General features: G+C 48.5%; 4 protein-coding genes and 1 long non-coding RNA gene across 10 annotated transcripts; 3 read left to right on the forward strand and 2 right to left on the reverse strand.

Moving 5' to 3' along the window:
* The first annotated feature begins 2,476 nt into the window (after positions 1-2,476).
* PLEKHG4 (pleckstrin homology and RhoGEF domain containing G4) lies at positions 2,477-68,848 on the forward strand. 6 transcript variants are annotated; one of them, XM_066637225.1, is made up of 24 exons: positions 2,477-2,547; positions 20,142-20,339; positions 25,688-27,755; positions 33,348-33,563; positions 35,332-35,455; positions 37,637-37,730; positions 39,149-39,235; positions 41,938-42,054; positions 42,994-43,092; positions 44,224-44,334; positions 44,693-44,841; positions 50,164-50,302; positions 51,447-51,569; positions 53,012-53,206; positions 60,738-61,639; positions 62,778-63,027; positions 63,440-63,529; positions 64,098-64,322; positions 64,715-64,885; positions 65,165-65,342; positions 65,840-65,956; positions 66,047-66,292; positions 67,532-67,722; positions 68,598-68,848. In XM_066637225.1, exons 1-24 carry the CDS (start codon positions 2,545-2,547, stop codon positions 68,655-68,657), a joined length of 6,153 nt encoding a protein of 2,050 aa, XP_066493322.1. In that variant the 5' UTR covers positions 2,477-2,544; the 3' UTR covers positions 68,658-68,848. The 6 variants fall into 6 exon arrangements, with proteins under 6 accessions (XP_066493322.1, XP_066493323.1, XP_066493321.1 ...); XM_066637226.1 differs by having other exon boundaries at positions 67,526-67,722; positions 68,529-68,847; XM_066637224.1 differs by having other exon boundaries at positions 67,526-67,722; positions 68,598-68,847.
* A 2,971-nt stretch (positions 68,849-71,819) lies between these two features.
* On the reverse strand, positions 71,820-95,722 carry KCTD19 (potassium channel tetramerization domain containing 19). The gene is made up of 17 exons (XM_066637920.1): positions 95,692-95,722; positions 92,628-92,767; positions 92,236-92,538; positions 91,184-91,334; positions 90,468-90,659; positions 87,426-87,559; positions 85,723-85,913; positions 82,239-82,399; positions 81,418-81,521; positions 80,134-80,276; positions 78,929-79,012; positions 77,760-77,850; positions 76,103-76,739; positions 74,939-75,121; positions 73,337-73,491; positions 72,693-72,794; positions 71,820-71,933 (listed from the first exon to the last, which is right to left on the reverse strand). The coding sequence occupies exons 1-17, from the start codon at positions 95,720-95,722 to the stop codon at positions 71,820-71,822; spliced, it is 2,916 nt and encodes a 971-aa protein (XP_066494017.1).
* A 5,365-nt stretch (positions 95,723-101,087) lies between these two features.
* Positions 101,088-104,321, forward strand: LOC136659971 (uncharacterized). The gene is made up of 4 exons (XR_010794882.1): positions 101,088-101,156; positions 101,651-101,796; positions 102,747-102,798; positions 104,236-104,321. It is a non-coding gene; the product is annotated as an uncharacterized lncRNA (long non-coding RNA).
* Positions 104,322-105,361: 1,040 nt separating this feature from the next.
* Positions 105,362-111,181, forward strand: LRRC36 (leucine rich repeat containing 36). The gene is made up of 6 exons (XM_066637921.1): positions 105,362-105,576; positions 107,081-107,240; positions 107,662-107,822; positions 109,613-109,715; positions 110,369-110,483; positions 110,986-111,181. Exons 1-6 carry the CDS (start codon positions 105,571-105,573, stop codon positions 111,179-111,181), a joined length of 741 nt encoding a protein of 246 aa, XP_066494018.1. The 5' UTR covers positions 105,362-105,570.
* Positions 111,182-112,929: 1,748 nt separating this feature from the next.
* LOC136660165 (C-signal-like) lies at positions 112,930-120,991 on the reverse strand. Its single transcript, XM_066637238.1, has 6 exons — positions 120,685-120,991; positions 118,456-118,507; positions 116,639-116,826; positions 115,211-115,372; positions 114,417-114,527; positions 112,930-113,145 (listed from the first exon to the last, which is right to left on the reverse strand). Exons 1-6 carry the CDS (start codon positions 120,829-120,831, stop codon positions 113,032-113,034), a joined length of 774 nt encoding a protein of 257 aa, XP_066493335.1. The 5' UTR covers positions 120,832-120,991; the 3' UTR covers positions 112,930-113,031.
* Positions 120,992-141,208: the final 20,217 nt, after the last annotated feature.

A 141,208-nucleotide genomic window follows, 5' to 3' on the forward strand; every position in this document is an offset into this window, starting at 1 on the left:
CAGGTCCTCTCGTGGATTGAGAACTGGTTGGAGGCCAGGAAGCAGAGAGTGGGTGTCAATGGGCAATTTTCACAATGGAGAGAGGTGAAAAGCGGTGTGCCCCAAGGATCTGTCCTGGGACCGGTGCTTTTCAACCTCTTCATAAATGACCTGGAGACAGGGTCAAAGTTTGGTGTCGTCTGCAAACTTAGCCACTTCACTGCTCAACCCTGTCTCCATCTATCTGACTTAACTCCTATCTGACTTAACTCCTCAGTCAGAAGGGGCCGTTCAGGCAGCGGTATCTGCCAGAGGTCTTCTGCCGTGAAAACAGATGCAAAGAACTCATTTAATTTCTCTGCCATCTCTAAGTCTCCTTTTATCTCCCCTTTCCCTCCCTCACCATCCAGAGGGCCAACCGCTTCTCTGGTGGGTTTCCTGCTTCTAACATATTTGAAGAAGCTTTTATTATTCCCCTTAATGTTGCTGGCCATGCGTTCCTCATAGTCTCGCTTGGCCTCCCGTATCACCTTCTTACATTTCTTTTGCCACAGTTTATGTTCCTTTTTATTCTCCTCATTAGGGCAAGACTTCCATTTACGGAAGGAAGCTTCCTTGCCCTTCACAGCCTCTCTAACTTGGCTGGTTAGCCATGCGGGCACTCTCCTGGATTTAGTGGAACCCTTCTTTCTTTGCGGTATACACCTCTGCTGGGCCTCTATTACTGTTGTTTTAAGCAGTCTCCATGCACTCTGGAGAGATTGGACTCTTTTTACCCTCCCTTTCAACCTCCTTCTAACCAGCCTCCTCATTTGGGGGAAGTCTGCCCATTGGAAGTCAAGGGTTTTTGTTAGAGATTTGCCTGGTATTCTTCCCCCAACATGCATGTCAAAACGGATCGCAGCATGATCACTGTTCCCCAATGGCTCAGTAACGTTTACATCTCTAACCAGGTCCTGCATACCGCACAATATTAAATCCAGAGTCACCTGTCCTCTGGTGGGCTCCGTGACTAGCTGCTCTAAGCCACAGTCATTTAGCACGTCAAGAAATCCGGTTTCCTTATCGTGACCAGAACACAAATTGACCCAGTCAATATGAGGATAATTGAAGTCCTCCATGATTACAACCCTGTCCCTCCTTGTCACCTCCCTGATCTGTTTCCTCATTTCAAGGTCCCCATCCGATTTCTGGTCTGGAGGACGATAGCACGCCCCCAGTATTACATCGCTGCACAAGCCTGGTAATTTAACCCACAGAGATTCTACTGTGGAGTCGGACCCACCTTCAATCTCTACTTTGCTGGATTCTATCCCTTCCTTAACATAAACGGCCACCCCACCTCCAACACGCCCCTGCCTGTCCCTCCTGTAGAGTTTATAGCCCGGGATTGCGGTATCCCACTGATTCTCCACATTCCACCAGGTTTCCTATGCCCACTATGTCAATGTTTTCCCTTGTCACCAGACATTCCAGTTCTCCCACCTTTGCTAGACTTCGGGCATTCGCATAAAAGCATTTGTACACGGAATGCCCTAGGATGGGCTGCTTATTCGCTCCTTTGTCCCCGCATCCTCTCATTGTGCCAAACCCTCTATCACATCCCATCACACTACCTTTTGCCAATTTCTTCTCTTACCCTGCCTTTGTCTTGTTGTTCTCTAACCTCCCCATCCTCATCCCATAGGGTTGAGGAGTCCCGAACCGGATGCCCCTCGGCTCCTGTCGGCCTTCCCCCAGGGTTCAGTTTAAAAGCTGCTCTGCCACCTTTTTAATGTTATGCGCCAGCAGTCTGGTTCCATTCTGGTTCAAGTGGAGCCCGTCCCTCTTGTACAGGCCCCGCTTGTCCCAAAACGTTCCCCAGTGCCTAACGAATCTAAACCCCTCCTCCCTACACCACCATCTCATCCACGCATTGAGACCCCTGATCTCCGCCTGCCTAGCTGGCCCTGCGCGTGGAACAGGTAGCACTTCAGAGAATGCTACCTTTGAGGTCCTGGCTTTCAGTTTCCTGCCTAAAAGCCTAAATTTGGCCTCAGAGCCCAATCCTTTGCCTGTTTACTCAGAAGTAAATCCCATTACAGACAATGGCGCTTACTCTCAGGTAACTGTGGATAAAATTGCAGGCAATAGCAATTTCCATTATAGTCAATGGAGCTTACTCCCAGGAAAGTGTGGACAGGATTGCAGCCTAAGAGCCCAATCCTATGCCCGTCTACTCAGTAGCAAGTTCCATTATAGTCAATGGAGCTTACTCCCAGGTAAGTGTGGACAGGATTGCAGCCTTCTCCGTCTCAGTGGAGCTTCTGCTCCCACTCTGGGCTTTGGCGCTCTGGGGGGGGGGGGGCCGCCGGGTGTCGGGTGTCAGCGCAGCCCGCGAGGACCCCCGGCGGGAGGGGGCAAGAGCAGCAGCAGCAGATCTCGGGTTACATCGGCTGGCCGGCTCTGCGACGGCGGCGGGGCGGGGCAGGCTCGCCCGGCAGCCGGAGCCGCAGATGGAGGGCGTCTCTGGAGACCCACCGCCCTGCTGCTGAGCGGGCAGGCGGCAGCGGGGCAGCTGCGACCATGGTGAGTAAGTGAGTGAGTGGCTGCGGGTCGGGGGCGCCACCAGCCGCGGGGAGCGCGCTTCGCACTCGCGCTCTGCTGCCTCGGAGGTGCGCAGTGCCTCTGAGGATGTGCAGAGCGCCCCAGAACGCTTGGCGCCTTTGCAGGCCGGGCACTCCCCAGCCAGCCACCTCTGGCTCTCAGAGCCTCGGGACCCCCGGCTTTCGTGGAAGGAAGGCAGCAAGCCCACCTGCTGCGGAGCAGGCTCCAGCCTGGCTGGCTTTTCCTCGGGGCTACTCCGCAGGTGCCTGCCTAGTCCCGGATCCACGGCCGCAAAGGGCTTGTTCTGGGAGCCAGCCCTACATTTCCTCATCTTTATGCTGTCCTTCCTCCAAGCGGCTCAGGGTGGTGTCCATGGTTCCTTCCCTCCTTTTGTCATCACAACAACCCTGTGAGGTAGGCAAGACTGAGAGTGTGCGTGCGTGTGTGTTTGTGACTGGCCCAAAGTCACCCAGGAAACTTTGTGACTGAGTAGGGATTTGAACCTGGAACTTCCTAGTCAAAGTCCAACTCCTGAATCACTATGCCATCAGGGCAGTTTTTTTTTTTTGAGGGGGGGGGAGGGAGAAGCTACATGGAGGGAAGATGTGTTGCAGCCTCATGAAGTGGAGGCTCCTCCAAGTCTCTTGGGACTTTCCTGCGAGGGCAGTGATTTGCACACAGCATTGGGGGGGGGGGCAGATCTACCTCTGAAGTTCTCCTTCGCCAGCCCCATTGAGATGACTAGCTCTCCCAGTAGGTTTGCATGGGAGAAGTTCCCATGCACCATGTTCATTTGTGGGAAGGGGAAAGTTTCTTCTCCCCACACTCTATGGCATCCCTGAGCCGGGTCTGAGAGCAGCAGCTGGACCCAGGAGGGCCCAACCCTGCACCACCCACTCGCTGGCCCAGTGTGAAGGAGAGCAGAGCCTTCACTTGTCCAGAGAGGTCTGGGGGGATGGCAGAAACCCCACTTTGACAGTGGGATCTTCCTGCACTTTTGTGGTAGTTGCTGTTACCTCAGGGCACAATCCTGCCCAAAATTTCAGTATGATAGGGGTGGTGGTGCAGGGTGTCAGGTGCCCCAGTTAATTTCTTGCTGTTGGATCTGGATGGCACAAGTCAGATCTTCCACATGATGCAGATTATGACATGCAGGGGGGCTTGTTGCACTAGAGCTTCGGCTGAGCCTGTGCAACAAATGGCAGCAGGTTCAGGGCTGCCAAAAGCGAAGGAAGCACCTCTTTCCCCCAGTGCAGACTTCCCTGCTGGAACTGTCTGCCATAAGATGTAGAGCCAGCCCGACTTTCAAGCCAAGAAGCCAACCAGCTGTTTAAAAGTTTGAGGCAGGCACTTCCTTGAGGAGAGTGGCAGTGCCTGGGACCAGAACCTTTTCCGTGGGGCTGCCCTTGAAGGCTCACGGCAGAGAGTTTGGTATGCAGCTGCCAGCGGGGACGGGTTGCTGGGAATACATCCTGCTTAGTGAGGAAACAGCTGTCCTGGCTCCCTGTCCATGTCTGAACAGGGTTCAGACTGCTGACCTGGAAAGGCCTGTGCAGCTCTGGACTGAATGGGTGCCCTGCTGCTCTCCCCCACTGCCTTTTGAAGACAGGGCAGGTGGCAGTTGGAGTGAGAAGGACCTTTTTGGCTGTGGCACCCTCGCTACCCCCCCCCCCAGCTTCCTTGGCACTGGTCTTGTTGTTACTTAGACACTGGGTGAAGGAGGTCCTTGTGTCCTCCCAAGCCCCTTGAGGAGGAAGGACTTTTAGCATGGTTTGAAACTGCTGTTTGTGCCTGTCATTTTCATGATTGGTTCTGTTTTTATGGTTCTATCTGCTACTTTGCAGATTTTTAAAAAATGGCCTTGAAATATCTGAGGGACAGAAAACAGACTGGTTGTTGGCCATGTTGGTCATGACACCCCACATCCGGAGCCCCAGGATTCTTCTGAGCTTCTCTCATAGCCTGGGATGTTCCTTTCCCTCCATCTTCCAGTGCTCAGCTCTTCCACCACTCTCTTTCCTGCCACCTTTGGGAATCTTTTCTAGGAACTCCCAGCCCTTCAGAGTCTCTCCTCTAGGTGGGACACTTGTGTCCCAATCTGAACAGGTTCTTGATATGCATGCATTTCAAACAATGCTTTTTATAATGAAGAATAAGCAGCTTGCAACTCAAACCCGGTGCCATGTGCTGCAAGGCAGTTTGATGTTTCTTCTTCTCTGCCATCTGCTTAGGCTTCTAAAAACCATAGCACGGAATTTTCATGATTCAACTCAAAACGTTTTGCAGGACCTGCTTCTACTGCTGAATAATCCTAAGATTTCTTTGTGCTGGTGATCCAGAGAGAAGGATTTGCATGGATGTCACTGGCATGTAAAACCCATACATAGCCAGGGCTGCTGAAGTTATGGTTTCCAGAGTTCTGGGAGGAGACACTCCAGCCCCGCACTGACCCTACTTCACTGTTGCCTGCTCAGGTTACTTCTTTTTTCTCACATGATCTTGGGAGGTGATTCAGGGTCCAATCCAATCCAACTTTCCAGCCCCGGTGCAGCCCATAGGCATGGGGACAAATGTTCCCTTTTCTTGTGGAGGCCTCCATAACTACCCTTCCACCACATGATGCAGCACAAATCCCATTGGTGTGGCTACACCAGGGCTGAAAAGTTGGATAGGGTTTGGCCCTCGCACAACCACACATTTTGGTCCACCAGATGGTGAGCACTTGCCATTTTCATAATGGGCAGTTCTTAACAGTTAATTCACACTGGAGTGTAAAGTCACTGGCCAGCATAACTCCTGCTGTGGCACGGGCTGGGTAGCAGCTTTTTCTAGGGGGGAGCTCTAGTCTGCCCCTGTTTCAACCTGACCTCAGGAACTACTTGATGCTCTCCAGCTTCTCTGTCCCTTGAGTGCAGCATGATCTTTGCCTGCCCCGCACCTCTTGCACAAATGCAAAAGTGCAGGTGCAGGTGCAGGCAAAGACCATGGCCATGAGCCAAAGAGCTCTCTGCCTGCTTGTTCTGCGTTTCTCCAGGCTCAGACCTGGACTGAGCCCTCACCCCCAGCTGGGTCTTGGTGCTGAGCAATCCTGCTGCAAGGCACAAGCCTGCCAGAGGACAAGCTGAGGTCACCGTGGCACTTGTGCGAGAGGCAGCTGGCCCCTCCGCCTGTGCAACCAGGACATGTGCTCGCTGGAGAATGCGTTTGCAGAGCCTCCTGCTGCTGGCTGAGCACAGGCAGGGCTGCTCCGGCGTGGGTAGCGGCGGACATGCTTGGATGCTGCTTTGTTCCCCCTTCCACCCGAGGGTGGCCTTTTGAGAGCTCAGGCGTGTGTGAGAAAATGGAGCCCTTTAACCGCAGGCCCAGCATATGAACTGGAGGCGAAAGCACAATGTCTTAGTTATCTTGCTGTCTGGGAACTCTTGGCTTTTGAACATAGGGAAAAGGGAACTGCAAGGGGGCCCCTCAGTTGCCCACGCACTTCGCTTGTTCTCCGTCCTTCCCTATGAACAGACATTTGCACCTGCAAACCCCTCCTCTTCTGTCACCCGCTGACCTCAAGTCTCTTACCGTGCCAGGGACATCCTATGGACATGCTCCCAAGTGAAACTCTGCCCTGCTGGCTGGCTGGCTGGCTGGCTGACTTCCTCCTGTGAACTGACCTGTAACTGGACAAACAGAAACACAGCTGAGGTTTTCTGGTGTAGAGATAAGTAAAGAATTAAGCTGCACCCACCACTTTTTGGGTCTTGTGTTGCTGATGAACAGGAGCTCCATTGAGGCAGACATGTGGAAGCTGCACCTTTCCCCACCAGTGCATCTCGAGACTGGGAAGAGCTATGCTTGCTCTGTTTCTGCCTTCCAAGCAACTGCTGAAGGCGAAGTACCCCTGGGGGAAAAAAGTGCTCACCCAGGGGGCAGTGGGGTCCAGCAGGAAAGGGTCAACAGACACCTGTCTTAGACTCCCCTTCTTTTTTTGCTGTTGAACAGAGTTAAATGTGGGAGTCTTAAATTGGGAATGGATGCAACCAAGGCTTTTGGGGAGGCAACCTGATGTGAGGGAGCAAGGCTGGGCTGGGCTGGAGATGCAGTTCTTTGGAGTGTCCAGGCAAAACCCAAGGCTGCACTCAAAGGTGAGCTGGAGTTGAGATTTTACTCAACGCCTTCTCCCCTCTGGCAAACAATGGATTAGGGGACCTCCTTCCTGACTGCATTATTCTCCTTCTGTGGCTGTGCCTTGTTGGGGATGAGGGAGAATCACAAAGCAGCCATAAGCAGGGACCTCCTGGCTTTGCTGTAGAGCCAAGACTGGGAGAGGAATCCTGGCAATGCACAGCAAATGATACCAGCGAGCCAAGGAGGCTCCTGGAGGTGGGTATTTTCCTGCATGAGTTGGTGCCACATGGGGCTTGCCCAAGGTGGCACGGGGGGGCAGGTTTGATTGAGTTTTGCTCTGCACTGCCTGCTTCTATCCCCTCATCTTTTGCTCCACTTAAAATAGGGGCCAGGATTTGGATCTGAGATTGACATCAATCTGATTTGTAGATCTTCCTCAGTAGTGTCAGATAGGAGCAGTGATTGGCACTTTGCCCGTGATAGCAATGCTGGGCACTAGAGGGCACTCTTCTGATTTGCCTCAATGTTGATTTTAATTGCTTGTGGTCTCCTTGCTGGGATATTCTGCTTGTCTGAGTGCAGGCCTGGTTGCAGGACTTTGTGAAACCCCAAACTTGGCTGGGGAGAGTGGAGGGGAGGCTGGCTGGGGAGAGTGGAGGGGTTCATGGACTTGAGAGTCCAAAGTCCTCCCGTGCACACTCTTCCTTTGCATGGGGCCAGCCTCAGAGTTGACCAGGCACAACAGGACACAGGAGCATAGCCCATCCCCTTTGTCCTGAAGTTAGGGACGTTTTGTTGGTGCAGAGCCCCTGCTGTGCATGCAGAAGCTTCCCTGGCGTCAGTAGCGGCAGCAGCATCCAGGTCTGTCTGGGAAAGACCTGAAATCCTAGTGGTCTGCTGCCTGCGGATCCACAGAATGGCTCGGGATAAGAAAACAAGTCTTTTCCCTTGCCTTCAGGTGTGCCCCAATAATAAGTGCTCCATATTTTACAGGCTGGAGTAACTGTAACTGGGGGAATGGAGACTGGAGTAGGAGGACTTGCTTAGGACCACCCAGTAAGACCACAGCTGAGTCCTGGATCAGCCCTGGATTCCTGGACCTGCCTTGTGTCACATGGCCTTTCCTCTCCTGTACCACCCTCCACCCTCCTCTCCTGCTCGCCATATGGTGTGCTTGGTGTCCCCACACTTTGCCATGTGTTCAGGAAGGATGTGGATGTCAGGCCTAGGGTTGTGGATGTTTAAGCCGTGGCCTCCTCATCTTCCAGAGCACAGGGTAGGTCTCCAGTTTGCGTACAAGCAGCCCACCTTACAGTGGCTGTTTTGGGATTAAATGTCTGCTCAAGAAACAGTTGCCTTTCTGCTGAATCGTGAGCTAACCCGCAGGATTCAGGAGAAGCTGTCAGGGTGAGTGAAAGCTGCATTTGGGCGCATAGGTACTTGTAGAGTGTCATGTTGAATGGGCATCCTGGCAGGTGGAAAAAAGGAGCTGGACTGTCCCAAGAACTTAGTATTGACCCTTGCTTGCAGCTGATCACTATACCAGATTCCTGAAAGTCTATGTGCTGAACTGTCAAGCCACTCAAGGCTCAGAGTTTGCCCAGCAAGCAGACACTGCCTTAGTCTCAGGAGGAGTGTGATGTATCTGCAACGCAAGTCTGCAGTTTAAGGTCACTGGTAGAAATCCATCCTGATGCTCTCTGGAAAGAGACAACAATGCAACTGTAGCCATGAAGGGAACCAGATGATGCATGAGAAAGGAAATGAATAATTGAGGCCAGATCCTGCTTGCCTGCTGGAACCTTTGGTATTCCTTCCCAGGCAGTAGGAGGCAATGACCAGACCAGCATCCAGAATGATGGGGTGATTGCCTGGTGCCCAGAGGGGAGGGGAAAGAAGGATACTTTTCTGCAGGCCTCACAACAGGGAGTGAAGATGCATTTTCAACATTGATGCTTCTGACCGGCACAGAGAGGAAAGCAGAACATCACCTTGGGAATGGAAGCAGGACAGAAGTAGTACTACATGGAGAGCTTGGAATGCTCCAGGGGATGTGTGAACTGCCCCTTTGTGGGCATTATGGCACGAATGAGTTTGCAGGACCAGGTCCATAGGTGAGTTCTGATAGGAGGAGGTCTGGTCCAGGACTGGCAGCAAATCCAGTGGAACTAGGAGAGAGTTTGCAGGCTGAAGGCAGAGCCCTGGCAATGTAGTCAAGCCAGAGCAGGGGAGCCCTTCATAGGGCAGGTTGGTTTTTTGCTTGGGTACAATGGGCTTTATCTGGCTTAGAGCCCTGGGAGGGGGAGAGAAGAGCTTGCTCTTGATGCACTCGTCTTCTTGTAAATTCAGCCCTTGATAGGTACAGGCAGGGCAGAGGTGAGGGACTGACTGAAGATTGCCACCTTTTTCTGGGCCTGCTCCTATACCTGTGGTGTTCCTGACAAGAAAAAGTCTCACCTACCAAATGCATGAGTGTGAAATTGCAGCTAAAGGCACAGGAGCAAGGGCCAGAAAAAGGTGGCAACCTTTGCCCTTGCAAGGTATATTCACAATCTTTAATTACAACAGGTAATAAATGTATTACAATTTATATAGTAACAACTAATGAGTACATTCCACACTTGTCCCCTTACAAAGTTCATGGGAATGTAAGTCGGGTTTAAGTTGTTGTTCTTGGACCAGTAGATCTTGGAGAGGCCCTGCTCTGATATTGCTCTTCTGCACACGCCGCAGGAGTCCAGGACCTTTAAGGAAGGAGCCTATGCTCCTGTTCCTCCTTCAGTTAGCATCCCTCAGTAAGAAATGAAGGCATCAAAATACTTTTGGGGTTTCTGCAATGGTGGGTGTCAACATGGAGATGAGGCCTGGACTGTGACTTGCTCCTGGCAGGATACAGCTGCTGCAGCTTCCACCCTTGGTGGCACTTCTAGGTGACAGGGTGGAAAGCCCCCCCCCCCAGCTGACCTGTAAGAGCCACAGCCAGACAGTGCAGGCAATACTGAGCTAGATGGACCCATCACAGTCTGACTCAGCCCTCAATTCCTGTGCAACCAGCTGCCCTCTTTTGAGCCAAAACTGGAACTGGTGATTAAGGGCCAATTGAGAAATGGTACAGGAAGCAAGTAATTAGTGAAGGAGCATGCAGGGAGGGGCAGTAGCCTTCAAAAGCCTCCGAAGCACTTTGTTAGGCTGGTGCATTACAAGAGGAAAGGAAAAAAAAATCCCAATCTGGTTGGAAGAGACTACAGGCCACACAGACAGTGCTGCAATGGCCATGATGTTGCCTCAGTTCTCTTGGAACATGAGCCACTGAAGGATATCTGTGGACCTGCAGACCTTCTACTCCTTGTAAAAGGACATGCAGACCTACTACTACTTGTAAGAGGACCTGAAGACCTTCTGCTACTGCAGAAGTAACCCTGAATAGCATTTTCTGAACTCAATACAGAGAGAGCAGCTGCAGCATCTCCACCCTTGTTTCAGTGCTTGGCGATGATCCAGAGATCAGGAAAGCCACCTGGTAACCTTACAGAGCAATGCTGGAGCCTGTCAGACTGCAGAGCTCAAGGTGGTAGCCAAACAGAGCTCAAGGTGCTAGCTTGGACTTAAAACAACCCAGACCTTTTCCCATGTCAGCAGTGGGACAGGACTGCATGTGTCTGCAGGGGCAACATCATAGGGGAATGCTTGTTGGCAGTGCACTGATTCATTGCAAGGAATTCAACTTCTTGGAAGCTGTATGGCCATGCTGCAAGGCCAGCCCTCTCTTCATCCAGTGTGCTTTTGGCACCATGTTCACGTCACCCGGTGCTGAAGATCAGCATGTCACCCCCATGCAGCGGGCATGGCAACACCCTGGCATTCCAGTTGTAGCTCTCTGACAAGAGGCATATGTGGAAGGCGCGGACTGACTGTAATGCTCTGAATAGCCGCGCCCCAAAAAGAAGGGCACGCAGGGACGGGCTCATTGCAGCCTGGGCTGCTGCCTCCTTCCTGCCAGGGGGCTCCCTCCATGACATCAAGGGAGGGGGGAGGAGGAGGAAGGCTGTGCCCCCCGCCTGCCTTGGCCCCCGCTGGGAAAAGAATAGGACTGGGCTCTGACAGCCCCATCCTGTGCATGCCTACTCAGGAGTCAGTCCCATTATGGTCCATAGGGCTTGCTCCCAGGTCAGCGTGGATAGGATTGCAGCCTTAGAACAGAATCCTGTGCATTGGCACCTTAGCTGAGTTTACAGGAGCTTGTGCAAAAACTGGAAAGGTACAGCTGAGGCAGGCTTTTTGTGGTCATGTGGCAAAGGCACTTCAGCAGGAGGGCCAAGATGTATCCAGCAATGGGGGGGGGGGGAAAGAGAGAACATGTTGGCAGAGGGGCTTTGGAACTGATAAAAGAAGGGGGTGCCAGTGAAGAGGAGGTTGTATTGTGCCAAAAAGAGTCCATTGACCCACGGTGCTGATCTTAGCAATTTAGGAAGGCCTCTAATTGGATTTTAATTTGGTATTTTATATGCAGTGCATTTTGGCAATAGCGTGGATTACAAATTAAGGTGAATGAGAGAGCAGCCTGGGGGAGAGGGAGGAATCAAATGATCCTTTGCATGCCTGGGCAACTGCGGAGAGAGCTGTCATCTGACAGGAACTCAGAGAGACAGGAGAAATGGGGCAGTGGGCAGGAAGGGGGAGAGGAGAAGCAGGGTGGTCACCATTCCCTTCTGAGGCAAGAGCAGGAGCGGATGTTGCAGAGGCAGCTGGAGGTCCTTGCCAGAGGCTTTGTGTCACCCAATGTAGGGTTTGGGTCACCCGGTGTAAGAGCTCATTGTGTCACCCCCATGATGGATCTCCTGTACCAGACCATACAGAATAAATTGCAATATCATACACCCACCCAAAATGATGTGGCATCACATGGGTTGATGTAACCCAAATTAAATTAAATTTATTTATTTATTTATTTTCATATATAACAGTACAGGTTACCAACAAATCATTAACCAGCAAAGAAACCAGTGGCCAACCTGATGACACACAACTGAATAAGAGTTCTAGTATTACATAATTCTGTTACATGGAAATGACAGTTGACCCATACTAACACCTGATTGGTCTCTGCTGTGTCATAATAACACCTCATTGGCTCTTGGAACAATCAGTCTCAACTGGTCAGTTTTAAGTTAAAAGCGTCCACTTTTTGTTACATAAGGCAGTTGTTTTCCTTTTCTGGTTATTTGGCCGTAACTTTTGATAGAATGCAGATATTTCAACACAGTTTGTTTCATTGTGTTCTGCATTAAATTACCCATCAAATGATGTATAATATGATGGTATTCGATAAAATCGAGATTTTCATGATTTTGGTCAAGAGGGTGTCGCACACATCCTGTGTTGCGTTATGCGGTCTGCACCTCCCATGCCCTCTAGCGATGCCATTGATCCTTGCTAGGTCTGAGACTGTTTATCTGGGCAGGGCCCTGTTGATTCCTTGTTTGTAGGACCATCTGTGCAAATACTTTTCACCTTACAGAGTGAAGTTGTCTCCATGCAAGCTGATGGCTGATGTGCCAGGCCCATAAATAGATCAAGGACAAAAGTGTCTGTGGAGATGTTCTTCTTTGTGGCTTGGGCTCCAAACCACTCACATTTTGGCTCTAGGCCCTGTGTGCACAAAGGCGTCTTTCACAAATCATGCGTCAGCTCTCCTCCCATCCTTGGGCGGCATGGAAATACCGGAGCACGTGAGGCTGCAACTGTTTGAATAGGCTTTGTGTAGCTGTTGCGGGGGGGGGGGGAGGCTTCTGTGTGGACTAGGAGGTGTCCTATACAGGGAGTCACCTTCTGTTGGGCACTTGAACCTGGCAGGGCCTTCCCTGTCTGGCGGCAGCTCTCCTGGGTCTTTCCTGGCTCTACTGCCTGAGATCCTTTCTGCCTGGAAACGCACCAGCCTGGCAGGTGCTTTCCCAAGCTTCAGCAATGAGGTCCAGTGGAACAGTTTTGAGATGTCTGCATCTGTTAGCCTTCTGGAGTTTTCAGTGTCAATTTGGGACAAGGTTCTTACAGATGTGGAACACTCTGAGGCGCTGAGCAAAGGTCATGCTTAGTAGTATGAGACATTTCCCCTTCTCACTGTGTCATCAGCTTCCTTTCCAGAGGAATTTGGCCACCGTGCATGGGTGTGTTGCACAATTTGCAAGGTGTCTCCCAGGGCCCCCTGCAAACAGGGCTCTGAGGTCAGATGTGTCCAGAAGCCTAGGATTTCTGAGGCAGAGCCCTGTAATCTCATAGGGTGGGTCCTGATGATGTTGCCAGATTATCAACCCTTGAGAAAGTGGAGAAAATAATCTGGTATGAGGGTGGGAGCAGGCAGTGCCCTGTGGGAAAAGGGTTGGCCCCAAAATGACTTGAAATTAAGATTTGCTCCCTGCCCTGCCTGAGTGAAAAGGAAAAGAAAAGGCAATTTGGGGGAGAGCTCACTTCCTGGCAGCCTCTTCAGGTAGGACAGAGGAAAAGGCCTGCCTGAAGCTCTGGAGAGCTGCTGCTGCCAGTCAGTGCAGACAAGACTGAGCCAGGTGACAAAGGTGTGATTCAGTACAAAGGCAGTTTCCTATGATCCTACCCATACACCTTTGAGAAGGTGTATGCTCGCAGCAGCCACAGCCCTTTAGCTACCTAGCTGTCTTGCGCCCTCGCCTCTCCAATGCAGAGACATAAAGTGCAGAACAGGGGTGGGTGGACACAGAACTAGAGCAGGATGCAGTTGGTTCAGGGGCGGGCCGCAGGGTGGTGAGGTTAGGCAAGTGGAGCTGGGACACCGATGCATCTGAGAAGCACACTCTGGCCATGGGGCATTTCTTAGTGAACTGGGTGCTGGGTCACCTGTCTCACCTGTCTGAGTCACCCTGCCAAATCTGAAAAAAGCCCTGCAGGTGAGCTTTTGTGAAGCTCTCTCTGCTGGCAGGAGAACACACACTTGAAGGGATACAACCTCTTTGGCCCACTTCAGGCATGTCAATGATGCATTATTTTTCCTCCCAGTAGCATAACAGGGGGTTTTCCTTTTGCCTGAAGCTGGCTGTTGGTGAAAGGATGTTGGAAGACAGAGCATTGCATTGTGCTCTGTGTGTTGGCGACAGTAACACCCCCACTGGAGAGAGACCAGCCCCTTTCCTGGTTTCACTGACTGGAGGGACTGCAAAACCTCTGGCATTTTAACCAGAACTAATTTAACCATCACTCTCACATCAAGTCTGTTCATGCTGGATCAAAAAGGGTAGCTGTTGGCTATGGGTTAAGGCTTGGGCTACAAGGAATGAGCCTTGAATTCTTTGAGGAGTTCTGTATAACCAGCAACTGGGCATAAATTTGTGTGAACACAATGGGGTGGCTCCAGACCAGCCAACTTCCTGGTTAGAAGCTGCGTTAGAGCTTACAGCTGCATTGCTCTTACTTCGGTGCTGGAAAGTTGGTTAGGATTGTGCCCTGAGTGGCACAGGATATGGTGTATGCTTGGATGCTTGGATGATGGTGCAACAACAGCTGTGCCAGTGCAGTGACAATCCCGCACAACCACTGCCAGCGGGAACCTCCATATAGAGTGGGAACAAGGGAGAGTCAACATATGCTACATTCTAAACCCGTCAGACAATGGACGCGTTCCCAACATCTGCAAAATGCCATGCCTGGTGCTCTCTTGGTGCCTCACTGGTCATGGATGTCATATACTTCGTCACACTCCCAGGGTTTTGGGGTGCTCAGTGTTGTTGGTTCTGAACCCTAGAGCCCTCAAAGATCCCTGTTTGGTAGTACTGCCACCAACCTGTAAGAGCCAGTGTCTCAGTCCAGGGATACTGAGACCCTCTAGGCTTAACTATATCCCTTGTAGGCACTGAGCACTTTCTTTACTTAAAGTCGCAGTCCTCAAGTTACTAGTCCTCAATGAGGATTTGGTAGCTTTCTGAACGGCTAGGCAGGATTCTGAACCTTTGTCTCCAACAGACAATGAACCAACATGGTAAAAGGATTTTTACTTTATTAAGTACACAGGGTTACAAAAAGTTACAAAAGGCAGCAAATGCTAGAGGCATAAAAACTTCTAGGAAACATATCAGCATAAAACAATAAAGCTAACTGGCTATCTCTATTATTTCCTAACTCTCACCTGGGTCAGCTTCTTTTGTAAATCCTCAGCCCCAGTTACCTATGGGCCACATGGTGCTGGCGGGGCAGGATGTGCACCCACCACCTTTTCCACCAAGAGACAAAGACCAAAGACCCTGTCCTATGGCAGTGGGGCTGGATGCTTGCCCTCTCAGCTCTTCCCCCCCCCCCTGGAGATCTACAGCTGCATTCCATCCTTGATGGGCGTCTTTCTGGCTGCCTAGGTACTACATTATCACCTTCCATTGAGTTGTAAATTCCTAGCAGCTAGGACTGCAAGCCCCTTGCAAGCCCCTTCTGTGTTACTGGGTTACTTTGGTTCAGGCTTTGCAATGCTACTAGGCCTGAACTGCACATGTTCATGACAATGGACAACAAGAGCCTGGCTGGCTGGGCTTCCACCTGTGACCGTGCACACATGTTGACAGCCATGTTGGGAACACTACATGGCCCAAGGGAGGAAGTGACAGTTAAACGGTCAACTGCCCTCCAAGGTCAGTTGGTCAGGTCCTCCAACTGCAGGCAAGGTCTCTCCCAGCCACGGGTCCTTCTCCCTGGGAGGTGCAGGTGGATGGGGGCCTGCCTTGACCTATGGAGGGAGAGGCCCTGCCCAGTGTGGCCTGTCTCTCTGAGGGGCCTGTGAAGGCCAAAGTGAAGCCACAGTATGGAAGCTAAGTGGGCCCCCTCCCTCCCATCCCCTATGATTTCCCACACCCTCCTAAGTTCACCCAGTAGTGCTTATCACTTCACTGCTCTGAGCCCTGTTTGGTCACAGTGCAACAAGGCCCCCTCCCCAGCCGCTTAGGCAGCATGTACATCCCCTTTGCCCTAGTATCTGGCAGAAGGTGGGGTTTCCTTCAGGTTGTGGGCCCAGCAGCAGCTTAATTTGAAAACTTTCAAATGTGTGCATTAAAAGTGGGTTAGGCTCTCTAGGCACACCCCTTTGGCTGGCAAAGTGCCTGCCTCCTTGCATCTCGAAAGGGTGGCTTTGCTAGTTGTGGAAAGAAGCCAGCCAATAGCCTTTGAGAGCAATGGCTGAGAATTGCACAGATTTGTGGTACTAAATGTTTTGGCAGACGGCAGGGAAATGCACATTGATGAAGTGAGGGTTTCCGGCAGCTTTAAGCGCTGGGCTTCGTGGCTGTGGCTTGTAGGCCGCTCTCCCTTTCTGCCTCCTTGCCGACAGCTTCCCTCACAGAATGCAGTATGCGTTGACCCAATTTCATTTGACAAATGCTATAGGATTTGTGAGGAGTCCTTTGTGGTGAATTTGTCATGAGGACCGCCTTGCACAATTGTAAACTGCAATTCGTAGCTTTTCAGCACATTACCTGTAGAAGGTGAATTGGTAGGTGACCAGATACAATGGAGGACAGAGTGCCTCTACCTTTAACCATTGTTTAGAAGAGGGAATTTGGGCAGGTGGACCTCAACAGGGAAGGGTTTTAGAAGCTGTACCTGCCCAAATTCCCTCTTCTATGCAACCGTTAAAGGTAGAGGTACTCTGTCCTTCATTGTATCTGATCACCCTGTGAGTTGGCCATTTAGGTGTGCCTGTTTCATTTACAAAAATTTAGGTGTGTCTGTTTCATGTGCCTGTTTCAAAAATTTGACAGTCTCTTGGATATTTTTGTATCATGTAATATTTTGTTTCTCTTAGTCCTGTTGTGTGTCAAGGGCCCTTTTCACTTATATACTTAAAAAATATTTTGGCTGCTTCTCCCTAAAACATGATATGTTTATATGACACAAGAACCAGGGTCTTCCTTGTGGTGAAATGTTAAAGATGTTAGTGGGGTGACATCTGCTGTTTGCTCTGCCCCTCAATCCATTTTTGGCACTAAGGAAACCCAAATTCTTTGCCAAAACACCCACAACTCAACAACCAAAGTCCCCAATATACATTTACAATACCTGCAAATTTGGCACCACTCTTTCTGCAAATGGTGCATATTTTGCATTCATTTTTCTGCTGATTAGTTCGGGGAGCCTCTTGCTGGCCTTGCAGGCAAAATAGAAATATATTATGCAAATGATTTTAGTTAATGCATCTCCATGATGATATAATCACTACAGGTTTTACACACGAAATGCAATACATTATCTGGCATGGTATGTTCAGTGTGCAGATTATCAGGGCAACATTCTGCAAGCTGGTCAATGTATGCTATCCTGAGGGTGTTATCCAAAAAACACTGAGCCATACCACTGCGGTCCTCTTGGTGCATATTTAAATGAAATCAGCCCTGGATTCCAGGTCTGTGTTGTGCTCATATGTTTGGAGTGTCCCAAGTTTTGTGATTGGACTAGATCGGCCTTTGACCTGATCCAGTGGGGTTCTTCTTATATTGGGCCACTCTGCATGAAATGGCTAAAAGATCTGCTTTACAGCCCAATCCTATCCACACTTTCCTAGGAGTTAGCCCCATTGACTCTAATGGGACTTACTTCTGAGTAGATATGTATAGGATTGGGCTCTTAGTAAGTAATCGTGCTATGTGGAGCATTTGCTGACTTTCTGCTCTGCCTGACAAGGACTTCCATGCAAAAAAGCTGCATTTTCTTTTGCTAAAGAACATTGCCCCTGCACAATATATCACCTCATCATCTGTGTACCTCTATATTTTTGGGACAGGCAAGGCAAGGGCAATTCCAGGTCAGAGTCACAGGAACACCCAGCTGGCTTGAGGTTTGAGGATTGAGCTGTAGCAGCAGTTCTGTCCTTTTGTAAGGGTGGGTCATAGTCAGCTAGGGAGCATAAAGTTAGCAGATGCTTTCCTCCCACCCCAAGCCATTTTGCTTCAGTTCTGGCAGAGATTCATGCTCTGTGGTTTGGCCCCACTTGGTCCAGAACCTCTTCCGAAGGGCTAGTTCCCGCAATTCTTTCCAAGGCAGAAATTCTGCATGTGGTGACCTCATGGTCTCCTTTTCTGATGGGGAAGCTTTGCCTGGAGTAGCCCCTGAGTGAAAATCACCCTGTTAAAGGAGACAGTAGATGGGAAGGCTTTCTCTGATGTGGGAACTGTGGAGTTTTGATGAGATGTCTTATCATCTTAGAAGTAAATGTGTGAGTTTAAACCTCGAGGAAGCCACACTCTGTGCCTGAAATGCATTCTGCAGAGTGGGAGGTTCAATTGGAGATGAGAAGTTAATTGATGCCAGGCATCTGCATTTCGGAAGGGTACAGAACTGCTGATGCTGCAGGATAGTTGCTCCCGCTCTCCCCCTTATAAGCGTGGTGCCACTATAGAGGAAGCTAGTGAGAAAGGGGGAGTACATCTGGAAATAGTTCCTGGCTACTTCTGGGGAGCCCCTGTTGTGGCTTCTGCCACAGCCTGTTCCCAGGCACTAGAAGGGCTTCGCTCCAGTATGGCAGCAATTGATGTGGGCATCTCCTGGCACTGGTACTTTCTTTCTAACCCCTTGGCTTTGCTCGCTCCATTTCTGAGCACATGTGGAGGTTGTGCCTCAGGCTTGCATTGGCCATGAGCATTCCCATATTCAACATCTGCATCCAAATTTGGGTTCCCAATTGTTTTACTAAATTCAAGAAACATATTTTGCCCTTTGTAGCCATTGCATTCTGCACTGCTCAGGCGTGTAGTGGAGGGGGAGAAACGGGGGGGACGGGAGACAGAGTTCTGGGACTTCTCCTTGAGCAGGAGTGTTTAGGTGCTGCCTTTTGAATTTTTTTGAAAAGAACCTTAACAGAAAAAAATGCATCAGGCTCAGCAAGAAGCAAACTGAGAAATTTGCCTAGGGGCATATGGTATCTAGGCTAATCTTTCCCAAGGGATGCCTGAGAGACAATATGTAGTTCATGTTATATTAAGGTTACAATTCTATGTAAATTTACATGGGTGTAAGTCCTGCTGAGCATGGCTGGATTTACTTTAGAAGCTAGCACTTGAATATGCTTTATATTTATCAAAATAATTTTTTAAATCCCATTTTTCTAGTGTTATACATTTTTGTTAGAACTCTTGGAAACCACTCTAAGAGTTTGGAATGACCTGAGCTAGCTATTTAAATGAAGTACAATAAATGTTAAAGTAAGAATGAGAGGCAAGAGAAGAAAATACAAAGGAAAAAGTGAAAAACTTGATTTGTTATTGTTGTATAGTTTTCACAAGGTGTGATTATGGGGGTGTATGTGTCATGACAAGTTCTTGTACTTCAAAATGTATCATTACCCCCCCTTGACTCTTTGCATTTTCTTGGCCTCCCCCGCTTTCTTTCTCTGTTCTTTAAAATGTGTCATCCTAATTTTTGTCTAGATTTGGGGTTAATGAAAATCATACTGTTGAAAGAAGCCACATAAATTATATTTGAAAAGTATTAGTGTTTGTTGATTGTCCTTAATCTCGTATGTGCATTTATCTACACTCGCTTCATCTGTATAATGTTTTGAATGAAGAATTTGTGTTTTCCTGGAGGGGTGGAGGAGCGTTCGCCCTCAGCAAGGACAGAGGCCTTTTGGCTCTGTCACAAAGTGAGCTGGATCAGTTGCTGTGGGCAGCAAAATCCAATGGCAGGTTTAGGGGTGCAAGAGGCTGTTTGCAAGAGGCTGGGGCAAACCACAGGGCTGGCTGTTCCTGCTTCTGAGCCCCCCAAAGGCAGTGGAGCTGGCTACTGATGGGAGCAGCAAAATGAATGAGATTGATGAAGTGCTGTGAAAATGCAAAAGGCCGGTGGAAAGGCCCCGTCTGTTCTTAGCCTGAAAATTGAAACACCAGATCTATCTTGTGATGCTTGTATGACTTGAACCTCCCGCCCCCCCCCCCAACCGCAAGGTGCTTCCAAGCCCTCCCAACTTGGAGGATCCATTTCTAGCTTAAGTAACTGAAACAGCCCTCCTCTCTTTCAGCCATCTGTTTTCCTGGTCCCCTGGTCCAGAGGAGGATTCCGATTGTTGGAATCAAAGGCAAAGTGCACTTTGTGAGTGTGGAGCACTAGGAGGCTGGCTGGGAGTTCTACAAGCCTATCCAGTATTCTCTCTCTCTCTTTCACACTCTCTCTCTCTCTCTCTCACACACACACACACACATTTATGTGCTATAATAATAATAGTTTAAGAACAGCCCCGCCCTGCTCAGTCAAGGGAAGGATTTTGCAGCGTAAGCTGTCTGCCGCCACTCTGTCGGGACTAGGTGAGCGCTTTGCCGCACAGTGCAAGAGCTGGGCCTGGGAGGTGGTGATGCTTCAAGACTGCCAAGGAATTACCAAGGATGCAGCTGGTCCCTTTCTCCACCTGATAGCATCACGACTCCCATTTCCACCCATTGCTGAGCCTCTTTGTGTTCTCTTGTCAGGATTCCCAGTCTCTGGACGGCTGCATCCAGAGCACACTCTCAGTGCTCTACCCTCCTTTTGAGATCACAGCTGCCACAGTCTTGTGCCAGGTCTTTGATGTGGTGGAGAAGACGTACCGCGGGGACGGCCTGCGCTACCTCATTGACTTCCTCATTCCAGCCAAGCGCGTCTTGCAGTGCGTTCAGCAGGATGCCTGTGTGAGTATCTTGCTTCATCTGCTTGGTTCAGAAGTTTTGGCTGGTCTTTGCCGGCTGGGGCTGAGCACCTCTGATGCTTGTGCCACTGCCCCTGATCGGCTAGGGATGAGGGCAGATGCTGCCAGGAATCCTTGAGCAGTAGCAGACCTGTTGGGAGAAAGCCATCAGGGTACACTACCATCACCTTCCCCATGCAATGAGGTTTGTTCCAGGTACCTCTCTCCCTCCTTCAAGGAGCAGCGAATGGAAATGGCATGTTTCAGATCTCCAAATGTCCTGAGTTAAGCATTTATCATATGGCACAACTGCATAACTACCCTTTTAAACGCCTTCTTGCAGTCTTTTCTTTAGACCAAAGGAGATAAGTTTTGGAGACCAGTGCAGTTGCTTGGGGGTCATCTAGTCTTCTCTCACCCCCATCCCATGCTATGCCGATGCCTCCTCTTGAGGGCCTGGCCTGAGCATTAGCACCTGAGCACCAAAATGTGCATTCCATAAATCACATGTACTCTGCAGATGCCTATCTGTGCAAGAACAAGAAGGGTGGGGTGTCTTCTTGAAGGTACTGCGCTCCCTTGAACAGGTTTGTCTGAATTCTACAGCTCCTAGCCTCCAGGCCCTCCTTCTTGGCAGGCAGCAGGTTGTCAGATTTCTGTTGCTGGCTCTGGAAACGCTCTTGATGAAACTGCTAGTTGACAAGTCTGCTCAGAAACTTTGCCAGGTCTCCCCTTTGATTGTGGCTGCAGTGTTTGCAGAGCTCAGTGGCTGCTAAGGAGGTGTCTGGTAGCAACTGAAATTCTGAGACCTTCCTGCCGGTGACTCTCCATCTCGACTCCAGTGGCCTGTGTGCAAACTTTGTACTGTAGTATCAGAACTTGCTCAAGTCTTTGGTGCCTTGGGATGGGGATGAAAATTTGCTCCTGCTCCCCTTGCCGCCCCTTATTGCTAGCCATGTCGTGCAGCTCCTGCTCACCTCAGCAGGATTTGTATAAAAACGTGAGTGGGTTTTGCTCCATTGGTCAGATTGGTCTGTTTCCTGCATTGTGTCCTTCGTGGCAATTGACACTCACTGCCTGGAGATGCTACTTAAGCTTGACCCCGTGGTAGGGCCTCCTCCTCTATGTGGGACTTAAGCTCTTTTTGTTGTTCTGATTGCTGCAAAGTGAAGCATCCTTCCCAGGCAGTCAGTGGGGCTTCCTCAAGTGTACATCCAGAGGGCCTGGCAGAATGTTTCCAAACCTGGGAAAGGACAGGATCTCTGCTCATCAACCCCGGGGTACCTGGGCATGTAAGGCTGTTTCCTTCGAAAGGGAGAGGAAGCAGCCCAAAGGGGGCTTTGCTACAGGCAGCTCTCGCAACTTTGGGATCTAGGAAGGAGCTGGGTCTTGATGCTTCAGACCTCACCCTGACCAGCCTGCTCCTGCTCCTGGCCAGCTTCTTCTTTTCTGTACATTTTCTCCATGCCACATGCATTAGGCTGCTTCTGTCCAATATCCAGATATCATGTCTGGCTGTGGAGCCTCTCCTCTCTTCTCCAGTTGCTGCTGAGACTTCTTCCCCAGGACCTCCATCTTTCCTTTTCTCAATGCAGCAGCAGAGCCATGTGCAAGTGGATCCCTCTCCTTGGAGGTTCCCTCCAAAGTGCTTCATTAAACAACTAGTGACATATTTATTTTATAGATTACATTTGGGGGCTGGGGTCCCTGAAACATATCTTCAAAGTGCATCTTCTTCAACTTCTCTTTTCCACTGCCTTTCATGTGATATGGGCACTGTAATTTCAATATGTTTTCCATGTGTGGACTGAAGGACCTGTGCCTTCCTGCCCTCACTCTGATAGAACCATCCTGAAGCCAAATGAGAGAAAGGGCAGGAGCAGGAAGCAGCAGCAGCAGGTGACTCTGCTCTGCATTGAGAAAGAAGCAAACAAAAAAACTGTTGTTTACTGCACAGCTTCATTTGTACATCCCTGTAAATCAAACCGGAAATCCTGCACTTTCCGTGTTTGAAGAAACTGTGCCAGTAGGCAGATGACCCACTTTCCACTTGCTTTTAGCAGACAGAAAGCCAGACAGATCAGCATGGTTTGCATCTGTGGCAGGCTAGAGGGAGATGGCAGGAGCAGCAGACGTGGAGTGAGGGCCACCCTGAATCCCCCATCCTCTTGCCTTCACAATCTACTGCTGATGCATCCTGCATCACCACGCCTAAGTTCCTCTCCTCCTTTCCTCCTCTGGGGGGAAAAGAAGGATGGGGGCTGTGCATTGGGCTGTGCTTGGCCAAGGTGGGCAGACCAAGTACCATCATGGACCAGCCAGGACTTGCCTTTGCCAACTGAACAAAGAGACACCTTTAAAGTGGTGCTTGTTTTATGTTTAGCAGGTGGAGAGCAACTATCCCTCTTCACCATCAGTGGCTATTTGCTGATGCAGTGGTTCTCACACATTTAGCACCAGGACCCACTTTTTAGAATGAAACAGGACCCACTGGAAGTGATGTCATTACTGGAAGTGACATCATCAAGCAGGAACATTTTAATAATCCTAGGCTGCAATCCTATCCACACTTACCCAGAAGTCCCACTGACTATCGTTGTTAAAATTGTATAAAGAGTAGCCTGTTCAAAGTACATATCTGTAACATTTCCCCAAATGCAGTCACATACCATGGTTGCATCAAGTCTAACATATTAAAAATAAAATATTGAAATGAATGGGGACCCACCTGAAATTGGCTTGTGACCCACCTAGTGGGTCCCAACCCACAGTTTGAGAAACACTGTGCTGATGTCTTAGATTGCCAGTTCCTGTGGGACAGGAAGTGATTTTATTTCTCCTTTTTAACAACTTTGCCAACAGTTTTAGGTGAAAAGTGGTACAGTCTATAGATGCCATAGATTCCTGAGAGTCATAATGATGATTGCACCACTCCTCAAGAACAGGAAAGGGAGGGGGGCACAGGGTTTGCTGCTTTGTCCCTGCACAGCTAAGGTGCACCATAGCAGCTGTGATGGTTAAACAACTCCCAGCCTCGCAACCTTGGAGCTGGGGAGGGGTGGGTATTGCCACGTGCTGGGACCCCTTGCTAGGCCCAAACATTGAGGGTAAGGGTCCACGTTTAGGGGTTTGGAGATTGAAAGAGGCCTTGCCCAACCTGAAGCTCCTTTAGCAGTGTAAATACAGCAGCTACATTGTGGATCCAGCTGGAGGTGATCCACGGGTACTTTTTTCCCTGTCTCTGTGTACTTTCTATCCCGGTCTGGTGAGAGAGTTGCTAGAGCCAGTCAGAAGCCGCAGAAGGAGAGGGAAGCTGCTGGCCCAGCAGGCGTTCTCTAGAGGAGAGTGAAGGTGCTTGCACAGTAGTTACAATGGAGCTTGTAGCTGGAGGGGGCAAAGAGAGGTTTGTGCTTCCCTGGGCCTTGTGCTCTATGTAGAACTACCAGTCCCAAAGTTCCTTGTGCATAGGAAGGAGGGAGGGACACCTAGTGGGAAGGACGGAGCACCACAATAATCAGGGACTGATCATAGGGATAGTGGTGCTGGTAGCTTTTGGAGGCCCAAAATATGTGTGAGTAAATGTACTGAACCATGCACACATAAGGCCATGTCTGGTGGTTACGACTACAAACCAGTATGTGAACTTGCAAGACTAATTGACTTTGGGGCAATGACTTTGCAACGAAAAGGACAGAAAAATAAAACTGGAAAGTGAGTTGATCTCTTTTAAAAATGTCTGCAGCTGCTTTGGCCCATTAGAGTAAAACAAAATCAAAAACACTATAATATGAGGTAATAATATGTGAACGCGATAATGTCTTTGTTAGGATTTGCCAAAAGGGTACAAAACAGTCAGCAAGCTTGTAGGACTCTTTTCCACTTGTGTGAATGCAGCATAGCAAAAGGCGGCATGATGGAAAAGCTTCACTGTGGGCCATGGTGCAATTTCAGAAATGCAGAAAATGTAATTTCAAATATAGAATAGAAGTGTTTCTTTCATGGCTTCTGAGATTGTATGTATAGAATGACATGTGTGGGAGAGAGCTAGTATTACAAGTTTGTGCTGGAGCGCCCCCCCCTCCCCAAACAAATGATGCTCAGGCCCTGGTCCTGCCCACATTGTCCAGGAGCTCTTAAGCAGGGGGAGAGACTGGGCTTGTTCATCATCCTTACCAGAGGATAGCTGTCCACTTGCCCTAGTAAGGATGAAGTAACTCAGCTTTGTTGATCATGGTCAGCACTTGGAAACAAACTGGCGGCCGCTGATGATTCTGAGACCTGCAGAATATAAGTAGCCAACTGTCTAGCCATTATATTCTGTACTGCTGAAACATCCTGAATAGTCTCCCTTGGCAGCCCCCTGTGTTGCAGCAGTCTAATCTGGATGGTAACTTCCGACGACTGAGGCTGGCCTTATTGGAGGAAATTAAAAGTAGTTTCCTCTTGGGGGGGGGAAGCAGAGTAGCTTAAGCAGCAGACCCCCCCTTTTGGGTTCACCCCAGGGAACCTCCCTCACCCAGCTGACTGCTATTCAATAAAAAGACAAAGAGGCAATGGCTTGTTAAAGTTGCAAAAAAGAAGTTATTTACTTACAGTTCCATTGAATGCATATTTACAGCATCTGTTTAGGATCAGAGGTTCAGCTATTACTTAGAGATAGCAAGGCCCTGGAGCTGCCTCGCCCTGCATGCCATGTGCTCAAGATGGCCTGGGCATCATAGCCCTGGTGTGCACCATCTTAACAGGTCGGTGGTCAAAGAGGAAGTGCTCAGAGGAGAAGGGAAGGATAAAGGGTTTGGGCCACACCCCACAAGGATCACAGAGAGAACAGGTAGAAAGGTCAGATTCACTGGGCCATAGCTTGACCCCTTCTGGACAGCATCCTGCCCCCTCTAGACAGCAGACAGAGTTGCACCAACTCCAACAGGCCTGACGTGTATATTCTTATGGGAGTGAACTTAACAGAGACTTTGCAGGAACTCCTTGGGCAAAGACTTTGCAGTGTCTGTAATCATAGGCCCAGCAAAGGCAGTAAATGGTATTCATCATAACTGTAATCATCTAACAGCTTAGGAGTTCCTGCTCCAGTGCCCCCCTGTCCTGCAGGTGTGGCCAGACCACTCCTTCTTACCAGAGGCTCACCTGTGCTTACCTGCTGGGGCTTTTCTTAGGGCTTAATAAAGTAATTAAGCCATTGTCAATGTGAGAAGCTTGGCCCCAAGTCACATGTGCTATTGCTAAGACTCTAATTGCAGCAGCATTACCTTCCCATTTTATTTTTGTCAGTTGCATGGTGTTTTGTTTTGAGAATCTGCTTGCAGCCAGTTCACCTGGATTTTCCTTTCTCTTAAGGTTCAGTACTACGGTTTGCTGTTCCGGCACGAGGGCTGGCCCCTCTGCATCCATGAGAAGATTGTAGTCCAGCTGGCCTCCCTCGACTGGCAGATCCTGAGGCCAGGAGACTTTTACCTGCAGGTGGTCCCTTACTTGAAAAAGTCCCCACGTATTATAGTGAAATGTTTGGCCAAGGACAAACACAACGTTGAGGAGCTGGTAGTCCCCGAAGTCTCCTATACCTCTATCTTCACTGCAGGATGGCTGAAGGACATCAATGGAGAGCGAATGGGAGCTGCACTGGAAAACTGCCTGTTGGCAACAGACAATAAAATATTTCGGGTGCCCTGGGAAGAAATAGTCAATCCAGAATTTATTGATAAGCCTCAAAGATCAGAAAGCTACATAAGTTCTGAAAAGCCTTCTGGCTTCTCAGAGGTGCAGCCCCCAAGTGGCTCTTCTGAGGTGGGACCCCAGGCTTTTCATGGGCCAGAGGTAGTTGGATACAACTTGCTCAGGGACAAAATGACAGACCAGCCTGCAATGGCAGGGGATGGCAGCACTGAATGTGTGAGCCCTGTATTTGGTGAGGACTTTAGAAGCAACCCAGAAGGAGAATATGTGGAGCTCACAGGTGTTTCCTTTTCTCGGTTTGGGTCCCAGAGGGACTCCTTGACCCAGTCGATAGCCTTCAGTTATTGCACTAATCCCAGGATGAAAGCAAAGCAGAGGATTGTGGCCAGTCCGGAGAGCGGCACTTGCCTGAAGAGTGGTGTCTGTTTAGCACTTTCATCAGTGCCGCACAAGCAGCTGGACACAGCAAGGACGTCTGATGTGCAGGTGGCTTGTGTTGGGAGTTGTTTGGAGAATGGTGATGCAATGGGAAGTGACAAGTTTTTCCAGAAAAATTTAGTGGGACCAGAGCAGAATCACACCTCCGTGTTTCCCGCTGTGGCCTCTGAAGGCTCAAGCACGGGGGAGGGTTCCCCTGAGGAGCTACAGGCACACTTGGAGCATGAGTTGGACTGGAGGTATGCTATGTGCAGTTACAGTGATGGAGAGGAAGCTGAACGTAAGCTTCCCACAACAGCAGCAGCTGAGGGGAACAGCTCAGAGGCTGCAAATGGCAGTGGGAGCTCTGAGTGCTGCTCAGATGTACCTGGCACAGAGGCCGCATGGGGAGGCGGCAGCAACCCCCAGAGAGACCAGGAGGGAAGTGATAGTGCTGAGAAAGGCATGCATTCTGGGTCTTCCGTGACACCTTTGCGTGATTGTTGCAGCTTTGAGGAAGTCAATGGCAGCTCCAGGCCAAGCCTTCAGGAAGATGCCTTTTCCCTGCCCACAACACACCTGTTACCACCAGAGCCCTCTTCTGATGTGAGAGTGGCACACAGTCATCCTCCTCAGGAACTAGCAGATGGGGTCGCCAGTCATTGCTCTGGGAGGCTGGTGAAGTGCCATCTTTCAACTGACCAGAAGGAGAAGGTGAGCAGTGGATTACTGGGGCTGGGCAATGGAGAGACAAACCTCCAAGAGGATTTCTCTGGAGATCAGAAGCAGAACAGCCGTGGAAACCTCTTGCCCCTCCACAGACAGACAGAGGGAGACCTACTCCAGGAGGACAGTTCGCTTTGCCATTCTGGGGCAATGGACCACTGTCCCACAGCAAAGCAGGAGAGCAAGAGCAGCACCAGCAGTCCTCTAGTGGAGACTGGCATGCGGGCAGAGGTTAACTCTGACCAGTTTAACATGGAAGGGGCTGTAGTCGATGGTGTGGACCAGCCATGCCCACCAAGTGAACCAAAGTCTTTGCCATTGGAAACCTCCATGGAGGCTGACTGTTTGACAGGGCAAAGAGAAACAAGTGACCAAAACACTCCAGCAAAACTAGAACCAGATGTGTGGACCCCCCTGGAAGCTGGCTGCAAGTCTGGCCCCTGCAAAACTCCAGCCCAGCAGCAACACAGTGAGCCCGAGGAGGAAGGGGAGGATACAACACCCCCACCCTCAGCACCCCTCACCTCCAGGGTCGTCCAAGACGATGTGAATGGGTGTCAAGCAAGTTCCGAGGCATCCTTCATCAGAGGTAGGTAGGACTTTTTATGGTACTCCTTGTGATTCGTTTTGACAGAGTGGCTTCTGCGCAAGTGTTGTTGAAGCAGAAGAGGCACAGTGGTGTGACTCGGCCTTCTGTGTCTCTGCTGGTTCGCTGTACTGGGATGGGAGTTGCAAGCAGGGACTGCATTTTGCATCCTGAGTGCCTGAACTCACATGGATACCTGTAAACTGGTAAAAGAGCAGGACCTGTGACTAATTCAGCTTTCAGTCACTTGTCTCTAGCCCTTAGGTTTGGAAGTGTGGAGCTATCCTACAGAGATTCAAAACCTGTAAGAGGCTGGGGACAGCTTAGTGACTGGACTGGCTTACTGCTCTGCACACGACTCAGTCCTCATTGCCTCCCAGCTGTGTGCTGTTCCTCAATCCCTGTTCCGGCCTTTCGTCCCTGCCAGTGTCTACAAGTAGCCTGCTGGGAATTCACGCTCACCTTCTAGCCACAGGCAGGATCCTGCTTGTGCTTGTGTCTTTCCACACTATATGGCTGCTTGCTCCTCTCCCAGTCTTTTGTTCAAACGTGTCCTTTCTACACAGAAGGGAAGAGCTGGACGAAATGGAAGCATCAAATGGCAAGCCTCCCCTGATTTTGTCTGCCCGTTTTCACACACAGTTGCTTTTGTGATAGTAATATGAGTGGTGTGTGCTCCAGATTGCATGTAGGTTACTTTTCACATCACCTTTCAGTCACCTTCTTGTAGAGGGTGACAATCAGTGGATTTTTTGTTAACATTTTCAGTGCATATCTTGGGAGTGAATGGGAGATTCTGAGCTGCATTCATGACTGTGAATATGGATTCAGGGTGCAGTAGGCCAGAATGTAAAGCTCTAGACAGACCAAGAGATGGGGGGATGGGTCACAATGCCCCAGGGCTTCAGTGGTGTGGAAAATGTGGAAGCTGCCTCCTATCAAGTTGGAAGGGGATTTTAAAAAAAGCCTTGGACATGTGACTTGACTTGTTTGTGCGAATTGTCTGGGCTGAGGGCTCTGCACTGACATCTCCTTGGAACAACATGGGTAGAATGGGGGCAAAATCCTGCCTCTGACCCTGCTTCTAGCTACTGCTGTCTCAGGATACCAGGGAGGGATCCATCACCAGCTCTCCCTCTGCGCCTCCATCCCAGCGCCCTGAGAGCTGCCTTCACTCAGCCAGTCAAGCAATTAACATGCTGGGAGGTGAGGAAGGTGAGCAGACATGCCCCTCTTTGCTTGTCTTGGTTCGTTCTGCTACCAGGGCAGTAAAGTGCTGGTGGGTGTGATCAGCTGGAGCCTGAAGGAATGCAGCAGGCAGGACTTGGCAGGACTGAAGCCTCCCTGCCCAAACCGGGAGTTCTTCCTTTGAGCCTGTGATTTCATCAGATTCATTCCCTGCGCTTTCAGGGCTTTTTCTGTCATCATTAAGGATCTGTTTTGTTTTTTTAAAGTGGAGACACCCAGGATGCTGGCTTATCCACCAGCTGCAAGATTTTGTACTGATGTGACAATCCTTGGGACTTGCAGATTTCAGGCCAACAGTCCCTTGGGGCAGCCACCTTTCTAGGGCTGCCAGCAAAGCAACAGGAGACTAAAAGTTTGCACCCCAAAATTCCTCACAGCTGTGTTGATGAGGCTTGGGTGAGGCGCAACTCTTACGAAGCACTGCTTCTTGGGGCAGCAGCATCTTGGGGCAGCCGTGCTCGCACACTGGTCCATGTCAAGCTGTCCTATCCCGATAATCATTCATGTATTGGGGCCGAGGTAAAATGCCTTCATTTGTACAACAAAGCAAAGTCGTACATTTTATTGAGTTGCATCATTTATTCTGGGCACAGAATTTGAATTTCTGGTTGCAGGGTTTTGATCTTTGTGTGTTGTGCAGATCACCAGTGTCCACTGTGAAACACCATGGAATATATACAGCACATATGATGTATATTTTGCAATTATGCTTGGCATGTGATGAGTGCAGCTTTCACGCTACAACTGGAATTGTGGAATGTTGTAATGTGTACCATTTGTCAGCAATCATGGAACATTTTGGTTATTATGTGAGGCAGTTTTCGATTCACAGAAGACAATCTGAGGGTTGATAAGGAAGAAGTCAGTTGTGCAATTGTTCCTAAGTCCCCTTGAATCATGGTAGCTGGATAAGGGTGCAGTGGAGGACCCTTGATGACCCTTGATGACAGCAGAGCCTATTCAGCCAATCCTTGGTCCCCTTTGTTTAAGAGGACACCCACTCCTTGGGCATGGAGGTTTCACGGGATGGGCAGCTCTTGGGTTCAGTTGTTTTGGATGTAAGCAAAGCCAGGTCTGCTGCAGATCTAGCCCTGTTTGCAGTCACATGGGCAGGCGGATGCTGTTCCAGTTAGGTAACTCCCAATAAACAAATCCCACAGCTAGGAGGAATCAGCCGGGAGCAGGAGGAATCCGATACAGTGTTATTGGCTCCAGCATGTCGTACCAGGCAGAGAAACAGAGCCGTTGGCACTCGTTGAGCACACAAGAGGGGCCACGTGAGCAATTTTTGCATGCTCCAGCAGCAGGTGTGCAAGAAAGCTTTCCTTAGCTGGAGCTGAGTCAAGGGATCTGCCTGCCTGCCTTCCTCCCCACACGGTTGTTACTTAATGCAGAGTTTCAGTGTGGTCCCTAGTACAGCAGATTCAGCTGCCTCCCTGAAGCAACAGCCAGCCTCTGAAAACTTTAGAGCAGTGGTACGTGTACCCCCAGGGGTATTTGCCAGGATCTGTAGGAGTACTCAACAGGGTCTGTATTAGAATGCCTTGCGGGGCTGTCAAGGCAGGAAGGAAGGCAGTGAGCTGTCTGCAAAAGCCCCACCGACTTCTAGTTTTTGGTCATCAATTTGTACATTATCAGGTATGGATCAATAGCTGAAAACAAAAAAAAAACAAAAAAAAGTGGAAACATAATGTGGAAAGTGATCAGTCACCAAGAATTTCTCAGGTCACGTCTAACACTTTGGTGCAAAACAGTGAAAAGGCACAGTCTTCTGTTCTTCAAAGAAGTAAAAAGAGAAGATATTGCGAAGGCTACATAAAGTTTGGGTTTTTATATATATAGGAGATTAGGGCTGTCCTAAACCCCATTGTGTAGTGTGTGGGGTGGCATGATACCTTCTTTACTCTTGTGGCATTTGCAAACAAAACTTGCTGGCTATACAAACAAGGATGTGGAGCTGGTGGAGAGGCTTTCTCTCCTTATGCTTTCACAAAAAATAAATGCCAAAGTAAGCTGGATGCAGTTCCGGATTTAAGACTGGAACTTACATTGGTTGAACCTGATTTCAAAAAAACCATGTGCCTCAAAACAAGCTTAAGGATCACACTGAACATTTGTTGCGTATGAAATATTTGTTGTTTGTTTTACAAAAATTATTCCATTGCTTTTTAATTCCATTATTGGGCCATTTATTAACAGCTGCAACATATAAATTTGAAATAACTATATATAGCAACTATATTAATTGCAAGCATTTTGCTAATATGAGGGGTACAGTGTATGGAAATGGGCTGCAAGTGGAAGGGGTTGGGAACTGCTGCTTTAAAGAAGGGCCTTGGCTAAGCTTAACAGCTGACTTTTCACATATGCTGCCCTAGCAGAATCTGCTGATGTGGGCACATTCTAACAGGACTTTCCCAACTTTCCAGCACTGATGCAGCCATGCCAGTGGGGAACACACTGTATCCTGAGGTGGGGGGGGGGCAATCACAGAGGCCCCCTCAAGGTAAGGGAATATTTGTTCCCTTACCTCAGGGCTGTATCCCAACTGCATCAGTGTTGAAAAGTTGGACAGGATTGGGTCCTTCCTCTCTGAAACAAGCACTCTTGCAATGAACTCTTACATTAGCACAGGTGGACTTTTGGAGAGGGAAAGGACATTCTGTCCTCTTGGTGTCACCCCATTCTAGCAGAGTACAGGATGGCACATTGCAGGTACTTTTTGCCAGCCATGGTGCCAGGCTCTGGGGACTCTTGTCTCTGCGTGTATGTAGTTAGGCAGGGATCTCTGTGTCAGCTGGATCACTTCAGTTGGCCTGTCCAGTCTAGGTTTTGAAAGTTTGCTCCCTGCAAGTCTGTCCTTGCGTCTGGTCCTGACGTGCACAAGTTGTGATGGACATGTTTGTCTGAGATCTCACTAGCATCAGAAGATCCCCCCAAATTTTATCCATTGAGGGCTGTTCCAGTTGGCCTACTGATTTTTCTCATGAAGACTGCTTCATCACTGATTATCACTTCATCATTCCCTTTCCTTCATCACTGATATGGGCCTGGCAATGGGAGACTAGCAAGAGGTGGGAAGCCTAATGGCTATTGGATGTTTGATGTTCCTGAAGCCCTCCCCCTCTGCCCTTCTTCTCTAGAAGTAGGGAGGCTGTGCATTTCTTCCCTTGCAGCATTGATTGACAGCGGGGGGGGGGCTCTGGGGCTTCCCTCTGAATCTCCTCCTCTGACTTTTAAAACTCTTGATGAGTAGTAGAGGTATGAGGTTAAATAAAAGAATTAATTTAATGATGTCTCAAATGTTTTCTAATTTGATTTTTTTAATAGAATGCAGTGGTAGTATTTATATCCTAAAAAAACACAAACCAGTTTGATCTTGTTTTCCTTTGAACTAACCATTTTGAATAAACCACAGCTTCCAGAATGTGGTTATAACAGGAACAAGTGAAAGTTTTTAGTGTCCTCCCCTTGCAGACACAGGAGATAGAGAGTGTTGGCAGGGCTGTGTGAGCTCCCAAGGCACCCTGTGCTTTTCCTGAGAACCTAAACGTAAACCAAAGAGTTAATGATAATCTGAACCCAGGTGTTGAATCACAGCTAGTTTTCTGTTGAAAGAACAGAACTGTTCATGGGAAATGTGGGCATCCATGTTGTTTAGTGTCCTTATGTGGGTACAGGTATAGTTTTCATGTACTCCCCTGGGTAGAATAAGGGTTCTGTTTAGTTGTAAAGCAATGCACTCATGTTTTATTAATGTACTCATTCAGAGACACATTTGTTTAGAAACAGCTGGAATTCAAATGGAGAGCTTGATTTAAAGCGCTGACATAAGCATGCACTTTCTCTGGGTGATTTAGGTCCCAATCCTATGCTGCCAATCTGGCCTGTGGTACAGCGGCACCAAAATGGCTGCTGCTGTATACTATGGGGCAGGAGAACCAACTCAAGGTCTCCTTGGGGTAAGGGAACATTGATTCCCTTACCCTGTGCAGTGCCTCCGCAGAGCCTATCGCAGGTGCAGATTTGAGTAGCCTGTGTTGGGCTTTCAGGCATGGGAAGGGGGGATAGGATCTGACGGCAGCCTCTGCCACTGTCCCCACCCCCCTCCTAGACCTGAACTGCCCCACAGGTCTCCCTCCCTTCCCCAATGCCCCCTGTCCTGAGCATACTGCCTGGCCATCCCTTGCCTGCCCTCTTTTGCCTTCCATTTACCCCAGGCATCCCTGAAGAGAGTGCCTAGAAACTGAACTAACCAACTAACGTCTAGTCTCTGAATGGAATTGGGCACAATGACCACATGGTGCACAGTGGTGTGAATGCTTATGTGCATTTTTCCTTTTGCAGGAACCTCGTTAAAATGGACAGAAGATGTCAACAGAGGAGTTAGCAAAGTTGCCCTGGAGTTGGCTGATCAGGGCTGCTCCTGGAAAGAAGGCTCAGGATTAGCTGCGCACCTGGAACTGCCCTCTTTCCCATTAGGTGGAAGTCTGCAAACAGCCCCCGTAACAATGAAGGATGTGGACGTGGAAGTGCTGAAGAGTGGAGTTGCCTGCCTGCCAGGTCAGAACTGTCCTCTGTCAAGGTGCATTCTGGCTGCTGTGGCTGTTTGCCAGTGGGCTGAAATTCTGGGCCCTTTGGGAATATAGCAGCAAGTAGGGGTCTGCGTGCGGGCGTGCACTTGTGTGTGAAGGTTTAAATGTGTTTTGAAGCTGGTCAGAATGTTAGAGTGGAGCAGAACAGATATGAAATACATAAGAATGGAAGTGCAGGAGGAGGATCTGGATGTCTGAAGATGGGGATGCCTGTAGGGGAAAGGGCCTTGTGGAGAGGAGCAAGGGTTTGCACAGGAGCTTCACACACAGACTGCCACAAGTTCTGCTCCAAGTGTCTCAGGCGGCCAGGCCCACATTGGTAGTCTTTGGGCTGCAGGACCTCTTGACACCCAGTGTTAAACGAGGCAGTGAGTAGCTAGAGCAGCGATTTTCAATTTTTTTCATCTCATGGCACACTGACAGGGCATTAAAATGGTCAAGGCACACCATGAGGTTTTTGACAATTGACAAGGCGCACCATGCTGTCAGTGGGGGGCTCACATCCCCCATTGGCCCTACTAATAAATGACCTTCCCCCAAATTCTGGTGGCACACCTCTGGACCATTCACGGCACACTAGTGTGCCATGGCACAGTGGTTGAAAATGGCTGAGCTAGAGCCTTGAGGTCACTGGCAGGTTTAGCTGCGTGAGACTGTGGTTTGGATCAGGTTCGCATAGGAAGCCTCCAGACTTGTGAAATGTGCAGAGCCGGTCAGGGGATGTGGCATTCAGAAGGAGGCTCCTGTTCTGGATCAGGGCTGGTCTTGGCAGGAGGGTCTAAAGCAGAGATTTCCGACCTTTTTCATCTCATAGCACACTGACAAGGTACTAAAAATGTCAGGGTACACCATCAGTTTTTTGACAATTGACAAGTCGCACCATGTTGCTGGCAGGGGGCTCACATCCCCTAATGGCCTTAATAATCAATGACCTTCCCCAAACTCCCAAGGAATAGTTAAAAATCATTGATCTAAAGCAGGGGTGTCCAAAGTTTTTGGCAGGAGGGCCACATCATCTCTTTGACACTGTGTCGGGGGCCAGGGAAAAAAAGAATGAATTTACATTTAAAATCTGAATAAATTTACATAAGTTTACATAAATAAATATATTAAAGATGAACTTATATGAATGCATGATGGTCTTGCAATAGCTCAAGGCCTATAAAGGCCTTACACAAAGCAAGGCCAGCCTTTCCTTTGCTTCTGCTACTGCATCACAGACGTGAAACAGCAAGCAGTGGAGGGAGCCCTCATCCCACAGCTTACGCAAGAGGTCAAACAGTCACCCTTACGCTGAGAGCAGTTGTGTCAGGCCAGTGTGGGCTCCAGCAAGTCTCTGGAGGGCCAGAGGCTCATTGGAGACTGGGGTGTCCCTGAGGGCCGCATTGAGAGACCTCGAGGGCCGCATGTGGCCCCAGGGCCGGGGTTTGGGCACCCCTGATCTAAAGCAAGGCCAGGCATCAACGGGTGGGCTTCTGAAAGGGGTGCTGAGTGGCAGCTCCATGTTTCTGCCTGAAGGTAGGAAATGGGACTGTGGGTCTGCCTGGCTTGCTTTTGCCTCCATGGACTGGCAGCAGCTCTCTAGGTGCTGTGGGGTGTTTCCCAGGTGGGACCTTCTGTGTGCAAAGCAGGTGCTCTTTCACTGAACTGCAGCCGTCCCTGGCCAAGCCCCAAGGGTGGCATTTGTGTAAGGAAGCTTGTTTGTTCTGCCACTTAGCCAAATGTTTATTTTTCAGGCACTAGAGACAAAAGTGGACGTGCCGTGATCATCATCACAATGAGGAACATGATTTGGCTCCACCCACAGTGCAGTGCCAACGAGCTGCTGCGCCTCCTCCTCTACTTGCGCAGCATTCTCAGGTTTGTGGGACTGCTGGGAGGAGCATGAGCAGGACCAAAATTAGCTCAGCAGTTCAGCTTCAACAGACTTCCAATGTCTCTCATCAAGAGGGAGCACGTGGCGCCTACTTCATGTCCTTTCTGTGTACTACTCTCTGAGGAAGGTTTGCAAAAGTTCGCAGGCCAGTTGCTCTCAGTGAAGATTTGGTAGATTTAAGCTGAGCTTGCCTGGCTCTCCCTCCTCCTCCTCCTCCTCTCCTTCAGATATGGCCAGAAAGGGGCTCTGTGCAAGACTGGCACCAGAAAGGTTAAGGTTAAGGCTGTGCTCTGGATAGGAAAGCCTGGGGCAAGCAGCAGCAGCAGCCTCCTTCTGCCCATGGCTGGGGAGACTGAGCCAGAAGAGAAAAAGATGTGGCAGGGGGCATCAGAGGGTCCTCGTGTTGTGTGCATGAGGCAGCACCTTCTCATCCCCACGCAAACATTGAAAGGAAATTAGTGACAAAAATGGAGGCAGTTGAAGGATTGCAGCACAAGGCCATATGAGGGCTTGTGGCCCACGTGGGAGGACTTTCCAGGTGTTACAGATGTGTGTTTGCAGGTCCCTTTTTCAGCAGGATACGAAGGAAGGCCAATAAGCCGCTGGGAGGGTGTGTGCCTACCTAAGGGCTCCAGAATGGGCATGCTGACAGGGCCAAGGAGGGTGGTGTGTCTTGGACTGAGCCATTTCCTTGTGTTTCTGGCCATGAGTTGATGAACCATAATAGAGGTTGGCCTCAAGGGAGGGGCTGGTGTGTTTGCTGCAGGTGTATGCTATCACATGCCACGCATCGCAGAGCTGTCCTCTCTCCTTGCCTCACCCCAGGCTCCATGTTTGTCCTTAGTGCATGGAATTTGGCTGCCAGGGGAGCGGTCCAGGAAGCCAACCAATCTGGCTGACCCCCACTCATCTGCCCCTGCACTGGCTCCAGCGGCAGAGTTCTTAGCTGTGGAAACACCTTTCTATTAAGGAAGACAAAAATGGGAAGGAAAATGGGCAAAAGTGAGATAGGCGAAAACAGGCCCTTGAAATCGGAAACTGGCAAGATTCAGAACAGAAATTCATGTCCTAGGAGTAGAGGCAAATGAGAATAATAAAACCTAGGGCCACTTCCCAGACATCAGCCCTGCCTGGAGCGCACTTACTGCCTTCCAGCTCCTTTGGTTGCCATTGGTCCAGGCGGGGTGTGCCCAATGTGAGATAATTGAACTCTATGCTTGCTGGAGCTGGACACATGCTGCTGGTCCCAGCTAGGCAACTCTTTTTATGTGATTGGGGAGTCAGTTGTCTCCAAAGGTGAGAAACAGGGACAGCCCCTTGAACCCTCCCTTGGCTGGGGGGGATGGATCAGGGGGATGGATTTGACTCATAGACAGGTATGAGCAAAGCCAGAGAGGGCTGCCTGGTGCAGTGGCGGTCCTGGCCACTGTGCCACCCTGGGGTGAGCCTGGAAGTGCCACCCCACTTTCTAAGGGCCTGAAAACATCACTTCTGGTTTTCTCCCACTGGAAGTGACGTTTTAAGGACCTTAGAAGGCCTTCTGAGAGTCGAGGAGCTATGTGGGGTCTCTCCAGCCCTCAGAACATCTCCACAGGTGGAGGTAGTGGGTGTTGGCACCCTTAGGGCAGCAAGATTGGGGGGAAGGTGCCTCCAGCTGTGCTACCCAGGAGCACTTGCACCCACTGACCCCCTCCAGGCACACCGCTGACCTGTTGTTCACCCGTCAGACTGACCTCACCATGTTGGGGTCAGACAATCTTAGATGCATGCCCTATATGCACCACGGTTCAGGCTTTCTGGTGGACGTGCAGTTTGCTGGGGGCCAAATGGAAATGTTACCCAGGTGGATTCATCCAAGTCAGTACCATGTTAAGGAAGTATGCTATTGGGTCAAAAGGGCACAATTGCCACCACCTGTCAGAGGGGCAGGTGCTTATTAGTACCAGGTTCCTCTTGTCACCTTTGAATGCAGGAAAAGAGAAGGAAGAAGGGGAGCCACTGGCGGTCAGGTCTGGTGTGGATGTGACAGGGAAGATCAGGAAAAGAAACTGCAGAGAGAAGAGCAACTGTATGGGCTCAGAAAATACAAGTAGTAGGCTGATAAGCTCTGGAAAAGCTTGGATAGGGATTCAGGGATGATGTCGTGATTTGCTTTTGACTTCCAGACCCGAGTGCCAGACTTTGGGCTTAACTATTCTGATAGATGCCCGGCGATGCTCTCCCGTCCCAGCTCTCTTTAAAGCCTTGACCATCATGCAGGTGAGGCCTTTGCTGCTGGCTCTGCTGTGCTCTTCCTTCCTGCCCCCTCTCCATATGGCTCTATTCAGGTGACCAGGGCAACCTTGGACAAAGCTGAAGCCAGCACTCCAAGAGCCATGTCGTTCCCTCTGAGCCTTCCTGGCCAGCCTGCGAAGGCTCTGCTTCTCTCAGTTGTTCTCCCCTTTCTCTGTCCTTTGCTGTGGCTTCCAGTATTCCAGTCCTGGCCAATTCCTTGTAGGATTTATCAGTCCATCGACAGAAACAAATGCAGAAAGGCAGGGGAACAAACAATGAGTCAGAAGCAATAGGGGGTGGTGGGAGGATCTCAGGAGAAAGATCACAGGTGTTGGGAACCCTGGCCAGGCATTCCAGTGGTTCCAACTGTACCACATGGAAGACACAGGAACTGGTTTTATTTCTAAGCCACTGGACAGCCACTTTCAGATCAGCACCATGTGATACACAACCCAATCCTATGCTTTCCCCCACAGTCTGCACCGCATACTATGGTGGGGTGGGGGATCAGGATGCTTGGGAGAGGTAGGAGAAAATATTTTCCCTACCTGTTCGTAAGTCCTTCAACTGCCAGTGGGTCTCCTTGGACCTGCGCCAGCTCTTCAGCTGGAACAAATCCAAGGAGGCAAAGGGGTATGTCAGCTGGCTCTAGAAGGGACAGCATCTGGTGAAAGTTGCTTGCACTGAGTGTCACCCCCTCCCACCTCTGACACATCCCCGGTCCTCCCCTGATCCTCCCTGATCCACCCACCCACCCCCACCTCATTCCTTCCACCCCGCCTACTTACCAGTGTTAGCACAGTTCCTACTAGCTGCCTCCGCTCGTGGGGTCCTCCCTGCCATCAGTGACAGCAGTGCAGAATCACACAACTCTGCACTTCCAGAACTTCATTTATAACACCATAAAGTTTGTTCTGCTGCTAGATTGCTCATTCTGGGGGTGTTCACACCAGACAGGTTTGGCCTGTAAATGTAGTAATACAATTGTATTCTACATTTCCTGTCCTGAATTGTATCTCTGATATGGGGAACTGAGTGAACCATAAAATGAAGCATGGCTTGCTTTCATGAGCCACCTGAACAATAATTATTATAATTTATAACACAACATTTACTGGCTTTAATCTTATTTTGCTGCCTTGGCTTTTTTTCCTGGGAGGTTCAGCTTTGCAACAGTGCTGAGCTTTCTCAGTTAGGTTCCTTGGTGGGAAAGCCTTAGCTGCTAAGTCATGTTAGCAGCTATCTGACTTTGCGAGTCCCTTTTAAAGAAAAAAAGTGCTGGCTTGTGGACAAAATGGTAGATAGGAGATAGAGAGGAAATATTTTTGTACAAAGGCAACAGCAAGACTTTTGACTGAAACCAAAGCCAAGAGGGACTCTAGAATCTGCTCTTCACGTTGCAGAATACTGTTCCTCACTGCATCCATGGAGCTCTGCTGCTTGTGGAGAAAGACGCCAGCTTCCGGGTAGAGAAACCAACTGCTGTGCAGGTATGGGAGGTATTCTTTGGTTATTCAGGCTTCTTTGCCTCATGGTGAAATTTGATTTCTAGCACAGAATTTGGCTGAGGAGAGAATATCAGAGCCCAATCCTGAGTTCGGCCTGAGTCACAAACATGCCCTAAGGCACTTTGCGGGCCCTGGCGCCAGTGCTCTGCTAGCGCTAGCGCAGCCCTGGCTGGTGCTGGGCTAGCACCAGGCGAGCACCGGAGCTCTGCCGCTCAACGGACCGCTGAGCAGTGAAGAGGTAGGTGGGGGTGTGGGGGGAAGTGGGGAGGAGGTTTTGGGGGAGAGGGAGGGTGGGAGGAGGCATCCTGGGGGGAAGGAGCAGGGTGGGAGGGAGACAGGGCGCTCCACCGGATCCAGAGCCTCCATGTTGGGCTCACCACCGAACATGGAAGCTCTTGATTCTACACTGACCTTCGGGTCAGCGTAAAATCAAGTAGCCCCATTGTGGGGCTGCTTGCTTTACCCAGGGGAAGGAGATGAAAGTCCCCTTCTCCCAAGGAGCCACTGGCGGCTTCCTGGAGTGTGTTGGATGCGGTGGCAGCCATTGTCAACACTGTTGCAGCCTTGCTTGCCAGGCGGCTCAGGATTTGGCTGCCCGCTCTTATTTTCTTTTGCTTGATTTCCTGAGCCAATTGCAGGGAGGGATACCTTGGGAAAACCTGTTGGACAAACTTGCTTGTGTCATTGATGGGATGGAACTCCTGTGGCCAGCATGGATGGCTGTCTGCAGTTCCTCCATGGCTGCTGCTCACATTCCTTTCCCTTCTCTCCCCCATCTTGGAAAATGCCAGCTATGCGGTTCCATAGGGAGAGAGCCAACTGAACAGTATTTTGCAGGATCAGACGCACACTCATCATAGTTCTGGCTTGTATAAGTTATTTCGGATGCAGATTTTGAATTGATCACAAATCACAAAGCAGACATGTGCCCATTGACTTTCCAGGATCTTGTTCTAGTTTTTTTTTAGGATGGCTGTTGGACTTTATTGTGCATGATGTATAGAAATTGAGTATATGAGTACTTCTTTACCATCAGACCCTCCCTTGCCCTCTTCCCTTCTTGGATGAAGCCTGTTGGGAGTCTCTGTTTTGTTAGCACTCAGACTGGAGTTTGTCAGCCCAGTGCTCTTCAAAGTGTGTCAGGGCACTGGACCTCTTCATTTGGGCTGTAGGCTAGCCAGTCATGATGCCCTACTTGGCAAATGCACAGATGCTATTTGTCCTGTGGAGCTCGGGGGAGGCGGAAGGGAGGTGGCATCTGAACTGTCTTATGGGAAGGGGCAGCTGATACCTACACCCAAGCAATCCATGGGGAAAATCCATGAAGGTGACAAGCAGAAAGCATTGTCATGCCAATAAGCCATTGGAAAAGAAAACAGTAATTAAAGAGGGAAGGGCTGACCAGACAAGAAAGGCAAGGACTTGTTATCAAAGCAATTGTCTGTTGTCAGACAAAGAAAGTGGACCAATTAAAAGAGAATTTTGGAGGAAGCAGAGCAGGAATTATCAGCAGGAGAAATAAAAGGGAAATCTGAGCTGGAGGAGATGAAGGAAGTTTGACAAGTACAAGGGGGAATTGAATCTCCAAGGGCATTGCTGTCCATTCCCCAGGCATTTCTAACTCAGGATGGGGATGGTAAGAATGGGTGCCCCCTGTCCTGCACTGCACTGCTCTGGTGACTGTTCTGTAGTTCCTGTTGCGAGGAGTGTGCTGATTTACCTTTGCCTTGGCATGTTTTATAGGTCCATGTGCTGGCAGTTTTCAGAAAAAACAGGGCTGCTCCTAAACTAAGTTCTTAAGTTGCACCCTTCCAACTTAGTTGTGGTGAAAGAAGGGCCATCACAGGAAGTGCAGGTGGAGGACAAAACAGGCACAGTACCGAGCAGTTAGCATCCAGCAGCCCTCCCGTCCCTTCTTTTCACTTTGCCTCCTTGCTCCTTTCTTGCACAGAGGCACTCTTCCCCTTCCTGTGCCACAAGTTCTCTCCCACTTTTGCTCCACAAACTAGATTGGGTGTGAGTTGGTTTGTCACTGCCTCCAGGTGGTGTTGCAGGTGGGCTTTGTCGCACACTGGTGTCTCTCAGAACTAGGAGCGTAATCCAGGACACCCATGACAGGCTTGGCTCAGAGGCCCTGGAAGTGGAAGGCAATGGTGTAAATGTTCTGTGTGGGTGTGTACCAGTTTTGTAACTGAGCCCAAGCCTTGCCTGCAGAAGATGCCAAGCGCAAGTCTCATAACATCCTTGTTTCTCTGTTGACTTAACTCCTTAGTCCTTGTTCCCAAAGAAACTCAGCTGATCTCTAAGTGCATTAGCTAACATTCATCCCTTATTATCTTGGCCTTTATCTTCTCTGACCCTCCACTGTTGTTTCTTGCTCTTTTGAAATGGAGACTGTATGTCCTTTGGGGCAAGAACCCTTCTTTTGTGTAGCAGAAAGATCTCTTTAGGAAATTCTGTGGGGGAGCTGGAATCAATGGGCTCTTTGCCTGACATAAGTATCCTTGTCAGAGCCTCCTGTTTGTATTTTGGGAAAAATAAAACTCAGGAAAGCTTGCATGGGATGGAGTTTGAGTGACTGCTGCCCTCATCCATCATATGAAAAGGGTGGTAGAGGAAAATAGGCATTTTTCACCTCCTCCCACTAGAAGGAACTGATGGAGTCTTCCTCTCCTTCTCTTCAGTGTGAGCTCCTCACCTCCATGAAGTCCCTCCACAAGCACATTGAGAGCTCCCAGCTGCCCCTAGAATTGGATGGAGCCCTTCCATATTGCCACCAGGACTGGCTGCGCTTCCGCATGGTGAGTAAAACACATAGCTGAGAAAGTCTTCTTGGAGAGTCTGAACTTCCACCCCAACATCCCCATTTGCTGTGTCCAGGGAGCCCAAACTCAGTGTCTGGGATGGTTGGCTCAAGCTAGGAGCAGAGGCAGCTCATCCATTAGGCAAGGGGATGTGACAGGTTGCTGCAGGCGGAGGGGAAGTGAGGAGGCAGCAGACTGGAGGTGCCCTTCAACTCTCAGTCTGCTGCCACCACTGCCTCCCTCCCTCCTGCCTGATCCGCATTCTGCCCATTAAAAACAAGCAGATCACCTGCCTCTTTATCTTGCTCCTGGTGTGTTTTCTTCAATGGTGGAAATGCAGAACTTGCAGTTTGATTTACTGGAACAAAGGAGCTCCTTCATTTACACAGCTCCCTTTAAATCAAACCAGAAGTCCCTCACTTGTGCCACTGAAGAAACTGAATGTGGAGCATGGTAAGTGACTGCCTTTTTTCTTTCCTTCTATAACTGTGTAGCAGTGTTAGACCTGAGATGGCATTGGGTTACACTGCCACTGCTAGGAGAAACATAGGTACATTTTTAAGGTGTTGGAACTTCAGTTGATTTTCAGCGTTTGAAAGCAGGATCTAGGTTTTATCCCTTGAAAGCTGTAGCCACTAGGAAAGGAGCCTTGGATGAGCACTTGTTTTGGGTGGAAAGGAGAACAGAGACATTCAGTGGGAGGGGCTAATGGGAAGAGTCTGAAGTCTATGCTGGGAGATGCTCCAGCTCTCTGCAGCTCCACTCTGAGCACACATTTTCATGTGCTTGGTCTCAGTCAGCCTAGACAGAATGGCCTTCTGGGATCTCTCACTCCCTACCCTCCTAACCAGGAAAGAGCTGTTTGGTTTGGGAGCCCCAAGCAAGGTGGAGGATAGACAGTCAGGCAAACTTGTCCTTTTGTGCTAACCTTTGCAGCGTCTGGAGCACTTGCTGCTGGGATGTTGGGGTGCAGGTGCTTTCCTCAAGGGGGCCATTCAGGCCGTGGAGTCCAGCGGGTGGCCACAGAAGGCAGAGGTGAGTCTTCCACCCTTAAACTGTACAGCATTCTCTCCATGCTGCAAAGCATCTCCTGTACTTTTTTGTGGTCTCTGTTCAGTCACACGAAGTGAAGTTCTGCACATGTGCAGAGCCAGCCTGGGAAGCATGCAGGGCTTTCTTGAGCGTCCTCCCCTGTGATTGACTGGGGAGCCCCTGCACAGTCATGTGCCTCAAGCATGGGAAGAACACCCAGTCCTCCTGTTTCTTTTTGCTGAAGCAGCATGGGGAACACTTCCCTGTGTCCTTTCATCCCACAGACAAAAAAACCCCACAGACTTTCATCTTAGTTTTCACCTTTATTGTATATATTGTGAGTTTTACAAAAAAATATTTTTTTTTAAATTTATTGTAGGTTAGTTAATTAAACCTTATTGTATGATGAGCTGATCTCTGTTCAATACTGTGTCACTGCTGTGAGCATGACACTTGCCCTCCACTGATGGGCTTGACACTTGTCTTCTCCGTTTGGGAGTAAGTCACATTGTGAACACCTACATACTCTATAATGTTCTCCAAGCAGATGAATGAGAACAAGGACCTCTAGTTCATGGTTTGGGAAAAAGCCCTCACACCCGAAGTAGCTATTTCAGTGCCTCTGGCAAACTGTCTTCTCCTCCACCACCTCCAGTGGCTTCTTCAAAGCAAATAGGTCAGGTGGCACTTAATATCTGCAGAGACCTGGGGAATGAGGCGATGCCCACAATGCCATTAGCACCACTCTGGGTGGCCACACTGGGTGGCCAGCTAAAAGGAAGACCAAATGTCAATCAGGAAGCAGGACAGCCTTGTTGGGCCCTGACATTGCCACGTTCTACTTGGTAGCACAGGCATTAGCACCAAGGAGGGCGTTAAGCTTGGTGACAACACATGTTGATGTTCAGGTAATTGATCATTCCATCATCAGTGATAGCCATTGATCATCATTGATCAGGCCCTGCTCCCAGCCAAAACAAGTTCCAAAGGCACCATTAATTGACTCTTTCCTGATGTCAGACATTCTTGTAATCTACATGAGGTTGGAGGAATTCAGTGGTGCAGATGCAGAGTGTGTAGGAGGAAGGCTGTCCTTTTCTATTCAGTCACCTGAAGCCAACTTCTTTGTGGCAGAGCACAGCAAGAACACCGGAACTGGAAGTGCCCCAAGAGAGATCAGTGGGAAGCAGGGCAGCCTTCAAGGCTATTGTGAAAGGATGCAAGGAGGGCAGGAGACCATCACAGGTGGGAAACCAAGAAGAAGTTCTCACTTTCCTAATTTCTCTTTGGAGAGGCTGTCTTGATGCTCATGTCAGAGTAGAGGCTCTTGCTGGGGAGCTATACGAGGGAAGCTCATTGTTCCTTGTGGGGGCTTGGAACAAGAGGGAAGGGCACAAGAAGACTTCAGAGGCTGAGGAAAGCTGCAGCTCCCTTTCCTTGGCGTAGATGGTCTGTGGATGGTGGAGGAGGCCTGGTGCATGTGGCAAGGCAGCATGGTAGGAGCAGAGGCAGCAGGACTAAAGCAAAGGGTGGCAGAGCTTGGAGATAGTTAGTCTTTTGGAGTGCCCTGAGCAGAACCTGTGTGTCTTCCTTGATTTCTCAGGAGGCCATCGCCCTGCTTAAGAACTGCAGAGAACTCATGAAAGCTGTTCTGGACGATCAGCGGCTGGTGAAGTTGCAGCTGGAGGGGGGTGCACTACTGGCCCGCCTGAAGAAGGAGGAGTCTTGTGTTGTCTTGACAGAGGACTACAGGTGAGCCTGAAGGGGAGCCGAGAAAGAGAGAAGCCAAGACCTAAGGCAGGAGAGGCAAAAAGGACCATTGTTCAGTCAGAGTATGTGTATTGCAGTGCTCTAAAACACATGTAAATGGTAAGATATGATCTGGTCCTTGACGCAGAGCCTTCAGAGGGACCCAGGAAAAATATTAAGGATGATAGTCAAATCCTGTTCAAAAGCAAATTATGCCCATGAATCATATTGACTCAGATTGCCTTGTATTGTCTGACCCCTGCCCTGCCCCACTCTTTTATCCTCCTAGTAGCCCTGTAGTGTAGTGAGCTGAGGCTCAGAGAGAATGAGGGCCCAATCCTATCCAACTTCCCAGTGCTGATGCAGCCACAATGCAGGCTGTAGGTAAGGGAACAAACATTCTCTTATTTTGAGGAGGCTTCTGTGACTGCCCCCCCCCCCCCACTGCAGGGCACAGTTCATCCCCCATTGGCACAGCTGCAACAGCACCAGAAAGTTAGCTAGGATTGGGCCCTGACTTGCCCAAAACCATACAGTGAGTTTCATGGGTACTAGACTTGGAACCCAAGTTTTCCCAGTCCAAATCCTCCTGATTAACACATTTGAAGAATTAAAAAATAAGACTTGCTTATTTTGCGCACAGATGCTTAGTTCGAAGATTTTGTCTGACAATGTTCAAGTTTTTAGAGAATCTGGGGACAGTGGAGATGGGCCTACGCCCCTGTTTGCCTGCGGGCCTACTTCCCTTGGCTAATTCACTCAAGTGCGTTGCAAAGACCTTCCTGGCTACCTTTTACTGCTGAACCGGTTTGGTGGGTTTATTTTCCTGGCCTGATGCAAACCCCAGCATCATGACACAGCCGCACTCTGCTCTCTACCCCAAGGAGTAAGGTAGTGGCCGCCACCACATCTTGTGGCAGAAAATGCCACAAACTGATTATATGTTACATGAAGAAGTGCTTTTATTTTTTTTTTTCCCCTTTCACACCAGAAACTATCGACAGCCACTTTACTGGGTGATGGCATTTCATTTCTCTGAAATGTTCTGCTGCCAACCCCTACTGGAGAATTTGCAAAGGACGGTGAGGGTCAGAATGAGCAGTCCCTGGCTGAATTGGCCCCCTGCTGGGGAGCAGGAAACAGCCCTCCTGTAAAATGCATTGCTCCTTGATAGTTCTTGGTATGACTCCCAGATTGCAGTTATTCCATATGTTAAGTCTTATCCAGGTCCAGAGTACTTGGTGGGATGCCTTCTGTACCCATTATGAGGAGATGGTCTTGAAATCATAAGGCCAGAGGTGACAATGGCTGGGACTGTGAGAAGCTCCAGCGGACAAGCCAAGAGTCAGAATGTCAGCACTCGGGGAAAGCCAGCAGGAGCTTCTCTGAAAGGGGAAAACCTCCAGCTAAACCCTGGTGTTTCTGACACCCTGTCCTAGATCAGACTGGAGCTCCAGCTGCTACCTTCCAGGAATGCCCTGAAGAGGGCAGCCTTCCTCCATCACCTAATCATTAATTACAATGATGATAAGGACATAAGAACAGCCCCACTGGAGCAGGCCATAGGCCCATCTAGTCCAGCTTCCTGTATCTCACAGCAGCCCACCAAATGCCCCAGGGCGCACACCAGATAACAAGAGACCTGCATCCTGGTGCTCTCCCTTACATCTGGCGTTCTGACATAGCCCATTTCTAAAATCAGGAGGTTGCACATACACTTCATGGCTTGTAACCCGTAATGGATTTTTCCTCCAGAAACATGTCCAGTCCCCTTCTAAAGGCATCCAGGCCAGATGCCGTCACCACATCTTGCGGCAAAGAGTTCCACAGACCAACCACACGCTGAGTAAAGAAATATTTTCTTTTGTCTGTCCTAACTCTCCCACTCAATTTTAGTGAATGTCCCCTGGTTCTGGTGTTAAGTGAGAGTGTAAAGAGCATCTCTCTATTTCCCCTGCATAATTTTGTATGTCTCAATCATGTTCCCCCTCAGGCGTCTCTTTTCTAGGCTGAAGAGGCTCAAAAGCCGTAGCCTTTCCTCATAAGGAAGGTGCCCCAGCCCCGTAATCATCTTACTCACTCTCTTTTGCACCTTTTCCATTTCCACTATATCCTTTTTGAGATGTGGCGACCAGAACTGGACACAAAACTCCAGGTGTGACCTTACCATCAATTTGTACAACAGCATTATAATATTAGCTGTTTTGTTCTCAATACCTTAGATCCCAAGCTTAGAATTGATCTTCTTCACTGCCACCGCACATTGGGTTGACACTTTCATCGACCTGTCCACCACTACCCCAAGATCTCTCTCCTGATCTGTCACAGACAGCTCAGAACCCATCAGCCTATATGTGAAATTTTGATTTTTTTTGTCCCAATGTGCATGACTTTACACTTACTTACATTGAAACGCATCTGCCATTTTGCTGCCCATTCTGCCAGTTTGGAGAGATCCTTCTGGAGCTCCTCACAATCACGTCTGGTCTTCACCACTCGGAAAAGTTTGGTGTCGTCTGCAAACTTAGCCACCTCACTGCTCAACCCTGTCTCCAGGTCATTTTATGAAGAGGTTGAAAAGCACTGGTCCCAGGACAGATCCTTGGGGCACACCGCTTTTCACCTCTCTCCATTGTGAAAATTGCCCATTGACACCCACTCTTTGTTTCCTGGTCTTCAACCAGTTCTCAATCCATGAGAGGACCTGCCCTCTAATTCCCTGACTGTGGAGTTTTCTCAGTAGCCTTTGATGAGGGACCGTGTCGAACGCTTTCTGAAAGTCCAGATATATAATGTCCACGGGTTCTCCCGCATCCACATGCCTGTTGACCTTTTCAAAGAATTCTAAAAGGTTTGTGAGGCAAGACTTACCTTTACAGAAGCCATGCTGATTCTCCCTCAGCAAGGCCTGTTCATCTATGTGTTTTGAGATTCTATCTTTGGTGAGGCATTCCACCATCTTACCCGGTATAGATGTTAGGCTGACCGGCCTATAGTTTCCCGGGTCCCCCCTCTTTCCCTTTTTAAAGATCTGTGTGACATTTGCTATCCTCCAATACTCTGGCACCGTGGCCGTTTTGAGGGACACGTTGCATGTTTTAGTCAGAGATCAGCAATTTCATTCTTTAATTCTTTAATAACTCCTGGGTGGATGCCATCAGGGCCTGGTGACTTATAGATCTTTAATTTATCAATAAGGTCTGAAACATCTTCTCATGATGAAGTGGAAAGACTTAGCAGTCCCTTGTCAGCTACAATTGGTTGCATTTTAAAGCATCCTCTGCACAGCCATATGTGAGATGAGATGACTGCCTGCCTGAGCCTGTACACCTCTGTGCAGTTTATGCAGCACTAATTCCAACACAGGTTTGACTGCCATTTGAGTGAGTGAGTGAGTGAGTGAGTGAGTGAGTGAGTGAGTGAGTGAGAGACAGAGACAGAGACAGAGACAGAGACAGAGACAGAGACAGAGACAGAAAATACAAAGTACCACTCAGCCTTCATGTTCATTGTTTGACCATTGACAACTCATTCAACTTCCATGACAAACATTTCAATATTGCTAAGTGAGTTATTAAAGGAACCTGCAATCCCACATGACGTTAAGAAAGGAAACAAAGGCAGCTGTACTCTCTTGGACGGTTCAACTGTGGAAACTGATTGATATTATCTGATGACAGAGAACCCCCACTGGTTCCACTTGGACTTGCACCAGCTATATAGCCAGACCCTTTCGTGTGGCAAGGCCTTACCCCCAGGCAAGGGAATAAATGTTTGTTACTCATTGGAGACCTTCAGGGCCTGAAACTCCCCTGCAAGATACGATGCACACTCTGTTGGATTGGGCTGTAGTTGGACAGTTTTGCCATTCTTGCTTTTGAGAGGGCACCAGTTCCTCCCATCCCTGGCTGTTCTTGGGTTCTGCTTGGGGTGAGGAAAGTTCAGGGCTCCTTTCAGGTGGTGGCTTGGTTGGAGTACCCTTGGCCTTGGTCAATTGTTGGGCTTCTTCTTGACCCGGGTCTCAAGCATGGCAAACTTGGAGCAGGCCCTTCATACAGCCTGGAGCAAGGAACCTCCCAATCACAGTTCATTGTGGAGGACTCCAGGTAGCAGACTGGACTAGGGGTGTGTGTGTGTGTGTTTGTGTGTGTGTGTGTGTGTGTGTGTGAAGGGCTTGTCTGAAGCTGGCCAGTGTTTGAGACCTTGGCCAAGAATAAGCTATTCCTCCTAGCTGCACGGAGGGTGTTCTCACACCTCTTTTGAAATGGAGCAAGCTGTAGTTCTCCTCCCTGCTGACTGCTGCTGCATGTGAACCTCACCCCCCTTTAAGGGGGCCACTGGGTTGGGCAGGGGAGATCTGGAGCAGAAGCTCTGCCAAAAACTAATTTTAGACATACGAGTCTTACATTACCCTGGGATGACACATGAAATTTGGCGCTTGCTGTTCCTCCTCCCCAAACCCTTTTTCCCTCCTGCAAAGTAATGATAACCAAGGAAAATGTGATGGTGAAACCAAAGCCTGCTTCAAGCTTTCTGAGTTGTTGCAAGCTTGGTTAAATCTGCACAGTTGCACACTTAATGAGGGTGATTTCATCTGGAAAGTATTGTGGGGATCCTCTCCCACCAAGCGCAGTGCAGGCAGGGCACTGTGGGCATTCTGGCATCCCTGGTGGGTTTCCATGGCTTGGCTTGACCGTGGCTACCTGAGATCTTTGGGCACAGACTGTGCAAAAGCTTTGCCCACTGACCCTATGACCCCAGAGAGTAAAGAAGGAACAGGAAAGGTGGATTCTTTTCATAGTCCAGTGAAGGATTTTGTGCAAGCTTGCCAGTTATAGAGTGCCTCAGGAAGAACGGGAAAGTAGTACTTGTAGCAGGGGAGTTGTAGCCCCTCCATCAAAGCAATCTAATTGAAAATGCAGTTGACGCCTCTTCATCCTCCTCTGCCGATATCCAGCCATTTTTAATGCTGGACACTGTTGGGCAGCTATGTGTTAAATGACCTTCAAGGAGGTAGTATGGTAGTGGCTGGTGGTGGAACTGAAGTGCAAGCAAGTCAGGCAACCTGGCAAGGACACAATTCATCTTTTCCCATTAATGGCCCTGGTCCCATTTTTGTAAACCAAGCCAGAGCTGGTGTGACACAAGCAGCCTGATTGCAACAAGGGGCAAAGCTGTGTTTAAAAAAGTTGTCTTTGGGGCCTCTCCTGCCATGTGCCAATGTTGTGATTTGGTGACCTCCTCTATGGCCCAAATGCATCTCCTAAGAGGTGGCTGTGAGAAACCGAAACTTGACTTGCTCACGAGCGTGTGTTTCCCTTTCAGAGATGCGCTGGAGACAGCTGGTGCACTGTACAATCAAGTGGATGAAGGCATCCATCAGCTGGTGATGATATCCAACCAGCGCATCCAGGCCATGGAGCTGGTGCTGGATTTTGAGGCCTTTGAAGAAGGCTTCCTGGAGGTTAGTAGTCAACATTTTCCTGACAGTTCAGATGGATTACAGCCCTTGGACAGGCCCAGGACATCTGGAATGCCAGGGGTCTCCTCAGCCTGACCCCTGCAGGGTGAGCAATATAAAGTCTAGGCAAGGAACTCACAATGAATGGTCATCCTTGACTAGCCAAGTCCTCACAATTTACTGAGATTAGTGACCAGGGGTTGCTCCTGAATTCGTGACCAGAAGTACTTCCTGCCTACTCCGCTTGGTAAGAAAGTTGTGTTGCTAGTGGGCTTAGACTTGGAGATGGGTAGGCCAAGATACATACCCTGTCTAATTTGGAGTGAGTCCAGTCTAAATGATTCAAATCAGCCTGAGCTCCAGGTCTCATTGCACTTCTGATGGTACCACTGGAAGTGCCCCAGGGCCTGGGGGTCTCTCTGCAGCCTGTCCCCACCACTGCCCCCTCTCCCAAGCTGGGGTGATGTGAGAAGGGTTAGCAGAGAGGGAGCTGCTATTATGGTGGTAGTAAGGAGGATGGGTTTAAGACATCCTCAAAAACTACATTTTCCATGATTGCTAGTGCTCTAGGATACTACTGGGCATCTTCATGCAAACACCCAAGAGCTTGAGCCCTCACTAGCGAGGCAGTCCCTAGAAGCCTCTTCACTGTCTTCCACACCAGCAAGTTTTGGAAGGGAGGCAGGGCTCCCAGGAACATTGGTGGACCAAAATGAATCAATTTCAGACTGGACCAGGCTAAAGGTTGATCTGGGTCCAACTCAAAAGGCATGTTGGGGAGAGAAATGGGGGATTCCAGAAAATCAGAGTCTGACACACATCCTGTTTCTGGATTCTGCCCCATCCCTGACTGAACTAGGCTGCTCTGCTATATGGAGGTGTGCTGTCTTAGCCCTGACCCATTTGCTGAGAAGAGCTGGGATGGGCCAAACCTGATAGATTGCCCATGCTCCGGACCACACCGGCTGGGTAGTTGACAAGCAGCTTGGGGTACGGGCATGGAGGGGGACAGCGGTACAACAAAAGGCTGTGACATGCATTCTTGCTGGCCCTGAAAGCAGCTGGAGTGGCCAGCCAGAGATGAGAGAGGTTACTGGCATCCATTCAGTCCATAACAGGCAGTCTTCTTGGCCTCCCTTTTTCTTAGGTCAGCAGCTGGATTGAGAATGTCGGCCAAACACGACTGACGGAACTGAGCAAGCAGGATGATTCCTTGGCAGTCTTGCTTGAAGCTCAGAAGCAGTTCCAGGATTTTAAACGCGTTGCCAGTGTAAGTGCTGTAGGGCCCAGAGCGCCTGGCTCTCCCTTCAGATTCACAAGTTGACTGAACAGGCAGCCTCTTCTTCATTAGCATGTCACATCCTCCAGGGTTTAGCATTTACACTGGAAATAGATTCTGGGGCTCAGCCCTGTTGGCCCTTGTCTCAACATGACTGTGTCAGTGCCCTGCTGAGCTTTGGGGCATACACTGCAGCCCAGAGGGACTGAGGGAGCAACCACTGTGCTTCCGGCAGCTTCACAGAGCCCAGCAGGCAGTGGATTGTTCCTGTTTTTTTTATGTTCAGTGGACTGTCTTTGTTGCCTCTAGCCACATGTAGCTATGGAAGCTGCAGACATAGCTTGATTGGGAGGGCATTGTCCCCTCCCCTCCAGTTTCTGCTGCAGAATTCAGGGATTTTTTCTGTGCTGGCAGACAAACCTCTAGCAGCAATTGGTTGAACCACTGTGATACCATGGGATTTTGACCAACGATTTAATCACAGAGGGATGGAATCTATCAGTAACAGAATGCTCACAAATCATCTTCTGTAAGGGCAGTGAAAGGTCAGTTTGACTGAGATTAAAACTTCAGACAGACCTTTGAAGTAGAAGGTGCTAGGGCTGAAGTGAAGGGGATGGTGTGAGGCAGCACCAGGTGAGAGGGAAAATGAAGAAGGCATTAGAGAAACCAGTTAGTGGACCTTTCCTGTGTTTTGAGACCTTGACCCCAGACTGGGTTGCACAGTTTTGTACTGAATTTAGGGAGAAATGACATGGGTTTGGGTAGGAAAGGGTCCCTGCTCTATTGGCTGTCCCGCTTTCTCACCTGCTTATCCCCCCCATACCCCCTTTCCCCTTAAACCTCTTCACAGTTTCTCACCCTCCAAAAACTGCATTCAGAACTGCACTGACATGCACACACATAGTGGAGCTTATTTTCTATGCTGACTTAGTAGTCAGTGCACTAGTATTTGTCCATGTATTTATTACAGAGATTTTGTGGCCTCCCTAAACTGAGAAAAATAATTGATGATGATGATAAAGTGTGGAACATCAACAGTATAAACTATGCATATATAACAACAAAAACCTGAAACCACAGCCACAAGGCAAAGAGAAACAAATTTCTTCCCCATGCAGGGAGCTCAGGATTAATTCCCCTTTTGCAAAATTGACATTTCATAGGTTTTCCAGATGGCAGCCTCATCCCTGCTGTGCCCATCCCAGCTACATGCCAAGTGGCATGCAGTACAGTATTACTACAGTATTCTTAATAACAGGGGCACACTCCTCACAGGGCTGGCTACCAGGCCCAGGAAAGAAGGCTCCAGCACCAGCAAGTCAAAACTGCCAGCCAAACCACCCTCAAGAGACATTCAGCACCTAAAGCAGCTGTCTGTGTTTCTTGGTGGTCTGCCTAAATGATGTAACCCTAACCTGCTTTGCTCTCAGGAATATTGCCAAAGAGGATGGGAAGCTCTGAGGAAGATGAATAAGTGGGAAGACTTTTCTTCTACCGAGCTGCATGCACGATATGGTGTCAAGCTGCAGGCGTCCCGGAGTCAGCTGCAACAGTTCTGCAGGCAGCTGGAGGCCAGCAGAAGCCAGATGGACCAGACCATCCAGCTGTATGAATTCTTGGACCAGGTGAGGAAGCGGCTCCTTCCATCCGGACCAGAAAAAGCCCCTAGCACCTGTTCAGCTTCTCTGACATGTCGTGTCTCCTGTGATGAGCAAGCAGCAATAAGGCCATTAAAGAGGCCTGGATGCAGAGGCTGTGTTCCATGTAGTAGACCCTATGTGTTTATTTTCCTGAATTTGTTCTGCTTTTAAAGTCTCTCCTCCCCTCCCCTCCACAATTAGTATTGCAGTTCTAGGCACACTTTCTTGGGAGTAAGCTCCATTTAACACAGCAGCACTTTTGGGCAAGTAAACACCAATAGGATTCTGTGGCAAGGCTGTCTGCCAGCTTATGCTCACTTACCTGGGAGTGTGTTTTATTAAGCAGAATAAGACACAGTTCCAAGGAAACCTGCATAGGAGCGGTGGGCCTGTGCTTGCTTACTCTCAGACTCATTCCACTTTGGGGGGTGGGGGTTTCATTCCATGCTGCCTGTAAAGGGAACAGTAATTTGCAGCCATTTCCACAGCTCCTGCAACGCTGTTATTGTGGGACCAGGGTGCTGGGGGATGGAGCTCCTGAAGACCAGTGAAAGCTAGTGGCCGACTTGGGAGGTTTGCACGTCTCCTCTGGGTGGGCGTGGAGGCATCTGTGCAGCAGCAGGGCTGTGTTCTTTGGCCTGTAGTGGAGGCACAGGGAGGGATGTGCCTTGCTGGGCCTTCTCCAGTCTCAGTGGCAGCCCCTCCCCCACTGCTGGCCTCCTGCTCCCAAGAGCAGGCCAGCTGGGAGTATTTGCCTGTGAATAGCCTCCTGGCCTTGCTAGGTTCCCCAACTGGTTGCTGTTGCCTTGGGCTGCCTGCAAGGGATGTAAGAACACTCAGCTTGACTCTCCCAAGAGAAGGATGACGGTAGGGTTGCCACCACTGCTTTCCTTGATTTTTTTTATGGCTTCTTTTGGAAGCAGACAGATGCAAAGGCTCTCTCTGACCTAGCAAAGAGAAAGCTCAGGCATTCCTTGGGAGGAAATGGCTTGTGCACAAGTGAAAGTGCAGGAACTTTGTGTTATGGCAAGGGCAGGGTTGGGTTTGGAGGTAGAAGGCTGCCTTTGTGTTCGGCAGAATTGCTGCCTGTCTGCTTTCACTGTCGGCTGAATGCAGAAGATAGATCTTGCTATGCAACAGCACAGCGAGTGCCCTTGTCTCAAAGTGAGCGTCCGTCTTCTGTTGTTCGAACAGACCCAGCAGAAGCTGGTCTACAGGCTTGAGTTTTCAGCACTAGAAGAATGATGTGACACTAACTGGTCTTGCTTGGTGCTCAAGTGGTGGGAAGCTCCAGGCTGTCTTTCACAGGGTCATTTTTCCTTGTGAGCACTGGCTACTGCTGGCTGCTTTTATGTACAGCCTGAGTCTGGGAAGGGAGTGTTTGGGGGGGCCAAGGGGCACATACATATGACTCTTGAAGGCTACTTCTGCCAACTGGCTGCAAAATTCTGTTTCTTTTGCTCAGGCTGGATTCAAGATGCTCCTTCCCCTTCCTCCCAGCCCCCACCCTGATGGCCTTCCAAGCTGTAGGAACAGCAGCGGATAGTTAAGGGAACACTTTAGCTCTCAGGTTGTAGAAAAACTTAGGAAGGTTAGATAGCCAACTACACAGACCTGGCTGCAACCTCTCTCTTGCTTGACTTCTGAATGATTCCCTCGGTCTGCCCATATGCAAGCTAGAGCCTGGCAGTTTGAAAAGAGCAACTTAGGCCTGGGGGAGGAATGTTCTTTGCAGTCCCACATGTGCCCTCCAGTGCTGAGGACGCAGAAGGTCCAGTTTTCACAGTACGTGGGGCATTCTATCTTATTAAAATGGTCCAGTCCCAATTATTTCAACCAAGTTTTGATCTACCTGGAGACACATTTGCCCTCCCTAACATCCACCCATACTTGAAGATGAGATGGACCTGTAGGAAGGGAAGCCAAAGTGCCTGGGGAAGAAATTCAGTGGAGGGAGAAACTCTGTTACTTAGCAGACTGTTGGACCAGTAGCTCAGTAGCTGCATGTTATAGTGTCTGTCAGCTGCCTTGACAAAGAAAGCAGAGAGTTGGTCCTGTTGTCCTACTAGAGACTGTTGCCCTGGAGGCAGTGGGGAATCATTGCCTGCATTCACATCCTTCCGCAATGTCTCTTTAGCCTCCGGATCTCTTTTGATGCAAGCAGACACATCCCTGGAACAATCTCCTTGTCTGCTGGGCCCTCCAACCAGGCCATTAATTTAGTCAGTTCAGCTTCTATATTCCCGCATTTCAACTGATCTAGTAGTGTAGGAGTGGAAGCCTCTCCTTCCTAGTCTGAGTCTCCTCTTCCCTTTCCAGGAATTTAAGATCACTTTGGAAGAACAGGAATTGTAGAAGGTAAAACAACATACAGTGTGGGGCATGGAATCAGAACAGTGCAAAAGACTCTAGATCAGTGTTTCCCAACTGGGCGGGTTGAGACTCCCCAGGGCAGGTGTTCTCTTCTGCTTTTGGGTTGCTACCCTCATAACTGCTGTTGCTGCCACCGCCACCACCGCCACCACCACCGAATGCAGGTAAATTAAAAGTGGTTTATTCCTTATCCACATTCAGTGGCAGCAAAACTCGGAAGTGCCGTACTAACAGTACCTGCTGGTTGGGTCCCTGGTGGGTCGCTACTCTCCTTAAGTGGTAACATCCGACTGAAGATTGGGATCCAAAGCTCTAGACAACTTGGAAATCTATCTGCTTTGGGCTCTGTAGCCTCCAGTTGATGCTGGTCTCACATTTTATGTTCAGCCATGAGGGCCAGAAGCTTGGTTTCCAAAGCTGAGATTCTGAACTGCATTTTGAGTACTGCTAGAATGCCTGTCTCTGAGCCACCTGAGTTGGATCAGTGCCCCACCTGATTAACCGGCAGCCTTGAGTGGCAACTCCAGCTTCTCCTGTGTCACTTTCCAGAGCTGCAGGGCACAGCAGCCTCTCCCAGCCCTGTCCTCGAGAAGCATGCACTGGGCCTGCAAGGGCTTGAAGTGTAAAACATTCTCACCTCCTGCAGCAGCTGCCCCCCCCCCCCGTCTCTTTCAGTGGTTTCATTCACTGTGGTTCTGCTCAAGGATGTATACTTTGACCTCTTTCTCCTTTGAATGAGTTGCTTTGTTCAGATTGTGGGGGAAAGGTCCTTGCACAGCAGGCATAGATCAACAAAAACTGTTAAAAATACATGGAAATGAGCAGCAGTCAAGTCCTGGAGAGAGAGAACGCCCATGCTGAGATTCGGTTAATTCCTTGGAAACATTCTGAGGAGGAGGGCAGCACACACTCCCTCGAGCAGGAAGGCCTCCTCCAGCAGACGCAGCTGTCCTCTGTTTCTTCCCTGCAGCCAACAGGCCTGCTTCTGGGGTGTCTCCAACAGTAGCATAGCTAGAGGGGGCCAAAACAATAAGTACTGCAGGCCCTGCAGCACACCATGTAAGCGGCCCCTCCCACTTGCCATTGGAGACATTCTGGGCAGCAATGGCAACATGCAGAAGTTACTGTTTGGTTCAGCAAACACCTGCGTATTGCCATTGTTGCCCAGAATGTCTCTGGCAGTGAGTTTGTGCGCCTGCAGTACTTACTGTTTTCCCCCCCCCAGCTATCAACAATCAATCAACAGTATTTATATACCGCTTTTCAACTAAAAGTTCTCAAAGCGGTTTACAGAGAAAAATCAAATAACTCCCTGTTATTTGGCTCCCTGTCCCAAAAGGGCTCACAATCTAAAAAGATGCAAAAGAATACCAGCAGACAGCCACTAGAACAGACAGTGCTGGGGTGAGGTGGGCCAATTACTCTCCCCCTGCTAAAAAAGGAGCACCCACTTGAAAAAGTGCCTCTTACCCAATTAGCAGGGGTAAATTAGCTCTCCAGAGTTCACGCAGCAGCAGCTTCAGAGCGTGGTGGAAAGCAAGGAAGCCTGCACCATCTCTGGATGGCTAAATAATGACTGCACTGCTCACTGGCCCAACAAGTGGTTCTGCTCGAGGGCTTTCCCAGTGTGTGGCGGCAGGCCTGGGTGACAGGGGCCCAAGTGGCTAGCCATTCCATACACAGCTATTTTGCCTCCATCATTTGGGCTTTGGGGGAACATTAACTAGAATGTGCATATAGAAGAGCTACTGTGAGCCACAGGTATCAGGTCTTGACTTGTGAGCATTTCACACGTGCCTGAGACTGAACACCTTTTCTAACCACTTGCGGTCACCAGTGAGTATGTAACACTGCCATGTGACTGAAGCTGTGCACCCAACAGGAGGGAGGCGCTTCTGCTTCCTTTCTTTGAATTTGGGGCCTGCCTGAGTTTTCTGGCTTTGCATCTGTGGGTAAATTCAGACAGCCTTTCCTTCCAAGTGAGAGACGGCTTTGACGTGCTGAGTTAGTGGAATCAGTTGCTTGAAGGTTGCATGATGTTTTGGGAGAACGATCCAGCGTTGAGGCAGAAGCTGTAGTACACCAGTTCCCTGGAAAAGTTTTCATTCCAGTGAGTGAAGAAAAGAGTTGGTGGTTGTCTGAACTCACTCAACCAATAGATTGGCCTAGGAGGCATGTCAGACGTGAGCAGCAACAGGAGGGCTGAAAGGGGGGGGGGGTTTGCTGCTGTCTAAGTTGCAATTGTCACAGACTCAGCCTGCATTTGCCAATGATTCTCCATGCCCAGCTGCTTTGCATGCATAAGGTTCACTCCATTCAGCCTCCCCAGCACAAAGGAGCAGCAGCAGCAGCAAGAAAAGAGGCTTCAGGCTTTCGGCATCTGCTCCCCTGTGCTAGGGGCTCATTCCCCAGCCCACCCCCTGCATAGCTCTAGGGAACAGCCCTGCTGGCACATGTCTGCACAGCCCAGAGATGCCATTTGTTCTTCAGTGGGGGATGCCTTATTGTTCCTTCCCTCGCTTATCTCTGGTTCTTGTTAACTGAAGCAGATTGTGCAGGGCAAGCCCACTGGCACCACTGCAATGCTCCTTGTGTCCACTGGACAGTCTTCACCAGAGGCTTCATCTATAGTGGGTTCTGTTTCTGGCATCACCAATCCATATTACTGTGACTGCCTAGGGAATGCTGTGCTGGTGGGTAGCTGCCTCCCAGCTGGATATAGGGGGATGGAAACTGTTCCTGCTGATGCGTCCCCAAGTGCCCTGCAGTTGCCAGGGGTGAGTTGCTGGGGGGGGGGGGCGTAGAGTCAGCAGCATGACAAGAATGGCCTCAATGGAGATGTCGTAGCCAGGTGCCATGGCCAGCCAGCTGGTTGAGGAGAAGGCGGGAGGTGGATATCTGCCCATAAAACAGGCTCCCAGGGACAAGACAGGGTGGCGGAGAGATAGAAAGGTGGATGGGGAGAAAGAGTGGTGAAGGTGAGGTGGGGAAGGCAGAAAGGAACAGGATGGAGGAACAGACAGTGGTGATAGGAGCAGGAAGGAGGAGGTGGACTGGAGAGGTCAGGAACAGGTAGGAGGTGGAGGAAAAGGAAGAGGCAAACCAAGGGAAGATGGTCAGGGCACTCAAGGAGAGGAGAAGGAGGAACAGAAAGGAACTGGAGCCAAGGAAGTCTGATGGGGAACAGAACCACCCCTGGTGGGCAGCAGAGAGTGGCATCACCCCATGGGGCATCACCCCTTCATCTGAGGAGGCAGAGATCTGGGCCCCCTGGGGTGACCCTGAATTAGCTAGGGTCCATTGGCCAGGCACCCTGGACATCGGACAAGGGTAACCTTTTCTGAGGCTACATCCCAGTGTCCTTTGGAAGGGGGAGAGCCCCAACTTGGTGATCCAGGTGAGGGATATGCTGCATTATTTATGGCCCATATTCCAAGGGTCACCAGGCCTCCACTTAGGTGCCTGTGGAGGAATGAGCAGGAGCCAGGGTGATGGAACCATCAGCCTCACCCATTGGACTATTGAAAGTAGTGGCCTTCCCAGACTGAGATTGGACAGCTGGTCCAGTGGTTCTATCAGGATGAAGAGAAGGAAAACTAGAGAAGCCAATTGTGGAACTAGGATGAATTTCTGCTTGCAGTTCCCATCTCTTTCGTCACTCAAGTGTTGCCTTTGCCAGATACACTCCCCCCCCCCCCCACATTTGTCTGTGACTTTGAAGAAAAGGGCGTTCTTGTATTGTGAGGAATGGTGGCGTTCAGGGGGACCTGCCATTCTTCTCCACATTCTTTGGTTCCGTCTCCAGGAAGCAGTGAGGGATGAGGACAGAGGCTCTCCTGTTCACTGCTGTGGCGGCTGCGTCATTTGGGAGGAGGGTCACATCTGGGCCCCTACCCTTTGTCAGAATTTGCCCTTTGATCTGGGAACCTAGATGAGCTGCCCTCAAACGCCTGGAATGCAGCAATGGGACAGTGTCTGGGGAAGCAAGTGGGAGCTCTGGAAACAACTTGGGCTGTGCTGTGGTTGCTGGCAAATGATGAAGGGCCCTTGCTCTGCAGAAGCATGCTTGGGAGAGAGTGGGAATGTCAGCAGACACCGCTCATAAGAACAGCCCCGTTGGATCAGGCCATAGGCCCTTCTAGTCCAGCTTCACAGTGGCCCACCAAATGCCCCAGGGAGCACACAAGACAACAACAGACCTGCATCCTGGTGCCCTCCCTTGCATCTGGCATTCTGCCATAGTCCATTTCTCATGCATTTAGGTTTGTGCCTTTTTACTCCCATTGTTGTCTGGGTTGCTGCTCCTGCTCTGTCCCCGGTTTTTAACTGGAAATTAAGTTCCTTAATGACTTGGTCAGACAGGAGTTATATCTGGAATGTGATGACCTCATAGTGCCATGTGGCCAATCAGACATGGCTACAGTTTCGTCATCCTTGTTCTGAATGAGTGGCTGTAGTGGGTCAAGGTGGCAAGACTTGATCTGCTGTTGCACTGCTCCATTTCCTCTCCAAAAGGCTTACCCTGACGTTCCCTAAACCCTGTGAACACTGTAACCCCCCCCCCCTGCACATTTTCTCAAATGTACTTTTGTGGGGGTGAGAAAGTGTCTGCAGCACTCCACGCATTTGGCTCAAAATAGAGGGGCACACCAGATAACCATTGCCCTCTCTGGGCACCTACTGTTGGGTGGTGGGATGCAAAGAGGAGCATCCATTCATGTGCAAATCTCTGGCCAAACCCAGAAGTGCAGCACATCATGACATCTAGGTCAAGGTATGGGGCTGCAGCTCTCTACACGCAGTTCTCCCCACAGGCAGTGGGGTTGGTGGCTCATTGGGTTGTGGGTGTCCAATAGGCAGCCGACAGAGGAACGGGTTCATTTCCCAGGCTGCTCCAAGCACAGCCTTGTCCCTTGCTTTTCCCTGCAAAGGTCACCCTGCTGGTCCCCATCACAGCCTGGCAGAAAAGTGAGCAGAGTCAAGGCTGACTTGGCTGGCACTCAGACTAGTGACAGGCTGGCACAGTGAAGGCCTCAGATAGAGAGCTGTTTGTTTGGGGGAAGCTGCACAGGCCCACAAGCCCCTCCCTCTCCTCCCTACTTTTTTAGATGCTGAGAGCCTTTGCTTGTCTCACCCCCTGCAGGCATACCAGTGGGCCCTGAGGGGGATGCGCCACCTGGCCAGCATCAGCATGGAGGACTGCAACTCCCCAGAGCACTGCACAGCAGCCCTCAAAAGCCTGGAGAGCTATAAGGGGCAGGACCCTGAAATCAGCGAGGACAAGTTCCAGCAGATGAAGGCACTGGCGTGTCAGCTGAAGACCAGCAGTGGCCTGAAGCAGTGGCACTCCACCTGGGCCAAGTGCCAGGAGACCATGTTGGGCTTGGAGATGAAGCTGGAGGCTGCTCTGAGAACCCAGAGGACCCTGCATCCCACCTGGAAGCCGTCATGGGAGGGAGAGCCGCACCTGCCCAGTCAAAAAGGCAGGGTGCTTTCACAGGGGGCTGATGTGGCTCCTGGGGTATCTCGTTTCCATGAGGGACCCAATTGCCCTTCTGGGTGGACTGAGGGGAGTGCCATAGCTGGTGAGGTTAGTGTCAGAGCTGGAGAGCAGGACACAATGCTCCAGGCAGCTTTCAGCCCCAACGGGAATGCTCTTGAGGCACCAACGGCATTCTGCAAGGCACAAAAGGAGAAGTCAACCCTTGAAAGCATCGTGGAGGTCCTGGAGGCAGCAGTGCCCTCTTGCCCCTCCACCCCAACCACTCAGCAGCTGTTTCCCAAAAAGACACTGCGAAAGGCCCAGAGCTTTGACCTTCCTTGTACAGAGAGCCTGCGCTCCAGCTGCCAGCGAACTCTTAGTGAGCCAGCCCGTTATGGCAACACTGGGGTTTTTATCAAAGGGCTGGAAGTCAGCAGCACAGAGCTCGTGGACAGGACCTCTGTCTCCCGGCAACACCAAGGCGCAACCAGCTGGGCTGCAGGCTGCACACAAGAAGAGCGGAAGAGCAGCACCTCCCATCTGGAAGCCAAAAACTGGGGCAGGTACGCCTGGGTTATCCCTTTCCTAGAGGCAGATAAACACTGCTCACAGGGTTGATGGGGCTTTGTCAGTGCAGCACCTGCAGGGTCAGGGCTACACTGGGGGCACTACCAGGAAGTCCTCACAGGGCATAACTTCAGAAGCGGGTTCTGGGAGCAGCTGTCCCAAGTTAGGTCCAGCTCTGAGCTGTGGGCATAGCTGTAGCTTAGGTGGATGTGTTGGCATTCTGGGATTTGTTGATGCTTGAGAGCCTAACAGAATTCTCAACGACAGAATTCTAACAGAATGCTTGAAGAGCCTAACAGAATTCTCAGACGACAGGTGAGTGGCATAAAGCCATCGGGATAGTGTAGACGTGCCCTAGGGGCTAGTGAATGCTGGGGGCAGCTGGGCAAGGGCATGCTGCCAACACTGATTTGGGACCATCATGCCCCACAAAGTAAGGCTAAATGGGGCACGGCCAGGTCCCACTGGGCAGCTTCAGGCCAGAAATGGCACAGTGGACATTGGTCATGATGAGCCACAGCCACTGACAGAAGCATGTGGGACTCTCCCAGCCTTAGCCCCGGTCTGGGAGGGGGGAGACCATTGAAGAACTGCAGCTCTTCCACCTAATAGATGGAACATCAAATGATAGCACAGGTTTGAAGCACTGATGTGGGGCCAACACCAGGCCCTGTTGTTTGGGCTGCTCAGGGCAAAGGGTCCAATTTTCTGCCATCTTGATGTTGGAAGCCATTTTGCAGATGCCCCACCCACTCCCCATTGCAGCTGTGGGGCCCCGTGATGGGGACGGTCTGCAGCTTCTAAGGGATTTCCCACGACTCTCAGAGTGGCAGTGAGCTGCCTGGACCATCTGCAGTCTCAGAACAAGGCCAATAACTTGTAGGATTGAAAGGACTTTTGTGGCTTTGCTGCATACTGCACTATTGTGTACTGCATACATTCATGCTGATACAACAGAAGGGCACAGTTTAACAGCCCAACCTTATTCAATGCCTGGGGTAGGCATTATTATCTGCTGCCATGGCCGGTGTTGTAAAAGCCACACCACTCTTGGTTGTGCGCACAAATGGCTGGGGACTCCTTTTGGAGCTTCAGCAGATTTTGCATGTGGAGCGCCCCCTTTTTCTCTCACAGCAAACTGCGACATATCATTGATGAGATGGTGACAACCGAGCAAGAGTACGTGCGGTCCTTGCGCTACATCATTGAGAGCTACTTCCCAGAGATGGAGAGGATGGACCTGCCCCAGGACTTGAGAGGGAAGCGGAGCGTCATTTTTGGGAACTTGGAGAAGCTGCACGATTTCCACAGCCAGTACTTCCTGCAAGAGCTGGAGAGTTGCTGCAACCACCCGCTCCGCGTCAGCCACTGTTTTCTGAGACACGTAAGATATGCACAGTAGTTTTGTGCTCCCTGGAACTCAGTGGGTAGGCAGGATCAGCCATGGATCATTCTCAGGAGTGTTCCTGAAATGCAAGCCTGTGTTTCCAGCGGCGTCCACGCCTGGGCCAAAGAGCACAGTTGTGAATAAAAGTGTTCTTGCAAAGAGAACAAGAGTTTGTCCTGGGGGCTTCCTGGACACAGCCTATGCAAACAGGGGAGAGTGTATGGGCGCTGTGGCTGCCAGTAGTCCCAGCACAGCTCTTCAGGCTGACCCTTTCAGCCCACTCTTTCTGAGTGGGACAAACTTGTTTTCTTGGGAGCCAAGAGCCACTTGTGTACCCAGGGAATCCCAGTTCTTCTCCAGCCTGCAGCAAAACTCAACTGGCCTCTGTTTCTATCTGCCCTTTTTGTAGAAAGACCAGTTTGGTATGTACGCCCTATATAGCAAGAACAAGCCCAAGTCTGATTCTCTCCTGGCCAGCCGTGGAAACTCTTTCTTCAGGGTAAGTCCTAGTTCTTTCCTTGCAGCATCCACCAGCAAGTGGAGCACCAGGTGCTCCTCAGGACTCTGGGTGGATGGAAGGAGTCCATGTCGCTGCACTGGCCTCTGGCCGTCTGACCTTAGCATTCCAGTAACTCTTTTCAGACCATGGGCATGTCAGGGCTAGCCAGGGTGGACACTGGCTGAGGACCTGCAGGTCCCCCCCCCCCCAGGGCTTAACTGGCTGCTCAGTATAGGCAACTGCTACAGCATCCAGGAGGGTCCAAAGGGGGTGGGTTGATCACTGGAGGGCAAACCAGAGCCAACTGCATTTGCCGCAGGGGTGGGGAGCCAAAAGGAAACTCCTGGGCAGGAAGAAGAGAACGCTGGGGGTGGTGAGGAAGAACTGCTGCCACCCCTGCCTCAGGAAAGCTGGAGGCTAAGCTCAGGCAGGAAAGGGGGAAAGCTGGGGGGTGGGGCTCCCTGGGAGGGCCAAATGTAAAGAAAAGGTGCCCTGACGTAGCTGTGTTGTAGAGTCCCCCATGCCCTGGCACCATCCCTGTCTCAGGCACCTCTGCCTTGGCTCTCAGTTCAAACAGATGCAGCTGGGGGACAAGATGGACCTGGCCTCCTACCTCTTGAAGCCCATCCAGCGCATGAGCAAGTATGCCCTCCTCCTGAAAGACCTCATCAAGCAGTGCGGGGAAGCTCAGGAGCAGGAGCTCGTCTACCTGCGAGCAGCGGAGGAGATGGTCTGCTTCCAACTGCGGCATGGCAATGATCTCCTTGCCATGGACGCCATCCGAGGTTGTGATGTACGTACTATCCAGTTTGTGCGGAGTATGAACAGTGGTGGGGGGAGGGGCATTCAAGCAGCCCCAGAAGGGACCCCAGCAAAGGGGGGCCTGCCTCTTGCCGCTCTGGCACCTTCCTCACCACTTGCCTCAGTTGTCTCTGCAAGGTGCCAGTGAACCTGTGTGCTCCAAGAGAGGGTTCTCCCTGCAGGACAGGAGATGCTGCTGCACATCACCTGCAAGGCATACTTAGCCCGAAAGCCGAAAGTGCTGCTCGTGCGTGCCTTGCTTCCTCACATCCATCTTTCACTGGCTGCACCAATCAGACTGCCTTCACCCACAGGGTGTGTCTGCGTAACCCCCACCCCCTATGCAGTTCCATGCCTCACTGATGTGGCTCCTTCTGTGCTCAGGTGAACCTCAAGGAACAGGGACAGCTGCTACGCCAGGATGAGTTCACTCTCTGCCTGGGCCGCAGGAAGTGCCAGCGCCACGTCTTCCTCTTTGAGGACCTGATCCTCTTCAGCAAGCCCAAGCGGATAGAAGGGAGGCTGGATGTCTACATCTACAAACGTTCCTTTAAGGCAAGGACACCCTCTGCCACTTCATATTAGCACTGAGACCCAGGTGGCTCAGGTGCAGTGTGTTTTGGCCAGGGGTAAGGTCTGTGCAGGAGAGAGGGAATCGCCAATGAAAGGAGGCAGCAAGAGGTGGGCGGGGCAGGCATACTTCATGAACTGGGCTGCCTTCACATATTCTCATAGGCCCCGCCCCAGGCTCCCCATGTCTTGCCCTCCCAACTTCCAATAGGGTGTATCAGCCCCAGCCTAACAGGGCATTATCTCCTCTTTCCACCTCTGTAGACAGCAGACATTGGCCTGACAGAGAACTCAGGTGAGAGCGGCCTGCGCTTTGAGATCTGGTTCAGGAGGCGGAAATCAAGCGACACCTACGTCCTGCAAGCCAACAGTTTAGAGACCAAGCAGGCTTGGACCAGCAACATTACTAAGATCCTGTGGGAACAGGCTGCCCGCAACAAAGGTTGGTTTCCACAGAACCCATCCACTGACCCCTCCTCCCCATGGCTGCACAGGCAGGGCTGGGAGGAAGGAAGCTGAGCTTTGGGCTTTGCAATGCCTCCTCTGATCCCAGGACATCACAAGGAATTCCTGGGGAAGCCCCCACCTCTAGGCTGACCAAGCAGAATGGACGACAGGGTCCCTGTGCCTCAAACAGTTGGGTGGAAGAGACACTTTGATAGGTGCCACGTTTTGGAACAAATGCATCTGATAAAATGTGCTGCGCACTGCTGGTCCAAGTACAGCCGCCCTGTCCTTGGTTGCATCTGCTCAGCCTGCCCAACACTACCAGGGCCGCTATCCTGGAGGCGGCTGACAGATCAAGCCTTCATAATGTTGCCAGGTACGCTTGTCTTGCCAGAGGCTTCTGCTGGTATTGGAGTTCCTGGAAGCTCAGGGATAGCTCTTGGACAGTTTCACTGTGGGCGTTTTCTTCACTGCCCCTTGTCCCCTCCCCAGAGATCCGCATGCAGGAGATGGTGTCCATGGGTGTAGGAAACAAGCCTTTCCTGGACATCAAGCCAAGCGAAGCTGCAATCCACGACCGTGCTATTGATTACATCATGAAAGGCAGGGGTGAGTCCCGCCCCCAGCTCCCCTCTTGTTCCTCAAGCAGGTCCAAGTCCCACCTTCCGGGGCTCATGACTTTGTCTTCCTTTCTGGCAGGAGCAAGGACTCGGGCCTCCATCGCCGTGTCTCTTTTTAACCACCCCGACCCTTACAAGAGATCACCGCCCCCCCTGCCTGCCAGTGGCCCCTCTTCCTGCTCGGTGCTTGGACCTCTCAACTTGCATATGTACTTGGATCAAACCCTGTTGCCGAGCTTGCTGGCCCCCAGGCATCCTTTCACAACTGGAGCCTGCATAGAGGAGGACGAGATGGAGAACGAGACCAGCAGCCAGCCTTCCATGAGTATGCATTGCCTGCCTTTCTCCTATCCCAGCTCCCTTGTTCTCTAGGGGTGTTTTGGCTGAGTGAGCCAGTGGCCAACACCACAGTCCCACTAGCACCCAGGACTCCTTCGGGGGGGGGGGATGGACACATTTCTAGAAGCATTCTATAGCAGCAGAAAAATAGGGGCAGGAGCAGACGGAGGGAGCCCAAATGGGAGAAGAGAGAGACTCACTGAGCCTTAGATGGACACGGATCACCTGTGGGGCCTGCAGGGGTAGTAGTAATGTGCTCTCCTTGAGATATTTAGCCAGAGGCTTTGTGATGTGAATTGAGCATTGTCCTGAACCATTGCACAAGGTCTGTGGGTTGGTCTGACCAAGACACACTTGCAGGTTGATGCAGGAGTCAAGCAAGAGGAAAGGCACCTGGCCATTTTAGTAGCATCCGAAAGTGCTGGATGCCTCTCAACTCTATGGGAATGGAGATGCTATCAGTGACCCTCAGCAGACCCCGGGGTGGGGGTGGGGGAACAGGTTTGTGGACAAGGCTCCCACATCTTTTCATTATAGAATTGGTGTCAAGTTGCTTCTCCAGCCCTTGCAGTGTTCACAGTGACATATAGAACAGCAGTTCTAAGACTGCACTCTAAGGTCACAGGGGCCTCTCTCTTGAGGCACTGCACATATACACAAAGCAGGCCCATGTATTGGGTCACTTGAAGAATTGCAGGAGGAGCCTTGGAAACCCTTGTCCATCCCTGGTGTAGATCCTTGAAGAGTGGGGTCATACATGCAGGTGAAAGGAACCAGGCTAAATTCTCCCAAAGAAATAAAGCAGGACCAGGGGGGTGGTTCACACAGCTGGGCTTTTGCTTGTGTTGTGCCAGCATGGAGAGTCCTTGGGGTGTGCTTTGGTGTGCAGCAGCCCCATTCCCAGCATATCCCAACACATGCAGTGCCTTCACACCTCCCAGTCCCTGCCTGCTGGTCCCCAGTCCTGGGCTCCAGTTTGCTGGGAGAAATTGACTAGTGCTAGTTGCCATCAACCAGGGCAAATAGGTGTGACTTTCAAGCCTGACTCCTGGGGAGAACCAGAGTAGGTTGCTGCAAAGGTTCTTCTCTCTTGCCTGTGACAAGAGTGACTGGAGATGGGCCTGAGGGGCTCTTTCTTCATCAGGGCTTTACAGATATGGTCCCAGTAAGGAATGTGGCTAAATATTTTGCTGACCAGTCCCTCTACTCTGCTCCCCAGCGACAGAGAGCTCCGAGTCTTCCCAGTGCATGTCTGGAAGTGGCTCCAGTGGTTCCGACAGCGGCTGTGTCTCTGGCCTTCCCCAGGAGAGCTTCTGTGACGACCCGGGGTCCTCACTCTCTACTCCATCAGGCTCTTCTCTGGCCTCCCCCTTGAAGGAGAAAAACCGCTTCCCCAGCAGCCAGTATGTGTCAGCGGTAAGTGAGCAGGACCCTCACAGTAGCTGCACCAGGCACTTTATGGCCTGAGGGCTTCCTTGGGCTGTCCTCACCCCCATCCTCACAGTTGCAGCCCTTTCAGGAGGGAGTGTTCAAACATGGCAAGAGCGGGGAGCCGTGTAAGGCCCTGTTGGAGTCAGCTTCCTTGTGTCTGGAAATCAGCAGGCAGCTTTTGCTTCCCTCCTGGGATTTGCTCTACGACAAACGGCTCATGACTTGGGGAGGAGGTACCCAGATGCAAATACCTTAGCCTGAGCTGGACATGGGTCTGTCTGTCCCAGTCTGGCCTACACTGACTGGCAGCAGTTCTCCAGGGTCTTGCCCAGACTTACTGACTTACTGCCTAAAGATGCAGCCAGGATTGAACCTGAGATCTTCTGGGTGTAGAATCTCCACTTGGACAGAGGCCTCAGAGGCAGGAGCTGTGACCCAAGAGGATGACAGTGATTGGGGCAGGGAGCACCTTTGGGGACCTGAATGAAGGGCAGAGAAAGCCTCTGCTGCCTTAATCTCCTCTCTCCTCCAGCCCCATGGATTTTGCTCAATAACCCCTTCAGGGCGGAGCTCCCCCCAATTGGGGTACTGAGGAAGAGGGCTCTGGATGACACTATGTCACTGAGCTCCCTTTCCTTGTTTGCATCCCCAGCTCTTGTGGTTCTGCTCTGCTGCCTGCAGGCTCCTTGGTCTGATGCAACAGAGCTGTATTTTGATGCCAGGGGTTCCACGCAGGGGTTCCACACAGGAGGCTCCTGGGCTCCCTGAACGCATACGACGCTGTGTTGCAGGTCTGAATAGCAGCTTCCCTGACTTTGCGGAGGAGCCAGAAAGACGCAGCCTGTGTGTTTCCTCCGCAGCACTCCAGGAACCTGCCACAGTCACTGAGGAAATCTCTGCTTCCCCAGGTCCACCTCTGACAAAGTGTTGCTCCGTTACAACGTGGAATGGGTCCAGCCCACCCGCAAGGGCCACCCTTTTGTCCTACTCTACAGCGCAGACCATAGCCACTGTGTGTCATGACAAGATGGTGGCTCAGGTTGCAGTACTGGGAGCCTGAGGGGTGAGGGGTGTTGGGGCAACTGTGTGTCTGTGGGGGTGGGGGGAAGGCTCAGTGGGACAGGTGGAGAGGCTGTTGGGTCCCAGTAAAGGAAGGGCTGTGCAGATTGCACATGGATCAGAGTCATGGTCATGAAGCTGTTTACTGCTTGCATTTTTTGACACTTGACTGTGGTTTTATTCTACAGTCTGCATATTTGTAAAGTTTTTCAAAGGGTAGCAAGAAGCAAAGTATTTATTTTTGTAAAAAAGAGTACTGTTCTCTGTTAGGATGAACCTCTTTATCCAGGCTAGTTCTTTGTGTTTAGGTTTGCCTGGTGAGAAAATTTTTTGCCTTTGTTCTGACTCTTCCTTGCTTCAGCAGCAGATTTCACAGGTTCTTGGGCATATAAATTTCCTGCAAGTAGAAAACTAGCACCGCAGGAAACAGTCTCGGCTTGAGCTCTTCTCTTGGGATACTGATTTTTAACTTGCAGAAAAATGATGTCTCATGTGCACCATACATAGACCAGGCTGCCAAAGCACTCCTTAGCTGAGATTGGTTCCCCCTTGCCCGCATGATCTATCCTGGGCACGAGTGCTACCAAGACTGCCCCCTGCTGACTCCAGCTCTTATTAAGCCTTTAGGAGCATAGCAGAAAGCCTGCAGGTGGCAGTCTCAAGTGGTCAAGGTTCACAAGTGGTCCAGATCAAGTGGAAACACGCATGAGGCCAGACAGGGAGGGGAGAGTTGCCCTGCCTCCACCAATGCAGTTCAGACATATCTGGTTGCTAACTGAAGCAGCTCCGGCGCCCGTCTGGGGAGAATGGGCTTCAGGGGAGGCCAGGGCTTTTGCAGGCTGCTGTGGCATATCCTGGCAGTTCAGGGATTTGCCTTTCCCACCCAACACATGTGTGCCATAGTTGTCCTGTACTGGAGAGGTTCTCTTGCCAGCCTTAATCTTCAGATGCACTTCCCTTACCCCTTGCATTATTAACCCTCTGCCCTTTTTCATTCTTCACCTCCAAGTACTGTAAATATGACCCTTATTTTATATGTTTATTTAATAAACTGGATTTTCCCCCAGCCTTTCCTTTTTTGTTTCTAAGACTGGAATTCCATTTGGGGTAGAATACTGCCTGGCAAACAGCTGGGCAGAGACAGCTTCAAAAGTTCTAGAGCCTGGAGTTGTGTTTCTTGGTGAATCTAACTTTGGCTGTTGAAGAAGTCAAGGGTTTGCCCACAAGCTGGAGGGACCGGGAAGGCACCAGTTTCCCAGCAGCCATTTTCTGACCAATATCTGGAATTCCTTAAGTGAGGCAGTGTTTTTTGTTGTTTTTTTAATTTTCGGAAAACCAGGAATTAAAGGTCCACTTGGCACAAATGTTATTTTTAAAGTTTGAATGAATTACCTAATAAAAGTTGTTTCTTCCATTTTTGCTCCAGTGCATAATCATTTATATGAGAACTGGGAACTGTGTAAAAGATATAAATACAACTTGTGCTGGCAGCGTCCCATCTGGGAGACTGAGGGGCTCCCAAAGTAGCCCAGCCTAAAGGCAGCCCATTATTCTCTGCCTCTGGCATACAAGTTCACCAGGTGGGCCTCATTTAAACATAGCCTCCTGAAGGAGAGAAGAGGGTACTCTGATCTCAGGAGGTGGGCAATGGCTAGACACATGGGCAGAGGTAGTTTACATGACTCAGTTTCTCCAGAAGCATAGCAATATGTAAATGCCCCAATTCGAAGGTGACATTCTTGGATTGGCTGCCATCAGTGCCCACTCATAGACAACATAGCCCTATTTGTGGAGAGGCTGGTTCATGCAGTTCACTCCTCCTAGTACATTCCTAAGGCTGCCTTGTGGAGCTGTTGCATGTCTGAACTGATCCACAGGTACAGGCAAAGAGATCATGGATCATAAGGACATGCTTACATTGAGGCAAAATGTAGCCTGCTAGAATCAGATGCCCAATGGTAATGAAACTTGTCTCACATCTCCACCTGAAATTCAGTACTTCCAGGCAGATCACTATTTGGCACCAAGTTGAAAAGGAAGCAGGCTGAAGGCAGATGCAGGATGGGTAATGGGCAGTGACCTTGGTCATCCTGAATTGTACATAACCAGTGCATTGCTTGGCCTGCCGCCCCAAACATGCCAGGCTGCATATTGGCACTTTCATAGATAACAAAATTGCAAAGATAGGGGCCCAATCCTATCCAACTTTCCAGCACCAATGCAACTAAGACAATGGGGGCATGCACTGCATCCTGCAGGGGGGGGGCAGTTACGGAGGCCTCCTCAAGATAAGGGAATGTTTGTTCCCTTGCCTCAGGGCTGTCTTGCAGCTGCATTGGTGCAGGAAAATTGGGTAGGATTGGACCCTTAGGGTGCAATCCTAACCCCTTATGTCAGTGCTTTCCAGCACTGACATAAGGACAATGCAGCACCGAGGTAAGGAAAAAAACATTCCCTTACTTTGAGGAGACCTCCTTGAGTGACACCCAGCTGCATGCAGCACATATCCCATTGGCACTGCTATGCCAGTGCTGGAAAGCACTGACATAAGGGGTTAGGATTGCACCCTAAGTCAGTTTTCTTCTCTTCCTTTTAATTTCTCTTCCACTGCTATTGAAGGGAGAGGCCAGTCCAACAAGAAGTACACCTGGGCAGGCCAGAAGTGCTCTGAGGCTCCTGGAGCGGGGGAAGGTGGTCTAAGGCAATGCCTCTTGGAAGCAAGCTTGACCTCAGAAAAGCAAGACACAAGGGCAGCCAGTTGGGATGTGCTCTCTTCTGTTCTCAAGGAGGGACTTGGAGCATCTGTGGAGCAAGTGAGAGAGGAGGCACTTCACCCTATGGTCTGGAGTGTCTGTCCCCAAATGTTGCTCTTGCAGTCCTTTGAGATAGACTGAAAGGGCAGTGCCTGCAGCGTGGTCACTTCAGCTGCAGGCAGAGGGTGTGTTTGTGTGTGTGGCATACTTCTGAATGCTTCCCCACAAAATAAGCTCCCTGAAGGCTGTCAACCAAGAGCTTAGGCTTTATTAAGATTTGTGTAAGTATTTTCCAATGACAAAATGAGAGAGTGATTTGAAGTATCCTTTTTGTATCAGCAGGTCAATGCAGCCACTGTATTTCCAGGCAAATGGCAGAGTAAACTGAAAGGGAAAAACACAGAGATAGCTAAAAGTGTTGCAAACAGCTAGGAAGTGCCCTTTGCCAGGATACTCTACAGAAAGCACTCCATGTGAAGTGTGAGCCAAATCCTGTATCTGGGTGCAGAGATGGGCTCCTGTCCCAAGAGGGCCACATCCATGACACCAGCACCATCTTGGATAGAGAGGCAGGGAGAGATAGAGAGGTGGTGTAGTAGTTTGGGAGGTGGGCTTAGACCTGGAAAATCCAGGTTCAAATCTTCCCTTAGCCATGAAGCTTCCTGGGTGACCTTGGGCCAGTCACTTTCTCTCAGCCTCACCTACCTCACAGGGTTGTTGTGAGGACAAAAGGAGGGGAGCAGCTGTGTAGACCGCCCTGAGCTCTTTGGAGGAAGGGTGGTATAAAAATGTGAAAAATAAAAAAATAAAATAGAGCAGGGGAAAAAGAGGAAACAAATCCTCACTTCAATATATAACTAAAAACTGAGTCCCACATCAGAACCACTGAGAGGGATTTTATCAGGGGGTACGAAGTTTCTTGGGGACCCCTTCTCCCTTCAAATGTGAATTTGGTTCCTGAGCTCCCTTTGGCTCCCAGGCCCCCTTTTTGAAACCCAGGCCCAGGTACAATGTACCCCATGCACCCTCCTCAGAGGGGGTTCCATGTTCCAGACCAAGGTTAGGTGGGTCCATGTCTGAAAGATCTGAAGGCTACTTGACTTCTGAGGAATCTTCCCAGGTGAATCAGTACTTCAGACTTACTTCAACCCATTTCAGGAGCTTCTCACAAACATGACTGTCGGCTTTGAAAGGTGCTGCATTCAGCAAGTCCGCCACAAACTCCTTCGCTGTGATCTGCAGTCTCTGCAACACAGGGGGGGTGCTCAACCTCCACTTGCCACAGCCAACCACACGGCAGCCTGGCTGTGCTTTCTCTTGCCCTTCTGGGATTCATTTGAGGGCCATGTGGCTCTGAAGACATGTGTAGTGGAACTGGCCACCCCTCAAGAGATGGGAAAAGAGGCCCAGGGGGGCTTCCAGCAAGTTGGCCCAGCAGCCCTGGAAGCAACATCCCAGTGAGAGCCATGGATCACCATGGCCAGGCAGATAGAGGCTGCGGGGACTTCCTCTCACCTATGCAAAGGCTTCAGTGGAACAGACATGAAGGCCAGAGCTGGGCCTATTGCCTATGGCCTTTTTCATGACCAAACCTCTCCATGCCTGCAAGAGCCAATCTGAGTTCCGAACCTGGAAGGAAGGCTGGAATGCTTGTCTTGCTCCAGCCTGTGAGGGGGCCAGTGGAGCTTGTGGCAGTGGCTGAGGCTCGCCACTCCTTCCAGAGAAGACTGCTGGGGCAGAGACCTCCCTGATGCACAGAACAGTCATGTCACACCATACCAGCTTACCCACAGCTTCTGCACCAGAAGCTCCACTTTGGCTGTCATTTCTTTGGGGTCCTTCTGCCTTATGGACTCCAAGATGACGTCGGTGAGAAAGCAATGGCACTTCCGGGCATAGAAGATCTCTTCTTGTGACAACGGAAAGCTCAGAAAAACAACATCTAAAAGTAAAGGAATCAGGGGTGTCAACAAGTGCCTTGTCACACTTGGGGACTAGAAGCAAAGCATTAGAATGGCCCATTTCCCTTCCCCACACTGGATCCCTTGTTTGTAGCCCTCACAAAGCCTCACCAACTGACTGAGGCAATGCGATTGCGCCACTGGTTCCCCACAAGGCAGACGATTCACAGTTCCACCCTCACAACCATGAGCTGCATAGCTGGCCAAGGCAGATGGATGGCGTCCCAGAACATATGAGTGGAACTGCCAGAAGGTCCTCCAACTACACTGAAAGGCAATCTCAGTAGGTCCCCTGGGCCCTGCCAATGGGCTGTAAATATAGGTTGTGCATGCAGCGTACACCTGTGGATTATGGGGTGGTGATAGAAAACACAGCAGTAGCAGCAGCAGTCACAGGTCAAATGCCTGCCAAAAGGCAGGCCCACCTCTCTTCATGCCATCTCAACCACGACTTTCCTTGCATAGGAAGCAGGTTCAGTGTCAGGATGAGGCCAACAGAGCAGGTCACTTCCAGTGACATAAGCATGACAGGTAAGCCACATCCCCCCCTTCACCAACCAAGGAAATGCTTGCCAATACAATAGCCAGTCAGATTTGAGCATGGAGCATGGCACCATTACCTGAGCAAGTCTTTCTCTCAACACCTTGCTGAAATTGCTGATGCTTAGTAATCCCTAATAAAGCATTAGAGAAAACCCCTCCCAAACATAACGAGTTTCATCATTAACCAGTGAGGCTCTCTGTGTTCATAGCTGTTCCAGAGAGATGACCCCCCACCCCACCCTTCAACTCCTCAGTGCTTGCCAAAATACTCTGAATTCTGTCTCCAGGCATTACCAGACAGGTGGTTCTCAAAGTCCTACTTGGGCTTTGGGAACCTGCAAGTCTTTGTGTGGTGGGGGAAGGCAACAACCTGATCCCAGGATCGCACTGCTGCTGGGCAGGGAAAGGGTTTTTCACTTATCTGGGGTTCGCTATGGCTCTCCAGAGAGTCTGGGGCACCTGCCATCCCCTCTGCAGCCCCTTCCCTGCTTGAAAATGTTGTAAAATGAAAAAGAAAAGGAAACCAGAAATGGATTTTTTTCCTTTTTTTACAACATTTGCAAGCCAGAGGACACATGTGAAATGCCACCTCTGTTACACCTTACTCAGTGGCGGGCCAGCTGCCAGCTCTGCTCCTCCTCCTCTCTCACTTTGGATTCAAAAAGGAGATGAGAATGGATTGGTACCAGAAGCCTGGAGAAGAGAGTAGAGGGCTAGGGCGTCACGTTAGCACGCCAAGGGGCCTTGCTTTCTGCACTTCTGCATTTTTCACTTTTCATTTTTGAATCCAGGGAGGAGAAGGAACAGCAGAGGTGGGTGGGCAGGCATGCCCCCACCCCACCACCCCTCCACAGCCTAAAGTGATTTCCTAGGGATGGGTGGTACCTTTGGTGGCAGGTGATGTGCACATGCCGGCCAGTTTGACGTCTTCCCGATGCACATAGTAGAGGACACTGTCTTCGTGAGATACACAAGAACCATCACAAGCCACAACTGGAGGATGCTCAACTTTAAGGATCAGCCCAATGCTGCCATCAACAACAGCAGTGGTTTGTTCAGGGATTGCCCCTGCGGAGAAGGGGCTTGAATCAGAAACAAAGAACACAACTGGTATAACGTTAACACAACAACGGATTTATTCATGTCAAAGGAAGAATTGGACTGTTTTGATTCCATACTCTTGGCTGCTCAGCACACTTACTAGGATGTACCTATAGTGAAAAGGGACCCTCCACCTTGCCAAGCAAGCTTTATAGGTATGTGTCTTGGAGTTGGCTAGGCTATCAGTGTTGTATCTCTGCCAGCCGGGCCTTTGTAGCCTGCACGTTTGCAAAAACAGCTTGGCCAGGCTGCGTATTGGGAAGCCAGAGATTCTGATCCCTGCTGAATTTTGCCCATACCTGGCCATTGGCCAAGAGCATCTTCTTGGCCCCAGATTTTGAAGGGGCAGTTCAAGGCACCAGCCCCTCACTGTCTTGCCTAGTGCAAGTGCCTGTTCTGGTTCATTTGGCCTTTTCCCATTTCCTTTTTATTTTGCCTTTCAAAAAAGCACACAACTTCTTTCTGACCTGTGTGGAGAGCTGTCTTGTTTCGCCTCTGGTGGCAAGTTCTGGGGGAGTGGAGAAGTGGAAAAGAAGAAGAGAAAAGCAGGGTGGCAGGAGGGAATGGGACAGGGATTGCAGATGAATGCCCGGAGTGGTGCCAGGTTCCCCCCAAGTGTGTTGGCAATTGTAGGGGTGCAAGGGGGCAAATTAGGGCACAATCCTATGCATGCCTATTCAGAAGTAAGTCCTATTCTGTTCAATGGGGCTTACTCCCAGGAAAGTGTGGATAGGATTGCAGCCCTAGCTACTTTTTCCCTGGAATGGGCAGGACTGAACACCCTGTATCTGTTGCAAGGGAAGCTGCTGTTGGTCCCTTCAAGGGAAGAAAGGTGGGATTGAAACTCTGTAAATAAATAAATTTATTAAATAATTCCCCCTCTGCTCCTTTGGTGTGATGGCAGGTGGCACTGCCTGGTGTGATGGCCATCCCTCGCAGTGCACTCACCTCCCTGTCTCTCTTTTCCCTGGTCGCTCCGCTCCTTGACTGCAATGCTTTCCTTTGACAGACGAATGTCCTTAGGAGTACTTGACCCACCAGTCTTGGCCAGCCGTCCATCGGAAGCTGGGGTGCCCAGCGGGCACTCTCCAGCTTTTGGCACCTCTCCCTGAATGCCTGGCGCGGTATGGATGACAATGCCATTTCCAGCTTGCTGAAGACTGCTGCCTCCCAGGCCAAGGGCTGGTGGCAAGCTGCAGGAAGGCTTTCTTTTGGGGTCTTCCTCTGCCCTGATGCCCGCAGACCCTGGCACCTGCTGAACTTCATAGCGCTTGCAGTTCACCATATCCCAGCCCTGCACCAGGGAAATGAGCTTCTGGATAGGAGTGTCTCTGCTCTCAGCTTTCTTTGTTACATTGCCTCTTGCTCCTCTTTTCCTTGGGGGACTTTCTGGCTGTTTGCAGTTTCCCCACCCATCTATGGAGTGAGTGTAGCCTTCCCAGTTGTTTCTTCGCTTTGTTCCCTTGTTCGGGGAAATGCGGGTATACCTTTCTGTTCCCTGGTCATTGTCTTCCACATCCTGTGCATCTCTGACTGTACGCCAGTTATTGGCACATTGGTTTAAATCTACAGCAAGATAGGAATGCTCCAAAAGGAGGGGGGAGAAGTATCAAATTAAGGATATATTTTCGCTCCCCAATCACACTACTGCTTTTCAATTAGTTTAACCATAAGAATTTTCCCAAGGAACACTGGGAATTGTAGGATTTTTTTTTAGATGATGAGAATTCCCTATTGGCGATCTCTAGACTACTTACAGAAGCTCTGCTTTCAGAAATCCCTGGAAGAAGCAGCTGCAGCTGAACGTTTGAGATTTCAAAGGTGAACCTGCTACACACCAAGGCCTGAGTGGACCTGTAGCTCTTCATGCCAAATGTCCACTTGAGCAAGCCCCACCCTGCTAAGACCTTCCCAGAAAGTTACTCCCATCCTTTAACCTTTCCCTAAGTATCAAAGTGAACATGGACAGAAGCGTGTCACCCAGAGGTGCTCAGGAATCTGAAGGCACTGCAGAACAAAGGGCCAGCAGAATCAAGCCTTCAAGCTTTTGTCAGACACGTAGTAGGTGTGGGGGTTGTGTGTAGGAGTAGGAGCAACAGTAGGAGCTGTTGTGTGGCTGAATACAGGGCCAATTCCAGATTTGAGGGGCCCTCCATACTGTGACCTCTGAGTGTAATGATGAACACAGTTTTCCTTTCTTGTTTATGGGTCAGTGTTTGGCAAGCAGTTGTCTGCCATGCTTCTTCCCCTGCAATATCTCCTGTAGTGCTGCAGTGCTTCATGGGACATTGTGGGGGCAGGCATGGTGGGGAGCAGCTGTCAGACAACACTCCATTACGAATGCTGGCCCATGGAAAAGGAGGAGGCTCCAACCAGCTGGTGGCGGCTAATTGACTCCCAGGGCAAGCACCCCTCCCCTCAAGGACTCCGGAACCTCCACCACTGCCCAAGAAGTACAATTAAAGTATTATCCTGTGCCTGATCACATCGATGTGTTCTGTGTTTTTACTGGATTTTTGTCAGCCGCCTTAGCCAGGAAAGGTAAGACAGAGACAGAAACCCATAGAGGAGGCGGAGGAAAAAAATGAGTGGAAACTAAGCTTACATCTTGAGGGTCTCCAGTGGATCCTTGTTCCTTCTCAAGATTTCCACACGGAAAATCATTGCTGGGAGTTTCCTGCTGTTTTACCCAGGATCTGCAAAGCAAGGATTTGATAGCCAGCATTTAACAACAAACCTCTTCCATACCAGCTGTAGCTCTGGACCGTCTCATGCCTCTGCCATGCATCAGGATGTTGCCCACATCCTGAAAGAAGGTCCTTGCTTATCTCTTCCTATTAAGAGGCAAAGACAGAAGAGGAGACCAGAGGTTTCTGTGCCAGAAAAAGTGGAACTGGTGGCCCAGTCCTATTCGGATGCCATTCATGCTGATGTCATATGGCAGCCAACGCAAAGCCCGTCACATCCTAAGCCAGTCCAAGCAATGCTAGGCCGGCAGCATCCAAGGAACCCGAACGCAGCCCATCACCCCATAGTGGCAGCCTGACATTGATGCATTATCAGTGCACTATTAGCGTGACTTCCAAGGAACCAGTTATCGCATCCACCCAGCCCCAAAGCTGACAGAGAAGTGCCGTCAGGGTGAACCATGGGGAGATGTCCCAAGTGCATCTCTCTCACACACAACACTCATGCTAAAAGCACCCTCACCCCTGCAAGAGGTACTATGACATTAGCAGCAAATCCCTATACCCAGGATTCAGGTTCCCTCATCCCAGGAATGCCTTTTTCAGCAGAGCAAGAGTAAAAAGAGAGCAACCATGTGAAACAAATACACAAGTTGTCCGTCTTCTCTCTCTCTCTCTCACACACACACACACACACACACACACCACAAGGGTTTGAGTCTCTATGGGAACATTCCCAGCTGGAAGGAATTCTTTTGCCAGGGAGGAATTGGGATGAGTCACAAGGGGACCCACAAAAGTACTCATGCAAAGGAGGGGGCTGGTAGCTCACTGCACAAAGAGGCAGGCTGAGAGCTAGGCAAGAGGGGTTCAAGTCCAACCATGAGACTTACACTCACCATTCGCATGACTGGCCAGAAATACTCATGGTGGGGACAAAGGAAGAGGGAAGGCAGGTCTAGAACACACACCAGCCAATCCACAAAACTGCCCCCAACCACCCAGCCCCAGCAGGAGACAGGCAACATGCACATGATGCTTATGTGATCAAAACAATAAAAGACACTGGAGAAAACCTTTCCTTTACCTGTAGGTGTCATACTGGTAAAGAGCCTCGATGAGGGAAGGGATCTGGTACTCCAGCACTTCCTGGCACAGCAGAGGCCATTCTCTGTCCATCGGAAAGGAAATTCAAGGGAGATGTGTAAACCAGCAGCACTGGGATTTTATGGCTGTTAACCTTGAGGTGTTTACAACTAAAGCAACTGCTACCAAGGTGTCCAGCACTCCTTGATCACAGAAAACTAACCCAACAGCTCGGGCAGTGAGGGGTCGCCAGGAGGAGCTGCTGGAACACTCAACACCACAAAGCCCAGCAGCAACCCATATTTGCTAAACTGAAGACCAGACTAGGTGTGGTTTTGCCTTCTATCTTTCGCCCTTCTCTTCATGCTTTTTCTTATGTAGAGAGCAAGTATGGGAGGTCCAAACTGGATCAGGACTCTCCATGCATTCATGCATGCTCTGGAAAAAAGGATTCCATTGGCTCTAGTGGGAGCTTTCTTCCACAAGGCTAATAGCATGTGTGAGCTGCGTGACTGGGATTGGGACCAGGAGGGGGTGGGCTACCCACCCTAGTTGTCTCTTACCTCACCTGGCCTCAGAGTGGGACTCTTGGGGGGGGGGCTTTCAGCTTCTCTCTGCCCCACAGCATCCTCACTCCATGATTCCTTGGATTTTAATACATAACATGGTGACTCTTGGCCTGCCTAGTCCATGTTCATGGGTAATTCAGTGGGTTGTAACATCTCTTTGCCTGGCAAACATTACCATATGTTTGATTTTTAATAAGAACCCCTGGGGTTCATCCCTGAAAGGGATTTTTTTCCCCAGACAGTCTGGTCTGTAACTAGAAATGGTGGTGGCAGCAGGTAAATACTATCGAGGTTCTCCTGTGTTCAGCTGCTTATCTAGTCAAGGGAAGGTGGAGGGCAGAAGGGGTGCATGCATGCTAACCACTGGACATGACTTCCCTCAGTCAGCCTGTCTTCTCCCCAGATCTTTTTCCCCAATGACATTAGAAATAGCAAACACACCAGGACCAAAGACACAATGAAGTCCCATTGGCCCTTCATTTATACGGAGGATATATACTGTTTCACTTAAACAGGGAACTGATACATGTAAGGAGTCGGCTGAGAGGCAGTGACTTCTTGATAACAAAGCCAAAAGAAACAAACTGCTTGGTCAACACTGTTACAGAACACTCCACAGGGTTACCTGTTCACTCACTTAAATTCAGAAGGTAAGAACAGCTTGCCAAGTCTGAGAAAGTTGAGGATGTGTCGAAATATTTGTCCATCTCCATGGATGAGGAGGCTCTGCCCATAAGCAATCCAATATGTTTTTCTGCAATTTGACAGCAGCTCTGGAAACTGGTTTAAGGGAGAAAAAAAACCCTTTAGGAATAAACAGAAGTGTAACTTCATTGACGAGAGAGTTATTTAATCCTTCTCTTTCCCACAACACCTAGGCAAGGCAAATTTATTGCTGCTGATTGATCTGAGCATTCTGAATTAAAAAGGGTCAGTGTGGTATACAGAACACAGTGTAATAATTGTGGGCTACTACAGGTTACTTATGTGATGTTTCTGCTCTCTCTCCAATCATGTACCAGTAACCACTGTCAACAGTCAAAGCAAGGCAGCCACGTTGTACTCAAAAGGATACGAAAACCAAAACGGATGACTTAGCAGCTTTTCTTGGACCCTTCCAAGCTTATTTCAGAAGATATTTTTTAAAGGTGACTCCATGTTCACTATGCCACCAAGACAGAATCTAGAAGGTGCTCCTAGTGGCCACATCAAAGCCCTGGTTCTAACTACTGCCCACCAAGGAGGGGCAAAACCTCTCCTTTTATTTTTGCCCTAATTCCACCTTCCAGATGAGACAGCTGAATGCTCTGCTGCTATAGCCTGACCCCCCTCCCAGCCCAGAAGACCCAACATGGGTCTCCTTGATTCTGCACCCACTCAATAGCAGGTACAGATCCAAGGAGACCCATTGGGGCCACCTGGGTCTTACACGGGGTAAGGAAGCATAAACATAAGCTCCCTTACCCCAAGAAGTCCTGGTGCTGCTTCCCAGCCTGCTGGATGCAGTTTTCACCATTTCGGTGCCAGTGCAGCCCTGGGTGCTGGGAAGCATTGGATTGGGCTGTGAGTCTCTAACCAAGAGGCTGGGAGGCAGCACTGCCAAAACCCACCTGAGGTGGAACTGCAACCCACTTCTGGGTCATGACCTGCCTGCTGAAGACCTCTGCAGTCAATTAAGGGTCAGTTTCTACAGGCAAGGCAATCAAGTGAGAAAGCTTTCTCGGCTTCTTGAAAATGGAAGAGAGCAGGTTGGAATCGCACAGAAAACTTGCTTTGTCAGGGAGGATACATACTAATCTTTCCTGACAAAATGTTGTACATGGATGTAGAACACAACAGTGATAATCTATATGTCCAGAAAAAGCAGTGCAGCTCTTAGAATTTTCAACCAATAAACTTCACGTTAAGAAAGGCAACATACCTTCAACAATGTTTGTAAGTAAGTTGCGTACCAGTGACATCCTACATACACTTTGACAATATGATGGTGTGAAAAGACCTTTACTTCTGCAGCCCAGTCTGCATCTAAAAGATACAATCCAAAATTGTATAGAATGGAATTTTAAATGTCCAGTATTGGAGTTTTTGTAACACAAAGGCAGGGGTTTACAAGAGAGGGAAACATGGCTGACAGGTTGATCTATGAAAATGAGCTCTGCTTCACTTCCCCCCCCCCCATCCAATTGCACCCCTGTGCATAAAACAACATTGCTATGAGTTTATGGAATCACCATCCATGGCAAGTTGTGCATGCAGTCTGCCAGGTGAATGGGCTGCATTTGTCAGTCTGTGTGTGTGGGAGGAGGGGCTGAGATTCTGCTTGGATAGGACTGTAGGCTGCTCCCAGTGCCTCCTCTGTCATCCTCTTCCTTTGAAATTCAAACGTGTGCCATGCTCCACTAGGATGTCTAGCAGCTGCTGGATAATGAGATGTAAGTGCAGTAAGTGGAAGAAACATAGACCTGTGGGGATTGGAGGAATGCCACAATCACATTTCTGTGGAGTCTCTAAGCAACAGAGTGCACTGTTGTAATTATGAATCGGAGTATTATGACCATCAATAAACAATGCAGAATTGTAATGGCATTACTGATACACATGACTGATCATTTTGAAACCATCATGGTTCATGTGGGAAGTGTCTTACGCGGCTCTTTTATTACAGGTGGTTCTCAATATTGTTCAAAAAAGAGCTGTCTCCACAAATGCTCAACAGAACTGAACTGAAAGCAGCTGACTTACCCATTCCTGTGGCAGCTGTGGGTGTCTTTTGTTTGAGATATATTTTTAAAGCATCCTTCATGGGCTCATAGATGATGTCCATTTGATCCAAATAGGCACAGAGTTCTGGAAGCTCAGACATATTTCGTATAAGAGGGAGCCTACAAGTTCCTAACCAATTCCTTTGCACACAAAGAGAAAAAGACTTACAAGAAATTCCTCACTTATTTCAGCTATGTTGGTATATTCCTTCTGAAATCATCATCCAAGACTTTTTTCTATTAATTCTTTTCTTTTCCACAAGTTCCTATATAAGGCCTTAGATACAAAAGCTTTGCATTTTGTAAAGCAAAAAGACTTCCAAAGAATAGTCTTATGGACTCTTCCCTGGACAGCTTGGAAAAGAGTTACACCTGCCAACCCAAAAAAGGTATAAGGGTGAAACCAACAAAGGGTGCAGCCATAGGTATTGATTGGACTGTGAGCCAAGGTAAGTGCCTGTGTGCCTTGAACCCACCAGAATTCCTCTTCAGTGCAGGGTACTTGCTCAAATTGAGACATATAAAATTATGCAACGGATGGCTAGAGAGATGTTCTTTTCCCTCTCACATAACAGCAGAACCAGGAGACATCCACTAAAATTGAGTGTTGGGAGAGTTAGGACCGACAAAAGAAAAATTTCTTTACCCAGCGTGTAATTAGTCTGTGGAACTCCTTGCTACAGCAAGTGGTGATGGCAACTTGCTTAGATGCCTTTAAGAGGGGATTGGACAAATTTCTGAAGGAAAGTCCATCACAGGTTACGTCATGATAGGTACGTGCAAGCTCCTGATCTTAGAAGTAGGCTACCTCAATGCCAGATGCAGGAGAGAACACCAGAATGCAGGTTTTGTCTTGCTGTCTTTTGTGCTCCCTGAAGCATTTGGTGGGCCACTGTGAGATACAGGAAGCTAGAACAGATGGGCCTTTCGCCTGATTCAGCAGAGCTCTTCTTATGTAGACTATAAGGTCAATCAGGAGCCCAGGTCTACTCAAGCAGGTAGACCTGGGCTCCAAGTCCAGGTGGGAACCCAGACCCAGGTCTGCCTGCCCAGCAAATGTCCACAGAACTGATAAACTCAAACAGGAGCCCAGGTCTACACAGCAGGTAAACCTGGGCTTCAAGTCCAGGCAGGAGCCCAGGTCTACCCACCCAGCAAATGGCCACAGAGGCAATAAGCTCAAGCAGGAACCCAGGTCTACACAGCTGGTAGACCTGAGCTCCAATTTGAGAGCCCAGGTCTACCTGCCTGGTTGACCTGGGCTCTGAAGGTAGTGCTCATGGCCCCCTCCCAAATACAGACACTGGATCCACCCCTGGTTCTAAGGAGATTCAACTCTCAGAAAGCTGGGAGAATTCAGCTCAACCAGGTAGATTCCATAAATTCAAATCTTCTGTACTTTGCTTTTTAAAAGTAATGAATATTGTAAAAAAAAAAAAAAAAAGTGTTCCAATGGTGTTACTGTATTTGACTAGCATATCTTTTCTCTTGCTTTTATGTAAATAAATTTTATTTTAATATGTATCAATGCATTACCAATGTGTCATCAACAAATGTAATATAGGTGTTACATAGGCGTTAATAGGCTAGATAGGTAGATAGACTTGATAGGTACTAGAAAGGCGCTATGTAGGCGCTATATAGGTGTTATATAGGCACTAGATAGGCTAGATAGGTGCTAGATTGGCACTTAGGTGTTAGATAGATGCTATATATGTTAGATAGGTGCTAGGTAGGCCCTATATAGGTGCTAGTTAGGTGTTGCATAGGCACTAGACAGGCATTATATAGGTGTTAGATAGGTGCTGTACAGGTGTTAGATAGGCGCTAGATAGGTGTTAAATAGGTACTTTCAATACAAGTAAATACTACCTACATCACAGTGATATGTTTTACTTTTGCAGGGTTGCAGGCCTGTGTATTGCACTGGTGTGTAAATGAAAGGATATGTTGCATGTTATTTCTATGTAGGCAATACATTTTACATTGCATGCAGAGATGCATTAATTCTATGCCAATTATTGTTACATTGCTTTACAGATAATGAATGCATCTTTCAAAAAAAAAACCACCAAATTATTTTCCCTTCATGAAATTTGGAGGAGATACGGGTATTTGATGTTTTTCCATACTTATTCTTTCATTTTGCCCGCCAGTATAGATACCTGACATCATTGCCCCCCCTGAAAAAATAGTCCCCCCCACCTCTAGAATCCTTGCTATGGGCCTGCAGATAGGTCCCCTCCACATGAGAGGAAGATGAAGCTGATAGTTTTAATTTTTTATGTTTTTGAATTTCTAAATTGCATTTTTAAGATTGTTAGGTGTTATCATGGCCTCTTGCCAAAAACAGCACTAAACAATAATGAACAAACAATAGTCCCTTCAGTTGGAATTTGAGTGAGAGCACAGGCAACTAGTCTGTGTCCTACTAGCTAAGGGCCCAAACCTATCCAACTTTCCAGCACCAGTGCAACAGCAATGCAGCTCTGAAGTAGGAGAACAAATGTTCCCATACCTTGAGGAGGCCTCTGTGACTGCCTCCCCCACCACAGTAAGTAGTGCATATTCCATTGGCACAGTAGCACCAGCACTGGAAAACTGGATAGGATTGGGCCCTAAAATGTTTCAAGGTCTCAATGCTTGTTCAGTTTGGATTCCTCCCAAACTGTGTGTTGTCTGAGTTTTCTTATTTCCTGCTTTCCTGGTTTAAAAAGAAAGCATCTCCCTTTCAAAGGGAACCATACTGCATTTTATTCTACCTATCATTGTGAATATTGACCTGACTAAGCTATGCTTTAATCAGGTTAATGTGCTGAGTTTTTATTTTTTATTTATATTTTTTGTTACTGTTGTTTAACAAAAATAAATTGGGAAAGAAGCCCTTCAGCTGTGGCCAGCAGGGGAAGCAGGAGGAGGAGGTATCAGGATTCCAGCCTGCAGCAAGTCCTGAACTAGAAGCTTAACTTCTAAACAGTGTTTCTCAAACTGTGGGTTGACACCCACTAGGTAGATTGCAAGCCAATTTCAGATGGGTCCCCATTCAATATTTTATTTTTAATATATTAGGCTTGCTACCATGGTATGTGACTGCATTTGGGGGAAATGTGACAGATGTGTACTTTTAATAGGCTACTACGTATGTATATGCTTTTAACAATGATAGTCAATGGGACTTACTCCTGGGTGTGGGCAAGATTGCAGCCTAGGATTGTTAAAAATTTTCCTGCTTGATGATGTCACTTCTGGTCATGACAGCACTTCTGGTGGGACCTGACAGATTCTCATTCTAAAAAGTGGGTCCTGATGCTAAAAGTTTGAGAATCACTGTTCTGACATATCACACTCAGGATGTTTACCACGAGGAAGAACCACAGAAGCACAGTAAGAAAAAAAGAGGTGATTGGACTAGCATCCAAACTCTTTCTAGAAAGCAGGGAAAACAGACTTGCAAAAAGACATACATGACATGCTGAAAAAGCACTCCGTTCCCTGATATATAGAGCTTGTTCCCATCCAGGGTACTCTCCATGTGGAGCTGCCCCAGAGCTGAATCAGGATATTTGACTAAAAGACCAAACACCATTGGGTACAAGGAGAGGCTTCCTGCTTCTTGTGGGTCCTGCTGCTTTTTCTTTGTGCTCTGCACAGAGCCCTGAAGATCAGAAGTCACCGCTGAGTAGATGCCTAAAAGAAAATTGCACAACTGAGTAATGAACAACAACAGTTTAAGAGTTCTAGACACTTCATGGTTCTCTCTATTTTTATGTAATCAAGCAAAGGTACCAATGGCTCCAATTATTTGGCTTTAAAAGCCCACCATGTAAACTTAAGGTGGTCACAGAATGTTTAAACCCAACCCATAAAACCAAATGCTATAGTATATCATAAAAGCAACAAGTTCAAAATCCTTGTTTGACTGCTCCTCTCCCACATCCTTCATTGCAGACAATTCAATGTGTGTTTGCACCATCATTCTGAAATGGACCAGTTGCCCCAGTAGCAGACTCAGAGAGACACAAATGTGTAGAGTCATCTGGTCCCATCCTACTCCTCAAAGGAAAACTGTAAGTATTCCAACACTCCTTGCATATTAGCCATCGTAGACCGATGATTAGAGCACAGGCCATCCCACTTCCAGAGTGCAGGCAGAGGCAGCGAACATGAAGGACCAGACTATGATGGTCAGGGCTCCCTGACCTTGAAGCACCATGACAATATGCTGGTCAATATGCTATGACCATGACAGCTGGTCAAGGTGCTTCAAGGTCAGGTAGCCTGATAGGTCAGAGCACTTTTCAGGATGCAGATCTGTGTGATGGTTACACATAAATAGCCTTACATACAGCAGTCTGTCCGTCCGTCCCCCCCTCCAGTTCACACTGAGGTTTTGGCAGCAGGCTGAAAAAGGAAGACAAACGGGGAAGAGAGAAGGAACCAGGACCAAATCCTCTTGCTTATTTTATTTATTTAATTCACTTTATTATGGTATAAATACTTATTAGCCACTCTTCAGCCAAAGCAATCAGAGCAGCATACAATATATAATTAAAAATATACTGCATAGAACTGTGGCCAGTGACCTAGACAAAGGACCATTCGGAGCAGCAGCCAATCCTTGCCCTCGCCTTGCTCTCCCCCCACACCTGCTCCTTCCTCCTGAAGGGGCAGCTGTAGCAGCGTGCACAATAGCACACAGGCAAGATAGTGGACCATTCCATTCAATGGAAGTGGAATGCATATGGCTTCCCTTCAGCAATAGGACTTCTGCTAGGAGGGGGGAATGGGATCTCAGCTCTCTCACAAAATGTTCCCAGTACTCCTTGGTTGAAACTATAATGTTACACTGGCTGAAGTTAGTTGGGAATGCATTAAAGCTGTAATTTTTATGTACCCCTTCTTGGATATATAAACAAATAGTTTCTTTGCTTTTAACAATACATAGTTTTTATCAGTTTAACATGTCACATTCAGAAGATTGACTAAATGCAATATCCTAGTTTGGCTAGTATACTCTTGCATTTATTTTGCGGAAAGTCAAGGTGAATCATGTTCACTTGGAAACCTATTCATATTCATAACATTTGCATCTAACTTTTTGGCATCACAGTCCCCAGATAAAGTTAATACAAAAATGTTTTACGCTGCCAAATGCAATAAGAACCACACCAGGGTTGCTCCTGTAGAGCTTCACGGCTTCTGCAAGCTCAGGAATTCCTAGTCCATCTGCTTCAGCTTCCAAAACATCCATGCTGGAGAAGTTGTCGGGCAAAAGAATCTTTTCTGAGCGAAGAAAATTAGCTAATTTAAAAACAAAAACAAAAAAAAACACAGAGTTAGGAATTAGAATGCACTAAAGTCATTTTCATTTTTAAGTATTTATTCCTGGGGGTTTCAGTGGAGGGCAAACAGAGGTTCTGAGACATAAACTTGCATTGAATGAGACTCATACTTGACAATGCTTCTCCATCCAAACCCCTCCAAATCACTGCATGTAGTAAACAAGCACATGATGAAAGGGTCAGCACAAACCTCTTCCCCTGATGTGTTGGTTTCCTACATGCACAATGGTTTCTATGTGCGCATGTGTATTACATGGGGAAGGATTCAAAAATATGGAATTTTTGCAGTCCACAAAGGAAGAATCCAGAGAACCAGGGTGGTGTAGTGGTTTGGAAGGTGGACTTAGACCTGGAAGATCCAGGTTCAAATCCCCCCTCAGCCATGAAGCTTCCTGGGTCACCTTGGGCCAGTCGGTTTCTCTCAGCCTCACCTACCTCGCAGGGTTGTCATGAGGACAAAAGGAGGGGAGTGGCTGTGTACACCACCCTGAGCTCTTTGGCGGTAAATAAATAAGAATTTCTAGCACCTCCACTTGTCATTTCATTTTGCATAATGATTTAGACCAGGGTGTCAAATGTATTTTCATACACATTTTTTTTTTACTTGAATAATTTATATCCCGCCTTTCTCATGCTGAAGCAAATGACCAAGGCGGCTTACAAAGCTCCATAATGTACAATGCAACATAACAATACAGAGGGCCAAAGTTAGCATCCATGGTGCCTGCTGAGGGCCAGAAGTGACACCATTTAGTAGAAAGTGCTATCATTCAGCAGATGATGGCCAGAAATAACAGTAGCCTAAATAAACATTGTTCTCACACGAAAACTCATTAGCTGCAAATGACAGAAGAAAAATGGGCACATTTTGTTCATATTGTGAAGATATGAGAGAGCCCCATTATCAAGCTGCAAGAGCCCCATTTAATGGGAGCCAGATAAATTGCTTTCAGTGGCCACACTCAGCCTATGGGCTTTCTGTTTGACACCCTGATTTAGACTTTGTTACTTTCTCTTTTGTGGAAACTATAATTTGCCATTGCAGTGTTTCTGAATTGGCAAACTGTTTATGCTTATCCTCCAAACCAGAATTGCAAACTAGCTTCAAACCATAGTTTGCTGTCTGAGTTGGAGGGAAAGTGGAAACCAAGGCTTGCCACTATGGACACAATAACAGTGATTTGTGTTAAGGTGAAAGTCACTAATTAAAGCATAGTGCTTAAGGAGAAAAGTATGCAGAGGTACGTTTCTGTGGACCCAGCTCCCAGTCCTTAGCTCCATCCTGCCTGCTGTTCATTTTCCTACCACATATTCCCCAGTTGAGCTTGATGGTACTGCCTCTTAGACACGTCTCCATAGGTTTCCTTCTCTGGCTTACATGTAGCACTTAGCATCTAGTCCAACTCTTGGTCTCCAGGGTCTCAGTATTCTGCCCTTGGCTTACTGATTTGAACTGATAAATACAGTAACTGATAATTGCATCAGTTGTTTTGTATACTCCCCGAGACATTTGGTGGGCCATCCTGTGAGATACAGGAAGCTGGACGAAGGGCCTTTGGCCTGATTCAGCAGGGCTCTTCTTATGTAGGCTATAAGCTCAATCAGGAGCCCTGGTCTACCCAAGCAGGTAGACCTGGGCTCCAAGTCCTGGTGAGAGCCCAGACCCAGGTCTGCCTGCCCAGCAAATGTCCACAGAAGCGATAAGCCCAGGTTGGTTACCAGCTACCTGCCTGGTTGACCTGGGCTCTGAAGATAGTGCTCATGGCCCCCTCCCAAACAGATACTGGATCCACCCCTGGTTCTAAGGAGATTCAACTCTCAGAAAGTTGGAAGAATTCAGCTCAACCAGGTAGATTCCATAAATTCAAATCTTCTGTACTTTGCTTTTTAAAAGTAATGAATATTGTAAAACAAAAACTAGTGTTCCAATGACGTTAATGTATTTGACTAGCATATCTTTTCTCTTGCTTTCATGTAAATACATTTTATTTTAATATGTATCAATGCATCAGCAATGTGTCAGCGACAAATGTTATATAGGTGCTAGATAGCCACTAGATAGGCGTTAGAGAGGTGCTGTATAGGCACTATATAGGTGTTAAATAGATGCTATATAGGTGTTAGGCGTTATATAGGTGCTATATAGGCATTAAATAGGTGCTATGAAGGTGTTAGATAGGCGCTATATAGGTGTTAAATAGGCACTAGATAGGCATTAGATAGGCGCTGTATAGGTGCTAGATAGGTGTTAAATAGGAACTATATAGGTATAGGCATATAGGCGCTGTATAGGTGTCATATAGGTGCTAGATAGGCACTAAATAGGTGTTAAATAGGCACTATATTGGCGCTAAATAGGTGTTATATAGGTGCTAGATAGGCGTTATATAGGTGTTAAATAGGCACTTTCAATACAAGTAAATACTACCTGCATCACAGTGATATGTTTTACTTTTGCAGGGTTGCAGGCCTGTGTATTGCACTGGTGTGTAAATGAAAGGATATGTTGCATGTTATTTCTATGTAGGCAATACATTTTACATTGCATGCAGAGATGCATTTATTTAATGCCAATTATTGTTACATTGCTTTACAGATAATGAATGCATCTTTCACCAAAAAAACCCCACATTATTTTCTCTTCATGAAATTTGGGGGAGTTATGGGTATTTGATGTTTCTCCATACTTATCCTTTCATTTTGCCCACCAGTATAGATAACCAACATCATTGCCCCCCTTGAAAAAATAGTCATTGTCCCCCACCTCTAGAATCCTGGCTATGGGCCTGGTGAGCAACAGTGCCATTGGGATCTAAAACCAAAGAACAGGGGAAGACGGTTGGTCCTCATCTCCTCCTCCAGCGTACCTATGAAGCGGAATTCGCTGCCTTCACATTCGATCAGCACAGCATTGTCAGACAGCCAGAGCAAGTTGTCATCATTGACCAATGAAGGGTACTTTTCAACCAAGTCCAGTGGGAGGAAGCAATAATGAACCTCCTCTTCAGTGTCTAGCAATGGAGTGTCCATCAAGCCCAGGGGGGCTTTCTCGTGTAACCCTAGCCGGAAAAGAAACAGGGTGTCAGAGGCAACCACCAGGTATGCTTGAGCAACCAGACAAATGTGGGGAAATCTGCATCTATTCTTACTTAGCTGAGAGCCACTCTTGGCTGGAAGCATAATGGATATCTTCCCTGCTTGGGCCACTGGGAAAAAAAACATCTTTTGATGGGAGCAGGTATGCAGCTGCAGCTGCTTTTCAAAGTGCCACATTTCATCTTAAGGTTTATTTCTGAATCCATGCATTTACCAAAAGTATCATTGGCTTATGGATGCTGAGAGACAGAAATTGCCCAGATTTGCTCTACAAGCCATGAACTAGCTGAGGCTGGCTTGGAGACCAAATCTCCCAGACCCAACACCAGCACTCTAATCGCTGGTTCATACTGGGTGGATGAAACCAGTTTTCACAAGTTATATAAGAATTTTGTTTATGATCAGTAATTATGCCATTTTGATCCTGCCTGACACCAGGCAGAGTTTTTTTTGTTTTTGTTTTTGTTTTTTTACAAAGGATGTTTACCAGTAAATGCTGGATTTTTAAGAGGAAATTCAGAAGGCTTGCTGATACACTTCCGTGTTCTCCAGTAATTCATGGATGCTCTTTCAGATATTGGTATATCAGCAGGACGGACACGCAGATTATGCTTCCCTTCCTTCAAATTGTCTAAAGTCTGTTAAGACAGATAAATATCCCATTAACATGCATGCTGCTCACAAAGGAATGTGGGAATATGTTCTGTATAACAGTGCTTAGTCACCAACAGTGTTTGTTCCAGTTCAACACAAAAGCCCTTGTGTGGTATCGGACTCAGCAGTTGCTGAGCCCATGGAGCATGCCAGTGTCTCCACACTGGGACCAGGAGAAGCCATGCTGCACGCAGCCCCAGCAAGCAAAGCAGATGGGTAAGGGGTGGCTGAAGTAGCACATACCAAGGCTGGGATGCTGCAGGAGTCTAGTCAACCTAGGGGGCTGCAGGAGGCAAGGGGCACTCAACACTGAGGGCACCTGCACACCCTAGAGGAATCCTGGTTGTTGTGTAGTTGTGTTGTGTGGTTGTTGTGCTGGCTGCAAACTGGTCCCAAACTATGGGTTCAGACCCACTGATGGTTTGCTGCCTGATTGTTGGTGGGTCACCAAAGGGTGATGAAAGATCAGATAACTCATTGCCTCCAGCCCTGGGAGATAAATATTTATTATTAATTATTATTAACAGTATTTATATACTGCTTTTCAACTAGAAGTTCACAAAGCGGTTTACAGAGAAAAATCAAATAACTAAATGGCTCCCTGTCCCAAAAGGGCTCACAATCTAAAAAGATGCAAATGAATACCAGCAGACAGCCACTAGGACAGACAGTGCTGGGGTGAGGACTTTACACAGACTTGCAAACTGCAGGAGCTGAGCTCTTTGCAGGGCAGTCAGCAGCTGCAGGATCCGGTTTCTGAACAGCCCCAGGGCTTGAGGCAAGGAGTCACCTGATCTTTCCACCTCCCTTGGCGACCCAGCAGCGGGCCCCTCCCGACCCGCAGTTTGGGAAGCACAGGTGCGGGGAGTGGGGCGGGGCGCCCACCTGCAGGAGGGGCGTGAGGCGCAGGAGCAGGGCCTGCTCGTGGAGCAGGTGCAGCTCGGCGCAGCTGGAGAAGGAGAGGCGGGCGGTGTGCAGGTAGTAGTGGACGTGGCGGAAGGTGCAGCCGTCCCTGTCCAGGAAGAGGCGCGCCTCCTCCGCCTCCGCCGCGACCTCCCTCCAGAGCAGCGACTCCGGGAACTGCGCCAGCTTGCTGCGGGGCACCGAGAAGCGCCAGCCGCCCACGTTCAGGTGCACCAGCGGGCCCTCGCACGCCTCCCGCGCCGCCGCCGCCGCCTCGGGCTCCTCCTGCGGGGAAGCGAAGAGAAGAGCAGCTCAGCCCGGCCGTCCGCCCCCCTCCGCCCCTCCGCCCCGCCCCGTGCGGCCTCCGCCATTACCATGCTGGCCCCGGGGCCGCTCAACGGCCAGGCGCGCGGCCGGTCGCCCGGCAACGGCCCGAAGTGACCGAGCCGTTTCCCTGACGGGCGGGCAGGGGCTCTCTCGCCCTCCCAGAGCCTGCAGGCCCATCTGCCCAAGCCTGGAGAGAGAGAGAGAGGCGCTCTGCACATGCCCAGAGGCACTCCTTCCCTCGCCTTACCAGAGCCTGCAGGCCCATCTGCCCAAGCCTGGAGAGAGAGAGGCACTCTGAACATGCCCAGAGGCACTCCTGCCCTCGCCTTACCAAGGCCTGGAGGCCCAGTGCTGGTGAGAGAAAGGCACTCTGCACATCCCCAGAGGCACTCCTGCCCAGGCTTCCCCCAGGACTAGAGAAGTAGGAGGTGGGACCACTGCCAAGTGGACGGGATGCAACTTCCAGGGGAGTGGGAAGGGAGGCAAAGGTTTGGATCAGTGATTTTCAGTCTTTTTCATCTCAGGGCACACTGACAAGGTGCTGAAATTGACAAGGCACACCACTGGGTGTTTTTTTTTTGCAATTGACAAGGCACACCATGCTGCTAGTGGGGGGTGGTGGTGCTCACAACCCTCAATTGCCCTACTAATTAATGACCCTCCACCAAACTCCTACAGCACACTTGTGGACCATTCGCAGCACACCAATGTACCACAGCACAGTGAATGAAAATCACAGCATCAGGAGGCAATCAGAAATGTTCTGTTTATAGTTAAGACCTCCTCCTACCACACTGGGGCCACCAGGAAACAGGCACTCCATGTAAATTACTCTTTCCACATTACTGAGAATCTGGGGATACCTGGACCACTCCCCATACACCAGTGGTTCTCAAACTTTTAGTGCCGGGACCCACATTTTAGAATGAGAATCTGTCAGGACCCACCCAAAATGACATCATCAAGCAGGGAAATTTTTCACAATCCTAGGCTGCAATGCTACCCACACTCGTCCCATTCATTATCATTGTTAAAGGCATTTACATAGTAGCCTGTTAAAAGTACAGCACTGTAACATTTCCCCAGATGCAGTCACATACCATGGTAGCATCAAGTCTAATATAGTGAAAATAAAATATTGAAATGAATGAGGACTCACCTGAAATTGGCTCGCGACCCACCTAGTGGGTCCTGACCCACAGTTTGAGAAACACTGCACACTGATGTGCCCACGTCTGAACTGGTATTGCATATTTTGCAACACTAGTATTGCGTATTTTGCATGCTCATTAGTAAAGAGCATGCGTACTGAGGCTAATGGGACATAGTGGTTGAAAATCTCTGGCTTGGATGAACAAAGCTGCAGGAGAAAGGTCTGGGAGTGGAGCACAGCACCAACGATATTTGCGGGATATTTGTCCTCTACTGTGGAGCAAGGCAGATTCAGGGTGCCCAAAGGAAATATACCTGGGAGATCCAAGGCAGTGGCAGACACAGTCTTGGAGGAGAGTTCCCTGGGCATCCTTGTGTGTGGCGGTTTCCTTCTGGAATTACACCTGGAACAACCCATACCCAGGACTCAGCTTCTCCCTCTTTGCCAGCGATTTTCAACCTTTTTTGTCTCACAGCACACTGACAAGGTGCTAAAATGGTCAAGGCACACCATCGGTTTTTTTTAACAATTGACAAAGCACATTGTGCTGCCAATGGGGGGCTCATATCCCCCAATGGCCCTACTAATTAATGACCCTCTCCCAAATTCCCATGGCACACCTGGGGACCATTTGTCCCCGCACACCAATGTGTGATGGCACAGTGGTTGAAAATAGCGGTGAAAAGCGGTGTGCCCCAAGGATCTGTCCTGGGACCGGTGCTTTTCAACCTCTTCATAAATGACCTAAAGACAGGGTTGAGCAGTGAGGTGGCAAAGTTTGCAGACAACACCAAAGTTTTCTGAGTGTTGAAGACCAGAAGTGATTGTGAGGAGCTCCAGAAGGATCTCTCCAGACTGGCAGAATGGGCAGCAAAATGGCAGATGCGCTTCAATGTCAGTAAGTGTAAGGTCATGCACATTGGGGCAAAAAATCAAAACTTTACATATAGGCTGATGGGTTCTGAGCTGCCTGTGACAGATCAGATCTTGGGGTGGTGGTGGACAGGTGGATGAAAGTGTCAACCCAATGTGTGGCGGCAGTAAAGAAGGCCAATTCTATGCTTGGGATCATTAGAAAAGGTATTGAGAACAAAATGGCTCATATTATAATGCCGTTGTACAAATCTATGGTAAGGCCACACCTGGAGTATTGTGTCCAGTTCTGGTTGCCGCCTCTCAAAAAAGACATAGTGGAAATGGAAAAGGTGCAAAAGAGAGCGACTAAGATGATTACTGGGCTGGGGCACCTTCCTTATGAGGAAAGGCTATGGCGTTTGGGCCTCTTCAGCCTAGAAAAGAGGCGCCTGAGGGGGGACATGATTGAGACATACAAAATTATGCTGGGGATGGACAGAGTGGATAGAGAGATGCTCTTTACACTCTCACATAACACCAGAACCAGGGGACATCCACTAAAATTGAGTGTTGGGAGAGTTAGAACAGACAAAAGAAAATATTTCTTTACTCAGCAGTTGATCTGTGGAACTCCTTGCGGCATGATGTGGTAATGGCGTCTGGCCTGGATGCCTTTGAAAGGGGATTGGACAAATTTCTGGAGGAAAAATCCATTATGGGTTACAAGCCATGATGTGTATGTACAACCTCCTGATTTTAGAAATGGGCTATGTCAGAATGCCAGATGCAAGGGAGGGCACCAGGATGCAGGTCTCTTGTTATCTGGTATGCTCCCTGGGGCATTTGGTGGGCCGCTGTAAGATACAGGAAGCTGGACTAGATGGGCCTATGACCTGATCCAGTGGGGCTGTTCTTATGTTCTTATGGCTGCTGTATGCTTTGTGGGAACTTGTGCCTTGATCCTTTTTAGAAGTGCCATAGGAACAGGGCTCATGAAAGGGGGTGAAGGGGGTATTTTGTATCCAGGCTCAGGGCCAAAAGCCAAAGAAGGGGGCCCTGAAATTTCCTGGAATCTTCCATTTTCCAATCTCACCCAGACTCACTGTCCACACAGGATGCTGGCGGCGCTACCATGGGTGCATGGCAGCGGCTGCCTCTGCAAGCCATGTGCACCAGGTTGAGGAATGCATACGTAACACTCCTACTGTCAAAATCTGGGAGGAAACTGGCCTGCTACAGTAGCTCCTTGGCTTGTGAGTCCACTTACCATGAAGGGGTTTATAAGTGCTCAGGGACACAGTCGCGGGACTGCAGCTACTGCAGAAGTCGGTTTTGCAACACACAGAACACTTTCAATTCTAGTGAGAGCCTAAATACACTTATGCTAATTTTTGGCAATGATTTTCTATAGTGATTTAGGAGTGTGTTTGGTTTTCTGTAGTACTATATCTAGCTTCCAATGCCACAAGGTACAAAGACCTGGGCTTCACATTGGGAAGCATGGTAGACCTGGGTTCCAAAGACTATTTTGGCTGTTGCCACTCTTCCCGGCCCTGTTTTGCCCATCCCCACCCCCATTCTGCCCACTCCTTTGCCAACCTCTCCCACTCTGTTTCATCCCTCCCCTTCCCTTTTGGAAGGGACCCAAAATAAATTTTGTACCCCCTGATAAAATTCCTCTCACAGGCCCTGCACAGGAACGTTCATTCACCTGTCTATTTGTTCATTACCATAATTTGAAAGGGGGGGACTTTTTCAGGGGCAAGGCTGATCTGGGGATGGGGAGAGTTCTGGGTACAGCACAAGGGCCAGCCAAACAGTGCTGTGTGCTTTTGCTTCAGATTTGAGTTACCTTTTTTTTTTTTTTTCCCAAAGCTTGATCCTGGAGATAAATAAGAGACACAAAGGGCCTCCATGCTAGAATGGTTTGGAGTCTTTACCCTCAGCAAGCTAAAGGCCTGCTGGTGTTGCCCCTCTCCACCTCTGGTCAAACAGGTTCTGCAGGTTTTTGTATTGTTTCAAAATTACAAAGCCTGTTTGATCAGAGGCAGCTGTGAGACAATAGAAATCTGTTTATGCCCCATGGGAAGCAATGCCTTTTTCAGCACTTCCCACTGCTTAAATCACAGTACAGGTGTGTTCCACTTAAGGATGGGATATGTGCTCTGATCCCCATTGTTATGTGATTAGGTCATTAAGCAAATGTTCAACCCAATCTGGTGCCTAAACAGACACTCCCTACAAAAAACTAACTGGCTGCACTGGCTACTGGAGATAGATTGCCTGTTCTTTGCATTAAGAGCTTCTTTGTTGTGTGAACTGACACTCTGCTGCAGGCTATGGCAGTCCTGACTGTTCCATTAAGAGGCTCTTTGTTGTGCTTTGACCACCATGGTATATGCAGTCTGTGATTAAGCGGTAGGTTGTACAGGCTCACACCTGTACTGGCTAAGGAAAGAAATAGCATGTATTACCCTTGCCTTTATGCCTGGACATATGACCCAGTGAACAGGAGGCATTTCTGTAATGCAGGAAACATGTATTCTATTTAAGAACTGTGGGAGGGCCTAAACTACATTTACAAGTCATGTTTTTGTTTCCAGGTCAGGCAGTCTCTGTCTGCAGGGAACTTAACACAGGCAGTCCTTTAAACACTTTCAGACCTTAGATTTGTCAAAGAATCTGCTTGTGAGCATAGAGGTGAGTCTCTGTTCCCTTCTCTTCATATCTCTACAAGCACTAACTGGGCTGAATAAAACACCCATGCTAGTCATCAGTCATGTACTGCAGAGCATTTGTGTTTCAGTGTTGGCAAAAATATAGAATGACATAAAACATGTCAGGAAAAACTCCAGGAGTTTGCAGTGTTGGGAGATGCACATCACAAAGTTAGTCTTTCAGCCAAACTTGTGCATGTTTTCTTGGAAGTCAGTCCCACTGCCTTCAATGGGGCTTACTCCCAGGAAAGCACTCTGCTCCACTGTGCAGTAAGTAAAGGGATTGGTGCAGTAGCGCTATGGTTACAAGCCCAAGTCCCTTCTTTCTCATGGTGATCTCTTCTCCAACATCTCCCATTTTCAGCAAGGCCAGATGGGAGATATGCAAATGAGCTGCTCCTCCTGTGGGTGCCTCTTTGTGCCAATTGCTGGTATAGGCAATATCTGAAGGGCATCTGCTATGTCAAGGCTATGTTTTCAAGGGGTACTTGAGAGTCCCTTGAGGAATTTACATTTGTCTTTTTCTGTGCCCTGTTTGCTTCATTATCTTATTAGAGTTGATCTGTGAGCCTTTCAGGGTCAGATACCCATCTGTATGTTTCTGTCAGTTGCTGCACCCTGTCCAATACTTTCTGAGAGAGGGGATGTTAAATCTCAAACAGCAAACTGTTGACGTTCTATGAAGGGCCTTGCTGGACCTAGAAGTCCATGTGAACCACAGGCGGACATCAGTGTTGTCTGAAGAGACCTCTGGAAGTTATTTTCCTTGCTCTCTCTTTCCTTGCGCTGAGCCATGGACCATGAGAAAGCCAGGTATCCTCTCAGTGTGGCAGCACTTGTCACTGTTTCAGTCGTCACCACTGTGCTTGCAGCAGCCCTGCTCCATAGTCTGACAAAAAACTGCGCCACAAGTCAACCTGGTGCTCGCAGGGGTTCTTTCTGCTCATTTCCTCTGAATGTGTACTGTTGCTCCCCCTCTTGATCTGGCCTGTCGCAGGAATTTTGCACACACACCTCTCCAAGGGAGGGCTGCCCCATTGTTGGAGACCCATTGCCCTTTACTTCCACTGGTTCTAGAACTGCGCTTTGTCCCTGAGAGAACCAAATGACTTCCAGTGGAGGATTGTGACTTCACTCTCAGGCTTCGTCATTTGGGGCCATGGAATGAAGCACATGGCAATGTTCTCGTGAATCTCTCTCTCACACCGACTCCTCTCTTTGGCTTGAGTTTTCAGTAATCCTAGCTCATCTCAATGTCCCTAGATTTTAAGATCAGTCTTGCACAACAGGCCTCTTGGTTTCCTCCAGATGCACGATATGGCCTTTTGAGGAATGTCCAATCTTGAGGAAAAAACTGCAAGTTGTTTGGAAGTGAGTTGGGGGGGGGGCTGGAGAGCTGCTGTGGCCAGCTCTTGCATCTATTTGTGCAGTGGTCTTTGGAAGCGCACGGGGGGGGGGGGGTGTCAATCTTTTGAATGAATAAATAAATCACGAACATGTAGAAGACCTCAGCACTCTGGCTGTACCTGGCCTGGAACTGAACAATAGACAGTTAATGTCTTAATGTCAAGTCCTTGAATGGGAGCCTGCATTGGAAAGCTTGGCATGATCCTCCATCACCTGCACCTGAGAGAACAGATGATGGTTGAGAGCCTCAGGTGACCTGTTCTCCCTCTCTCTGCATGTCAGTGAAATAACAATGGCAGTGTGTGTTGGAGGTTTTTTTTTTGGGGGGGGGGGGAAAGCACCTGGAAGTGGAAGCCAAGAGAAGAAGCTACAGCTAGAAAAAACACTGATGTACATGTCGCCTGTTGTTGTTTGTAGATTGTGCTACCATAGAACTCCAATATGCACCCTGCTTGCTTGTAAATGAAGCAATATCACAAAGACACCATAGAAGATCTCTGCTCCCAAGAAAGCCAGAGCCCAGGTAATGCTGTGCCCCTGGAATTCCTCTTTGCTTGGGAAGTGGGGTGCAAGCACAAAACAGTAATTTGTTTTGGGGTAATAACAGAGCATGAGAGCTTCTCAGAGACGTCTGGCTAGCCGCTGTTGGAAGCAAGTTGCTGGATTAGAAAGGTCAGATTCAGCAGAGCCATTCCCATGTGTGACTCCAGCCTTGTAAGAAGAGCACAATTCCAGGCCCAGTGTTTGCCCTTCCCAGTTTTCAGAATACCAGTGTACACAGCACTATGGCACCTGTACCGGTGGCTGGATAGTAGTTGGGGGACAAGGCGTCTCTCTCTTTTTTCTCTCCTTAGGTAGTACGTGCTTTTTTGTTATCCAGCGTGCAGTCCCCAGGCAGACTAGCTAGAGGAACTACATCCATCCTCCCTAGCAACATTATTTAAGGAAAACACATCTTCATCTTTGAATTTTGAACATAAGCCTCTTGCAAAGCTTCCTTTGTAATGTGGACTATCCCATGCAATGTGCCATTTGGTGCCAGAACAGAAAGCATGATGATTGCCTATTGCTATAACTGTTCAAGCATGCTTCGTTTTTCTTTTAGATGACCGAACTCTTAGGGGTAGTGAGAGAAAAGCTGCCCACTTCCATTTTAACCTCAAGAGCAAAGAGAACTTGCTAGACAAAGAAAAGTCAAGGTACTGGGATGGTTTGCTCACTTTTTTCATTTCTGAGCAGCTGGCCACTTGGTTCGTACAGCTTTTCTTGCTTTGTCCCCAGAACTCAGGAGACACAAAAGAGGCAAGGCTATTTATTGAACCACTCTGTTCGAGTCAGTGACACAGGAGTCCAGAACTCAGAGACGAGATTTTCACTCACAAATGGAAGCCACTTGCAGTGTAGTTGGGCCAAACTGCAGGAGGAACAGTTCTGTTTGTCCAACTTGGAAGACTCCTTTTTCGCATAGCACGTAAAGCACACAACCATGGGGGGAAATGCCCACAATGACCAAGGCTCTGCTTTATGTAGAAATACAAAACCTTGGTTTCATCCTGGCAGGCAGGATATGAGCAGATCTGAATCTCAAATGCACAAAACAGTGGCTCACAAAACAGTGCTTAACCATACAGACATGAAATAAGCTCTCTGAGTGAGGAAAGCAGTAGACAGGAGAAAAAGCAAGGAGATTTGGGCATCCAGCAATCATCACATTTTGCAAGCGTCTCTTTTGAAAACTTTTTCTGTAAGGGCCAAACAACATGTGACTGGGAACATGCAATTTTATTTGGTAAATGGTGTTGTAGGTGCAGGTGTACAAAATGGGAAACAAGTGGGGAGGCTTTAGCCTCAAACCCTGATTGTGCCATTTGTAGGAGTGAAAAGGCTTCCATTGGCAGAGGAACCTGGATCTTCTTGTTCCTAGTCCAGCCATTTAGCCGCCATACTACGCAGCTGGTAATTGTGGATAATGGCTGTTCTTCTACCCAAAAAGCATGTTTTGGTAGCAAAGTGAGCTTTTTGTGTGCATTTGGTCATGAGTTACCCATATAACCATGTCTGCTACTTTGGAAGATAGTAGCTATAAAATTCATGCCACAGAATGAGTATGTCTGCCCCAGGTTAATTTTGTACCTATATGGTCCTCAAATAACAAATTTCCAGGTTGTCTGCACATGCCCATTTTATGGGAGACTAATCCTGAAGGCCAGTGAGTCTGGTGATCAAAGCATGGGCTAGAACTCTAGTAAAAGTTATGCTCTTGTTAGTGCTCCACTGAAAGCTTCAGATCTGTGAGAACCCACAGGTATCTTCATCCTCATATCATCCCCTAAATCTGCTTTTCTCTTCCAGCTGTAGGGAAAATACAATGAAAAGTCGAGTGCTGGAGCAAGAAGGCTTTGGCATGCCCAGTTTTGACACAGGAAGCAACAAGACACACGCCGGTAGGTTGTGAGCCAACACCATTAGGCCTAGTTTTGGGTGGAGAAGGACCTTCCCTTTTGCACTCATGATTGAAACCGAAGCTGTTCTGGTAACGGTGTGGTTGGTGAGCACAAGAGATTGAGCCTCTTCTGTGATGACATCTAGACGGCAAGATCCTCTTCCTTAGGTGTTTGCTGCCTGTCTGAGCACAACCAGGTTGTTCCATCAGGCTTTTCAATCTCTTTTCAATCACTGCATTTTAATTGTTCTACAATTTATTAATATTGCCATCTGTTTTTAAGATGTTGTTTATTTTTAAACTTTCAGGTTTTATGGGTGGTGGTTTTTAACTAGATTGTTCTGCTTGGGGTATGTTTATATAGAAAATGGGGCAAGAAGATATTGAAATAAACTAACGGGGTGGAAACATTCTCGGTGTGGGAGACTCCAGAGAGTTCTGGTTCTTCCAAAATAGGGCAGTCAGCATTTGTGACTATTTCTCCATTTGACACAGAATCGCACCTCACTCAGAGACTACCTCGCCAAATACCATGCCATGATGGGGAGGATGCCCTCCTGAAGTCGGTATCTGCTGCCACACTGCAGGCTGGCAAGGCAACAAAGGAAAGCCGGCAGCATCACCTCCAAGCAACACTCCCGGTAAGCAGATCTTGCAGGAACAAGCATTGGCAGGGAGGGGCATTCATCTGCAGCTTTTGGGTCCTGTTTGCTCCATTCTGTGTCTCTGTCTTACAATTCTTGCATTAGAAAACTTGTGCTGTTCCACTTGGGAGCACTAAAGTTCTAGATATCCATCTTTCCTTCGGGCAGCTGTAGCCCAGAGTGCATTTGCCCACTTCAGGGGGTGCACCAGCTTTGCCCATTACTTCCCAAGCCAATTTATCTAAGGAGATCCATGCCTTAATTATTTCTTAGCTAGATTGCTACAACACATTCTGTGTGGGGCTGTGCTTGAAGGCACTCTGGAAACTTCAGTGCAGCTGCAAGAACATTGACTATCATATGCTTGGTATTTTTAAAACTTTATTATAATAAAATGCTGTAATAAAATACCACATGCTTGGTATTTTAATTGTCTCTCTGACTGGAGCCTATCCTTCTCTCAGCTGGGATGCTTTATTTTGCTTTGTGCTGCTGTGCTTTCCTTGTGTCATCAGTGGCCTTGAAATTTCTTATTTTAAATAAATAAATCTCTCTATATTGAGAACAAGGTCTCTCCCAATTTATATGGACTTTTCTCTTTTCTCAAAGACCCCAGACTAACTCAACAGGAGGGGCAGAGTTGCTGCTAGGTGTTGCGCCTGTTTTGCTCTGCCCTGCGGCCCCATGACTGTCCCACCACACCTCTGAGATCAAGCATAAGGAGTCCTGTGAGCAAAGGAGGTCTGAATCACCCCAAAGGAAAGGCACTGAAATGCACAGTGCCTAGGAGGACATTCACTTGGCAAAGTCATGTTGACCACCTTAACTGATCTGCTGCTGGTTGTGAATGATTAAATTCATATCCTTAGATTCATGTATTACAATAAGTAAAGAAATGGGTAACACTTGGTCAAACCCAAGAATATTAAATTTGTCATATTTTCCAGCTAGATGATGCAACAGCAGGTCGGTTTCCAAGTCCACCCCTCTTGGACAATGGTGAGTGCCTCACTCAGTCACTCCTCACTCTTCCAGCCTGAGGAAAATGGTGTGCTCATTGTCAACACAGGAGGTCAATTCTCAGATGTGTCAGCTGTTCCCACATGAGCAACTAGCTATGGTTAGTTAGGCTCAGGAACACAACCTCATACCTCAAGAGCGGTATGATCCCCCACTCTCTTTACCTAAGCATTTTCAGCTCCAGTGTGAATCAATAATGCTTACTTTTTGTTTTTTTTCCCGGGGGTGGGGGTGGGTGGGTGGGATAACTTCTGTGACTTTGTGAATCTGGGAACTGTGGTTTGATTCTGGCTTGAAACCAGGATATTAAACTAGTTTCGAATTCTGGTTTTCACATCTTACTTTGAAAGTAAGCATTGATCCACAGTTCCAAGCTTCTCGTGAGCCATGGTTTAAAGAAACCAGGATTCCTAGCTTTATGAGCCGAGGAGGGAACATGTGAGCTTGGATCACATTCACAACCAAATAAACTAGAATAAACTGAACCTTCTCTAGGAGCTGGATTTCTCCTAAAAACTTGATATCGATGAGTGATCTGACATGAAGGCATGTTCTGTTAAAAAAAATGGTCTGTACATAGAAAACCAGCATGCCTGGTAGAAACACGGGTTTTAGCTTAAGCTTTCTTCCTTGAATGTTAGTTTTCAAGGAAGTTTGCATTCCCCCCTCCCCTGAAATCTGCCGCCGGAAGCGCAACAGTCCAAAAATGGGTCCTTCCCACTGTTTCTGAAAACTAAACCCAGGTCTCTCTGAACAGCCTTCCTAGAGCAAGGGAGAGAAAGGGGGCGCTGCAGGAAAGGGCAGTAGGATCTGGTGTATTCCATTGCCACTGGATCCACCTCCTCCCTGGCCCTGTTCCACCCTCCCCCACCCCTTCCGCCTTCCCCACCACCTTATCTGCCTCAGCAGGCCTCTGTAGTCCAGTGATGCATGCGAGAAAGCCCAGGCTTTCCTGGAAGCATGCTACTCAGTGCACTGTTGGAAGGCACTTTACAACCGTCTTATGGCATCAAGTGCTGATGGAACATGCATTCTGCCAGTGCTCACAGCGCATAGATTTGGTCTATCCATGTTATATAACATGAGAAAATTTCAGGAGGGTGGGAAAGAAAAAAAAGTGATTGCTTTGTCACCCTCCTAAAACCTCTCCCATCCCAAGCACCCAAGCAGAGTTTACAGGATGGTTGTAACAAGCTCCTGGTTGTCTGGCGCTCTCCTGCTAAGGGAGTGCAATCCCCACTTGTGTCATTCATTAATGGAATATTAGCTTAACTGTGACTAGATACACATATATGCCTTTAGAATTCCTGCTTTGTTTTTCTTAGAAATTATATTAACGGTAAGCATTTTGTGATAGAGACAAATAAACAAATCTAATGAAAACTGCTTCATTCACTCCCTGATTATCCTTTGCAGAACATAAGCCCCTTTCCTCAGCCTTGCAAACACGGACTTCCCTGCGCTCACAACTGCGGAGCAGAGCTGGGTCGGGTAAGGAGAGGTTTCGTGTGTCCTTTTCTGAGGGCCCCTCTTTAGACTTCTCTGGAGGAGATGGAGAAATGGGACGGAAACTGGATATTCTTGACCTGGGTCGGGATGCATCTCCAACCAGAAGCATGACTTTGAGTGACTCCAGGAAGAACAATCAATCTGAGTTACCCAACAGAGACCTCAGGTTGGATAGTTATGAGCATCTGTACGTCCCATGCTCTGCTAATTATAGGGAGCTACTTAAGAAGCTTCATAATGAGCGGAAAGCCGTGGACAGCCTCTGTAATTACACTTCAAGGTCTGCTAATGAATTTCTGACTTCCACCCGCTCCTCCTGTGGACAGTTCCTCGGACAGCACTTGGAAACGGAGTCAAGCCCTGCAAGTTCCTTGAAGCTCAGTTCAGGTGAAGATAGACTGCCTTATTTGTTTTCATGCCTTCATTGCTGTGTGCTTAATTTCTCAAAGTAGACCCCTATATCCAGGGCACCATGCCCTGGGTGGTCCTGAGGGCTTGCCTTCACTTTTCTGAGGGAGAAGAAAATTTTGTTCTGGTGTCGTCCTCCAGGCCACCCAGTATTTTAGCTTTCTGCCAATACTGTGGGTTGCCTTTGGTCCTTTTCTTTTTAAGATGCAGCACAGCGGGCAACTGCTGGGGTGTAGGGAGAGAGAGAGAGGCAGAAAGGCAAAAATCCTGAACCTGGAAGGAGAGGCAAAAGGGGGTTTTCAGAACATTTCTCCCCTGTTGGGGAATTTCCCCACAATCTTGGCATGGCAAATTATTTTTATGACCTGCTCCACCAGGAGGAGAGATGGAAGCTCACCCAGCCACAGTTTTCCTCAATTAGGATGAAAATGAATTTGCCAGGAGTGGCCAAGCCGCAAGGCCACCGAACCACTTGCTTCAAATTGGGGCAGAGGGAAGTGACCCCACTTCAAAGCAACACAAATAATCCCTTAGGTCAGTCTCTCTCCTTTGTATTTTTCATTCCTTCCTCTAGATGCTAAGCCCAAGAGTCCCTTCCTGCCTCTAGCCCATTCGGTCTCTACAAGCTTTGGAGATTTCCTGTCAAAGCATGGGCCTTTACCAAGTGAGGCACCACTTGAGAACTCGCCACCGGTTTCCTCAGTGACATCTGGGTCTAGGAAAAGGCAGGACCTTCCAGCTTGCCGGTCACTCAGTCCTTTAAGAGTGGATTTCAAACACGCCACTAGCCAGCACACACCAGTGACCCCAAAGCCCTGCTTCCAAGAGCCAGGCATGAAGGTGGGTGCTTTCTCTGTACCTTCTTTCTGGATGAGGTGGAACAGGCCTAGGTCATCCTCTCCAGCACTACATACATAGGTATATAAGCATGTCACACATCACACATTCAAATAGAAGAAATAAAAGGGTTGTCAGGCAGCGCATGTAATGGGGAAGCCCCGTGTACTGAGTCACTTGAGGGCAGAAAACACCCACTGTGTCTTGGATCCCTATGAACAGTATGACTTCTAGACACTATTTTCCCTGAAACTCAGGTCAAGTCTCAAACTTCATTTTGAACTTGCCTTATTATGTCAGTTATGTTATTTTATATCTGGGAAAAGAAGACAGGGATGTAGTATCATTCTAATCCTATATTAAGAAACCTTTCAATGCACCTCCTTTTAGTTATTTCTCGTCAGATCTCTGCATCCTGCTTGTATGTGCATTTTGCACATTACCACTGAATGCAGTCTTTCCATATATCTCATGTTTGTATACCTATTTCAATGTGCTATCTAAGTTTCAGATTTTTCTGTTGGTATCTGACATCGTCTTGCCGCATCTGCACTTTGAAACCATCTGTATTGCATTTTGAACGCACCCATTGTGCGATGTGTCCTGCACATTGCATTTTGTTTGGAAATGCTTCCCTTGATGGTGCACCAGAAACAGGCACATCATTTCCTGTTCTGAACCCCTTTATGTACCAATTAACACCTTAACATAGTATAGAAGAGTCAAGAGCGCCTTTCTCATTCCAACAACAAGATTAATGTGCTCACCCCCAGAGGGAGCTGCAACTCCAAAACTCCTTAAATAGTTACCCCTGCTAACAGGCAAAGAGGCACTTTTGCAAGTAACATTTCTCTCATATTTAGCAAGGGTGAGCAACTGTCCTCCTTCGCCCCAGCACAGCGTCTTTTCTAGTGGCTGTTTGCTGGTGTTTTTCTGCACCTTTTTAGACTGAGTTATTATTACTGGTAATAATAATTAATAAATACTGGAGGACTTTGACCAGCAAGTTGCCACTATATGGTACAACAACCCCTGTGTATGGTGTATCAAATCAGAGTTTCCACAAGCTACCCAGACCCCTCTGGACCTCTCAAGATTTTCTTTTGTACCAGACCAGGATCAAGTAGCTATAACTGCACTTGAAACTTACTTTCCCTTTGCAAATTCACTTTCTCTCACTCACCTTTCCTTCTCTGGACTCAAGTTTAGGGACAGGGATAAAGTCTTGGGCTTCCCTAAACCCTTTTCTAAATACCTGCATACAGTTTGCCTTAAGATTTCAGGTTGGGGAAAGGAACTGTTTTGTGCTCTTGCTCTTTTCCCCCCTCTAAAAATGACTCTGCATGCAACATTGGGAGAACAAAGTCCATGGAGGTTTGAGAATCTCACAGCTTGATGAAAATTCCATTTTGGCCTTTTCAAGTGTGCCTTCTTGATTTTAGGTGCTTGCAGAAATGGCTCCATGGTGACATGACACATTTGTCTTGGATACTCTCTCCCTCTCTAGTATCGATACAGTGAGCGAGGCAACCTCCACACAGAAGCAGAAGAGCCCGTCAGCACTGAGAGAAGCTCTCCTGTCATCATTGTTCTGCGCCAGCTCCTAGAACTTGTGGACCATTACTGGACTGGCTCTGGCTCCCTCCTCCTCAACAAGGAGTTTCTAGGTATGGCTGTTTTGGACTCAGTCCATTGATGTTCAGTTTCCACTACCTTCTGCCTTCCAGAGCTGGGGAGATACTTTACCTGCCCAGTGGACCGCAGACAGACCTATTGTAGAATACTTGTTTGCTTTACCTTTCCACTGTCAAGAGTTGAGCTTTGCTTCTTCCTTTGTGATGAGAGTCATGACTTGTTTTTTAATGCAAGGCTCTGGTCCCAAGACGTCCGAGTGCCTCGGAGGCCAAGCAGAAGACCTTCATTTGCTAAACAGTACTGACAATCAATCCACATGCTTGTGGTCCTGCAGAGGAGAGTTTCCTGGGGAAAGGACATGCTTGAGCCAGGCCCTGAGCATCAGCTAATTTTTCAGATTCAAAATACACTTCTGATGATTAGATGTTAAGCACAATTTATGTTGTTCTGCAGCTCCAGCCCGAGATTTACTTGCACAGTTGACGACCCTTGCCCCTTCACAGCAGGTTGTGTACCCAACATGTGTAGCTACTTCAGGTCTAAGTTCAGCTGGCATCAATTACAGAACCCAGCCAAAGCTTTCTCAGCACTGTAACAGGATTGGCAGGCCTGTGGTAGGTATTTTCGCCTCTTTTTCTATATAAGTTTTCAGAAAGCTGAACAGAAAACAATAAAGCTAAGCTCCTAATCTAACACAGGTTGACCTCACCTGGAAACAACTCCTGAGCATGTACAGAAAGCTGCCTCTCCCACAGTGATGCTATGCTGGGTTCAACAACAGGAGGCAACTAAACAGATTCTAGGAAGGGTATTTTATACCTAAGAAGTTTCTTTTTTGTAGAAAAAACTTCCAACCAGTCCAAAATTCCAGAGTCTGAAAAAAGTTTGAAGGATAATTCAGCATTTCCATCAGGTCCAGGGGCATTAGCCAATCACAGACCACAGAACCTTCTAGATCAGTGGTTCTCAAACTTTTAGCATCAGGATCCACTTTTTAGAATGAAAATCTGTCAGGACCCACCAGAAGTGATGTCATGACTGGAAATGACATCATCAAGCAGGAAAATTTTTACATTCCTAGGCTGCAATCCTACCCACCCTGGAGTAAGTCCCATTTACTATCATTCTTGAAAGCATGTACATAGTAGCCTGTTAAAAGTAACATTTCCCCAAATGCAGTCACCATGGTAGCATCAAGACTAATATATTAAAAATAAAATATTGAAATGAATGGGGACCCACTTGAAATTGGCTTGCAATCCACCTAGTGAGTACTGACCCATAGTTTGAGAAACACTGTAGATGCCTCCACAGGAGTAAGCCTGTCCATTAGCATCTTGCCCTCCCTTCCCAAACCACACAGCTGTAGCCAGTTTTTCATTAGCAACCCCAGGCACTATAGCCTAATTGTGGGTATCTTCTCCTGAGAGCTTTCCTGGTTTGCAGCTGTTCTAGCACAGAGGGCATGCTCATTCTCTCCCAACATGGATTCCTGAGTGCTCCAAAACAGAGTCTCCAACAGCAGGATTTTGCAGTTGTATGACAAACCATCTTTGGTGCAGATAAAATGTTGAAATTGGGGCAAAAGAAATTACAATACAGCCAACCAAGCTTAGATGAGATCTCTAACACAGGGGAATGTATGAGATGGTACATGTTTCTGCCCAAACGTTAATTTCTGCCACCCAAATGTTAATTTCAAATTTCATATAGTGAAATTTGGTAGGTGGTTAATTTTTCCCAATCTGATAAAAAGCAACTCCCCCACCCCAAAAACTGGATATCCCCAGGTGAATAGAGAGACTGGACAAAAGTATTTCTGTAGGAGCTGTACCTAGGAGACCGAGCAGGAGGTAGTGACAGGTGCCCTCCACCTTTCCCTGACCACACCTGCCAAACTTCTACACATGAGAGTATTTACTACCTGCAGCAGCACATGAGGCACATGAAAGAATTTACCACCTGGATAGACTGAAGGCAGGGTTTGCAATCTTGGCTTTGCAAAGTGGGTAGAGTGGCTTTCTTGTGGGTAGAGTCTAAGCTCTTGTAAGGGCTCCGGAAGAGCCTTGCTATACCTCTGTCATAAAAAGAAGTGAATGCTGAGTTGGTTCCCCAGATTGAATTGGAAGTCTTGCCCAAGTACTCCACCATTAACCAACTTGGTCTGCATTGTAGGCTCCGCTATGCTGAAAGGCTCCAAGGAAAGGTCCTGCTTCACAAACCACGCTTCACATATTCTTTCCAACTACTTGGTTTAGCAGATCCTGGCTAATCTGGGAAGGGCCCTTGTTGCCTTCCAAAGTCTCTGGCACCTCCTACCACTACCTTGGCTGTGAAGTGTTTGTGAAATGCCGACACTCTCCTCCCCCCCAACCCTCAACATGTCTTGTTTCTCTCTTACAAGCAAAAGCAGGCAGATAACCAACTGCCCACTTTCAAGGAGCGAGACTTGGAAGCAGTGGCCACTTTTCATGTCAGCCCCCATCGAGCATCTTCGCTGTCTTATGGTAAGTCCAAATGGATTGTACTCTGTCAGGTTAAATATAAGTAGGGCTTGCATGGGCATCTGATGCTTACTGGCTTACAAGCTGGCCCAACCTTCACACTCCCTTGGAAAGTGTTGGCACTACAGGACATCTTTGGCTGTGCCTCTGACTGCGTTGTATGTGCTCCACCCAGACGATGGACAGACTGGGTCAGGTCCCACTCCAGGGCTAAAGGCTCCCTCCCTCCCGGCTTTTCAGTGAGGGCTCAAAACATACCTGTTTCATCTGGCCTTTGCAGACTGAGTAGATATTGGCACTCTGCTGTGACTTGACTACCTCCCCAGACTTATTTGGTCCCCAGGGGCTGTGTTAGGTCTTGCTTTGTTTTTCATATTTCACTGTTTAATGTTACAATTAATGTTTTTAATGCTTTTTATCTATTATGATACTTTGTACTTAATTATAGAGCATTGTAAGCCGCCTTGGGCATTTGCTTTGGCTTCGGAAAGGCGAGATATAAATTTCTTGAACAAATAAAATAAGGCAAGGACCAGAAGGGTGAGCTGTGCTGTGGTGGTTTAGCCCTGCTGTTGCCCTGTGGCAAAGAGCAGTGCAGGCATTCTTTGTCCCCTCATTGATAGAGAGGCTTAGGTTTGTTCACCCTTTTCTTCCAGATGAGTTGCTGAACAGAAATGAGGTGCTGAGTGCCCAGGTGGACGTCTTGTCTCTGGAATTAAAACAGCTTAAAAAGCAGCAGGAGACCATCAGTCTGCTGAGGGAGAGCCAAAGGTACATCTTGCCTGACCGAAAGAGGGAATCGGGACAAGAGGGCAGTCTACTTTGGGGGACCTGACTGCAGCCTAGTCCTGCAGAGTGGCCTCATTCAGAAAGATAGCAAGACCCAACTCAAGCCTTTGGGAAACCATCACGGGGTCTGCAATCAGGGCTTTTTGAAAGAAGAATCTGAGCCATTAGGAAGGGGAGCAGAAGTTGCCAGCCTGGTGGTTTTCCCCTTCTTCTGCTGCAGGAGTTGGGCAGGGGGAGGGACTAACCTGAAGACCATCTGCTTTTCTCACCACCTTGCAGGGGGGCCACACACACCCACACTAATGTGACTCCAAGTCAGCTTGTGTGTTTCTTTCCATGCAGAAAGTGTCTTGCCCTTTCTTATGCCATGTAGACCAGCAGGAAGCTCTTTTGTGCAGTAATCCCTTCTTTGCTTCTGCAGTTCAGGGAGGGGTCCTCATTTAGACATGCTCAACTTGTGTAACCATTTCTCTTCTTTGTGCAGGTCACTTGTTTCCACAAACAACTTCCTTCTACAGCAGCTCACCAGAGAACACAGTCCTTCCTCGGGCAAAGCAGGCCTTGTTTCTGGGAAGGTGACCACTGCAGGCAGTGCCTCTTTCTGTGAGAAGCTGGCCCACCAGTCTCCCCTCTCCTCTGCATTTGGCTCAAACCCGCTGTGCGGCTCAGAGCAGCTCTGATAGGACCTCCCCTTGCTGAATGTCTTTTGGATTATGCCTCTGTTCTCATAAGTACAGTATGAAATGAAAAGCACCTTGACAGGTGGAGCCTTTTTAAAGTTGGCTGTTTCTTAAAGATTGTTGTTTTGACAGTGCCTTAGTTGTCGCCCTGGGAGGGAAGGTCTAGGCCAAGCTCTACATGAGGTGGGAGTGAAGGTACTGGAGGACACCCAACACATGGCAACACACCCAACAGCACCTCAATTTTAATGTCGCCAAGGAGATTCCACAACCTCCTTCCTTGTTTTGCTTAATGTAAAATGCCTCGGCTCATGTCTATTTGTCCGCTGACTTGCACCAAAGCCATCTTTCGAAGACAACTTGCACCTTTTCCAACTTTCTGGTGATCGCAGTTATTGCACACTGGGATGGGGGTTGGCAGCTACTTGGGAACAGCAATTAAGGTCTCTCTCTCTCTCTCCTCCCTCCACACTGTCCTCCCCACCACCTTGTTCCCTACATCCCATCATGTAGTTGTGAAAGAGTGAAGCTGGCCCTTGCACTGCTTGCCTCCAGTGCCACCCTGCAGGAGAGGAAGCAGCAGAAGTAAAAATGGGGGGCTGGAACACATACACACGCCCCAGAGAGCATGAAGGAGAAGGGAATAAACAGAGGTGTGAGGCAGTGGAGAGTTACTAGCCCTGTCTCCACTCTTGTTTTCTCAAACAGCCACCTTGTCTTGGGAGCAGGCATGAAACTCTTCTTTTAAAAAACTGCCCATTTTGAAGAGGGGCTGCATTTCTGCAGGCTGGACTGAATGTTCCCAGTCATGCTGGGAGTGAGCCCCATTGAATACAATAAGACTTGCTTCTAGTAGACACACATAAGACTGTGCCTGAATTCTCCTCTGTAATGGTTCTGTCTGGGGATGGTATATTGGATGCAGACCACTGGCGTACTGGCTGCATTCCCAGTGGAGGGACCAGGCAGTAGGGACAGGAAGGGGAGATACCTCGGTGTCAGCCAGAACATGGTTCCCAATGGGACTCCTCAGAGTTATACCAGCTCTGTTGTTGCTGAGCTCATTTTGAGCTTCAGCCCTCCAGACTCTCACTGTGCTTAACAGTTACAGGTACGTGTTTGTGATCATTTTTGTCAATTTGCCCCTCCTACTTCCTGTACATGTCCCTCTTACATGCCCCCTTCTCAGAAAGCTCCTTGTGTCTGGTTTCTTTAGACAGTTTCTAAAATATGGTTTCTTTAGACACCACCTCTTTTTCCTGATCAGGACCATTTGAGATTGCTCCTTCAGTAGCTCCCTTTTAAGAAATTCCTGTCCATCCTGAGCCCCTTCTCCCTGAGGGTTTCTGCCCATGGAATTTCGCCTAGTATGTCCCTCCTCCTTCCAAAGTTTGCTTTCCTAATGTCCAGGGTGCACAATCCAACTCGGTGTTCTTTTCAGCTTTCTCAAAAGAGGTATTGAAGGCACAAATTCAAATGAGATTGAGGTGGAGAGTGTTGTGCGATGTTGTTAATAGGGGACCTGCTTGGGGGAAATGTTTCCCTGAAGTAGGATCCAGGGTGAGCTGCCTCAAGAAAGAGTGCTGCTCTAGTGTGCCCTAACTACTTTTCCCTTGGAAAAGTAGAGCAGCACTCTTTCTTGAGGAAAGGCAGTGTATCAGCAAGACTACCAGGTCCAACTTCCCAAATCCTCCTCCTGAAGTAAAAACTGGAACCCTTCCCATTTAGGGACAGAAAAGAAGGCCCTGCATGGTTGATCAGCTTTTATTCATAAGGCCCATTGTACAAAGACACACACGCACACACACACTGCAGCCTTCCTGGGTCCTTCCTTCTGCATGCAGGGGGTCTCACCATGGCAATGTCTTCCCTTCCCAAGTCAGCAGAATCCCATGGTGTTTTTCAGAGAGATTGCAAAGCACATTCATGATGCCAGTCACGCTCTCCTCAACGGTCAGATCAGCCTGCAACATCCAGACCATGGTTAGATACTGCACAGATAAGGTGGCCAAGTGAGATGGGTCAGGGAGAGATCCAGATGGACAGTCAACTGCCTTGTTAAAGTTAGACCAATCTGTTAAGAGCTTGAGTCCAGCTCAAATGCTTGTGGTTACCACTGGTGAATTGTCTGGAAATCTCTGGAGGTTTCCCCTTGCATCTAACACAGGCCAAGCAAATATCACAGCCTATCAATGATGCAGCACCTTGCAGGCCAGGGTGAGCCCAATGGGAGGAATGGCATGAAGGCAGAGGTGCCTAATTAGCCCACATAATACGGAGTTGCAGAATACATTCTGTAAAATGAGTTGTGTGAAGTCTTTATGTATGCTCGCCTTTTTTCCATCATGGAGCTCCAAGTGGTGGGGGAGTGTCCTAGGTAGGCACCCATCCAGGCACTGACCAGACCCCTTCCCTGCTTGGCTGCAGCAAGGACATTTAGCATTTTGGCTTTGTATTTGGGGATGACCTGAAGTGGTGGCAGCAGGGAGAGGATAGGAAACCATTCTGAGAGACACTGTCCCATCTATGACATGAACAATGTCTCAAGTCCCCAAGTGACTTCAACTCTTTGCAAAGGTTCGCTCTGATTTCTGCAGCTGCCATAAGTCAGTCCCAACTGAGTCGTGCTAGCAGGATCTTCTCCCCCTTAGGTTGCAGAACAACATCCGCTTTAGGTCTGTGCCTGTCATTCTGATTCACACTGAAGTGTCCTGGCCAAAATGGAGATCCCTCAAAACCTGTCTAATGGTCACTGGAGCTGCAGAGGAAAGTGATATGCTCATGGGGAGAATCATATCAGAATGACTGGGAACAGGGAAAGTCAGAGCAAAACCCTAAGTGATGACAGGTGGATGGACACACCTAGAAAAGCCCAGTCCCAGTTCTCCTAATGGCAGGCCAGAGAAATAACTGACTCATTCTGGAGCTCCAGGCAATTAGTTTTCTGGTGTGATGATGCAGCTGGCATATACAGGCTGATGAGATGTACCTTGATGCATGATTGTGAAGCTCTAAGTTCAGATCTTGCAACTACTGAAAACAAAAAACAACCCCCACCTGGTATTTCTGCATAAGACATGCAGAAGCATGTCGGGAGTGCAGCTCACCTTCCTTTGTTTTCTGAGCTCTGTTCATATTAACAATGCAGTACAGTTTCCAAGGCCACCACCCTGAGCCCAGGGAGGACAGAGCCAAGGGCAGCACACCCATGCTATTGTGGTGAAACTAGACCCACCTGCTGGCTGCCCAGATCTGTTTTCACCCAGCCAGGATGAATCGCAGTGCACAGGATCCCGTCATCTTTGTAGCTCATTGACTGGCACTTGGTGAGCATGTTCATTGCAGCCTGGAGACAAATCAAGACATGAAAGGAGATGATACTCTTGCATCCCTGCAGTCCTGGCTCTTAAAGCAGGAAGGGACTGGTCATAGTACTCATTTGGATCAATAAAATGCAACCGACACTGGGCCCCTGCCAGTGCTGTACGATCAATAACTGACACTCAATTCTCCAGGCAATTCTCCAGGTTCATTTCCCAGCTGTGTTACCTGGGAACTGAACTCCAGGACTAAGAGGAAAAAACGCTTTTTAATTAAAGGATTACTAATTAAGGGAGGGGCAGTGGGATCAAAAACCATGGTTTGTTCCCACCGTGGCTGCAATCCCAATTGTATTTGTTTCTGTGCACTTAACACACATCTTGGTGAGCTATTTAATTGGGAAAAACTTTCTGTGGTCTATGACGGGTGTCCAAACTTTTTGGCAGGAGGGCCACATCATCTCTCCAGATCATCTGGCTCCAGATTTTGCCTCAAAGTTGTCTCCTGAAGCCTTTTCCATAACTGGATATAGCCACAAGGCAGTAGAGATTTGGGATCAGAGTTTTCCTTCTCTCAGATGAGCTGTCTTCCCGGCTAACGGGTCCCACCTACCCGGTGGCTGTTTAGTCGCCTCTTAGGACAAGTACAGGCAAACTGTGGACCTATTCTTATCCCCCAGCCCCCAGGGGGTCTATCCCATATACTTACCTTGCTGCAGCGATAAGAGACAACAGGCATGAAGAAATAGGTTTCAGGAGTTTTCTCAATGGATCCGAGGACAGTGGACATGTTAATGATTGCAGCTCTTGTGCAGTTCAGACCTTTCTGTTGGGACGCGTGGGCTGCCTTCTTCAGTAAGGGCAAGAATGCCTATAGAGAGGCAAGCACCACTGGTTAAGTACCAAACCTGCCCCTCCTACTATGGAGGCACTAACCTGTATAGCATGGTGAGGTAGGATTTGCTGGAGGTCTGGGTGAGATTCTGTGACCAAAGATGATCAGATTGTTGAGTCAAAACACCACCCTTTCAGGCACTGCTTGTCCTGATATACCTCACTGCCTGCAACTTTTTTGCTGCAGTCCAGATCTGCCTGGAGGCAAGAGGGGGCTGGTGGATTCCAGCACAGAGAGAAATGGATTCTGCTGAGCATCTGTCCTCAGCTTGGACTCACAAAAATTACAACTCTGAGGCCAAGAATTGGGGAGAAATGTGGCACAGCCAGTCCCTAAAACTGGGCAATCCCTTCTCTCTCCAGGCATTTCTCTTGGATGAAGAGAGGCCTGGAAGGGCTACAGAGAGGGTAGGACTGGGCAATAAAACAAAGGGGATGAACCCAAATATTCCAGAAAGAATCTTCATCAGAACTTCGTTAGAAAAGGAACTAGATTATGGTAGGCAACTTGGCCTTCTGAGTACTTTTAAATGAAACCAGACAGAAGGACACAAAAAGTAAGAAGCTTTATTGGGGAGTGGCTACAGGCCAAGAACATCAATAACCCAGCATTTGAGAGTTTCCAGCTGGCTTCTTCCACCTCAGTTTCATTTGAAATTTTCCTCTGAAACTACCAGTACAAGTCACGCCCACATCTATCATATGCACAGATTAAATCCCCCCATTGCCTTTCTCCCTCTGGCCTCTCAAGCATGGTCTAACTCTTGGATAATGACCCTTCTCTATCTTATGGCTGTCATTACCAATCCTGAGCCTGTGCAGAAGGGGAGGCATCCGTGGCTCAGCTTACAGGTGGTTTTGCCCTTGCACACTCTCTTTTCGCCTGCCCTTGACTGCTGCTACAGCATCTGTATTTAGATTGATACTTTATTCCTCTTTCTCCTACTACAAGTGCCCTAAAATGACATCCACATCTGTGCTGGTGTTATGAGGTACCATGGCTGAAACTTGCAGCAGTAGCCAAATGCCTTTGGAGGGAGCTTGGAGAAAGGTGGTGCCATTGGTGAGCAAGATATTGTGTCCCCTGTGGCAGGTGTCCAAACTTGCCCCAAAACTGAAAGTAATGGGGGGCAGCAGCTCAGTGCCCCCAGCACTGAGGGGGGTTGCAGTGAGATGTGCACCTGGCTTCTTCTCAATCCTGCACCCTAAACTGAGGGATTACCTTTTTTGTGTGGAAACTGACCTTGGTCACCAACACTGGCCCAACAAGGTTGGTGTTGTACACATCCAGCATGTCTTGAGCAGTGGCGGACTCCAGGGTACAAGGAGGCATGACGCCAGCATTGTTGATGAGCAGGTTGAGGCCAGACCCACCCAGGCGGGCCTCAGCTTTCTTGGCGGCTGCCTTGACACTCTCTTCATCCGTGGTTTCTAGAAGGAAGGAAACAGAAGTGACTTTCATCAGGAGGCAACTGGACTGTGTGGAAGGGGCAACCCAAATTGTGCCTCAGAGCTGCATCCTTCTTTCAGTACTTTCACTGCTCAGGAGGTCACAGATGTTCACTCTGAAATAATGGCAGAAGGCAGCTGGTTATACAAGCCCGCACTGGCAGCTAGGGGCTCACCAACAAACTGTCATCTGGTGTGTGCGCCCCTGATTGTAGCAAAGTCAGGCTTTTCAGGCAGTTTTCAAGCAGCGTGTCACCAAAGGAAAAGGGAAAACAACCAAGCCATGTGGAAGAAAAAGGAGTTTAGCGTTTCTCAATCCCTAAACCAGCATCAGAGCAATACCGGCACATGCAGAAACAACAACTGGGTTGAAAGGGTAACAGAAAGGGTTACATAAGACGGGAAACTGCCCCTGGCAACCAGGGTGTTTTCAGAGAGTGAATCCAGGAGCTACTCTTTGCAAAGCACACAGAGATTGTTGTGAAGCATTTGAACTGCAAGGATCTAAAAGAAAATGTTTGTGTCACCCAGAACACTCACCCAGACACTCACCCAGAAGCAAGTCACATTAAACCATTTCTGCCCAATATTGCTTATATGCAACAGAGACCAAATGTGTACACCCATGGGCTGGGCAAAAATTAAACTCAAACCCCTCTCCTGTCTTCTTTTTCCTCATCATCCCCCCCTTTATTTTCCCATCTCCTTAAATATTTGCAAATGAACAAACAACACGTTGAAGGATTTCTTTTGTGTAGCCAGGTGGGTGGCAAAAGAGAGGAAAGAGCAGAGGGAGGCAGGGATGCTGTTTCAGATGCTGCAGTGGTGCACTGCCTAGTTTGCCTCAATGGAAAAGAACAAATTCATTTACCCCAAGGGTGGTGGAGTGACGGGCACCACCAACACCTGGGTGCTTAATTCCTCTTGAGTGATTTCCCCTTTCAGATAGTTGGCTATTTGCCTTCTCTAGAGGAGTGGCACTGATTAGTTGCCACAGCAGCCAAGGCCCACCCTTTGTGCATGAAATACCACAGATGTCAATCTGGGCCCATCTGATCACATCCAGTTGCACTGTACAAACAAATCCTGGGCAGGGCTCTTTTCAGCACCAGCTTTGCTTTCATGGTTCTCAGTGCCGCTCCCCCTCCTGCAGAATGCCTTCTGTTCAAGTCATTGTCAGAATCTGATGGCTCCTGCAAATATGAACATGCCAAGTACACTTGGCACAAGTGCATGCCAAGTACAAACTGCACACTTTGGAGGAACCTGGGCTTATTCTCTACCTTGTCCCATGCTATGAACTGAGTGTCACTCAGCAAAATGCTAAGGGGGAAGGGGATAAGACTGCCTGCCAGGTTTTCATGGTGGCCATCAGGTGGCCTTGAGAAACTGCTGAGCATGAAGGGGGTCACCAATCCTCCAGGGCAGACCTGGAGTCTCCAGGAAAGTATTGGAAACGCTCCTGGAGATTTGACAACGGTCTTCCTGGCTAAATGATACAACAAGATGTGGGGGGAAATACTACCAGTCAGGGTGCCAAGGCAGAGAATGAGAAGCTAGGTAGAACTTTGGCAGTACTAAACAGTTGTATGGAGAAAAGGGCAGACATACCAAGTTGCAATATTGCCAGGTTGGGGTGCTTGGATGCTAGGGTCTTCAGCTCCTGCAAGAAGAAAGAAAAGACAAGCTCCAGTGCAATCTTTCCCAAGTGCTGCTTTCTGCACAGCAAAGTAGGATGTTAGTATCATCCCCACATTGCAGGTAAGAGGATGGAGGCCAAGAAAAGTCTCACACTGAAGCCCACCCAATGTGCTCATAGTTCAGGTTGGATTTGAACCAGGAGCTTCCTGATTTGTAGCTCAGTCTGTAGCCACTAGGCTTCCCAGTACTACAGCTTTGAACTAAAAGGCAACAAATGCTGCCAGTGGAAAACACTAGGAATGTATCCAGACCCCAACTCCCAACATGTCCTTGTTTAATCCACTTGGAGGAGCTGTCACAGGGCGTGGCAACATGATTTGGGAACATGGCCCAGTTCCATTATTCCTGTGAATGTGCCAACATGTTCACCAAAAGCCAAATGCAAGAGTCAACAGGGGTGACTTCACCTGTCAACAAGAAAGAGGCACATCAGTAACTTGTTCCTTCTGGGCTCCAGTTATTGCCCCCAAAGCCTAACCCTTGGCTGCCTCTTAGGGGGGCAGAAAGGCGGGATACACTTTCTGGATCAAAATTAAAAAATATATATATTTTTTTAAATATCCCAGAAGCCCAGATTGCCATCAGATCTCAACTTCTGAGCTGAATTGTCCAGATAAAATGCTGTACTGCCCTCTGCAAAATCCATGCCTGCCTGTGTCAGCTGGAATGCTGCCACTTGAAAGGCAACAAACTAGACTGGATGGGGCAGGTTGGATGTGATATTCACATGTCTGTTCAATTTGCACATCGAGGGCAAGGCAGGGAGTTGCTCATAACAGGAGGGGAGCAGGACCCAATCCCGTCCCCTCCATTCAGGTATTCAAGGCTTCTTTCTCACTACCAGCCCATTGCTGGAATCAGGGCACCAAATTCATCTCATGAGACTCGCTGGCAAGGCCAGGTAACCTTCCCACCACTACTGCACATGAGGTGGAAAGGGAGGGAAGAGAGATGTTCAGGCCTCTGGCTAGCTTCCCAGCCCCTTGTCCTCCAAAGGGGATGAAGAGATTACCAAAACTGTGCTTTGGCTTTTATCAAAGGTTAGACAAAGGAGAATGCAAAACCACCAGAATGCCCCGATCCACTGAACATGGAACTCAACAAACACTCCAGAAGGTGGTCCCCTCTCACCACCACCACAGTAAAAAAGAATAAGGCTTGAGTGGCTGGTAAAGTGAAACATTTGTTTTTTTTAAGTCTCATAAAGCTAGGTGGGTTTTGATAGCTTGTTTTAAAAAGTGGGTCCTGGTACTAAAAGTTTTTGGAATCACTGGTCTACAGGGAGCAAGGAGGGGGTCCTCCCCTTTGCAGGATATCTGCATTCAAGCCACGGTTCATGAGAGAAATCAAGCCTGTCAGTGGCACAAGGCTCTTTTGAGTCACAACCAAGGGCCCAGCACCCTGGTGCCCACCTGGTGCCTGGAAGGAACGGGGCCAGCTTGCAACTGGCAGCCCTTGGCTGGGAGGACTCCCTCCCCTTTGGTGGTGACAGATCAAAGTGTCTTTCATTCAGCAGCAGCAACAGTGCTCCCACCAATGGCAGCTGCCTGCCATGTTTATATGCCCCCCACAATGCCCCATGTGGTGCCACAGTGCTTACATGGAGCATTGTGGGAGCAAAAATCATTGTGGGCAAAGATTATGGAGGTCACCTTATTGAGGGCTGGATGGGAACAGGGCAGCCAGCATTTCAGTGGGCTCAGGAAATGACGTTTGACAAACATGCAGAATTCAATGACGGAAATAAACCTCTTGTTGCTATAACTGGCCAGCTTTTCAGACAGATTCTGGGAAGAAAGTTGCTGTCAGCCTTGTTCTAGAAGGCAAGGCAGGCAGCCACGTTCCCTGGAAGCTGAGCAGTTGCTGCAGGGCAATGCAACTGGAGCTGATCTCATGCAAACAGGCACATCATGTGCACCTCCACAGATGGCTGGTTCCCTAAATCAGATGCAGTCTCTCTCCTTAGGAGATGTTTCTGTGTATGAACAATTTGCAGGGATGGGAAGGAGAGAAAGGCAACAGGCATCTAGTACATCTCAGCTGTGCATAGCAAAGTATTTCATTTTGCTGATCTGGTGGGAGGGGGGAAACACACTTTCTGCCTTTAAATTCGGGTACAAAAGTGCTGTGACAACTCACCTTTGCTCTGGCCCCTTCTGGATCACGGCAGGCAGCAAAGATCACTTTGGGAGGGGTTGCTTTCGCAAGGAAGTGCTTCACTAGCTCCAAGCCAATGCCTCGGTTGGCTCCTGTCACCAGAACGCTGCAGATGTTCCCAGCTGCCATGTTGCCCTTGAAGCCAGTGCTCCTCCGCCTGCTGTCTCTCACTCGGAGATTTCTTTTATAAAGGGCTTCAGCATGGCCCCGCCTCCTTATCCACTAGTTGCACAGAAATATCATGTTCTTCACTGTTATGAAAGCCCCACTTGCTCTTGCCAGAGAGCAGCTTGATGAGCAGCAGTTTCAAAAGGAAAGGGCAGGAAATGCTCTTGGCAATCAGAGTGGAATTTGCAAGCTGGATCAATCTTGCCAGCGGCTGGACGAAGAGACCCTTGTGATGTTGCTATCACAAGAGCCCCAGAGAAGTCCCTGTCCTATCTCTCCATCACTGGAGCTATTTGGGTGTTTGGACATTTTGCTGTATGCTCTTGTCCAGGCTGGAAGTTTGTCATCCCCCCCATTAAAAATGGCATGGAGGCACCATGAATCATTGCCCCATGCACATGGTACAACACACACCGGACCTCGTAGGCACTGTTGGGCAAGTGGGTGGTGATCTGGGTACGGAGGAAATTAAGGACACAATCCAGGTCTACTCAGAAGCAAGTCCTATTGTGTTCAATGGGACTTACTCCCAGGAAAGTGAGGTTAGGATTGCAGTCTAAGATCCCTGCTTTGTCCAGGATGGATCACATCCTGGTAACGCTTTAGGCTTCTCACAGGCCTTTACCCCTGCAGAGGCTGGGGGCCTATATTTGAATGGTCTGCCTCCGAGTCATATAGATCCAGGCGGATTTCTCATGACTCTGGGGAATTTTCCTGCAGCTATGGTCCATGATTCACTGAGGCTCTGGTTGGCCTCTGCTTCTGGGACATGACTGGGGCTGTTAACAAGCTCCCTCCTGGCAGTCTTGGAGCAAAGTTGGTTCCCTAGTGGTTTGCAGAGCTGCATGTATGTTGGCAACCTTCAGTCTCGAAAGACTATGGTATCGCGCTCTGAAAGGTGGTTCTGGAACAGCATCTAGTGTGGCTGAAAAGGCCGATTCGGGAGTGACAATCCCTTCCACAACGGGAGCAAGTGCAGTCTGTCCCTGGCCTGTCTCCCTGGCTATGGGCTTTCCTTCTTTGCCTCTTAGCCTCAGTCTGTTGGCCAAGTGTCTCTTCAAACTGGGAAAGGCCATGTTGCACAGCCTGCCTCCAAGCGGGCCGCTCAGAGGCCAGGGTTTCCCACTTGTTGAGGTCCACTCCTAAGGCCTTCAGATCCCTCTTGCAGATGTCCTTGTATCGCAGCTGTGGTCTACCTGTAGGGCACTTTCCTTGCACGAATTCTCCATAGAGGAGATCCTTTGGGATCCGGCCATCATCCATTCTCACGACATGACCGAGCCAACGCAGGCGTCTCTGTTTCAGTAGTGCATACATGCTAGGGATTCCAGCACGTTCCAGGACTGTGTTGTTTGGAACTTTGTCCTGCCAGGTGATGCCGAGAATACGTCATGTGGCAGCGCATGTGGAAAGCATTCAGTTTCCTCTCCTGTTGTGAGTGAAGAGTCCATGACTCGCTGCAGTACAGAAGTGTACTCAGGACGCAAGCTCTATAGACCTGGATCTTGGTATGTTCTGTCAGCTTCTTGTTGGACCAGACTCTCTTTGTGAGTCTGGAAAACGTGGTAGCTGCTTTACCGATGCGCTTGTTTAGCTCGGTACAGCTGCATGAAAGGCTTAAGTAGGATGCCACGGGCAGATGGGCTGCTGCCACTGCTTGCCACTTGCATCAGCAGCCCAGGTGCTCCAGATGGCGTGACCACATTTGCAACAGCCATAAAATAAAGGGCCTGATGCTGCTGGAACACAAGATTTGGAGAGAACCAGCAATCAGCAACCAACACCTGTGCCCTTATGGATGAAGAACGTAGAGCACCAACCAAGTTCTCAGAGTGCACCTAGATCAGGGGTGCCCAAACCCCATCCCTGGGGCCACTTGCGGCCCTCGAGGACTCCCAATGTGGCCCTCAGGGAGCCCCCAGTCTCCAATAAGCCTCTGGCCCTCCAGAGATTTGCTGGAGCCCACACTGGCCCAAAGCAACTGCTCTTAGCGTGAGGGCGACTGTTTGACCTCTTGCATGAGCTGTGGGATGAGGGCTCCCTCCACTGCTTGCTGTTTCACATCTGTGATGCAGCAGCAGCAGCAAAGGAAAGGCCAGCCTTGCTTTTCACAAGGCCTTTTATAGGCCTTGAGCTATTGCAAGACCTTCATTCATTGGTGGTTTTACAACTGATGAATGTTCATCTTTAATATAGTCCTCTTTAATATATACATTTATGTAAATGTATGTAAATTTATTCAAATTTTAAACGTATATTAATTCTTTTTTTTCCCTGGCCCCCGACACAGTGTCAGAGAGATGATGTGGCCCTCCTGCCAAAAACTTTGGACACCCCTGACCTAGATGACAACACCTGCTGGCTGCCACTGCAATGTGCTCTTTTTAGGAGACAAGAGAGAACAATTCAAGAGGGACATGCAGAATGATTTGTCAGGGTTAGTGGCCAACAATCAAGAAGTCCATCTTGACAGGCCAGGATCCATTTTGAGTTGCTGAGAATTGCTGTGCCTTGCTGCAAGAGGGAAAGGGCTGACTGTGGCTTCCCCAGCTGGCCACCTGTGTTATCTGCTGGTTGGACTCTTCAGACAAAGAAGACAGGTGCTAACTAAGCATTGATTAAGTTGAGATTCTCAGGTTGGGAGGGGTCGAATGTGCTTACATCAGCCAGTGATGTCAGCATTCTGGTAATCCAAGCTCTGGATTGAACAGGACAGAACCAAAAAGTAACCTGTCGGGTATATTGCTAAGGCATATTACTGTTGCTAAGGGCTATCAGGGCCTGCCCATCCTACTATGGATGCTTGCCAATACTACTGCGGGGGCACTGTGGGTTAATCCATCAGTTCACTCTTTGTCCAAGCTCAGGGAGTACATAGGTGATAGTCCAGTTAGACTTAGGAGTTAGTTTACATAATAACATAAGAACAGCCCCACTGGATCAGGCCATAGGCCCATCTAGTCCAGCTTCCTCACAGCAGCCCACCAAATGCCCCAGGGAACACACCAGATAACAAGAGACCTGCATCCTGGTGCCCTCCCTTGCATTGGCATTCTGACATAGCCCATTTCTAAAATCAGGAGGTTGCACATACGCATCATGGCTTGTAACCCATAATGGATTTTTCCTCCAGAAACTTGTCTAATCCCCTTTTAAAGGCATCCAGGCCAGATGCCGTCACCACATCCTGTGGCAAGGAGTTCCACAGACCAACCACACGCTGAGTAAAGAAATATTTTCTTTTGTCTGTCCTAACCCTCCCAACACTCAATTTTAGTGGATGTCCCCTGGTTTTGGTGTTATGTGAGAGTGTAAAGAGCATCCCTCTATCCACTCTGTCTATCCCCTGCATAATTTTGTATGTCTCAATCATGTCCGCCCTCAGGCGTCTCTTTTCTAGGCTGAAGAGGCCAAACGCCGTAGCCTTTCCTCATAAGGAAGGTGTCCCAGCCCAGTAATAATCTTAGTCGCTCTCTTTTGCACATTCTGTTGTTGTTGTTGTTGTTGTTGTTATATTCGGATTTTTAACCAGAGTAGTTCACAAGGCAGTTTACATAATAAAATCAATCAATAGTTCCCTGCCCCCAAAGAGCTCATATATATAAGAAAAAAAATAGTAACCAAAAACAGTCATTGGAAAAGACACCATGCTAGGGTGGAGTTATTTTTTAGCTGCTGTAATGCTTTTGACTGTAACTTGTAATCTATTTTTTGTACTTTGGAGTTCTGTATAACCCAAACATTTATTCTGTCTTAATAAACTAAGAAAATCTACTGCAGTGTTGTTTGTAAGAAGGAATAAGTTCCCCCAAATCCAGTCTTGGCCATCTTAGCCACATTCCTGCCTTTTGTACATTTTCCCAGGGCCTGAGGCCAAGTAGCATTGTTGGTTGTGTAGCTCTAAATGCTTAAGGACTGGGGGTGCCTACAGGCCTTCACTGTCCACTGGCTGGAAAGCTGGCAGGTAAAGGTGGTGGCAGCCTACCTTTGCAGACAGTTGCAGGTCAGGGACTGGCTGTGCCCTGGAGACTGGGTTTGGTGGGTGTTGGTCCTGACTATATGATAGCCAGTGACTCAGCAAAATATATCTGCTGGTTGGATTTGGTCTCTGCCAGCTATGCTGACCAAGAGTGGAGACTAATAGCCCAATCCTATCATCCACCAATGGTGATGATGCAGTTATGCCAACAGGATGCATGCTGCATCCAATGAGGGGCAATCAGGATGCCTGGGAGATTTTAGGACAAATACTTTTCTTTTATCTCTCTGTAGGCCTCCTGGTAGCCTATGGGCATCCTTGAACCTACCCCTGCTGTAGAGCTGGTGTAAGTCCAGGGAGCAAAAAGGGGAGGGATAGGTTTCATAAGAGGGGATAGGATCCTGGGGCTGCTGGGATCTACTCTTCCTACCCCCTTTGCCATCTGTACCCTGAATCTCCCCTGAGTATCCCCCTTCTCACCCCCTTTGCCAATTTACTGAGAGTGGTGGCACCTACAGTAGCAACTACTACATGTGCCACAACTTAGCCCATTTGAGACACTGGCCCAGAAGCACGAGACAGCAGTCTGGTTTCTGTGCCACCACAAAGGGCCTTGGGCTGCCAGAATGTGAGTTCTGTTAGCGCAAGGCCCAGATAAGATTGGACTGTCAGTATGTCAATATTTGCCCTATTCCTTTAGTAGTGGCATGTTTGCTTTAGTAGGTGTGAACTTTTCAGACACCTGCAAAATAATAGATAACAAAGGGGCTCAAGAGCAGGAGGTGACACAATGCAGGGCTCCTGGGCCCGCCACCATCATGCCGCCCACATTGGCTCACCAAGAAGCCACATTTCCCTCCCAGTTGAGGACCAGAACCGTGTCTTTCTCCATGACAATGGAAGGCACTTTCACATTGGTGACAATGGAAGGCACCTTCACTATGGTGAAGTGAGACAGCAGTTAATGCTGCCAGAGGAATTTCCCCAAGAGCTTTGCCCTTCGGAGGGCAGCAAATGTCCTGCTCTTGCCTCTGTTGTTTTGTGTGTGTGCCAGTGCAGTGTGCATGGCAGGCAGACGATCGTGCCCCAAAGCAAGCACATGGGGACGGTTACCCAAGCAGGTCACATCTATACTCAGAACAGCAAACAAGCATAATTATGCATTTAGACTGCACACCTGTATGCACATTCCTGCAAGTAAGCCCCATTCCTTCTGAGTAGGCATGCACAGGATTGTGTCAGAAAGCCCTTTCCACTGCCCAAGAGTGAATCTGGTTGGAATTTCAGTGGGGAGGAGGCAGAGTGGGGAAGCCTCCATCCAGTCCTTTCCAAACAGAGAGAATGAGAAGAGGGTTGCAGCAGCAGCCCCCTTTGCACTGAGCCATGTGATGCACAGACACACATGCCCCCAGGCTCATGACATGTCAGAGAGAACAGGGTGGATCTCTTGGAAGGAGAAACCAAACCACAGAGCCAGGTGAGGGAGCAAAAGAAGTAGGCTTGTGCAGATGCAGGGGGAGGGAGACAGCGAGAGAGATGGGGGGGGCAGGAAAGGTGCAGTCACCTCCTCACTCTCTCTGACATCCATTACACACTTTCCTGGGAGTAAGCCTCCTTGGATACAATGTGACTTACATCTGAGCAGGCATGGATAGGGTATGTCAGAGGCACTTTTCCCTTCCTCTGCATCTGCCCTCCTGTCTCAGCAAGACAACCTATGCAAGTAGGAAAGCACTGGTCTGCGAGACAAACTGCAACCCTCCTTCCTGTGGCTTGGGCTACCATTCCATACACACTTTTCTAGGAAGAAGCCGCATTGAACACAATGGGGCTTCCTTCAGAGCAGGTATACCCAGAATGCCCCCCTCCTGCAGAAAAAGGATCAAAACACTGAAGAGTAAGTGGGAGGGGCAACTGAAGCCGAAAACAAGGGAAGGGCAAGCTGTGACACAGTTTAGTTCACGGTGCTGTCTCAGCTTGTCTGAATGATGTATTAATCAGGTATAAGAAAGATTTTGTATTGACACACAAATTTTGTTTGCTGTGACCAGGGGCTGATCTACTGTGAAACAAATGAAGTTTAAGCTTCAGGGCCCCTAATCCCAGAGGGGCCACTGAGGCAACATTAGTCCACATTGTTTAAAAATTTTGAGTCTACTATATGAGAAGAGTTGCAATAATATTAATAATAGTTGCATGACTCAGACTGATTAATTTTTTGTTGTATGTATTTCAACAATCCCGAAGGTGGAGTTTCATGGTAAGTTGGCTGTTCTGCTGTGGCTAATATAATTTTTTTCCTCTTTTAACAGAGGTCAAGATCCTAGAGCAGTACTAGTTCCCAATCTTTAGGAGTGTGCGGACCACTGAGGCAAAAATTGGAATTGTTGTGAACCACATCTGCCTGTGAGTGGTCTGGTCTTCACCCTCTCTGGTGATCCGTCTACCAAGCACTCCCTCATGGACTATCAAAAGGGTGAACTATTCAAGCAGCGTAAAATCACCAGTATTAGCTGAAAATAGTTGAAACTGGAACTGCCTGCCTAACACAAGATACATCTAATGCCAGTCCTGGCCAAACTGAGGGAGGTTCACCTGCACAATTCTACCTAGCAACCAGCTTAGAGTGTGTGGCACTGTATATAAACTACATGTAACTGTTTTTGAGGCAGAGCGGCTTGACTTGAGTGTTTGTCTCACTATGGAGTCTCTCACTTTCTGCAGAATTTAATAAAGTCTTATCTGAAATCAAACCTTTTGTGCTTTGGATGGCACACACCTGCATGAACCACACTCTAGGTGCATTCCAAATTGGGCCATCACGTGGATGTGAAACTCCTGGGTATTTTGAAACTCCTGGGTATCAAAAACAACGTGAGTTTTAGCGCCATGCATTCAAGACCCTGAACCTATGGATGAAGTGGTGAAAACCCAGAAAGAAGAACTCAGATATTCTGTGACAAAATCTCACAGATGTGGAAACCCACGTGGGTTTTTTATTTGCATGTGCAGTGATTCTGCGGAAAGTGCCTGTTTCCATGGGGGTTTCCGCACGTTTGGTCTGGGCCTGAGTCTAAATTCTAATTCAGGCTAAGTCTGAAGGAGCCACATGTCTGTAGCAGGGGGTTTCCTGACTCCCCAAATGGCCACGGGGGGGGGGGAAGCCTTTTCCCTCTATGTATGAGCTCCAGTTATGGCTTCTCCTTGTTGAGCCAAATCTGACCCACTCCACAATCCAGAGTTTGGGAGCCTCAACACTAGATTCATGTCATGTGCTCTGTGTGGAGTTGTCTCTGAAGACAGAGACCCACAAGAGTGTCATGAGTGGGGTAGAATCTGGGCTGCTGACCAAATTGGCTTACAGGGGCTGAACCAAGTGAAGACGTTGTTCACCCAGAGGTGACAAGGGGGGAGTATTTCTTTTGTAAGTGGCCCCCATTCAGTTTGCTAACAAGATGCAACAGGCCATGAGGAATTGAGAGATGGGTAGGGTAAATGTGATTCCTGTCATAAGAGCTGGGTTGGACAGCTCCACCTAGTGGCTAGCTGCTGGCATGATTCCCTTTACTTTTATTAGGATGAGGTACAGTTGAAGGTTTTTTTCCAGCCATGAATCAGCAGTTTAGAGGAGTTGAGACTCCTCTAAACTGGAGGGTTTTGGGGGGGGGGGGGACTCCCAAAATTCAATTTTAGTGGCTGTCCCCAGATTCCGGTGTTTTGTGAGAGGGGAAAGAACATCCCTCTATTCACTCTACCCATCCCCTGGGAATAAGGGAGGAGTGTTTGTTAAGGTCATCTCTTGGGCTACTGGTTATATTACCAAAGCAGGGGGCGTGTGGTAAATTAATGGCGTGTGCCATTTTCTGCCACAATTGACAAGCTGTGTCTCTTTCTCTTTGCCATTGACTTGCACATCACCCATAAGAACAGCCCCACTGGATCAGGCCATAGGCCTATCTAGTCCAGCTTCCTGTATCTCACAGTGGCCCAAATGCCCCAGTGGCTTCCATTCTGCCTCTATGCTACTTCTCTCTCTGCCTTCATTAAGGAGATTTGGCGACCAACAACAGCAGGATGAATATTCAAAAGAGTGTTTCCATTACAGCTGGAAAACACTTCTTTTTTCAGAAAAAGAAATGTGTCCTCACTGAAAAGAATATTTTCTTTTAAAGAGGGCAGATATTAGCAGCAGTCCCTCTTCCTCACTATTGCTGTAGACTGAAACACAACTGTCTATCCAGATGCCAGCTATATCACCATTCTAATCCCAGACCTTGTCATGAGCACCATCTGCTGCCACTTAAAGGAACCAGCAGCTCTGCCCTCCATTACTGGGGTTTCCTCTGCTTGGGAAACTGCCAGGCTCACTGCCTGATCCAAGTGGCTATTTATAGAATTATATAGTTGGAAGGCGCCGCCAAGGCCACCTAGTTCAGCCCTCTGCTTGAAGCAAGAGAATTATCTCTAAACTCAGCAAGTAAGGATTCAACCACTTTCCAGCAGTGCTCCCATGGTGGTTTTCACCCAGCTAGAGCAGATAGAAATGCACAGAATCTCAAACTACTTGTACTCCACAGCCTGGCACATGGTCAGCATGTTCAGAGTCGTCTGAGGATGAGAGATGCTTCAGTAGAGAATGTATCTTACTGGCTATGTGAGCACATGGGTATAGATCTGTTTCAGACACAGGTCCCTCAAAGCCTGGAGGCACGTAGGTACCTGTGTCTGCTATAAACACAGGTGAGGTCCTATCAAAAGTTCTGTCATAGAATCATAGAAAGTTAGAGTTGGAAGTATTATTGGAGGTCATCAACTGCTATAGCATTCCTGCCCGGTGGCCAACCAGCCTCAACAAAGGAGTCATTACTGCAAAAGGCAGGCTGTTCCAGCACTGGACAGCTCTTACGGTGAGGAAGTTCTTCCTCATAGCCTCCTAAATCTACTTCCTTGTAGTTCTAGTCCTGCCCTCAGTGTAATGGAAGATCAGAACATCATCAAGTGGATGATGTGGTGTTGACAGCGATTCCATGTTTTGGCAGCTGTTTGACAGCTCTGGGAAGGGCAGGGCTGGCTACATAGCTGTAATCAATCAAGGCCAATGGAAACTCTGATGGACACCTGAGCTTCATTTGACCTTGATTGGACTTTGAATGGACATGGACTAAGAGATGGCTCACCTGAGCTTAATTTCGACTTAACCAGGTAGCTCACAGCTGAGCTGCATTTGGATAAAGGTACATACAGGAATAAAAGGCAGCTTCAGAAGAAGCAAGGGTACCCTGACCCAGAGGGAGACACTACCTGACCAGACAGAGCTACCTGACCTAGACCTACAGGAGAAGAGGATTGCCAGGACTCTGCTGGAGGACACAGGTCTGCCAGCTCCAGTGTATGTGTGGTTGGCTCTTGTACGTCTGAAACCAATGGTTGCACTTGCTCACTGTTACCATTGGAGAAGGAAGAAGGGTAAGTGGTAATGTGCAGAACTCCCAGAGATATTACACTGGTCTTAGAGAAACATGTTGGACTCCCCTTGAATTAGAGATGCTTCTGCTTAGGAGTAACTTCCAGGGCAGGGGAGCTGTGTGAATCAGTTACAGGAAAAGTAAGGAAGACCTTTAGCACCTTAAAATCAATCAACCATTTATTTCCATACTTCAAAATATTCTTCAAATACGTCAATATTTCAAAGCTTTCATGGACAATAGTCCACTTCATCAGCTGTGATCTGATTAGAAATATCAGGACCTGATTAGAAAGGTTGGAGGTACGCCACCTCGGAAGTACGCCTCCAGGCTTGCATTTGGCAAGACAAAAAGTCAAGAAGGATAAAAACATAGAACATTTTAACTTCTTAATCTGTTTCTCTCCTTACCTTTCCTTTCTCTTTAGAAGCATCAAAATGTCACCAGGAATTGGAGCCACCAGCAAGCAAGGAGGAAAGAGAATATGTTAATCTTGGAATATGGAGTCCCAAAGGGCAGCTTTACAGGTCAAGTTAACCACTGAGATTCATGTGTCATCTTAGTCCACCCCTGCCTTGGTTTGGGAGAGCCATACACACTCTGTATTTAAACTATTCAACCTCCCTGACTTCCTTTAAGGAACCTGTGAAATTATATGTTTAAATTGATTTTGCAATTATATGTTTATATTGATTTTTCAAATATATATTATATTGATTTTTCAGTTGATTTTGGGAAAATTATATTGATTTTTCACAAACTGTCATTCTGGAAAAAAGACCATAATTATTCTTATGGCATTTACTGCTGTATGATGTGAAGATGCCTAGTTGGGCCTCCTTTGAATCACAGGCAACCTCCTATTACAGGAGGGGCCCAGGGCAATTCTTACACCTTACAATGATGAGTTCAGTTCAATTCCCTTGCCCTTCAACTCATCTGAATACAGTTCCACAGTTCCTTGAAGCTCTGCCCTTGGAAATAAGAGCTGAACACGTTGACATTTGTAACATGCTGTAGGATGAAGGACAGAAAAATCCTCCTTCTCAATTGACTTCTGATGTCTCCGTGATTTCACTTCACACTCAGCTTCCTTCAGCATTCCTGGAATGATGATGTCCCCTATGCCCTCTCCATCTTCTGCACCCTCCCCTGGAACCAACAATGGAGAATGGACTTCAGACCGTGGAAGAGAACTGAATGTTGTAGACCTGCTTTGCTGTACAACTTGGGGGTGAAGAGCAGACCTCCTGTGTTGCTAACTCAGCTCCTATAAACACAGTTTCTTCATGAAATAGTCTGTTGGTACCCTGAGAATCTAGGCAGGGTCCACCGAAATCCAGAAGGTTTATTTTCAGTAAAGATGTTTGAACACTTATGGTGCAATTTTCATGCAGCTGGATACATAGATTGGAATTTTCAAGCTGGGAGAGGAAACTCCACTAAGTCCAGGAGGGTGCCCGCCTGGCTAAAGAGCCAAGTTACAGAGGCTATAAAGGGCAAGGAAGCTTCCTTCTGTAAATGGAAGTCTTGCCCTAATGAGGAGAATAAAAAGGAACATAAACTGTTGCAAAACAAATGTAAGAAGGTGATACGGGAGGCCAAGAGAGACTAGGAGGAACACATGGCCAGCAACATTAACAGTCAACAGTCAACAAAACCTTTATTAGGCATAAACATTGGATAGGTGAAGACTCTGTACAGAAACCATAGAGAATATAAACCTAAGTAGTACACAAATATATGTATATGTGCGCACCTACGTGTACACACAGATACGAACGTACATTACATTTTACATACAAACATGAATTATTTAAAAGACAGAAAACAATCAGTTACTCTGCAGATATTGCCAAGATGTAATCTACTCAGTAATTACTTGGTACAGAAAGCTTGGTTCGATTCAGATTACTCAAATTTAGGGACTGTGCGACTGAGAGGGTCTACATCACCTGCTAGAAGGAATTGAATTATAGCGTTCTCAGAATGCCCTGTTTTAGCATGGAGCAAGGGAGAGAGAAATTGCTGTCTTAGCGCTTGGTATCTGGGACAGTGCAACATAATGTGTGTGGATGATTCTACTTCACCTAAATTGCAGCTACATAAACGATCTTCCCAGGAGGCGTTTCTAAATCTGCCATGTAAGTCATTAGAGGGGGTCACATTACAGCGTGCCAAGGTAAAGGCCCTTCTCTCCAGGGGGTGCATTAGGAGGGACAGATATTTTGGTTGTTGACCACTTGTAATTTTAAGTTGAAAATTCAGAGGGGAACATTTTTTCCGTGCTGCGCCTAGAATCTCTTGCCTTTCTATATCATATAGTCTGGTTTTCACAAGTCTGGTGATAACCTCAGGAGAGGGGGCTCCTTGTAGATCGACCTCAAGGCCCATCTGTTGATTTTTTTTATAAAATAGTACTAGGCAAGGGATTAACACTGAATCAGTCAACAGTCCCTTTAGCAGCAAGTTGTGATCAGCCCTGAAAAAGACTTTGGCCCAGTATTTTAAAAAACTGGACCATGCATGTAACTCCAGTCTGTGTTGACCTGATTCCAGGCAGAGTGCTGCGAGGGAACGCAATGCGGTAAGCCGAGAATTTTGTAAAGAAATTTAGATTGAACCCTTTCAATTGTGTTATTTAATGCCGGCATCCATACTGGGATGCCATATAAAATTGGTGGTATGACTTTAGCATTGAAAGCTTGTAAAGCAGGTGGTACAAACCGGTTGCCCCAGGAGAAGAAAAAGCGAGTTATGGCTTGAACCATTGGTTTGGATGAATTGCAATTGATCTATGAGAGGACCAGGAAAGCTTGTAATTAAATCAAAGACCAAGATACTGGAATTCCTTGACCTGCTGTATTAATTTTCCACTGAAAAGCCAAGATTGTGGTTTCCATGAGTTCCCAAATACCACAATTTTAGACTTTTCATAGTTTAACTGCAAAGAGTTTATTGTAAAATATTCAATGCAGGCTTTGACCAGTCTCCGTAAGCCTATTTTTGTACGTGAGATCAGAGCCATGTCGTCAACATATAAAAGTAAAGGGACGTCCACCAATCCCAGTTTGGGGCAATGCGTGTCAAGCTTTGTTAAGAAGGGGGCCAAATCATTGATGAAAACGATGAACAAAATGGGTGCCAGCACACAACCCTGCTTGACCCCCTTGTTGATCGAGATTGGAGCTGAAAGGTCACCTTGTGGGGATAATTTCACTGGACAGGAAGTGTTTAGGTGGAGGACATGAATTAATTCTAATAATCTTTTGTCAAGTCCCATCTTCTCAAGTTTTTCCCAGAGTCTGTCCCTATCAATAGAGTCAAAGGCAGATTTTAAATCCAGGAATGCCACATAGAGTCGAGATTTCTTCTGAGTCACCTGTTTGAAAATTAAATGGGACAATATCACACAGTGGTCGACTGTGGACTTGTTTGGTCTGAAATCTGCTTGCTCTGGACCTATGATGTTATAATCAGATATCCAGGAAGAAAGTTTCTTCAATAAGTGGGATGCGTACATTTTCCCTGCGACATCCAAAACGCTTATCAGCCTGTAGCTAGAGGGAAGGTTCTTATTTCCTTTTTTGAAAATAGGGACCAAGATTGATCTGGTCCAGGATTCTGGAATTACTCCAAATTTATTGATTCTTGTGAATAGTTCCGCAATAATTTGTGCCCACCAGTCTGGCGCTGCTTTATAGATGTCTGAGGGAATTACATCTGGGCCAGCTGCTTTACCCTGTTTTAGCTGGTTAATAATTGAAATGAACTCATCCACTGAGACAGCAGGCCAGTCTGGGAGGTCTGGCAGGATGGATGCCTGAACAGCAGAGGTCAATTTGGATTAATCAAAAGAAATTGATTTAAAGTGCGATTCCCACAGTTTGGCAGGGATTGTGGTAGTACCAATTGACTCTTTATGAAAACAACCTTATAATTTGCCAAAAACTCTTTTTTTTGATCTAACAGCGTTGATTAGCAGTGACCATCTTGCTTCTGCAATACGATGGATCGAAACTCTGACAGCTTCCTTCAGGTGGGCAGTCAGCTCGAAATATTGGCATAAAAGTGTTTTACTGTTAGTGTCTCTAAATTCTTTGTAAGTGCTGCAAATGGCAGTTTTCAGAGATCAGCAGATCTGATCAATCTTAGAGTCATTTCGCCCACCCTCAACTCTTCGGGATGAGGGAATCTCACCTAATACTTTCAAAAGAGTAGATATTAAGTCCTTGAAAAAGTAGACAATCCCTGGTTGATCCAGAGTGGACAACTGAGGGATTTCCTTTGCTTGTACCAATGCACAAAACGAGTCCTTAGAGTCTGGGTCCCTTTTAATTCTTTTTGTTATGTTTGGGTAACCTTCTTCCTCCTGGGTGTTAGTGTTATGATAATTTGGGAGATAGTCTAAATCACACAACAGAGGAAGATGGTCACTAGACTGAGGGTATCCAACACAAAAGTTTGCTATCTAGGGAAGGAGTTGAGGAGGAAACAAGATATAATCAATTACATTTGCACCTCTAGGTGAGATGCAAGTGAATTCTCCATTATCCCCCAATGCATCTAAGCCATTTAGCCAAGTAAGGCCATAAGTACTGTATTTTTCGCTCCATAAGGCGCACCTGACCATAAGACGCACCTAGTTTTTAGAGGAGGAAAACAGGAAAAAAATATTCTGAACCAAATAGTGTAATAAAATATTTAATAAACTATAACAGAATAACATTTGAACCATGTAAAGTGAACAGCAGTCAACAGTGGCATTAAGAACCATTATCACTGTCATTAACAAATGGAGAGACTTAAAGGTTTGAGTACTCTAGTTTTCTGGAAACCCCAAGAACTCATCATCGCTAGAGTCAGAATTTATGAAGCTCACAAAAGCAGGTGCACACAAATAGAGGATCACATTATCTTTCTGCTACAATGATGTTCTGTCAAATCCCAATCCACTGTGCCTTGTGCCCGCTTAAGGCTGATCAGTCCCCCTTGTGCAACTCACCAGTGCAGCAAGCAAAAGTGAGTCCAGTTCCAGTCCACAGATGCCAAGTAAATCAGTCCCATCAATCAGAGTTGCCAAATCAGAGTCCAGAACCAATAAGCCAAATTACAGTCCAAGGTCAGTCAAATCCATCAGGGTATCCAAGTCCAGTCACAATCCACAGTCAGATTCCAAATTCAATAAACCCAGTCAGTCAGTCTCCTACCTCCAACCTACACTCCTTCAAAACCCACAAACCCTTTCTGCCTCAGGTACTCCTTACATCCCTGAGGGCCCTATTGCCTTCCAGTGGCTGCAGCTGTGCAGCACACTCTGCTGAATGCCCAGGCCTTACCCTTAAAGGGGCCACTGCTGACACCACATCTACCTCCTCGCCAGTTCTTCTGTGATTCCAATACAAATGAACAAGTGGAAAGTCCAACCACAACTTGAATTCTCAAGACACAACAAACCTCTGGATTTATGGTGAGAACCGAGCCTTACCTGGGGCTTGTGCAATAAGCAAACACTGGCATTCTGACCAAGGAGACAGTTTTTTCTTTGTGATGGGGGGGGGGGGGCTTACATTCAGATGCTGGATGAGGTGAGTGAAAGTGCCCCTCCCCTGCTGTGTGAGTGAGTGTGTGGGGGGGGGCAGAGCATCTGTGTGTGAGAGAGAGAGGGGAAAGTGTTTGTGTTGCAGGGAAGTTGTGATGCTCCAGGCTTGGGGGGAGGGAAGAGAGGCTGTGATGCTCCAGGCTTGGGGGGGGGGAGAGAGAGGCTTTCCTGGGAGTAAGCCCCCCTGACTCTAATGGGACTTACTTCAGAGTAGGCATGCACAAGATTGGGCAGTGAGACTACCACCCCACCCACGCTTTCCTGGGAGTGAGCCCCAGTGACTCTGAGACTTACTTCTGAGTAGCCTCTGACTGGGAAGCAGAGCAGAGTGAGCGGGCGGGCAGGGGGCGGGGCCAGGGCTGGGGCGGAGTTTTTTGGTTTTTTTTTTTTTTGCAGTATTCACTCCATAAGACGCACACACTTTCCCCCCCACTTTTGGGGGGGGGAGTGCGTCTTATGGTGCGAAAAATAAGGTAATACAAAATTTGGCTAGAAGCAGCCCCGTGGCATTAATTGTTCTATCTTTTGATTGCCTTTCGAATAGACAGGTCTCTGGCAATATCGTGTCAGTAGGTAAGTCCCAAAGTTGATGAAAGATGTCAGAATTATGCCCCACCCTGGAACTGAAATCTCCTGCGATGAGAATCTTATAAGAGGGAAATTTACCAGTCAGGTCATTGATTAGACCACTAAGATATGCCCATTGTTTAAAGGAGGCATGATATATATGATGATATATATTATCATTATGCTTTGGGGCATTAGCTTCACCTTGATCGCTTGTATTTTGCAAAAACTATCAGCCATAAATAGCAATTCATGTTTGAAAGCAGGTTTCACTAATATGGCAAGGCCTCCAACTGGACAGCAACTGTTACCCTGCACATGCCTGATCTCATTTGATCTCAGAAGCTAAGCAGGATAAGGCCTGGTTAGTACATGGATGGGAGACCACCAGGGGATACCGGGTGCTGTGGGCTTATACCATAGTCTTTCAAGACTGAAGGTTGCCAACCTAACCAACTGGGCGGCCTTTTACTGCATTCTTCCGTGCGGGTAAAGATATAGAAAGAAACCCATCAAACTCAATAGGTCTAATTGCCCAAGTTTCCTGCAGTAAAATAATATCTTAAAACAGTATCTAGCTCTTTTCCACGAGACTTTGCAAACCAACCAGCAATATTCCAAGAAAAGATTTTCAGCTGGCCCCATGGAATGCTCTCGGAGCGGGTAGGTGAAAGTCAATCTGATGAAGTTGAAGTTGAGAGGATTTGAGTATCTGGATCCCTCTGACTTCTTATAAGAGGATGTCGTGTCCCTTTTTCAGGGGTAGTGTCCTCAGACAGTCTTGACTTGGCATCTAGGTTGTTCAGCAGATTTGCCCTTTCTGGGGCTATTTTGGTTACTGGGAGAAGATGAGTGCAGTCAGGTGTAGAAGGTATCTGCACCAATTGGCTAGATTGAATATCCTCTGATGAGAGCTGTGGTAATTGTGCTGTAGCTTCCTCTAGATTAGCAAATACTGTCTGTTGTTTAGTTGGTGGAAGTGAATTACATGTCTCTGCCGCTGCTTTCTCCAACACTACCATTGATTGGCAAGGGCCACTGACAATGGACTCTGTAGATGGTGAGTCCAGATTATTCAAAGGCAGTTCCATAGGCTCAAAGATCTGAGCCACATTGACAGATGATAAACCTTGAGAGGAGGACAAACTACCTCCAGCTGGAGGTTCCTGATGAATCTCTGCCTGGAGGGATTGCCTCTGAGGCGGGGCCGCATCTGGAAAATCTAAATGCCTCCAGGGCCTCCCTGGTCAGTGTGTCCTCATCAATGTCCAGGTGCATCGATAGATCTATTGACTGGAAGCTTGTGTTGCTGCTGGAAGAGCCAGTTTTCTGAGGAGACATCATAGTTTGTGGAGGGTCGTTAGGTGGATGCTGGGGAACATCACCAGTACTTGTAATCTCCTCAGAGCTGAGCACAGAGTTCTTTGAAGGATGTTTCCTGGCACATTCCATATCTATGTCGGGCATCTCACCCTGCGGCTCTGTAGTTGAGTTAATGACCCTCTCAGGGCACCTTATTGAAGGTGAACCCATATGATCTGTCCTGACCAGTTGGTCATTTAGTGTTGCAGGGGGTCGTTGGTTCAAACCTGCAGAGGCGGTTGAAACTCTTTTAGCAGTCAGTTCTATGGATGAGAGTCTGGAGGAACAGACCAATCTGCCAAATTCCTTGAGTTATTGGATTCTTCAGCAACTTCCATACTATCAATCTCAGTGGCATGGAGCTGTATTGAAAGGTCTTTCCTAGGATTTCCAGGCATTGTGCCCACAATGGCATCAGCTGTTTCATTAATATCCAAAGGATAGCTTACTGACTTAGGTTCAGTCTCCCTCATTTGTTCCTGCCTTGTGGCAAACGTATACATCAGCTTGGACTCTGACAGAGCGGCCGGGGAAAGCTTTCCACATATGTCTTTGCCAGTCCCTGGATATCGCAGGTTGGAAGAGCAATTCAGCTTAGTTAAGGCAGTTTCTAGGCAGAAGGTTAGGCTTTGCAAGGTAGCCTAGTCCCTTTCAATAGTGTTCTTTATTATATTTGGACTTGGAGAGTTTGTTTGCTCATTAGAGGGGGTGTTGCTGCAGTCTTATCAGCTGTCTGGGCAGGCAGCCAAGAATCACTTTGTGCAGGGATGGAGGATGATGCAGTGGTCAGAGGCTTCGAGCTATGTGTGGAGGAGGGCAGCAGCTCTTGATTAGAGTCAGAGAAATCAGAGAAGACTCTCTTTGCTGTTATTTTGAACATGCTGAGAAACCTTCTCATTCAAAACAGAGTCAGGGAAATTGTAGAGGTGTCAAAGGACAGAAGGAGTCTGACTCTAGATGTAGGACTACTTAGCCATTGGGCACTGTGAGGCCTCCCTGTGGCGGGGCCCTGCCTGGCCTTTCTGAGGGTGACCCTGGTGGAGGCCTCAGACTAGTTCCCCCACAAGAAGGGGGGGTTCCATCACCCGGTTCCCCCTCTTTGGGTTGGCAGCATTAGCTAGTCAGGGGCTGCTAGCAGCAGATCCTCCTGCCTGCTCTGTTAACTCCCAACTGCCTTCTCATCCCTGGCCTCCAGGTTTATGTAGGGCAGACCCCTCCCCTTTGGCCCCTCCCCTTCCCTCACAGGGCCTGTCTGTGAGGGCCTGCCTCCCAATAGGGCCTGTCTCAGGGCCTGCCCTCCCCTGGGCTTACCACAACTCCTCCCCTTCCTCTCTCTTTTTCCCTCCCACCTCCTCTCACCTGGAGCTGCCAGGGTTGTTCCTGAGAGGGCTGGGAAGGCTGCTGCCTCTGCTCTGGTCCCGCAGCCTTCTCCCTTGGTAAGTTGGGGACTCGCGGGAGGAGGGGAACCCCGACAGGCACTTACAAACATTCCCTTACTCTGAGGAGGCCTCCGTGAGTAACACCCAACTGCAGGATGCAGCACATGCCCCATTGGCACTGCTATGCCAGTGCTGGAAAGCACTGACATAAAGGGCTAGGATTGCGCCCACAGACAAACAAGCCTTGCTGAGGGAGAATCAGCATGGCTTCTGTAAGGGTAAGTCTTGCCTCACGAACCTTTTAGAATTCTTTGAAAAGGTCAACAGGCATGTGGATGCAGGACTTTCAGAATGCATTTGACATGGTTCCTCACCAAAGGCTGCTGAGGAAGCTCCACAGTCAGGGAATTAGAGGGCAGGTCCTCTCCTGGATTAGGAACTGGTTGAGGTTCAGGAAGCAGAGAGTGGGTGTCATTGGGCAATTTTCACAATGGAGACAGGTGGAAAGCAGTGTGCCCCAAGGATCTGTCCTGGGACCGGTGGTTTTCAACCTCTTCATAAACGACCCAGAGGCAGGGCTAAGCAGCAATGTGGCCAAGTTTGCAGATGACACCAAACTTTTCCGAGTGGTAAAGACCAGAAGAGATTGTGAAGAGCTCCAGAAGGATCTCTCCAAACTGGGAGACTGGGCAGCAAAATGGCAGATGCGTTTCAGTATAAGAAAGTGTAAAGTCATGCACAGTGGGGCAAAAAATCAAAACTTCACATATAGGCTGATGGGTTCTGAGCTGTCTGATAGATCAGGACCTGTCTCAGGAGAGAGATCTTGGGATCCTTGTCGACAGCTCAATCAAAGTGTTGACCCAATGTGCGGCAGCAGTAAAGAAGGCTAATTCAATGCTTGGGATCATTAGGAAAGGCATTGAGAATAAGACAGCTTATATTGCAATGCCATTGTACAAATCAATTGTACAAACCTGGAGTATTGCGTCCAGTTCTGGTCACCAAATCTCAAAAAGGATATAGTGGAGATGGAAAAGGTGCAAAAGAGAGCAAGAAAAATGATTACTGGGTTGGGGCACCTTCCCTGAGGAAAGGCTACAGCTTTTGGGCCTCTTCATTCTAGAAAAGAAGCGCCTGAGGGGGGACATGATTGAGACATACAAAATCATGCAGGGGATGGACAGAGTGGATAGAGAGTTGAGTTGCTCTTTTCCCTCTTGCATAACACCAGAACCAGGGGACATCCACGAAAGCTGAGTGTTGGGAGAGTTAGGACAGACAGAAGAAAATATTTCTTTACCCAGCATGTAATTAGTTTGTGGAACTCCTTGCCACAGGATGTAGTGATGGCATCTTGCCTGGATGCCTTTAAGAGGGGATTGGACAAATTTCTGGAGGAGAAGTTGTTACCAAAAAGGGCTGTTATGTTTTAAGGGGAATTATTATATTACCCTTTCGGAAACTTCAGGATCGCAGGCTAGATAACAAGACAGCGTAATGCAAAGAAATTCCTTTTTAGCTTGAAAAGAGACTGGGAGAAAGATAACTTTCAATCAAAGATTATATTTTTATTACAAAAACACACAGGAATACATAATGCACATGGAAAATGGTAAGTATATGTTTCTTGGTTCCTAGTACTTGGATCCTGTGTACCTAGCTTTATGGTGGTTGCATGTGCCATGTATTTGGTGCATCTGAAGAAATTAGAAAAGGATAGGTTGTAGGGAAGGGTTTTAGGGGTCCCTAGTCTGCATAACCCAGTTGCTAACTAAGATGGGGAGAGAAGGGGAGAAATAGGTAGGATAGTTTCAGACGCAAGATATAGTTACCTGTCCTGAGAAGCAGTTGGGGGGGGGGAGGGGGGAAGAGTCCCGTGGAGGACCTGTGCCTCGGAGGGCAGCCAGAGAGAGAGAGAGAACATGCGGCGAAGTTCTCTCTTAAAAGGCTTTTTGCTGACCTGGAAGCTGGATGTGAATGA

This window comes from Tiliqua scincoides, chromosome 9 (assembly GCF_035046505.1).
Source record: "Tiliqua scincoides isolate rTilSci1 chromosome 9, rTilSci1.hap2, whole genome shotgun sequence".
Lineage (NCBI taxonomy): Eukaryota > Metazoa > Chordata > Lepidosauria > Squamata > Scincidae > Tiliqua > Tiliqua scincoides.

Coding starts and splice junctions, on each gene's coding strand:
- KCTD19 (XM_066637920.1), bottom strand. CDS start 95,722: ATGGTAGCGCCGCCAGCATCCTGTGTGGACA. Junction 92,539..92,627: donor GCGGCCCCGGGGCCAGCATG/GTAATGGCGGAG, acceptor GCTTCCCCGCAG/GAGGAGCCCGAGGCGGCGGC. Junction 77,851..78,928: donor TACCAGTATGACACCTACAG/GTAAAGGAAAGG, acceptor CTTGCTTTGCAG/ATCCTGGGTAAAACAGCAGG.
- LOC136660165 (XM_066637238.1), bottom strand. CDS start 120,831: ATGGCAGCTGGGAACATCTGCAGCGTTCTGGTGACAGGAGCCAACCGA. Junction 118,508..120,684: donor CAGAAGGGGCCAGAGCAAAG/GTGAGTTGTCAC, acceptor TTCTTCTTGCAG/GAGCTGAAGACCCTAGCATC. Junction 115,373..116,638: donor GGCCAGTGTTGGTGACCAAG/GTCAGTTTCCAC, acceptor GCCTCTCTATAG/GCATTCTTGCCCTTACTGAA.
- PLEKHG4 (XM_066637224.1), top strand. Junction 63,028..63,439: donor GCCACTGTTTTCTGAGACAC/GTAAGATATGCA, acceptor CCCTTTTTGTAG/AAAGACCAGTTTGGTATGTA. Junction 67,723..68,597: donor GCAGCCAGTATGTGTCAGCG/GTAAGTGAGCAG, acceptor TTTCCTCCGCAG/CACTCCAGGAACCTGCCACA.
- LRRC36 (XM_066637921.1), top strand. Junction 107,823..109,612: donor ACAGGATTGGCAGGCCTGTG/GTAGGTATTTTC, acceptor CTCTCTTACAAG/CAAAAGCAGGCAGATAACCA. Junction 110,484..110,985: donor CTGCTGAGGGAGAGCCAAAG/GTACATCTTGCC, acceptor TTCTTTGTGCAG/GTCACTTGTTTCCACAAACA.